Raw genomic sequence first — 125,798 nt, 5'->3', positions numbered from 1 at the left:
AGCTTCTTTCTTCTTTACTATGGAATGCTGCTCAGCCCCTAAAAGTAACAGTAACTCTATTAACAAGTATTAATTGAACACCAACTATGTGATAGGTGTGGCATGGATTAAACACATTGGTGATTAACTCTGAGTCACCAGTAATGCATCCATGTCACATTAAGAAAAGAAATAAAAAGCACTTCCTCTTGGGGAAGTGAGCCCAGACTTGAATTCTCTACTTCATGTTCCCTGTACCTTCTGTGCTGTCTGAATCTGTGCCTGCCTGGAGGCTGTCTTATGACTCTGTCCCTGTATCTGTATCTGTTATCTGTGTCTGCATATGTTCCTGTACCTGTGTTTGTATCTGTGAGTCTATCTGTTGTCTAACTGTGTGTCCATCCCTGTGGGTCTATCTATTGTCTGACTGTGTGTCTGTGTGCTCAAACTATGTGTCTGTCTTTTTGAACACCACAGAAAGCAGTGCCTGGGGAAAGAATGATATATTTTATAGACATCTTTTTTTTTTTTTTTTTGGTTTTTCGAGACAGGGTTTCTCTGTAGCTTTGGAGGCTGTCCTGGAACTCACTTTGTAGACCAGGCTGGCCTCGAACTCACAGAGATCCGCCTGCCTCTGCCTCCCGAGTGCTGGGATTAAAGGCGTGCGCCACCAATGCCTGGCATTTTATAGACATCTTTAACAGAGTTTTACAAGAGTTTAAATGTGGCTCCAAGTGACCCAGACAACAAACAGTACTACAAATACCATTGTTTATTGGTCAAATATCCAAATGCTTTTTCAACATTTATGGAGGATATTAATTTTCGAATATTGCTTTTAACTTCTGTGTTTGCTGCTTTCAGAAAATGATACACATGCATTTTTATGAACTAGGGGCATAGAAGAGTACACGATTTTAGATTACAAGTATATATTAGCTGGCCGATTTGTTATATTGTTTTCTTAAATATAGTTTAAACAAGCAGACTGAGTACATGGTAAAATAGCAGTCTTGTGTATTAAGTGACCTCAAGGTATATTATTAGCTCTGACTGTGAGGTCCAGCAAAAGATCTAGTCTCTTAGAATGTAAGAAAAAAATGTATTGTAATCATTGTCATAAGGTGCTGTTATCTTTGTTATGATTATTAGGGGAAATAAAGAATTCTTCTGTCTTATGGAGCATGCATTCAAGTGGAGCGAGCAAGCAGGCGTGTGTGTGTGTGTGTGTGTGTGTGTGTGAGCGCGCGCGCGCGCGTGCGCGCACGCGCACGCTAAACAACATGGTGTAAGAACTGTGGCTGTTTGCTACAGGTTGGAGAAGGCCCAACCAATAAAATAAACTTTGAAACAGAGACTTGAATAACGTGCAGAAGCCAGCCTTAGAGGTATCTGGGTAAGAGAGTCATAGGAAATGTCTAAAATGCATTTAATGTATGTACCACGTACTTTCAACAAGTGTCTAGACAAGAGGGAAATGCTGAGAAGTAGGAGAGGTGGGTATAGAGGTTCAAGATATCTCCAGGTGGTTAATATGGCTTTAGTGAGTTAGTAAAAAAAATGTCAGAGGAGATAAGGACAGAGAGATAATAAGAACTTAGTGCTGTATTTTTAGTATGATGGGAAGTCACCAGTGAGACCACTGGCATAATGGGACCTATGCTGTGTTAACTAGATGCCTCGAGTAAATGCTTGTTGTTTCCACTATTGTGAACATTGTTGACCAACAAGGTGACAGTTTCTTCAAGGTCTACCTCAGCTTCCAAAGGCTATTATCTGTAGAGTGAATCCACGAAAGTCTGGTAAAGGTTCTCAAGCATTTATTTAGATATAAAATAGGGGTATACACACACTGATACAGAACACATTCAACGCCACCACTGACCCAGATGCCTTCATCCAGTTGTTCTGTCCGTAGGTCAAGAGCACCAACAGTAAGCCACCTGCTCCGCTCCAACCACACAGGAGAGCACATGTACAAGAGAGTGAGAAATCCTTCACTCAGCTTATAAATTGACATGTAGGCAGAAAAAGACTTTTGTTGTCCCAAAAGTCATTGGCTAACCATATTAAAATCCCACAACTATCTGAGGTCACACCCTTCTAGAGTATGATGGCATCCATGAATGATTGATGTGGTAACCTAGAGGCCTGGTCGTCTTCACCTAATTTGGTACAAGTCTAAAAGATTACTAACTTTAAAGGACAGCATGTGGTTGGCCTAGGCTGTCATAAAATCTATATAATTGCTAGACTTCTGTCTTCCCAGTCTTGCTCCCTTTCCCCTTCTATGCGTACTGATCCCAAGAATACTTTAAAATAAAAGGTTTATTTTTTTATTTTATGTGCATGGGTGTTTTGTCTGTCTGTACATAGCATGCATATAGTGCCTGCAGAATAGTGTATCAGATCCCTGGGAACTGGAGTTACAAGTCACCTGCCCTGTGGATGCTGGGAATTGAACCAGAGTTCTCCTGTAGAGCAGTCAGTGCTCTTAAACACTGAGCCATCTCCAGTCACCCCGAAAAGCACTTAAAAACATTGAATGCTAAACTACACCTCAATCTGCTTCAAATGAAACTGAATTGACAAGCAATATGTTACTTATTCTGTAGAGGGAAAAAGGAGGCCACTGCCATAGTCAGAAAGAAAGATGATGCTTGCTTTGGCTAAAATAGTAGCAGAAAGGGAAGTAACAAAGCATATTCTACATATACACATGCCTCAACTTAAGATGAAACCATATCCCCCACATCCATCTCATGCTGAAATATTGTTAGGTCAGAGATACATTTGAGACCATGAACCTATAACATATCTGAGCACAGTCACACACCCTTAATAGAGTGTTGCTTGTTTGTTCTCCTCCCAATGGTATGGCTGACTGCCAGCTGGCAGCTTTCGCTGCCTCTGCCTCGCATTGCAGTAGAGCCTAGTAACCCACATTGCTAGCATAGGCAAAGATAAAACTTCAAAGTACATTTTCCACAGGCAATTATCACTTTTGCATCATCATAAGGTAAAAACATCGTAAATCAAACCACAAGGAATTGCTAATAGGATCAATGTAAAGGATATTTGGATAATTACAAATCATTAGCATTAGCAACTGAGTATTAAATATGCCATTTATTAATAGAGGATTAATACAGAAATGAGAAACAGTTTGTGATATACTATGTGTGCTGGCTGGTTTTAAGTCAATTTGACAACAAATGAGAGTTATCTGAAAGGAGGGAACCCTAACTGAGAAAATGCCTCCATAAGATCCAGCTGCATGGCATTTTCTTAATTAGTGATTGACAGGGGAGGGTCCAGCCCATTGATGATGGCGTCATCCCTGAGCTGGTGGGCCTGGGTTCTATAAGAAAGCAGGCTGAGTGCTCTTTTTTGAATGGTGCATGGAGGAGTAGTGGATCTAAGGAAGGGGGGCTGAGAAGAGGGGAAAAGGGAGACTTTGTTTCGGATGTATTGTATGAGAACAGAATAAAGAAAAGGAAAATTCTTTAAAGCAGGCAAAGGGGGCAATCCAGTAAGCAGCACTCCTCCATGACCTCTGCATCAGTTCCTGCCTCCAGGTTCCTGCCCTGTTTGAGTTCCTGTCCTGACTTCCTTCAACTATGAACAGTGATGTGGCAGGGTAAGCCAAATAAACCCTTTTCTCCCCAACTAGCTTTTTTGTCGTGGTGTTTTGTCACAGCATTAGAAACCTCAACTAAGACATTATGCTTAATAAAACTGTTTGAGCATTGATGTCTAGTGGGCAACTATTCATAGGACTCTGAACATCTTAAGAGGGTATTTTCTGAAAATGTACATTTATAGATACCATTAAAGCTACTGAACTGAATGAAGGAATCTGGTGCAGAAGATTGGCAGAGAAGTCCCATATATGGTCCCATTCGGGCATCAGAGAAATGGAGAGGCCTCAGCAAAGGAGTGCTGTGAGGAGAGGTCAGAGAATGAGGGACAAGAGAGATTATAAACCAAAAAAATAGTGGCTTTGAAACAGTGTGGTCTGCGTTGTCATATGCCAAGAAATGCCATTAAGGTGAATACTGAGTCTATTAGATTTAGATTAGATTGTTAGATTTAGATTTATAGCTACCCTCAATAAAACAGGTATTATGACCAGCACAGTACCAACACATGCCGTGTAAGCTGCCAGATAACTCAGCGAGGTAGATACAATGTACTTACAGAAAAAGCTCATTCAACCTGGATAATAATGGAGTAGCCCTTGGTCACACGGCTAGGGTTGCTTTGTTAAGTTTTAGTAACAAGGTTGATTTAGCACAGCAGTGCATTACTTAAGAATGCATGTGGTAAAGGTCGTATAGAATTATTTCTTACATTTTGATAGCTGCAGTCATTCTTGGTAATACCGCATCGTCCACAGACCTGTTCACAGGCCAATCTGATCTAGGAGATATCTCAGTTGAGATGCCCTTTTCTGAAGATCTAGGTTTTGTCAAGCTAACAGATCAGGCTAGCAAGGAGAGATATTGATACACTCATCTTTCAACGTTATCTAGTTTAGTGTGCCATTTCTTGGGAGAGGAAACAAGGTTCAGAGAAATAAACCAATTTGCCAAATGCCACATCACTTATGATCCCAGGTCCCTTGACTCAATATATAATGCATATTCTAGTGTATTGAAAGTATTTTAAGGGTAAAACTGTTCTCAAAGCTAGCCTGGGGCAGAGGTGCTGGCAGAAGCACCATTCTTGGTCCTGTGGTGCTTGCAGAAGAGAAAGAAGCAAAATGCCATGAGAACCAGGCCACAGAGAAAAGTAGGCATGTCACCTATGGTGTGGCATTGCTTGTGTTTCACCATGATCAGTAAGAAGTCATCCTGGGAGAGGGACACTTCCCTTTGGGAGTATCATTTAACCTCTGGGTCACATATGGTCATGCTAACTTTAAGGAGAGCATGATCACATGAAGATTAAGATGAGATCAGGCCAGTAACACTGCCTTGTGGGGGAGGCTCACAAGGCTCCTCCCTTCCCTGAAATTATATGATGAGAGCATTGACTGTGGGTGGGACTCGCCAGCTGTGCAGCTTTTCCTGAGTCTTCCAGAAGGCTGGGAGTCCTCCAGTGGTGCAGCATCCTCTGAGTCACCCAGGCTTCTGTAACTAATCCCAGGAAATCCACTGATTCATCAAAAGGGACTCGAACAGACTCAGCACCATTTCTGTCTGAAGTGATCAGAGATCTATTTCTTTAGGTCTCCCCAGGAGAAGAAATGAAACATTTGATACCCCAAGCAGGGGCTTCCAGCACCAAAGATAAGAGGCAGGACATCACAGTGGAGATTCTGGTAAATCCATCTTCATCTATGTGGTGGGATGGTGTGACTCCTTGTACAGCCATCAGTGTGAGAAGTAAAACATTCAGCTGCATCTGAACTGTCTGCTCAGAAGCAATGGGCCCATGTAATGGAGGGATTAAAATGGGAAACAAGCATATAGGAGGTATCCTCTATGCTAGGTTGTGATTTGGAAGGAAAACTAGGCAACAATGAAAATAGGATAATCACTGGCTATGGGGGTGTAAAGGACAAGGGAGTTGTCTGACTTATTCAAAGCAATGGTGGTAAGATTTGTGTCTAGCCAGGTTTCTCAAAACAAAAAGCCAGATGCTGTGCTTGTAAGCCGAGCAGCAGTTTTGTTTGTTTGTTTGTTTTGTTTTGTTGAGACAGTATTTCCCTTTATTGTTTTGGAGGCTGTCCTGGAACTCACTCTGTAGCTCTGTAGACCAGGCTGCCCTTGAACTCACAGAGATGCGCCTGCCTCTGCCTCCCGAGTGCTGGGATTAAAGGCGTGCACCACCAATGCCTGGCTAAACTGGGCAGTTTTAACTGCCTACCTGCAGAAGAGTTTGATGAAGGGGTGAAATGTGAAGAGAGAACCATGCTCCCCACTGTACTGTGTTACAATGGGAGAGGACCTCCTGGGTAGGAACCACCCAAGGCACTTCCTAACGGGATAACAAGGGTTCTTATAGGCGAGGACAGCACAGGGTGGTGAGGGACCTACGCCGGTTTACAGATTTTGTTTTGTTTTGTTTTGTTTTGTTTATGTTTTTTCGAGACAGGGTTTCTCTGTATTGTTTTGGAGGCTGTCCCGGAACTTGCTCTGTAGACCAGGCTGCCCTCATTTGTTTTGTTTTAATTTATTTATTATGTATACAGTGTTCTGCCTGTGTATATGCCTGCATGCCAGAAGAGGTCACCAGATCTCATTACAGATGGTTGTGAGCCACTATGTGGTTGCTGGGAATTGACCTGAAGACCTCTGGAAGGGCAGCCAGTTTGGTTTTTTTGTTTTTGGGTTTTTGTTTGTTTGTTTGATTGGTTGGTTTGGTTTTTTATTCCCTGGTAATGTGAAAACACTTGGGATTTGCTTGGATATGGAAGTTGAGTGCACCTTGATTCATAGTGACCTCTGAAAGTGCCAGGGGCAATGACTGCAGAGGGTCTATAAGGAGGTAAAGCCGAGAAAGTGAGAAGATTAAGCTTGATCTGTGGGTAGACCATTCGCCCAAACGATCTGTTTCTCTCCTGCAAGAAGGTGTTCTGAGAATGGATACACTGCTAGGAAACATGCTGCATATCACACTTGGAGAAACTTTGTCGGCAGGTGCCAATTGTAAAGTCTGTCAAATACGGTTGGGTGAAACTGGAGCCAAAGAGTTGAGAGAGTGCTTATCCAGTCTGAGGTCATTTCAGTGCAAAGCATGGCCAATGAGGAGCCCAGATAGCTGGGAGGAAATATCATGGTTTAGGAAGGGCTAGGTGGAGTAGATCGCTGATGTTGTTCTGCGGTACTCACTATTGCTTTTTTAAAATGTTTTGTCCCACTTTCTTCTGATCAATTAAAAAGAGCACTGTGTGTGTGTGTGTGTGTGTGTGTGTGTGTGTGTGTGTGTGTGACGCACGAGTTTAAGTATGTGTTCATGCAATGGCTCATGTGTGAGAGTCAGGGGACAATCTGTACAATCTGTTCACTCCTTTCACCTTACATTAGTTCTCGTGGTTGAAACCCATCACGAGGCTTGTGCAGCAAGCTCCCACTGAGCCATCTTGTTGGCCCCGTTACTTTCGTTGACAGAGAAATTGATACAAGTTATGTGTATCTTTTTATACTTTTTTAAAAATACAAATCACAGGTCTCATCTCAAAAGGAATAAGGGAGTGTTTCCTTTTAGATGTGAGTGACTATAGCCTAGAAACAGACTGAAGTTGTCCTGAATGATATGTGCCATGACAAAGTGGCTTTGTAAAAATTTTAAAGTTATAGAACAAAAGAAAATCATAAGTCAAGTTATTTTCTAGAGACATTGTTGAGATCATCAGGGAGGTGGGCTCCAGCCAAGTAGGGGACTTTCTATTATCAGCTTTAGATGCTCCCTAATAAAAGTCTTAGCTAGTGGGTGTTGGAGCTGGTTTTAACTGATAGTTACAAGGATGTTAGACCACAAACCTGGAGAGATGGCCCAGTTGTTAAGAGCACTGGCTACTCTTGCAGAGTATCTAGATTCAACCCTCAGCACCCACATGGTATCACACGACCATGTATAACTCTGGTTCATGATATCTTACATCATCTACTGGTCCCTTTGGATACCAGGCACTCTGTTTTGTAGTTACCTTTAACATAGGTGTGTCTTTTGTTCTGTAAAGTTCAATTCATGGCTCCCCTGGTTGGATGAGTATCACCCAGTGTTGGCACAGTACCACCAACATTTAGGGTTGGACTTGCCATTTCACTTAATATAACTAATAAATCCCTCACAAATATGTCTAGAGTTTGTATCCATGGAGAACCTAAATTTATCAAGTTGATAAGATTAACTATCACAATCATTCATAAGTATACATTTCACCCTTGACTATATACCATAAAATATTTTATTTGGTACTTGGAATATTTAAAATAATTATTTTGATCAAGCTTATTGGGGAGATGACTTTGTAGCTATATCTTCATGTAGAAGTTTTAACTTTTTGCAAATATTGGTCTTTCATGTCTATTTTAGTCACTGTTATACACCATGACCAAGGCAATTCTTTTTGTTTGTTTTTACATCCCAGTTAAAGTTTCCCCATCCTCACCACCACCACCACACTGCATCTACTCTTCCTCCACTGTTTGTCTTCAGATACAGGCAGGCTTCCCATGGATATGAACCAGCCATGGTATATGAAGTTACAGTGAGACTGGGCACTGTTACAGTGAGGCTAGATGAGTCAATCCGGTAGGAGGAATGGGTCCCAACAGCTGGCAACTCACTGTTAGGAGTCTTCCACGAAGACCAAGTTACACAACTGTAACACATATGCAGAGGGCTTAGGTCAGTCCCTGGTGTTCATGGTCAGGGAGCCCCTATGAACTCAGGTTAGTTGGTTCTGTGGGCTTTTATGGTGCCCATGACACCACTGGGTCCTTCAATCCTTCCTCCCAAACTTCTGCAGGATTCCCCGAGATTCACCTAATGTTTGGTTGTGGGTCTCTGAACCAAGGCAACTTTTTTTTTTTTTTTTGGTTTTTCGAGACAGGGTTTCTCTGTATTGTCTTGGAAGCTGTCCTGGAACTTGCTTTGTAGACCAGGCTGGCCTCGAACTCATAGAGATCCACCTGCCTCTGCCTCCCGAGTGCTGGGATTAAAGGCGTGCACCACCAACGTCCGGCTCCAAGGCAACTTTTATGAAAGAAAACACTTAATTGGTAACTAAGTGCCTTGGCTGCTAAGTCCCAAGTGCAATTTTTTCTCATGAGGTGGATGGCAATAGGCTTTCTGAGATCCTGACCACTTTCTGTACAAAGGTGTCATTATATAATTGTTCCCATAGAGTGCCTTATGGATTTGAAAAAAAGCCATATAGAATAATAGTGAAAACAGAAAGAAGCAAGACACCCTGAATGGGTAGGAAATGAAACTGAGTGAAAGAAGCCAGTGGTCATGCCCAATTATGAAGCTGTGTTTTATGCTGCAATAGGCTAGATAAGATGTGTTCAGTGGTACAATCATTACATAACTTTTATGAATGAAAAAAACTCTTCCAAGGCCAGGCAGTAGTGGCCCACGCCTTTAATCCCAGCACTCAAGAGGCAGAGGAAGGTGGATCTCTGTGAATTCGAGGCTAGCCTGGTCTACAAGAGCTAGTTCCAGGACAGCCTCCAAAACCACAGAGAAACCCTGTCTCAAAAAATCAAAACAAACAAACAACAACAACAACAAAAATCCTCTTCCAATTAGATCTGAGGTCCTACCCATAGAAAGGAACCCATTTTTGGTACTGTAAACCTTGCAAAAATCTGTGACAGAGGAAATCGTAGGCCCCCAAATCCATCTACATATTACTGTTGCTATCAGTACCAGTCAAAGGAGGCTTCTGTTTTGCAATGGGCAGTGGTTAATATGGAGGCATATGACCGGTATGGTCACTGAGAATGGCCCCCATAGGTTCATATATATTAGAAGGCCTGGTCCCTGGTTAATGGAACTGTGTGGAAAGGATTAGGAGGTGTGGCCTTGTTGAAATAGTGTGGCCTCATTGGAGAAGGTGTGTCACTGGCATGAGGTTTATTGTCCCCGTCTGTCTCCCTGCTACCTACATCAGTAAGTAAAGCTCTCAGCTATTTGGACAGCACCATGCCTGTCTATGCGCTGCCATGATCCCTACCGTGATGACCATGGACTAACTCTCTGAAACTGTAAGCAAGCCCACTAATTAAATTCTTTTATAAGAGTTGCCTTGGTCATGGTGTCTCTTCACAGCAATGGAAGAGTAACTGAGACTCTCCCATTAGTCAAACAGCTGGGAGTGCCTGGTGCTGTGTTGCAGAAAAGAGTCATAAATATTATACACACACATACACAATAACTGCAAATATTACACACACACACACACACACACACACACACACACACACACACACACATGGAAAAGAAGTAGAAAGAATGTAAGAGTCAAAAGAAGGGGTCGAGTTTGGAGAAGCCATCTTGAAGGAGACCAGATGCGATTACCTACATCAAAGTCTCATGAGATCAAGCCTATTAGTATTCCCTCATGAGCTGAGTGTGGTGTCACACACTTTTAAGCCCAGCACTTGGGAGGCAGAGGCAGGAGGACCTTTGTCTATATTGTGAGTCCCAGACTAGCCAGGACTATATTAAGACCCTGTCTCAAAAACCAAAACAAAAAATTCTCTCATGGAGGGAAGGTGGAGGCTCCCAAAGCTGTCAGGGTTCCAAGAGCAACCTTTCCCTAAAGAAATTATCAGCAGTAAACAATATATGAGTCAGTGGGGTGGGGTGATCTCCAGCCATGAAGCTGCCATCAGTAAGGCATGGATGAGATGACACGTTCCGAGGATGCCTTTGAGTTACTCATACCCCTGTATGTAACTCGGATAAACTGATGGACGCCTTAAGCTTGACATGAATAGAATCCTTTCTGTGGCACACTTGCACTCTGTCTCCCCGGATTGACTATCTTCACAGCTTTTCAGGAGAAGTCACACAGCAGAGGGCCAAGGGGCCTGGGAAAGAAGAGCAGGAGGAAATGAAAAGTGACCACACCCTGAGACACGCTTCTCTGCTCTCTGGATAATTTCTTGTATTCTCCTCCCCATTTTGATCCTCCCTTCCTCCCATGGCAATAAGTATTGAGCCTGGACTCCTGAACATACCACACAGGCCAGCCCCATTTTTTATTGTGGTTTTTGCTTTGTTTTGAGAAGTGGTCTCATTAAGTTGTTCAGGCTGACTTTAAATCCTTTATATGTAGCCCAGGAAGGCCTTGAGCTGGTGCTCTTCTGCCTCAGACTCCTGGGTATCAGGGATTATAGGCCTATGCCCCCAGATCTGCCTTTCTTTCTCTGTCTTGGCAGATTTAGAGTGCCTATGCCAAGTAGTACACTGGGCATTTTCCCCAGCATTGGCTCTAATCTATCTGAAAACCTCACTTTCAACAAAGCAACTAAAATGCAAAGAGTTAGTAAGCCGCAGATCTTGTGTTCCCTGTAAGGTCTGCTGGATCTTAAGACTCATTTTCATCTTGCTGCACTGCCTGGCATAAGGTTTTGCATGACAGAATCTGCCATGGGAAGACGTAATCTTTATTAATTCAGAGTGACTATATGGATAAAATCTTTGCGTGACTGTTGCAGTCAGAGCCGTTCACTTTGCATCAGTTTCTGGCCCGAGTTAGTGATCCCATCTGCAATGTACCAGGGAAGCTCAGGCGCAGCCTGCGATGAGCTCAGGGGAAAGCGCCTTCTGAGGGTTTTGGCAACTGCTCCCTGATCTGCTCACAGACATTTAGACATTAGGTAAACTAAAGCCAGTTTGAGTGCGAATTGCCTTTGCGAATTCAGTGCCTCACCAATGAATTTGCTTACGGGGCATTTCAGTCCCACTGTGTGTTTTGTTGTCTTATTTGCGTGGCTTTATTTATGTTATAATAATATTAAAAAAGCAATAAAACAGATCCTTCTGTCTTCCCTACAAATATTAATTGTTTGAGCTTTTGGGGTAATATTTAAGTACTTGGTAGTGCCTGAAAAAGCAGATCTTTGCAAAATGTAGAGAAATTTGGCTTAGGACATAATTCAGGTTTCCAGTCTTCTGAGATACATTTTATACACATTAGAAGTAGGTTTAGCATAATTGTCAATTTCTCCTTCATCTGTTCTTTCCTCAAAAATAGACATTATAACTTACTTTTGAAATTAATGATATGTTAATTATGTGGACTATATTATAGCCATTTATGCTTCAAAAATCCCATAACCTGGAAATCAACCAGTACACTTCTGGAGTATCTGGAATGAGTATAGCTTCATCAAAGGCTGGCGAATGTGTCTAACCTGTTACTGTTGCAGTTGCCATCGCTTCAGCACGGTTAAGAGCATACTGTTGTTATTGCAGAGTTCGGTTCCCAGCACGCACATGGCCACCAGCTCACAACACTCTCTAACTCCAGTTCCAGAAGATCTGATGCTTTCTTTGTGTCCTTCATGGGCCCTGCACAGTTGTAGTGCACATACTTATGCATATACATACACATGGGCATAAAATAAACTTTGTTTTGAAAAAAACCAGAAAATTAAAAAGAAATCATGGGAGAAGAAAATCCCCATTATTACCAAAATCATAGATGTAAAACTTAAACATGTTTGCAGCGGCACATCCTGGGTATAAAAGGTACATGCTTAAATTAATATTTACATTGTGTATTAATCAGGGGTCTCTAGAGGAACAAACTTAAGGGATGCATATATATTACAAAGGAGATTTATTAGGCTGGCTTATAGGATACAGGCTGTCTAACAGTAGCTATTTGCATACTCGGGAGGCTGAGGAATTGGTGGATGCTCATTTCTCAGGGCAGGATGCCCTGCAGTTCATCAATCTTTGGTTCATGCTGAAGGATGAGAAAGCTGGGTTGTGACTGGGATGAAGAGACGGCAACTGCAACAGTAACAAGTTAGACACATTCACCAGCAAGGAGGGGAGGGGAGCCAGCAGAAGCCGATAGTGCTTTTCCCTCTGGACCACTGCCAGAAAATGCTGTGTGCTACCAGGTCTTCGTCCTTCCAGGAAATGCCCTTGCAGACCCACCAACAGATATGTATCTTAGATGACAGTCAATATTAACATCAGATATTGTGTAAGCCTCAAAACCATGCAGTTACTTGTGTTTATGAACATTGGAAATGGCATAATCAAATATTACTACAAGAACTGAAGAAAATGTATTGAGGACCAACTAGGAAACCAAAGTATTAATTTAGTCATAATGGACATGAAAAATATGATTTTGTTAAAAACCCTTTTAAAAACTGATGACTTACAAGGCACTGTTATTTTTTTAAAAGATTTGTTTATTATGCATGCAGTGTTTATGTCTACATGCCAGAAGATGGCATCAGATCTCATCATAGATGGTTGTGAACTACCATGTGGTTGTTGGGAATTGCACTCAGGAACTCTGGAAGAGTAGCTACTGCTGTTAACCTCTGAGCCATCTTTTGAGCCCCATAAGGCACTGTTTTAAAAAAAAATTACCAGGGGCTGGAGAAATGACCCAAGGCACTAATTGCTCTTGCAGAGGACCTGGGTTCGGGTCCCCGTACCCATGTGGTTAGCTCACAGCCATCCATACCTCTGGTTCCTGGGGATTGGACTTCCTCTTCTGACTTCCATGGGTCCATGGGCATCAGGCACATGTGTGGTGTACATCCATACATGTAGGCAAAACACTCATACACACAAAATAAGTAAATCTAAATTTTAAAAAGTCAAAAATATACATAGGAATTGAAGATGGATGCCATTACATGGATTTTTGGTGAGACATTAAGAAATGTCTTATTACTACAGACAGAGCACCAAGGGATCACAAAGATTGATTCTCTCCAAGTTTGGCTGAGTAAATCAGTAAAGTTATGTACAGCAACAGAGGTAACTCATTGAACAACTCTACCAAGATGTCCATCCCAGTCAACTGTTTGTCCCTTTAACAGTGATGATTGGAATCGTGGGGTAGAAGTGGGGGTCAAATGAAGATCTCCCGAGCTTCCTGAGTCTTGTAGTGCTCTCATCTTATATGGTGTATTTCATTGTTTGTTTATTCTTCTGTTTAGGGGGAGGGTTGTAGGCAAAGCTAGCCTTGAACTGGTTAAGTAGCAGAGGATGATCTTGAACTTGCCTGCCTACAGCTTCCAAGTGCTGGTGTATTGGATATGCATGCTGAGCCCTTATTTTATAAGTACATTGTTAACCTTAGAATTTTACACATCATCAAACATCTTTAAATGTATAGAATTTGCTGGCCCTTCTACTGCCAAAGGACATTGCTGAATTAAATTGTGTTATTTTATAGAAAACAGGGGAGAGGCACAACTTCAGTGTGCATGGGTTGTTGTGTATTTGTGTATATGTAGCTATTTATGTCTTAGCATAGATGATTCTGACTTGCCAGCTGTAGAGTCACACAACGAGTGCTCATCTCCATGGTAACCATTTCTAAGATAAACGTGTTTCTGAACAATGGGCCCAAAATAGTCTATTAACCATTTTTGTACATTTCTTCCATAAAAGCAAAGGACAATTTAGAAAAACCTGATTCATTCCTTAACCAATAAGCACATAGACAACAAACACATGCAAACCTGCAGAGAAAATATGTCTAAGTGTGTCTTTGGGTTTAGAGAGGGCTATTTTTATGTCACATTTCACACTAGCGTGTGAATAGATTCTCTTTCCACTGTGTGGGCTCTGGAGATCCAACTTAGGTTTGTGAGACTTGACAACAAGAGCCTCCACCCTGAGTCATCTCTCCAACCCTGCTTCATGCTTTGAGGGCTAAAGCCTCCAGAGCTAAGGAGAGTTTTAGAACTGACCTAACAACAAGGTAGACTAACTTCTTAAGTATAATTTTCAAATGTGTGTTTGTAAGGATGCATATTTGTACCTGAGGATGTAGGACAATTCCAGGTATCATCCTCAGCAGGGCAGCCTACTTCCTTTAAAACAGGGTCTTTTGTTAGCCTGATTATCACTAATTAGGCTGGACCCATCAACAAGAAAGTGTCAGGTGTCCTCCAATCTATGCATCCCCAGAGCCTGGATTATGAAGGTAGACCACCAAGCTCAGCATTTTATGTGGGTTCTGGAATCAAACTTGTGTCCTTATACTACCAAGGCCAAGTGTTTTACTGACTGAGCCATCTCCCAGGTCTGGTCTTGTTTTATTTTTTATTGGAAATGGTTGCATTTCCTTAAAGATTAGAGATTACAATATCTTCATTTTCTTAAAGAGAGGAGACTGAAAAGGGTTCAGGGTTCTCATATTGGGACAAACACTGTCATATCGTTTTATGGGCAGCACAATTTGGTCTTCAAGGGTTTTTTTTTTTTAAAAAAAAGGACCCCAAGTTTGGTGGGTAAGGAAGTGGAGTTGAATCTGGCAAAAGTGGGGGGGGGGGTGAATATGATGAAAACATTGTGTGAAACTCTCAAAGAACTAATAGAATAAATCCACTGACAGCCCCCCCTGCAGTAAATGTGCATATTCTATAAACACGCCTCCACATTCATTTGCTGGGGATTCAACCTCAAAGTTGCCCCAAAGAGCAGGAAATACTCTGACATCCTCAAATGAGTGTGACCAGAAGACTGTCCATAGATGGATAGACTCTGGAAGACAAAGATGACTCTACTCAACCCTTTCCAATGCCTGAAAGTAGAAACATGCCTCCAGGTTTTTGTGGCTCTTATTATTCAATAGCACATCACAGTTTCCAGTGCCATTAAATTCTCTATGCTCCAAGATTTGGATAGACAGGCATCTCTATGGCAAGTTTATTAAGATACAGTACCCTAGCTGGATGGTAGTGGTGAATGCCTTTAATCCCAACACAGGGGCCAAGTAGATCTCTGTTAGTGCCAGGATAGCCATAGACACACAGAGAAACCCTGTGTGGAAAAATCAAAAGAAAAAAAAGATACAGTACCCAAGTGTTCTTTTATTGGTGTGGAATTAGAAATATCAGGGTGTCTGAGTCTGCCCACACCTCGGACTTCAGTGTCTTCTGGTCCTTTCCTGGTGCTTAAAGTTAGTGGGGGCCCTGCTCTGAGCCCCAACTCCCTATATCCCTGGCTCCATCTCCCTGGGCATTTTCTGTGCCTAGAGAAGACCTGCGCCTCCCAGAAGGATCACCCCAAGTCTGCCCATACCTGTGTCTTCTGGTCCTTTCCTGGTGCTTAAATCCCCTCTGGTCTCTGCCCTGTGCTTGAGAGTGTCCCAGACATACCTCTGCCCATTGAAGTATTGGAACTGCTTGAACACACTGGAAAGAATCCTTAGACCCAAACCCACCAGGAGAGGAAGAGACCCCACAAGCTCCCACTGAAAGAAAGGATGGGAAAAAGGCAATATAAAAACACAGCAAACAACAGAAGAACCAGTATGACACCACCAGAGTCTAGAAACTCTACACCAGCAAGACCTGAACATACCAACACACATGAAATAGAAAAGAATGACCTTCAAAACAACCTCCTGAAAGTGATAGAGGACCTCAAAGATGATATGAGAAAATCCCTTAAAGAAATGGAAGAAAACACAAACCAAAAAATGCAAGAAATCAACAAATCTCTTAAAGAAAGTAAGGAATCCCAAGAAAAAAAACAATCAAACAGATGAAGGAAACAATTCAAACAGTTCAACACCTGAAAACCAAAATGGAGACAATAAGAAAAACACAAACTGAGGTAATGCTGGAATTCAAAAGGCTGAAGAAACAATCAGAAACTACAGATGTAAGCATAACTAACAGAATACAAGAGATGGAAGACAGAATCTTGTGCACTGAAGATAAACTAGAGGAAATAGATTCGACAAAAGAAAGTCTTAAATCCAACAAATACTTAGCACAAAATATCCAGGAAATACGGGACACCGTGAAAAGACCAAATCTAAGAATAATAGGTATAGAAGAAGGCAAAGAAGCCCAGCTCAATGGTGCAGAAAACATATTCAACAAAATCATAGAAGAAAATTTTCCCAACCTGAAGAAGGAGATGCCTATGAAACTATAAGAAGCTTATCGAACACCAAATAGACTGAACCAAAAAAAGTCCCCTCACCACATAATAATAAAAAACCAAACATACAGAATAAAGAACAAATATTAAAAGCAGCAAAGGAAAAAGGCCAACTAACATATAAAGGCAAACCTATCGGAATCACACCCAACTTCTCCATGGAAAATATGAAAGCCAAGAAGGTCCTGGATAGATGTTCTACAAACACTAAGAGACCACAGATTCCAGCCCAGGCTACTATTACCAGCAAAACTCTCAATCACTATAGATGGAGAAAACAAGACATTCCATGACAAAACCAGATTTATGCAATATGTATCCACAAATCCAGCCCTACAGAAAGTTCTAGAAGGAAAACTCTGACCCAAGTAAGTTACTACACTCAAAATAACAAGGGCAATAGATAAACTAACTTTACCAGAAATCAGAAATAGGAGAAAAACTCACACATAACACCACCACCAAAAATGGATCCAAAGCAAACAAGAATCAACAATCAATGGTCATTAATATCCCTAAATATCAATGGTCTTAACTCACCTATAAAAAGACACAGGCTAACAGAATGGATACGAAGACAGAATCCATCTTTCTGCGGCATATAAGAAACACACCTCAATTTCAAAGGCAGACACTACCTCAAGGTTAAGGGTTGAGAAAAGACTTTCCAATCAAATGGACGTAAGAAGCAAGCGGGTGTAGCTATTCTAATATACTAAATAGTCTTCAAACTAAAATCAATCAAAAGAGATGAAGGTCATTTCATATTCGTCATAGGAAAAAATCCATCAGGAAGAAGTCTCAATTCTGAACATATATGCCCCAAACATAAAGGCACCCACATTCATAAAAGAAACATTACTACAACTTAAATCACACATTAAACCCCACACACTTATAGTGGGAGACTGTAACACCCACTCACACCACTATACGGGTCCACCAGACAGAAACTTAACAAAGAAACAACAGAACTAACAGAAGTTATTACCCAATTGGGTTTAACAGACATCTATAGAACATTCCACTGCTAGTGGGAAAGCCTACTTGTGCAGCCACTTTGGAGATCAGTATAGAGAGTCCTCAGAAAAATGGAAATCAGTCTACCACAATTTCAGCAATTCCACTCTTAGGCATATACCCAAAAGATGTACCCTCATACAATAAGGACCCAGGATAGCTAACTATGTTCATAACAGCATTATTTGTAATAGTCAGAACCTGGAAAGAACCTAGATGCCCCTCAACTGAAGAGTGGATGGAGAAAATGTGGTACATTTACACAATGGAGTACTTACTACTCAGCAGAAAAAAATGGAATCTTGAAATTTATACGTAAATAGATGGCACTGGAAGAAACCATCCTGGGTGAGGTAACCCAGTCACCAAAAGACAAGCATGGTATGTACTCACTCATATATGGACTTTAGACATGGAGCAGAGCATTGCCAGCCCACAATCCCACCGCCAGAGAGTCTGGGGTGCAGGGAGGACCCTAAGAGAGATATGCATGGTAACTCAGAGAAGAGTTAAGGGATGCGATCTCCTAATTGGATTGGGGGGGAGGGGAGGGTAGAAGAAGATCGGAGAAAGAGAGGGAGAAAAGAGTTGGGGAGAGGAGGACATGTGAGATCAAGAAGGTTGAACCAGGGTAATAGAGGAGAAAAGGATGGGAGATACCATAAAATAGGGAGCCAGTATAAGTTGGAGGAGAGATTTAGCACTAATGAGATCTTCACAGATCTACAAGAATGACACCAGCTGGCATTAAGTCTTCCTTAAATGCCCTCCCATGATAATGAGAATGATGACTACCTTATATGCCATCCTAGAACTCTCATCCAGTGGCTGATGGAGGCAGAGGCAGACACCCACAGCTGTGAACCGAATTGAACTCCTGGAACCAAGTTTCAAAGAAGTTAAAACTATACAACAGAAAAATGAAAGCATCTTCAACAAATGGTGGTGGAGTAACTGGATGCTGGCATGTAAAAGACAACAGATAGATCCATATCTATCACCATGCACAAAACTTAAGTCCAAATGGATCAAAGACCTCAACATCAATCCAGCCACACTGAATCTCTTAGAGGAGAAGAGAAGTACCCTTGAACGAATTGATACAGGAGACAGCTTCCTGAACATAACACCAGCAGCACAGAATCAAGGAATCAAGGAATCAAGATCAGGCTGGCGAAACCCACAGAGGCAGCTGACCTAAACAAGGGGGAACACATGGACCCCAGACTGATGGCTGAGGGGCCAGCATGTGACTGATCCAGACACCCTCCCACCGAACCTGGGTAACAGAGAGGACGCCTTGGCAATCTGTGGGACCTTGGAGAGTGGAGCAGTATTTATTCCTGGCATACAGAAGGACGCTGGGGACCCATACCACGTGGAGGGATGCTCTCTCAGCCTGGACACATGGGGAAGAACCTGGGCCCTTCCCAGGATGATGTGATGAACTCTGGAAATCCCTCATGGAGGCCCTCGCTCTCCCTGGGGAGTGGAGAGGGGTTGGTAGGATTGGGGGGTGGTGGAGGAGGGGAGGGAGAGGGAACTGAAAGTGACATGCATAAAAAGTTAAATAAAAATATATGAGAAAAAAAGAAATATCAGGGTGTGAGTATGCTACATGCCACCTATACCAATCCCTTCCTTGGGACCCTACATTGTGTTTAATCTACATCTATATAAGTATAAATAGCATATTTGTGTATAATTTGAGAAGGGAATTTCTCTTAGGGACAATTTACAGTATAATTTTTTTTTTACGAGACAGGGTTTCTCTGTATTGTTTTGGAGGCTATCGGTCCAGCCCCGCCTCGAACTCATAGATACCTGCCTGCCTCTGCCTCCCAAGTGCTGGGATTAAAGGCGTGCGCCACCACCGCCCAGCTACAGTATAATTTGAAATGTAAGAATACCTGTTCATGTTTAGAAGCCATGAATAATTTGAATGTTCTTGATAGATATATCTAAATTAATCTCCAAAGAGGTTATAGCCATATGTGGAAGTACCTCTTTTACTCAAAATCAGTTTGGGCTGGTGACACGGCGCAGCTGGCAAAGGTACTCCAAGCCAGTCTGACAACTTGAGCTCTGTCTCTGTGACTCTGTCACAGTGTCCTCTGACTGCCATGTGTGTGCCTTGGAACGTGTGCACCTCACCTACACCCACTGAAAATAAATAAAAATGTTTATAAACTAAATTTTTTCCATTTTCTAAAATGTAGACTCTTGCTGCTCTTAATTTTGAAGATAACTTTTTCTTATGCTGTAAACAAATGAAGGAAACTAGGTGTGGATAGTTTTGTGTGTTATCAAGAGCAAAATTTTATTTCACAAATAATATAAAATTATAGAGGCTAACATTTCACTTTTTTATTATAGCTCTTTTCAATGACTCTTTAATTAAACTTAAAATTTACTAAATAAGAATGAAATGATTATATTGTTAAGCTTGTCAATAAAGTAAGTTAACTTTTCCAAAGCTACAGCTAGTATTATCAACAAGATATAAACAAAAACCTCTTTCATTTTTTGTAATGGGAGGAGGGGTCACTATTCTCACTAGATGAGCCAAAATTATTCTATAGGGTTTTTTTGTCAGTATAGATCCCTAGCAAATGTTTACTATTGAGGGAAGCAGTCAATAATACTTCACTATGAGTATGAATATCATCTGATTAGAAAATCGGAAGTTGTGTTTTCCTTACATGGACATGGCAACCAGAGTATTTTTACATAATCAAATTCCCTGCTCATGCCTGGGTGTCTGAATACTCTGAGCAGGCAATGGCTGAAGAGTGTGGCGGACAGGACAGGCAGCATAAGGCTTGGCTGGTTCATCCTGTGAGTTTGTAAAGGATGAACCGCCTAGGAGAAGGAAAGGCAATTATTCTGAAGGGGATATTGTTCTTTCCCACCAGTGACTCGGCACAACGAAAAGACCCCATGCATTCTTCATCTGATTCTCAGCGATACAAACAGAAACCAGGGCTCATGTGGCCACCATATCACATGCTGTTAGCTTAGGTTCCATTTGCTAGAGATACGCATACTTAACTGATCTCATAAGTTTGGCCCTCTGGAGTGGCTGGTGCCAGGAGTGTCACTTTTGAAAAAAGATTTACTTATTTAGTTTCTGTGTGTGTGTGTGTGCGTGCGTGCGTGCGTGCGCACATGTGGTGAGAAGAAGGCATCAGGTGTCCTCCTCTATCATGTTCCACCTATCTTTATGCAGGATCTCTCCCTGAACCCCAGGGCTAGTGTTTTTATCTGCCAGGCTGGTAGTCAGCAGGCCCCAGTAATGTTCCTGTCTCTACTTCCTCTAGGATCTGGGTTACAGACATGTGTGGGACTCCTGGCTTGTTACATAGGTGCTGTGGATACAAACTCTGTTACTCATAATTACACATCAAACACTTATTCACTGATCAATCTCTCCAGCCCCAGGAGTATCATTTTGGTATTTATTCTTAGTTCTTTGAAAACTTGATAATAATTACTATTAAGAAATTTGAAAAAGAAAAAAATATTGGACCAGCAAAATACTTCAGATGATAAAGGCAATTGCCAAACCAATGAGAAATCTCTCTGGAATCCTTTAAAAAATATTTTAAAGAGGAAATTTGAAAATAAAATTTACCTCATCTTGAAAATACTGTTTATAACTTCAATGCCTTAGGGAATTAAAAACAGTTGTCTTTAAAAATTTTCAGAGTTTACTTTAAGAGTTTTTGAGGGCCAGTTGTAACAGGGCCCCAGGCTTAGTGAGCCCAGTGACCTCAGCACAACTCTGTGGTACCAGTGGAGAAAAGGACACTAACAAAATCTCGGCCTCCTCAAGGCTATTTGGTTTCCTCTGCTGCTGGACTGCTGACCTGGCTGCCTGACAAACAGTCCTAAGATCAGTGAGACCTACTGATATTCTGATGAAATACCATGACCCAGTACTTCCTGAGTCTCCATGGTAAAGAAATAGAGAACTCAAACCCACAGATTGATGGAGGAAAAGGTCATTGTCCTAGAAACAACTAACTGGCAGGGCTCGGGCAACCAACCTTCACCAGGCTACTCATCTGAGGTTCACAAAACTTTCCAAGTTGCTCAGACCAAGGTATGTTATACCTAGCCTGCATAGCCTAGCACAGGACATCTCAGCCAGATGCCAGGTTTGTGCTCATGCAAATCCAAAACAGAGAGCCCTTACCCAGGAAGGGGTCTAAGTGAGAGACCAACACCCCAGCAAACTCTGGGAAAACTGTCTTCACCAACATCTGGCCTGCTGGCAGAGGATAAAAGTATTTGATAGTTTTTATTGATACCCCTTTTGGGTGGGTAGAAGCATCTCTAGCCGCAATAAAACTGCTCGAAGAGTAGCTAAAACATTCCTCCCTCCCCTGGCAATGTGGACTGACAATGGCTGCCTGGCTTTCATGGTTACAGCTAAAGCTTTAGACATAGATTGAAAACTTCATTGTACGTATAGACCTCAGAGCTCTGGCCAACTTAAAAAAATAACAAACAGGGCATTAAAAGAAACTTCTAACAGGATTCTCATTAGAGTCCAGCAAAAGAGGGACAGGCCTCCTTCCTTTGTTCTGCGCTGGCACACTGCAACCTATATGGGGAATGAATAACCTATGTTTGGAAGACTGCCCCCACTGCTTCCAGAGACCCGCAGTTGGTAGAACTCTCTAGCCATTCCTTTCTCAGATCAATACAGGTCCTCCAGCTCTCCATACAGGTTATTCATTGAACTACCTGAGGGACCCAACCTACCTCTGAGTCTACCACCAGTTTCCCCTTGTTTGAGTCTAGTGATACCATCTGGTTCAAGAGAATAGGCAAAGGGATGCTGAAACTAACCTGGAAAGGATCCAAGAAGGTGATTTTCTCCACTCCTACAGTGGTGAAGGCAGCTGGCATTACCCCATGGATCTACCACACCTAGGTCAAGAAAGTGAAAGCCACAGATACCGCTACCAAATGAACTGTTTCTGAACTATGGACCTATGGAAATTAAGGTTTCATTGGGCCCTGGGCCTTTCCACTCCCTGCCTCTCCACTTCCTCCTGAGTCTTGTGTTTTGCACTATGGGTATAAGTACAGGGTCATGGTTCAGTCCCCACTACCCTCAGGCCTGGACTGGAAACTGAGGAAGACCGGCACAGGGAAGGTATTAGCTAGTGTGGTTACAGACCAGCAACCCACATTCAGTCTTGACCTTTACTTGTTGATACCTACTGGTATGGGGAGGAAAGATAGGGGAATTTGTCTTCTGAGATAAGAAAACAGAGCTTACAATTCTACCCATGCCCCATGGCTGGGCACCCCCTAGTTGCCAGAAACAAGGGAGTTTCCATTGCAAGAATTGGGGTTGTAAAACTGAGGCTTCCTGAAAAATTCCTTTTAAAAGACTCTGGCCTTTGAGAAACAGGAAAAGCCCAAAGAATCAGACTGTCTGCTACAGGAAGGGACCTTGGGGATGGAGTTAACCATTCCTAGCTAGAAATCAGCCAGGACTTAGACCTGTACCTCACAGGAATAGGAACTATCCAGACTGTCAGCCTATTAACTGACAAAACTCACTGTTATTGGGGGCAGCCCAAGTTAACACTAGAGGACTTATAAGGGGCTAAAACTTGTCTAATATCCAAAACTTTTAACTTAGGCATGTCCCCTTATTCTGATGTTTGCTATTCTGACTTATGGGTTAATTCATCTCTCTCTCTTTCTCTCCCTGCCCTCTCTCTCCCTCCCTCCCCCCTCTTCTCCCCTCCTCTCCTCTCCCTCCTCTGTGTGTGTGTGTGTGTGTGTGTGTGTGTCTGTCTGTCTGTCTGTCTGTCTGTCTGTCTCTCCCTCTCAAGAGCTTTAGGAAACTCAGAACCTTCTCATTAAATGCAAGACTATTTCTTTTAGTGAAAAGGATACAAAGAAAAGTAAACCACTCACATGAATTGAGCTAATTTGTTCTGCAGGAACAGAAGAAAACAAATTCATTATTACTAGTAACTGAGTATCTTTTTGTACGGCTCTTATTCCACAAAGAATCCAGGTGGCTGACCTAACTCTGGTAACCACGGCTACCTAAAGCATACTTCTTTAACTTTACTTGAGAATAATCCATTGCGTCTTTCCTTTGATTTTCTCTATTTAAAGAAAACACTAGCAGTTTGAAACAGAGGATCAATTGTATTCATGGGTGGGATTTTTACTTGTCCCAAAAGTAGGGGAGGTATTTATGGGAGGGTCTCAGTTCTGAGGCATTGGGTTTCTGAGTGTTTGAAAGCCTAGCCAGTCTTTGCTGATGCTGCTTCTGGGTGAAGTTTGTGATCTTTGCGGGAGCTTATGTCTCTTCTTCCTCTTGTTAAGTCTTCTTAGGAAAAGGATATGAAGAGGGTGTACCAGCAACAGATTTCCCGACCTACTGCTTCACACAGAGAAGCTTTTGGAAGCTGAAAAACTGGCTGCATGTACTTCAGCAGCAGGTTTCAGAGTCTAAATCTGCAATGTTTCTGCAATCGTTCTAAGGCAGACTAAGTATGGCTCATGTCATGTGCAGAAACCATGGACTTGCTATAAAACACTGCATTTAATTTAGGACGAAACAGTCAACCCCGTGCTACTTACAGCAATAAGAGAAAGGGAAATGCAGACAAATGACAACCTGCAGACAGTTTAAATCCTCATGTTAAACAGTAGTTTCCATTTCTTCCTTAGCCAAGGTGTTCAACTGAAAAACAAAACAAACTTGGTTTCACATTTCTGTCTCTCCTTCTACCTTCTGTGAGAGGTGCCAGGCCTGGCAGCCAAAGAGCTTGATAAGAGGGAATTTGAGAGATTGATCTCCAGTGGGATATTTGGCCTTGATAAAATATTGATTATAGAGGATACCCTGTTGCAGAGGTTAGTGTATTGAACTGATCAGGAAAAGGGAAACTCTATAGTTCTACATGACAAGAAAACTTCACTTTCTGCTGTTTGTGTCCAGCTTAAACATGGACACTTCACAGTTACCTTCTCCAATTATGCCTCTTTTCCTTTCTTTTTCCTGTTTTCTTTCTCTCTCTCTTTTGAAATGGCTTCAGTATATAGTCTAGGTAGACTAGAGCGCCATATACTCTTGCCTCTGCCTGCTATGCTTCCTGTCAGTCGAGTGCTGGGATTACAGGCATAGCTCACCACATCTGGCTCATTTTGTCTCTTTTGGTAGATGCTATAATAGAGAGTTCTGTGTAGGGTCTCTGAAGCTTTCTATACACTTAGTGAAGCGGATGTAGCTCACATGTACAAAGACTTGGTTGGGTTGGATGCTTAGCACCAAACAGAAATAACAACAAAACCCGCAAGAACAACGGATTGTGCTGTGAGTATACTGTTAGGATATGACAGTTCCTTGGATTTATAGTAGGGTCCTTGACCAAAGGCTAATGAGGAACCTTAGTACCCAGAATAAATACTATACCAACATGTAATGGGAAGTTGCCACAGTCACACAGTCGGCCTACCCTGGCATGACTACAGAGATACTGGAGTTTTGAATCTCTATCTCCTTTGACTCCTGGGGGAAATGAGTGAAGATGAGTTGCTTGTTCCATTCCTTTCTTGTCAGTCAATTCATAGGACTCACATCAGCTCGCCCACCCTCTTTTAAAACAAAGCAGTCCAGAAGAACTTGTTATTTCCAACTTGGGTTGTGTCTGCCATGTTTCCTGTCTAACGTAAGTAGTTTCTGTGATTTACAGGCAAGCACATGTATGTTCATCTCACACAATGCACAACAGAATTGCTAGCATTTTAAAACAACTTATCAATCTTTCCTGCTCAGGTCAAGCAACTGCATTATTAATATCCAAGGCAAGAAAGTATTTATTAATACATAGTAAATGCTAAATTTCACTTTGCTATTTTAAATATAGTATCAAATATATGACATGTAAAATGGATAGTAAGAGATGGGATTTTTCGCTTCACAAGCTAAAAATAATTTGCTTATTCTTCCATTTCTCAAATACACAAACTAAGACCATGGAATTGGAAAATGTAAAAAGGAACCGTGGAAGATCTGAGTAAATTCTGATTCTAAAGAGCTATAAAGCAGCAATGAGTGGAAGCAATTAAAAATGATGAGAAATGGTACAGCTCTAGTATGGAAATAAGCTAGGTGGCCTAGCATATCTTCCAGTTTTTAGTTAAAAACATAGTTGAGAATTTCTTTTGCTCTCTAACTCCTTTCATGTAACCTCCCACTGCTTATCCAATTCAGTCCTCTTCTATGCCTATTGTTTATACACATGCATGCACACACATGCATGCATGCGTGTGCACAAACACACATACACAGTCTATGGAGTCCATTTACTGTTAGTCTTATATCCATTTGCCTAGTGTTGGTCACTTAGTGTTGGTAACCTATTATATGGCTCATCCCTGGGGAAAACTGACTCTCTTGATTTTCTCTCCTGCAGTAGCAATAGACTTCTTGGAGTTTTTTGTCTAGGTCCTTGTTTCCTCCATCCATGTTGGCAGATTAACTAGGGTAGTCTTGTGCAGGCAACCACACTCATGAATACAGCATCCATGTCATAGTTAGAAGACACCATCTTGCAGCAGGCATCCTGGTCCGCTGGCTCTTACAGTCTTTCTGCTTCTCCTTCCATGATATTCCCTGCCTAGTTGTAGGGTTGTATTGTAGATTTGTCAGTTGGGGCTGGACACCACAGAATCACTTGCTCTCTAAACTTTGATCAGTTGTGGATCACTATGACAGTCTCCATCTGCTGCAAAACACAGCTTCTTTGCTGAGTGACAAGAGCTACACTTACCTGTGGTTACAAGTAGTAATAATTAGAATGCAGTTATAAGTCATACAGGTTTAAGAAATCATACTGCAGCAGTAGGTTCTTCTCTAGGGTCTATGACCTCTCTAACCATGGTTAGTTAGCTGGGTTTCTAGTACCAGACATGATTTCTGTTCTATTAAGTGAACCTTAAGTCCAATTAGACAGTCATTGTTTACCCCAAGATATTAGCAGCACTATTGCACCCTTGAGGTAACTTGCCATACTGGCCACTGTTACGGTTCACAGGATTAACATCTGTGTAGGACTTACTGTTTTCCTCTCTTGACAGTTTGCAAAGCACCTTCCCATATTATGTGAAGCAGTACTCAGAGAAGAGGGACCCAGGTCAGTTCCAGCTTAATTCCTCCTTGTATTCAGAGTATGTGGTGTCTTCTGCTACAAAGTCTTACCTTCAAAGTCTGGGAGGCAGCCAAGGGCAGTGAAAACAGCTTATAACATTTTGGAAGACCTTTGAAACCCCCTTACCAGCTATTTGAAATGAGGTTTCCCATGCCTGGCACTGGGTTCTGTTAGATAGTCTATGGCTTTTGGGTAAGCATTATCACCCTGGGTGGCATAGCTTCATTTACTATATGTAAAATGTTTAATTATACTAACATATCACATATAATATACAATATGTTTAATATATGTTAACATATTTAAGAAATTTAATATGCATTGGTATAATATATATTATATATGTTTTTTAAGTAAGCTTATAAGATAATGTTCCCCTATGGCTTTTTCAAATATCCTTAATGTTACACATCTCTCTTTCCTCCCTCTGTACTACCTTCCCTTCATTTTCCACGGTTAAATGCAACTTATTGTGTATGACTGTGCTAACGTTGGATTTGCATTTAAATGTGAATACAAAGTTGAATTTACTTAATTTTTAAATTGTATTTTTATACATGTGTATATAATATGGCAATGTGTGTGTGTGTGCGCGCGCGCACTAGCATGTGCAGGCATTATGGTACAGGTATGGAGGTCAGAGAAACATTTTTGTGGGGTCATTTCTACTTTTACAGGAGTTCCTGAGATTAAACCTGGGTCATAAGGCTTGTCTAGCAAGAACCAAGGCATCTCTCCAGCACCTACAATGTTGAATTTAAGCAGTAGTGAACACCTGAATTATAAACATTTAGACTACAAAGATGTCTTAATAAGGAAAAATCATCTTATAATGAGTTTGTATACTTTAACATAATGTATATTTTATAATAAAGAAAAGTTAATGCCCTTAACATTTGCATACGATCACTTTAGAATTATAGTGATTATGGTGTGTGCCTCATGTAAAACAGTGAAAATACCATTTTCAGAAATCATTACTTTGAAATAGGCATTTTTCAAGCAAAGAAATTTAATATAACTAGGTAGGCTTTTAATTTTATGATTGAATGCTAAAACACAATGTGTTAGCTATTTAAAGAAGCTATGATGCCATAGCCGCCACCCTACTCCTTTTCTGTCCTCTTCCTTCACTGTATTCAATTGAAAAAAGAAAACCCACAAGTTTCTATTTTTCCACATGCAAATACATGTGCCAATGAACAGTATACAATTCACAGGGAGGAAAAATAACGATGATGATAACCATGAGAATGGTGACAGCCCACCTTACCATACATTTGCATCTACTAAAGTGGTCTCATACAACAACAATCTAGTGAGGTGGGTTCCATGCTCTCTAATCTAGTGAGGTGGGTTCAATGCTCTCTAACCTAGTGAGGTGGGTTCAATGCTCTCTAATCTAGTGAGGTGGGTTCAATGCTCTCTAATCTAGTGAGGTGGGTTCAATGCTCTCTAATCTAGTGAGGTGGGTTCAATGCTCTCTAATCTAGTGAGGTGGGTTCAATGCTCTCTAATCTAGTGAGGTGGGTTCAATGCTCTCTAATCTAGTGAGGTGGGTTCAATGCTCTCTAAGGTGAAAAGGCAACATTTGCAGAGTACCTCAGCCGCGTGCCCCAGCCACACTGCAGTGAGAAGCAGGGCCGGGATTCCACTTTGTGCATGTGACCTTTAGCTTAGGCCTTTTCCTTCTAACCACTTAAACATATAACACGAGACTCGAAGAAACACTGATTTTTCTTTCTTTCTGTGCCTGGGGTGGAACTTAGAAGCACTCATATACTAGGCATGTGTTTGTCACTGAATTATACCGCTTACCCTAAATATTTAACATTTTTTCACATATACCCCATGTTTCCAGAAGTTGACATATTTTTATTTCATTGAAAAGTTAGAAGATATGATAAAACACATGCATGGAGGTCAGAGGACAACTTTGTGAGTTCTCTCCTACATTTACATGGATGAATGCTGAAGATGGCAAGCACTTCATCCAATGAGCCGCCTACCAGCCCCTGACATGCAAACTCTACTGCTCTACATCAGTGTATACAGCATGGATTAAGAGTGTCCCTTTCTCCGTGTGAGTTTAGGCAAGCCTTCCTTCTCTGCTTAACAGGAGCAATAGGATTTAGCTACTCACAAGACTTTGTTATTAAGATGGAATCCAATAACCCATACCAGACAGCTGAAATGGCCTGTACATTCCAAGTGCTCGGTACTGATGAATTACCATCATTGTCTGGGATTCTTTAGCCCCACCCTCTCCAAAACAAAAAGTTAGTTTGGCCTCATGTCAGCTGCTGCTTCTCCATCTCTTTCCTTCTTGTCCATCCTGTTGTCTCTAAAGTGCCACGAACTTGCAGTTTGACAAGTTCAATGAGTGCATGTCCACTTAGTTCTCTCATTAGTCATCTACTCGATGGTGTGGGGACATGGCTCCATGATAAAGTACACACTGCATGTATAGAGCAACATGAGTTCAATGCCTAGCACTATAACAAAAACAAAGCAAGGTAGTGTCCAGTGGTCATTTAGGTTGCCCACAACTCACTGAAATACTTTCTCTCTTGACTTCCTAGACTACATTTGTTTATCATTTCCTGGCACTTCCTGGGACATTTGATACCTCCATTTACTCAGGGCCTACAGTTGGAGTCTGTCAGGTGTGGGGACAAGATGGACAAGATCCTATTTTGGTTATTCAATCTACTTTTCAAAAATTATCTAATTTAATTGTTTAAATACCAACTGTAATTTTTTTTACTTTTTTGGTGGGGGGGACAGGGTTTCTCTGTATAATGGCTCTGGCTATCTTGGAACCAGCTTTGTAGACCAGGATGGTCTCCAGTACACAAAAGATCTGTCTACCTCTGTCTCCCAAGTGCTGGGATTAAAGGCATGCACATCCACACCTGGCCCAACTGTACTCTTAGGGTTCCAATTTGCATCTTCTTGGATGCCCCACTTACTATAATATTAAGTTTCCCTCTCAAGTTTCGACAGAATGTTCACTTTAGAGATAGACCAAATGTAAAACTGTAAACAGATCACCTTTATTTCAGCTGGGAGTTGGGGTTATCATAGGTTTAGCTTGTATTCCATATCTAGTTCTGGTCTATCATTAATACTGCCAAAATTGCATGTGACAATCTAACATAATTAATTGTATATAAGGTTCTGAGGTCTGAGGCCAGGTCTTTATTTTATTTTTTTTATTTTATTTAAAGTCATGTCTTTACATATGCTAAAGAAACATGCTCCTGTTAATTCCATAGCCAGATATATAGTCTAAGATTTACAAATAAACCAAACCGAAAGGACCAATAACTATTTGTATACACTGATATTGATTCCATTACATTTTATTTGCATATACAAAATAAAAACCTCATGAGTCCTTTGTGTTATGAAAATAACACAGACACTTAAAAAACAATCATGGCCTTAAGTTGTTCATTGGTTCAGACGTTTTCCCACAGGAAGGCTGAAGTTCTTTGGATGACTTTTAAAAGGAATCTAAACTGGACCTTGTACAGTACAGAAGCTTAAGTACATATGAGGTGTATCACTGAAGATCTAGTAAGCTGTAAGCTGACGCTATCTGGATGGGAATGATTAAGCTTGGGGCTGTCATTAATTTTTCATTGCTTTCTTTTTTATCTTTTTGTATGGGTTCTATTTCTGGTATCTCCTTTGCTGACTGCTGGCGATGGTTTCCGTTTCCTGTAGGCTGTCTTGGTTACTCTTCTGTGATACTGTGTTGCACTCTCCGCTAAGCTTTAACTCCTTACAGATACTAGGATACCATTGTACTGTCTTCTCCCTTTCTCGATCATTTTCAGCGGTGTAAATCTCATACCCTATAGTCTCTGCCATTCTGAAGAACACAAACTGCAGTAATGATTTAGCATGCATCTTTCTATCTGCCATTTCTATGACCAGTGTTAAAACTATAATAAAATCCCCCACACTTTACCCCATAGCTCTTTGCCTAGAGTTAATTCCTATGTTTATATTATAGTCTTGATAAACAGAGTCTTTAACACAATTTTTAAAATGTTAATTCACTGAAAGACTTCATTAGTTTACTGTTCTTTTGCTTGACTGCCCCCAGTTTGCCCCACTTTTTCCCTCTCTGAATTCCATTCTGGCAGAATGTAGCAGTGGCCCAAAGGAAGAGATAAAGGGCATATGTCTACTACTCGTCTTAGGTGTGTTTAAAGAGAAATTTGTCCAACTATTTTGAATCAGCAGTATCTAGTTTGAGGTCTGATAGAAGGAAAATTGTTATATTTGTCTTTAAGAACAGGGAACCATTACCTTTCACCAAAGACATCCTAATCAAGGGACTTTTAATGTTAGCACTCATGAAAATGCTGCTAGAAAGTTTTCTCTGCTCTTTTATTATGTAGAGAAACAATAAAGGGCCGGTGTAGTAAGCTTTCTTGTCAGGACTGCCAGGCCAAAAATGACATGGAGATTAATTATTTATTAGGAAAACATGACCTTAGCTTAGGCTTTCTTTCTAACTAGCTCTTATAATTTAATTAACTTGTTTCTATTAATCTTAGTTCTATCATGTGACTTAGTTATCTTTCCTCTGTCCTGTATGTCTGATTTGTTTCACATCCCGCTGGTATCTCTTGTATGCCTAGACTCATTCCTCTGACTTCCTCTCTCCCTTGTGGAAATCCTGCCTATCCTCTCCTGCCTAGCTATTGGCCATTCAGCTCTTTATTACACCAATTACAGCAATATATTTTCACACAGTGTACAAATATTCCACAACATTTCCCCTTTTTGTCTAAATAAGAAGGAGAGTCTTTAACTCTAACTGATAGGGGATGTCCTTCTGTATATATGTTTCTCTTATAGGTTGATGAATAAAACACTGAATGGCCAGTAGCCAGGCAGGAAGTATAGGCAGGCCTACCAGACAAGGAGAATTCTGGGAAGAGGACAGAGAGAGGAGCAGGCATGGAGACACCGTGTAGCTGCCAAAGGAGTAACACGATGGAGCATTCTCCAGTAAGATAAGACCATGTAGAAATATATAGATTAATAGAAATGGGTCAGTCATTAAGAGAGAGCTAGCCAGGAAGAAGCCTAAGCCATTGGTCAAACAATTTATGTTTAATATAAGTCTCTGTGTGTTTATTTGGGGCTAAACGGCTATGGGACCAGGTGGGACAGAACCTCTGTCCACATATAACACAGTAAAACTATATACAGTAACAACAATCATCAACTAAGAATTACATTCACAATGTCTAGTACATTTGTATTTGGCAAATTTGGAGAAAGTACTCTATTTTCTATCCTATCTTAGTGAGTACAAAGTTTTACAACTAAACCATCTTCTATCATAACTTGTATCTTTTTAGACCTAAAAACATTTCCTTAGTCAAACAATTTAAGCTTTTACGTCTCTCAACCTTATGTACTTTAAATCTCTTATGTAAGGTTCTTTTCTGAATTTGGTAACAAGGAAAACTGTAACTTTAATTACCCAGCCTTCAACCCCATAAAAGGCCTGAGAAAAATATAGTATCATGTGAGTAAACAGCAAGTGCAGAGCAAGCTATAGAAATGGCAGAAATAATTGACTGCCTGTTCAGTCAGGTTCCTCTGCGATGTTGGGGCATCAGCTTTTGGTCTACAGGCCTAGAATATCTGACAGACTTTTCTGTGAAACAGGGATTTTGCAGGACTGTCCTACTTTGTCTTGTAAAAGTTCAGTAGTTGCCTTAATTTGTGTCCTGCTTGTCTCATTTGGACAGCATACTGCCAGCAGTGGAGGCAAGGGCAGTTTCTTTGCCCAGTGGCTAACTTTGCCACATAGAAAGCAAACTCCATGTGGAGGTTTTTAGATGTCCATCTTACTTGTTGCTCCTAGGAGCAGATTTGTCTCGCTATCATAAAAAGCCTCATGCTATGAAAACATCTTAAATGTATTTGAAGACCAACTAACTCTCTAAAATATGTTTGACCTTGAAAACATGCCTAACATGACTACAAGTTTGCTTGTTATAGATGACTCTGTCTTTATTTTATTATCCTTAATAGCTTTCAAAGGCTAGAATTTTACATTACATTTTTAAATGAGCTGCATCAGTACAACACCTTAAACAAGAGTAGAAACATATATACAGTATAACAAAAATAACCTTAAATTTATGTTATCCAAAAATCCATACCAATGTAAACTATTTGAGACTGGTAGTTGTTTTTTAAGTTGAAAGCAGATTCAATAATCTACCTTTATTTTATCCTATAATTTCTATATCCCCCTTTTTAGAAAGAGATCCTTGAATTCAACCTCCCTTGCTTAGTTTCCACCCTTAGCATGACCAGTATCAATTTGCAACCAACCCCTACTATACAATGACAAATATCCATAACCCACCAAATGACCAAAAACCACGCACCCTACTTCTTGGGAATATGGTCATGTTCTCTAGACTACTTCCTGTTATCTGGATGCAACAGCATCTTTAGGGGATCCTGAGAAAATTGAGACACTGGTCAAATTCTGGGAAAACCAGCTATAACATTTGTTGTCTAGTCTGTGTAGTGGGAAAGTACATGGCTTATCTGCAGTCCTGGCTAGAGTAGGGCATGATGCTGGACCATTATCAGCTGAAGCGCAATCCTAATTAGTCTTTATAATAAACACTCGGAGTCAATATAAGGTTGAGAAACATTAAAAGATAATTTGATAATGCAAATTAGAATAGAAAGTGAATTAGGTACAATCTTTTGGACTCACCAAGACAGGATAATGGAGTATTTTCTCTGAATTTGTCAAATGCAAAGGGACTAGACATTGTTGATGTATTTATTGCCTGTATATATTGTATATAGTATATAGTTGTACTTACTGTATATAGTTTTTCTTATATTAGTTATAACCTTTTTTTAATTTTAGACAAAAAAGGGGAGATATAGTGATGTATTGTTTGTATTCTGACAAATAAAGCTTGCCTGAATGTCAGAATGTAGACCTAAGCCACTAGTTAGCCATAGAGGACAGGCAGTGGTGGCCACATCTTTAATCCCAGAACTCTGGAGACAGGCAGATGGATCTTTGTGAGTTCAAGGCCAACCTGAGCTACATGAGAGTGAATCAGTCTAAAAGAGAAACAGAGCTCACACCTTTGATCCCAGAACTAGGAGAATATAAGGCAGCAGCTCAGTGTAGTCATTCAGTGCAGTTGACTTTTGGTGGAGAGCTAGTCTGCAGTCACTCTGAGGACCCACTCCCCTTGAGTCTTAGCCTTGGTAGAGGTAAGAACTCGTTAGTGGCTTGGCTGCTTTGCTTGTCTGACCTTTAGTTTGAACCCCAATATCTGTCTCTGGGTTTTTATTATTTGTGCTACCCTCGGCTAGTAGCTTTAAAGTTGTTTTGGATGTAAAACTTTTAGGGCACTGTAACAGGCATTCCGAGAGGCTGGATCACCTGGGCTACTTGTCTTCATTGGTATTTGGTCCTTTTTTTCCTGAAAACATACTTTTTTGGGGGTGGGATGGGCTGTTTATTTCTGTTGCTAGTCAGAGGCCTGTTACACCAACATGCTGTGATATTTTTATTATTTAAATTAGAAACAAACTTGCTTCCCATGTCAGTCTCAGCTCCCTCTCCCTCTTCTCCTCTCCTGCCCCCCCACCAGGCCCTCCCAGGACCCCACCCAATCCCCACTCCGTTCCCCAGGGAGGGTAAGGCCCTCTCCCAAGAGTCCAGACAGAGAGAGCATCCTTTAATGTGGGATTGGCACCCAAAGTCCATTTGTATGCCAGGGATAAATACTGATTTACTACCCAAGGCAACATAGATTGCCTAGGCCTCCTCACTGACACCCACATTCAGGGGGTCTGGATCAGTTCCCTGCTGGCCTCCTAGCCATCAGTCTGAGGTCCAAGAGCTCCCCCTTGTTCAGGTCAACTGTTTCTGTGGGTTAAACCAGCCCAGTCTTGACCCCTTTGCTCACCAGTCCTCCCTCTTTGTCACTGGATTCCAGGGGTGCAGTTGTTGTGGCAGAGGCAGGAGGATCATGAGTTCGAGGACAGCCTGGGCTATACATTTTCAAAATGACAAACATGGTATGTACACACTCATGTATGGATTTTAGACATGGATCAGGGGAATGCCAGCCTACAATCCCACTGCCAGAGAGTCTGGGAAACAGAACCTTCATCCAGTGACTGATGGAAGCAGAGGCAGAAAACACACATTTTTAAAGCTAACATATATCTGTATTAACACAAGTATGGAATGTTCAATGTGCACAAGTCAGCTAAAAATATTTTTTTTTTGTTCTATGCTTGAGCAAGTAAAAGACGTTTGTTAACTTTATAAGCCTGCTCAGGCTGTATAACTAAACCTCCATCCATGCCATATGAAAGGATGACATAAGTCATGAGGACTCTGTAACCAACAAGATTTGTCATGTCTTATCCAGTCTCAGAGCAGTTCTCATGTAGAGAGATCAGCATACACATCACCTGTACTGTAGTCTTTCCTGTCTTCCTTCCTCATATCTGTAGCCAAAATCCTCAGGAGGTCTCCCCTGGTCAAATCTGATCTCTATTAACTTTGAAGGAATCCATAGTTTTTTGTTTCCTGTGAAAACAAAGGCATAGCCTTTCCCATAATGCAACACATTTGCCAACTTCCATTCTGAAGCCAAGACATCTCAAAGGTATGTAGGGTGGTTTAATTCAACAGTCCCTTCCATAATCCAATGTCTGTCAGCATTTGCAGTTCACTCATCAGCATTTAAAAAATTCAAAGTCAAGAAAACACCATACAGGATCCAGATATCCTATATATTTCCCATCTTTAAGTGACTTGTTTTTTATTAGTTTATTCTTTCCTTAAAGACTTTATAATTTTTACACTATTTTTCTAAGACTGTCTATACCTATTTTTTACTGGTTTAAAGGTTTTCTCTGTCTGGACTGCTTTACTGTACACCTGCAGCCTTCTTGACCACAGGAGCCAAGCCTTAAGCCCACCATGTAGCTCCACACATGGCACTGGCAGGCTCAGGCCCACAGGCAACAGCCAGGATCCATGTCTTTGTTCTTCAAGGCCCGATTGAGAGATAAAGAGACTAGAAAGCTGTAGTTGGCTCTCTGTTTGCATCTTTTTTTCCCAAGCTTTCTCAGGTCCTATGTGGACATATGTACCCCACATTGGGCACCATATGTAATGAGTCTTTTTCTGTCCTGCCAGTCAGCTCCCAAATAATGAAATGCAGACTTTTATTAATCATGGAAGCTCAGCCTATAGCTTAGGCTTGGTCCTAACTAGTTCTTATAACTTAGCTGATTTATATTAATCTGCACTCTTTCACATGCTGTTACAGCTCTTCCATCTGCTACCTCCTCTTCCTCCTCCATTTTTCCTGGCATCTCCTGTGTGCTTCAATTCCTCCTCCTCTTCCTTTCTCTTCCCAGAAATCCTACCTAATCTGTGGGAACACCAGACCTTGAGCAGAGACCCACTTCCCCTTCTGCCTGGGAGTAGGCAGCTGTAAGACAATGTTTACTAAAAACATGTTTACTAAAAACAATACAATGCCCGGGGGCAATAAGTTCCTGGAAAAGGCCTGCCCATAGAAACCACCCTGACCTCGACCTTGTCCAAAGACTAACCGCCTCTTCTGCCACGCCCAGATCAGTTTTTGGTGTCAGAGAGCAGAACCAGCCAGGGGAGAGGAGAGAGCAGAAGCTTCTCTGGTGGGAGCCTTTCTTAGGAAGTTTTCTTGAACCTTTTTGGAGCCTGTTTAAAGTTTTTTTTACATCCTTGAACAAGCCTCTGTGTTGTCAATCCCCGACACCCTCCGCACGTTCTCGGACACAGGCCGCGCAGCAGACGCGACACTAATCCTCCTATCTAGTTATTGGCTGTTCAGCTTGTTATTATAGCAATCACAGCAACACATCTTCACACTGCAGCATGGATTTTAATTGGTCTTAATAATAAAAACTCTGAGTCTGCTATCTGGGAGTGAAAGCTGAAGATCAGAGAAGCAGAGCAGACAGCCACTGGAGTTCTTATCTCTACCAATGCTGATTCTAAAGGGGAAATTCTGTCTCTACAAATCCTCAACTGAATCCTCAGACTTCTTCTGTCTCTACAAATCCTCAGACTATATGTGTGTCTCTATGGATCCTCAGACTGACCTGAGCTCCTGTCTCCTCCTATCTTATATTCTTCTCTCTGCCCAGCCATATCACTCCTGTCTCCACCTCCCTAGTGCTGAGATTAAAGGTGTGTGATCCCAAGTGCTGGGATCACCTTTGTGTGAGCTCTGTTTCTCTTTTAGACTGGATCAATTTTGTGTAGCCTTGAACTCACATTGATCAGTCTGCCTCTGCCTCCCAAGTGCTGCAATTAAAGGTGTATACCACCACTGACTGACCTCTATGGCTAACTAGTGTGGCTAGCTCTGCACTCTGATCTTCAGGCAAGCTTTATTTGTTGGATCATAAAATATTACCACATCACACAGTATACAAATAGTCCACAACATGCTGAGTCAGCTGATTTTTAAAATACAAAATAAGAATCTTCACAAAAAATGAAAATCAAAACAAACAAGCAAAACCCCAGTAAGACAAAAAATCAAATCAAAGCAAAACAAAATGAAACAAAAAGTCCACAGAAGCAAAACATGGGAGGGCTTTTTGTTGGCCAACTACTCCTTGAACTAGAGTATAGTTGGCATACTCAGTGACACTCCATTGGAGAAACTGATTTTTGGTTTGAGGAAGGAAAAGAGGGAGAGAGGGAGAGGGAGAGAGGGGGGTCACATGAAGTTGAGTTGTAAGGAAGAGGGGAGGATCTAGGAAAAGTTGGGAGATGGAAAACAGGATCAAAATATACTGTATGAACAAATAAAACCAAAACCAAAAATCTCCCCAAACACCAAAAAGCCCCATAGATTGTGGGATTGCTGGATGCAATAAAATGCATAATCAAAAAAACCCTTCAGAATTAGTAAAGATCATTACATAAGCAATTCTCTGTAGCTTACGTCTCTGTTGTATCTGTTAGGGAAAACAGGTCAGACATTAGGTGTGAACTGAAGGGTGGCAAGTGAAGGAAACATTCATGGAGACTGGGCAGGGTTAAGGGATTGTAGAGGAAAATGTAGACACCCGTTGACCAGATGAAACAGAAGATATAATCTTACCCAACTGATTTTTAGTACTATTACAGTAAACTTCGTGCATGAAGTTTAGAGTTAGATAGACAAGGGATCCATTACCAGATCTGCTACTGTCTGTGGGGTGGCTCTTCTGAGTTAAAAAATAGTTATCTACATTTCAGTTTCCTTATTATATCAGAGTGCAAGTGCTTGCTTAGCATTCAACTAGGACCTGTGATTTATTCTCCAGCATTTTAAGAAAAAAACAAACAGAAGGGATGGAGGTATAGAAGGAAGGAGAGAGACAGAGACACAGACGCAGAGAAAGATAGAGAGAGAATAAGATTATGTAACATCTTAAATGTTTCTTCCTGAGATAGGTAGCATATTTGTTAAAACCTGACACATAGTGTATCTAATAAACATTCATTTCTACTCTTTATTTTATAATACATAGATTATAATGTTAAAGAAATTATTATTAAAGTCAAGTTTTGCTGCAGTAAACCCATCACTCAAGAGGCCTCAAATTTATGACCTCTTCTTCAATTACTGTACACAAACATACACACACACACACGAGAGAGAGAGAGAGAGAGAGAGAGAGAGAGAGAGAGAGAGAGAGAGAGAGAGAGAGAGCTTATTGAGCTGTTGCCTGTATGTACATGTGTTCAGGGTTGAACACATGGAATTGGATTCGAGATCAGGGAGCTTATACTTGGAAAGGACTGATTCTCCCTCTCCCAGCAGCCATTAAGTAATTGACTGTAGTTCCTCATTTAGGGGTAGGGCCTTATGAGATTTCTCCAACCCACAATGGCATGTCAATTGTTGTTATCACTGTGTAGTCTTGCTCAGCTGACCATATTCTTGAGATTTCATGGGTGCAGCTTCCCAGTCATATACAAAAGATACTATTTCACAGCTGATGTTCTGGTCCCACTGGTTCTTCCAATCTTTCTACCCTCTCCTCCTGAACTTTCTATGTAGAGGTTGTATTGCAGATGTGTCAATTGGGCTTCTGTACCCCACAGCCACTTATTCTCTGCATTTGGCCAGTTATGAATGACTATCATAGCTTCCATCTACTGCAGAAAGAAGCTTTTTTGATGGGAAGTGAAAGTCAAATTTATCTATGGGTATAAGTAGTAATATTTAGAATGCAGTTAGAAATTATATTGGTTTGGAAAAATTGCAGTAGTAGGTTCTTCTCTTGGGTCTATGATCTCTCCAACCAGTTATTTAGCTAGGTTTCTGGTACCAGGCATGACTTGTGTCATATTAACCTTAAGTCCAAATAGATAGTTGTTGGTCACCCCCAATATGTAAGTGACACTATTGTGCTCTTGGGGATATCTTGTCATAGTAGTCTTTGTTGTGGTTGGTAGGCTTTATATTTGTGTAGGATTGTTTTTCTCTCTTGACAGCTTGTATACCTTCCCATATTAGGAGGGCCAGTCCTCAGGTAGGAGACTTTCAGATCAGTTCCAGCTCAGCTCTTTGAAGTCCCATATCTGAAGTGTGTGGTGTCTTCAACTATAAAAATCTTACCTTTAAGTTCTGTGAGGCAAACATGGACAATGGCTAAAACCTTTGTTATTTGGGATATCTCTCCAATTCCCTTGATTGAATGAAAATAGCTTTTTGTGTGTGTGTGTGTGTGTGTGTGTGTGTGTGTGTGTGTGTGTGTAGGACAACTTGTGGAAATGATTTTTCTCTTCCTACCATCTTGGTCATCAGACTTGGTGATAAGCTCCCTTATCCATTGAACCATCAGTCCTGTAAACAATTTTGTGAGTGTGTGTGTGTGTGTGTGTGTCTGTGTGTGTGTGTGTGTGCGCGCGCGCGCGCGTGCGCGAGGGGGGTTGGCGGACCTAATGTCTTTTACTCAGATGGATTTGGCTTATTACAGTGTCAGGTTAGTTAGTCTAAAAATTAGTTGTAAATAATCAAATAAAATTAGTGTGCTGGCTAGTTTTATTTCAGTAGGGTCATTGGAGAAGAAGGTGCCTCAGTTGACAAAATACAATCATAAGATCAGGCTGTGGGCAAGCCTGGAGGGCATTTTCTTAATCAGTGATTGATGTAGGATGTAATAGCCCTTTGTGGGTGGGGTCACTCCTGGGCTGGTGGTCCTGGGTTCTACAGAAACGCAGGCTGAAGCCAGGAAGGGAAGTGGTAGAACACCTTTAATCCTAGCACTCAGGAAGTAGTAGCAGGTGGATCTATGTGAGTTTGAGGCCAACTTGGTCTATAGAGAGCATTCCAAACAGTTCGGGCTACACAACCAAACCCTGTCTTGAACCGCCTCCACACCCACCCCCCAGCCAAAAACAAACAAAAAACCAAAGTGGGGAAAAGAAATAAAGAAGAAAAAGAAAACAGGCTGAGCAAACCATTAGGAACAAGCCAGTAAGCAGCACTCTTCCATGGCCTCTGTGCCAACTACTGCCTCCAGGTTCCTGCCCCCTTTTAGTTTCAAGTCCTGATTTCCTTTGAAGATGGACTGTGACTTAGAAGTGTAAGTCAAATGCACCCCTTCCTCCTCAAGTTGCTTTGGTCATGGTGTGTCTTTCAGCATAGCAGTAGTAATTGTGGTGGTTTGAATAAGAATAAGCCCCATAGGCTCATCATGTATTTGAATGCTTAGTCACCAAACATTGGCTTTATTTGAAAGGATTAAAAGGATTTGACGGAGTGGCCTTACTGGAAGAAGTGTGTCACTGGCAGTAGGCTTTGAGGTTTCAATTACTTCTCCACCGCCAGCCTGCCATGCTGGACCATGCTCCCTGCTACCATGCTCCCTTCCATGTTGATAATGGACTGAACCTCTGAAATTGTAAGCAAAGCCATAATTAAATGCTTTCTTTCATAAACATTGCCTTTGTCATGGTGTCTCCTCATAGCAATAGGACAGTGACTACAACAGTAACCCTGACTAAGACAATGAGTATCTGCAGACTTCTTTTATTGGATACTCTAAGGTATAAACAGCTGTAAGTACTCAAGTTCATATGAAAGCCAGGCATGGTACACATACCTATAATCTCAGCTCATGGGAGGCAAGGCAGAGAGAGACTGTGGGTTTGAATGAAAATGATCTCCAGTTGTAGAATTATTTGGGAAGGATTAGGAGGTGTTGTCTTGTTAGGAGGTGTGTCACTGAGAATGGATGGGCTTTGCGGTTTCAGAAGCTCTTGGCATTCCTAGGTGGCTCTCTCTGTTTCACACTTGGCAGTTCTGAGTAACTACTCCAGCAGGAAGCCTGCCTGCCTACTGCCATGCCCCCACGATGGTCATGCATTCTAACCCTCTGAACATACGTCCCCAATTAAATTAGCTCTTTCATAAGTTGTCTTGGTGATAGTATTTTATCACAACATTAGAAAAGTAACTAAGATAACCACCAAAAGTTCAAGATCAGCCTAAGTTACATAGAGAGATGTTATTATAAAACAAAACAAAATAAAACAACTCCTTCTACCCTAAACCACAAAGAAACAAAAGATCATCTGGAAACATGATAGTTTTTCTTGAATAAGAATTCTGTTAAAAAAAATTCTGCTCAAATTTATGTGTCATTTTCTTGCTCTGTCTGGACGGTCAGTTCTGCCTGAGCTGAGCTCACACTGTTATGTAGGACATTTTTTGGTGGCACTGCCATTTGGAAGCTGCTTTGGACCTAACGCAACTGCCCATAACTACAGTGTCAGGAGATCTAACACTATTATGGGCCTCCAGGCTTGCACACCGTACACTAACATACGTGTAGGCTAAAACAATTATACACACAAAATAAAAATAAATGCATCTTTAAAAAAAACAGCTATCCATCTAGACAGAATTGATTCCTGGTTTCCCCAAAGACACACACTGCTTTTTACATCCAGTAGTTTCACATTTTCTTGTCTGGCTGCCCCCAAATTCTCACAGCAGCGTTCCCTTCCCAGTTTCCTCTTAATTGTCTCGGGTTTGCACCCCGGGCCTCTGGCAAATTTAAATGTTAGCTACCAGCTTTGCAAGTACCTAGTAAATTAAATTTCCCAATTAGTTAAGAACAGAGTAAATAGCTCAACAGATGGTCTCTCTGAGATGGAGGAGAGAGAGAAATGAGGGGGAGGGAGAGAATATATATGTCCAAGGTACGCAACTCTACGTATACTGCACACTGACCGATAAACTTTTGACTTTTTTGGTGAGACTGTAAAAGATCTTAGAAGATATTTGTTACACTTCATTAGAAAGTTGCTTTAATGAATCCTGTATCTTATTAACTTCAGAATGCCTTTTATTTAAGGTGGTGAGGCATTTTGTGGTTGATTTATACTAGTTAAAGCCCCAAATGCCCAAGTGACCCGCGTCCCCGGCGGTGGAAGTTTTCACTCTAGTCATTCCCGTGGAGACACATTTTGTTCATGTTTGAAACCCTGTGGGATCAGGAGTGGACGCGGAGTGGGATGATGACAAACAGTCCTTGGGAGGTGGAGGTTGGAAAAGTAGAATTGCTTCCAGAAAGGACTGGGATTTAAGGAGGAGGCTGGGAGCGAACCCTCCTTCACCGCACAAACATTTGTTTTTTGGTGTGTGTTTTTTGTTTTTGCCTACCACACGCCAGAACCTATTCGTGTCTTCTCCGGATGGGTGCTGCTCCTTGATAATTCTCTCTTCTGATAATCTCAGGAACTCGGAGCTGCCCTCACTTCCGACCTCCTTCCCCTGAAGCCGGCTGGAGGCGGGAGCGGGGACCGCGGCCGTCGAGGCGCTGCCGGTCGAGCGGAGCACACACGTCTGCCGCGTTCTCCCGGGAGCGTCTGGCGGGGCGTGGGAGGAAAACGCGCTCCGAGTCGCCGCCAGCCGGGTCTCGGGACGAAAGTGTCCCGGAACGCAGCGTCCCCGCCCCCACGCCGCTGCGGGTCCTGGGGGTGGGTGGGGAGCCGAGGCAACTTCGGGGGGAAGTCGAGGACGACGGCCTGGGGTCCCGGGAGCCGAGGCCGGGCGGGGCGCCCAGGGCTCGGGCCGCAGTTCTCCCGGAGGCCTCGCGGGGGCGCCGGCGCGGCCGATCAGGTGACCGAGCGCCGGTCCCGGCTTCGGGAAGCCGCCTCGTTCTCAGCCGCCGCCGCCGCCGCCGCCGCCACCACCACACCTAGCGGAGGAGCCGGGAAAGGCGGCCCGGGTGGGGGAGGACTGGGGTGGAGAGCGCCGCGGGTGGAGGCGGAAGGGCGGCGGGCGGAAGCGGGCGCCGCGGCTGCTGTGTCACGGCGCGGGTGGGCGCGCGGTATGGGCGCGCCGCGCTGAGGCGGAGGTCGCGGGCGGGCGGGAGGGCCTGAGGGAGGCGGCGAGCCGCGGAGTTGCGCGCCCGGCGGCGGCGGCGGCGGCGGCGGCCGCACCATGTCGCGCTCCGTGCTGCAGCCCAGTCAGCAGAAGCTGGCGGAGAAGCTCACCATCCTCAACGACCGGGGCGTCGGCATGCTCACGCGCCTCTACAACATCAAGAAGGTGCGCACGGGCCGGCGAGGCCGGGCGGGGTGCGGCGGGGGGAAAAGGCCGCCGCGGGCGCGAGCCCTGGCCTGCTGGCTCGGGGCCTCCGGGATGCGCCGCGGCCTCGAGTGAGCCTCGGGCCGGCCAGGCAGGAGCCATTTCCCGGCTCCCGGCGGCGGGAACCAGCCGAGCCGCGCATGGCCGCCGCGGCGCGTTGGTTTGCGGGAAGGGAGAGCGCGAGGCCTTCCCCGGGGCTGCGGCGATCGGGCCCGGGTTTCTTGGCGGGTGAGTGTGGGAATGTGGCGACCGACCCTCGCTCCGCTCTCCACTCGGTCACTTGATATTTCGGTCCCCGAATAAAGCCCCCCACCCCAGCATGTTGACGTTTAGGATAATTTCATTTTGAAGATGGACAGGAGGGGGAAGTGAGGGTGGAACCGGTTTTCGTCTGAAATACTTGTAGGCTGTGAGTCACTAGAACAGGAATAACAACCTTTCCTCTCTACTCCTCCTCATTTTAGTTTTCCCAACCCTGTCTGAGGAGCACCAAGGCACCATTCCTTAAAGTACAACGCCTGTACAAAATAAAAACGAAATCTGTTCCCATTGCAGTTCCCTTCGAAACATATTCGAGGATTTGAGTAACTAGCCAGTGGACCTATTGGAAATCTGTGTGCCTTCAGAGTAGGGAGTGGGAGGCCGTACTGAAGTTAAGAAATGCAGAGATAAAAATAGGGGGGAAATGTTATTGATTTACCTTAGAGGAAAACAACCCCCAATCCGTTTAATTCGGCTTTGATAAGCCTCAGTGAATTTAATAGAGAAGAAGTTTGCTTTTAGTACAGTTTATACGTCTACATTCTTGTGGGTTTGTATATATGTGTGTCAAATTTTTCATAATCGCGTTAAAAAGAATATAACGTTAAATATTGCCCTTTGACCATAGCAGTGGAATACATAGGTTATTTGTGAGTATTGCTGAAGATTCTTTTAAAAATTGAAGTCAAAGCATTCGAATATAAACTTGTTTTACTCCTCCAGTTTGATTTAGACACAAATTCCGAAGCACACTGCTTTAAGTTGGTAATACTAAATGCTGGGAAAGGATAGCTGTGTTCTGCTTACTCACTTGGTTTCAATGAATGGTTGTCTATAAGCCCAGCACACTTTGGAGCTAGGCTGTACCCATTCAGTTTGTGACATGATAAAGTCCTCTACATTCACCCTTGATTGCAACTTTTTGGGGTTCGGAAAAATTTGATTGTAGGTAGTATAAGTTGCATTGGTGATGAACGACTTTTGGATTTTACTGCTTAAGAAATTTAGAAATCTAAGTTTTATATGGACTTTGTTTTCTTAAAAAAAAAAAACACCAGCAAGTTAAATGTTACTGAAAGTCACTAGACCTGCGGTATTGTGGTTAAAGGAAATGGTTAATGATGGTTTCTAGAAGAGGAAGTGAGAGGAACATCGGAAGTGATTTGGGTGTTTGAGCAAAATACTTTCTTTAATGCAGTCAAGTCTCTAAACATTTCTATGGAACAAGCATAGAATAAATATAAACAGACTTCATTCTCACGGATAATCGTAAATGGAATTCTAAGCATTTAAACTTATAATTAACAGTCTGTGGTCTTTTTTTCCAAAGTGTTTTTCACTTCCTGTTTTGAGAAACCTCAGGCTCTTGTTGTGTTGACCACTACAATGGGAAATAAGTGAATGCAGTCATTATATCTAATTGTCAAGCATTTTGAGTTGTTGAAATTTGTATATTTCAGCACTTACATATAGTTAGTTTCTTGAAATATTTTGCCTACTTGGCTTATGAATTTCTTCTGAGAAGAGTAATTAATTTTGAAGACTAATACTTAGGGCATAACCTAGCACATAGCCTTTGTTTAGTGCTCACTGAAATAGACTGTGTTAAATGCATCTGCTGTTCATTTTGTGACAGGAAGAGAGAGTGGGGAAGCAAGCAGGTGCTTGGAGGTTAGTGGATAACTTGTGAGAGTCTGTTCTCTCCTTCTACCTCAAAGGTTTCTGGGATCAGACACAGTAATCAGGCTTAGCTGCAAGTGCCTTTACCCTCTGAACCATCTTGCTGGTCCTTTTGATAGAATTTGAATCTTTGCAATTGCCTGTCTGTATCAGCTTCCTGTTATACCCAGCTGGCTAAGGATTGAACCATTTGTTCAAATATCTTGCCAAAGAAGTCAGATCTGTTCATCATTGTTTATAAGGTTCATGTTGTCTGTATTCTTAAGGCAATATAAATCACATAATCTTTTTAGTTATTTTTGTTTTTTAGATTTTAAGTTTCATATGTATGAGTGTTTTGCCTCCATGTATTTCTGTACCATTTGTGTGTCTGATGCCCACAGAGGCCAGAAGAAGGTGTGGAATTAAAATAGTTGTCAGCTCCTACTCATATTTCAAAACCTGGCACAAATGTTCCTATCCGTCTTCCTATCTTTCCCAGTCTAAAATGTTTAAAGTCTCAAGTCTCCTACAATCCTACTTACACACTGCATTAGACTAACTAGCTACACATCTCCCTAATCAAGATATGAATGTCTTGATGCTGGACTTAATATACCTGTTTCTCTAATGCTAGAGAAGACATTCAGAATATAGATGGTGATTAAATGCAGTGGGGAAGGGACGTGTAGCATGAATTCTAATTGGTATTAATAATAAAAACCCGGAGTCAGATATTGGGGTTAAAGCTGAAGATCAGATAAGCAAAGCGGCCAGACACTAGAGTTCTCACCTCTACCAGTGCTCAGACTGAAAGTTGATCCTTGCATCTCCAGACTGCACTGCTCCTCAGACTGCACTGAGCTCCTGTCTCCTCCCACTATACATTCCTCTCTAGTGCTGGGATTAAAGACATGGGATCCCAAGTGCTGAGATCACCTTTGTGTGAGCTCTGTTTCTCTTTTAGACTGGATCAACGTCTTGTAGCTCAGGATGGCCTTGAACTAATGGAGAGCTGCCTCTGTCTCTTGAGTGCTGGGATTAAAGGTGTGCACCACCACTGCCTGGCCTCTATGGCTAACTAGTGTGGCTGGCTTTGCACTCTGATATTCAGGCAAGCTTTAGATCATAAACAAAATATCACCACATATTACCACAGGGAAGCCCTCTCAACATTGTGATTACCTAAAAGATTAGTTTTATAAGGAAATAGTTCCAAGATTCTTTTAAGAGATTATTTGAAACTGTCAGATACAGAAATCTATTTACATATTAACTGTTTAAGGTTTTATGAAGTTTGATATTATTAATAAAATACTACAGTACTATGCTCAAACAGGGAATAATTTTATCATTGTCTAATTAAGTATACATTTTATCAAAGCCTATAGTATTGTTAATTAATTGTAGTATATTATAATATATATATATATATAGTATATATAATTATTGTATAATTATTCTTAGTAACTGTCAGTTCTTACAATCTTAAGAACTTACTATATTCACTAGTAACATGATATTGGAAACAGTGAGCAAGAAATCTTAGGCATGTGATTACTATTAATTAAGCTATTAATTAAACAAACTTAGTTTGAGTACTATTAATGAAACAACTTAGGCTAATCACGATTCCTAATTGTATTTCTTGTATTGCAGTTTACATAGTTTTTCAGTGTACAAAATTATTATTTGTCTTTGTGATTTCATAACCAAGACAGTGCTAGAAACCAAATCCCAAAGGCCGTCTTGCTAGAAGTGTTCTGACACCAAGCTAAATTCCCAGCATCACTTTTTGTCTTTGAAAATTAAAATGAAAATCTAAAATGAAAATTAAAAATCTAAAATGAAGAAAAATTTTATTTCACTGTTTTTCTTCATTCTAATTTCCTGTTTAATATATACTTTCCCCAGTTTAAGCAAAATGTCCTATTTATTTCTGTTAGTTTTACTCATGTGGTTAGTTCTTTCGTCTTGCACATGTTATAATGCATCAGAGACTGAATCTTAACAGTAACTAACCATAAAGGGATCTGAGGAGACAGCTTAGCTGGGGAAGAGCTTGCTACACAAGCATAACAGTATGAGTAAGGTCCCCAGTAATGACCTAAAATTCCAGATTTGTAATCCCAGCTCTATCAAGATAGAGACAGGTTGATTCTTAGAGCTTGCTGGGAAATCAGCCAGCCTCATCTAATCAGCTAAATCAGCCAGCCTCAGGTCCCAGTGAGAGACCCCCACTTCTCCAAAAAGGTTAGGTAACTCCTAAGGAGTGACACCAAAGGTGACCTTTGGCCTCTACATGAATATACTTGTACACACACCTACAGTCAACCCAGGTAAAGAAAATCACAAAAGAAAATAAACTTAGTGTGCAAAATTGATACAAAATATATTTTACCAAAGAAATCTGAGTTAAAAATTTAAATTGCTAGTTTAATACATTACAAAACCAAACAGAAATCTCTATTAATACTCACTGATGCACTGACAGCATGATGAAAACGATCTTTTCATACAAATTTCACAAGTAATCCACAGTAGAAAGGGAAATCATTCCTCTACTGGTACATTTCTTTCTGTAAGGTTATTGGCATGTTACCATTAATTGCATATTCCTTTTAGATGTTTAAGAAATTGAGTTGGATCTACCTAAAGTCAGGTTTCTGAAGAACCTACTAGGAAAATTTTAGGAGCAGTGGGATGGCTCAGTGAGTAAAAGCACTTCTGTCAGGCGTGGTGGCAGGAGAGTGATTAAGAGGCATGAGGTGGAAAGACAGACCTAGCTCTAGAAAAATGTCCTCTGACGTCTATAAGTGCCCCATGGCAGACGTGAGCATGTCCCTTCCACATGTCCCTCTGCACGCCCCCATGCACACAGACAAATAAATTAATAAAAAATGAAATCTTCTGAGCACTGAAGAGCACTGGCTGCACTTCCAGAGGGTTAGAGTTTGATTTCCAGCACCCACATGGCCCTTCACAACTGTCCTTAACTTCAGTTTCAGGGGATCTGACATCCTTTTCTTGCCTCTGGAGATATCGGGCATGCCCACAGAGCACAAGCAGGAATTAACAGTGATTAAATTCCACAATTTTTGTTCAGTAGAATAAAGATACAGAATATGTTATAAAATACCTGTGCTAATATTTGAGAGAGAGAGAGAGAGAGAGAGAGAGAGAGAGAGAGAGAGAGAGAGAGAGAGCGCACGCTCCAGTGTCGAGGTCAGAGGTCAACTTGGGGAAAGCTGTTGACTTTCCCTCATGTGGGTGTTGGGGATTCACCTGTCATCAGACATGGTGACAGGTCTTTAACAACTGAGCCATGTAGCCAAACTTAACTTTTAAAATAGTCAAACAAACTCTACTTTCCTGTACTTATGACATTGTTTGGGAGCTAAGAGTCACATTCTAGATGAAACTTTAATACTAATTTGTTTTAATCTTGACCAAATTATTTGTCCTTATTGACGATAATTTATAAAGTGAGATTACTAGTTCTTACTTACAATTGACTTATCCCCCCCCCCCCACAGGAGTGTCAGGATTCAGTTTGTCAGCTAGGTTATAACGATATTTTGGAAGGTTGCACAGGGCTCTCTTGTAAACACAAAATGTCTTCATGGTATGTACCTGTCCTCAGGGCCTGTTAGATGCTGACCTGCTATCTTTTGCCTTTTTGAAGCCTTACTAGCTCTGCTGGTTAGCACTCTACCACCATGCTGTATCTCCAGTCCTCAGTATTACTGATATCCATTCTTGGGAACTTAAGTAGATATTCCAGTTCTACCACAAGGTACAATACTGTTACTAACCTCATAGTTTGAGAATCAAGTGGGTTTATTTATGTCAAGTATTAGTACAGTGCCTGTACTGTACAAATTTAACAAGGGATAAATGGGCTTGGAGAGATGGCTCACTGATTAAGGTTTCTTACTGCTCTTCCAGAGGACCTGAGTTTGGTTTCCTAGCTCCCATATCTGGCTCACAGATAATGTATAACTCCAACTTCAGAAGATCCAACATCCTCCTTTGGGCTCTACAGATAACCTGCAATTAACACACACTCTCTCCTCTCGCCTACCCCCTTTAAGCTTTAAAAAAAGGAATAACTGAATAAATGTTGGCTGCTGTTATGTGTTTCTGGGTCTTGGAACAGAACACACCCCTTCCCAGTAAGTCCAGCTCTGTTCCAGCTTTAGAAGCATTTCTTAAGTACCTTTTTTCTACTTGACATCTGGGTAGTGTCCATACAGAGTAATTGCAGAAGTATGTTCTGCAGTGGTTCTTTAAAGATCTATTTAATATTGGGCACGACTGTGTCAGTGTATGAAACTTACACAACCCTTTGTTTCATGACAAGTATATGTTTGCACCATGTGTGTGCCTGGTGCCTGAGGAAGTCAGAAGAGTTATTGATTCCAAACCCCTAGAATTGGAGTTATGGATGGTTGTAAACTACCATGTGTGTGCTCTTAACTCCTGAGCCATCTCTTCAACCCAGAATTACAAAAAAATTTAGTAAGTGATTTTGAAGGATGTTATGGTTTGATCCTCTTAGATCATGATTTTACCAAGATTTGTGCCTGGAGAACAGATATTATAATTTCTTTATCTTTAGATCTGCAATTACTAACTTTAATTAAGAACTAAAATTATTAATAAAAATACATGATATGAAAGCATTTCTAATAATTTTGACACACTTTTCTCTTGGCCTCTTAGCCTAAACTATTAGTGAAGTATTTCTTTTTTTCCCTACTCAAACTCAGGGAAACTATTAGTTTAAAGTAGATTGACTGACCAAAATATAGCAGGTACAGGAAGAAAAAAATTGGAATAGTAACCAGTGATCCTGGAATTCAAGACTGTTGTTATATATATATATATATTTTTAAAAGCTTATCAAATCAGTCAGTTCTGAGCAGCTGAATTATGGTAAAAATGTTGTAGCATGAATTCTCTTTGGTCTTCATAATAAAAACTCCCAGTCAGCTATCGGGGTTAAAGCTGAAAGATCAGAGAAGCAAAGCCACTAGAGAATTCTCACCTCTAACAATGCTCAGACCTAAGGGGCTATCCTGTCCTCAGACTGCCTCTTCAGACTGACTGCTCCCCAGACTGTCATGAGCTCCTACCTGTCTCCTCCTGCCTTATATTCCTCTCTCTGTCCAGCCATATCCATTCCTGTCTCACCTCTTTAGTGCTGGCATTAAAAGGGTGTCATTCCAAGTGCTGGGATCACTTTTGTGTGAGCTCTGTTTCAGGCTTATCTGGCTAGCCATCAGGACTATGGATCTGCCTGTCTCTAACCTACCCCAGTGCTACACAGGGCTTTTACTTAGTTACTAGGATCTAAACTCATGTCTTTGTGCTTGTACAGCAGGGACTTTGACCTTTTATTAACATTGTTTAGATTCAATCTTTGTTGTGAACCTTTCTGGATATATTAGTACAGATGGCTTTAGTAGCTAAGTGTAGTGATGTTTGTAATTGTATAAAAAAGATTTACTTCTAGGATGACTAATCAAAAGTAAAGGATTAATTATAATTTTGATAGCATGAGATGCTTTCAGATATATTGACAGTTTCTGTTCTAAAACAGTAGTGAAGAATATTGATCGTTATAAACAGATTTCTGGTCAGTTAGATTTTTCTACTGTGATAGTATTATGTGAAAACCATAACTGAGTTAATAGTTAGAGCTCCTTGCTAGTATGTATCTTACCTGGGTGACTTAATCAGATCATAGTTTAGTTTTTCATGTACTTTTCTTTTCCTAAGTATTCCTCATATAAATGTTTTTTTGTGAAGTAAATATGTTGAGTATGTTAATTTTAGAAAAAGTAGAATGGAACTTTTGTGTATTCCTTATATTTGTATTATGTTTATTTTTTAACGTTCATTGTATGTGAAATATACCTGTAAGTTTTTCACACCTGTGTAATGAATATAGAAGTTTTTAGGACACAGTATAATTATTGTCTCCAGTTTAGTAGAAAAAGACACCAAGAGATGAATGGTAAAATCATTAACTCATGGTTTTACAGCTATTATGTGACCTAGCCAGGACTTGAATATGGGCACCCTGTTTTAACACTCATGTTCTTGGGCTATTGGATATAGTGGTAGAATATGTTCTTAGCATATTTGTATTCCCAAGTTCAATTCTCAGCACCTGAAACATAAATCTATTATTCTTTCCATAAGTAAAACAAATATAGTATGTTGACCTAGGGTAAGTGAGAGAAACAATGTGGTTAAGAGAGGGACTTAAGTTGTTAAGGAAGTCACACTATGTGCTGCTTCTAGATACCATGATGCAGACCTCCCAACGATCAGTCTCCATAGTAGACCTCCACTTAGGTGACTGTCATATTCTTTATTTATTATAGCCATTCCTAATAACAGTGTACATTTTTGAGCACTTATGTGCTAGTCACTTTGTTAAATGCTTTACATAGATTACCTAAGCTTCTCAAACCCCCATAATGTGAGGTAAGTACTCTCCCTTTGGCCTCTTACAGAAGAAGGAACTGAGACTAGGGAATATTATAAATGTGAAGCCCCAGAGCTAGCAAGTGGTAGAGATTGGAGTCTAACTGCTTAGCAGAGTCTGGTGTCACATCTCAGGGATGCTCACACGTGTGCCCACTGAGCAGCATTCAAAGAATAACTTAATAACTTATAGAAGAAGTTATGTATAATTTTATTTGTCCACTGAACTGAAGTTCCTTTTTTATTCTGTTTTCGGTGTAAGAAGAGCTGTTTATATACAGATTTCTTTTGTGATTTTGGGAAATGGGTATTTTTATTGATAGCTGCCAATACTGTTAAATACCTGAATTTTAAATAATTAGAATATAAAAGATACACGTCATGAAAAGTCGACATATTGATTTACTTTAGGATCCTGTACTGTCTTAGGCATGCTTTATATAAGAAAATGCTAATATGTAGCTGCTTTTAAAGGACAGTTTCTTAGTTTGTGTGAGCCTTGGCTATGTGAGTCTAGATTATGTTACATATGATATCTTGAAAAAAGATGACAAACTAGAAGAACAGTGTATAAGAAACTATCTCAAAGATACTACAGTCTGAGGAAAAGCCAGTTTATGCTAATATTATGTAGAAATGGACTTGCATAGTAGCCTTGTCAGTTAAAGTTCTAACTTTAAAAAAATGGTGTGATCTAATTATAGTGAGAATTGGCACTGCATTCCTATTTCCATGAATAAAAATAGGAATGTTTTTATTGGCTTTCTTTATTTTATACTTTGGATTAGAAGCTAGGTGATATTTGAAAAATAGTTCCAATTTGAGCTGAAGTACAAAGTTCAACGTGTAACAATTCATTTTTATTCTTGGCTACCGTTTCTTTTTAAGGTATGTAAAATTTCACTAATGGTTTTGCTCCTATTTTTATAGCTGCATGTAGTCTTTATTTTTCCTTCTTCCTAGTGTTATTTTAAGTTGGTTTAGAAAGACCCCTAAGAAACTGACATGGTTGTACACCTACACGGTAGTATTTAAATCTATATGAATAGTATAAACTATATAAATCTATTGTATAATAGAACTTGCTACTTAAGTACCTTATAAATTGTAGCACCATACAGTTCTCATTTTGTATTGTTATTCATAGTCTGCAGTGCATAAGTTTTTTACTGAAAAGTATGTCATAGTTTGACAATCATTGTTTACACGTAATTTTCTCTCTTTTTATTACAATGCTTCCCCAGCAAGGACAAGTTTGGAAGGTTTGCAAAGCTTTTCACCTTCCCTCTGCCCGCTTGCCCGCTTTCAGATCAGTCTCATGTTTCATAACTTCTCTTTCTGTAATCCACAACATAGCCATAGTAAACTAGAAGGTCAGGTTACAATACTGTATCTCCTCACACACGGCAGACATCACTGTAGTAGCATATGGCTTAAAAGTGGAATAAAAATTAGGATGATATGATTTCCCTAAGAGAAAGCAAGTCACACAAGCAGTTGCCTGTCGCATACTCTACTGTTGATTCTTGCTGCTTGTGTAGTGCTTTCCGGGTCACTGCAGAGGAGCTCACATTGCTGATCTGGTCAGATGGGGACATTTCCATACCCTTGCTTTTGAGAGAGAGGACAGACACAGGTGCATTGCTTGAGGTGCTGCTGGTATGAGGGAACACAGTGTTGTAAAGCAGATGGCCAGAGAAGTAGGCAACATGCGTCAGGAGTGCAGACCAACTTCAGTGGTAGCAGCTTCCTGTTCTTCTGAACTAGGACTCTTGAATTAAAACGTTGACAGTGAATGAGGAAAACATTTTGGAAAAGACATTTTCAAACATAATCCTTTATTAACACTTAGAAACATTTCTAGGACTTTACTTAATATTTGATTTTGTAATACTTTATTAGCTTCAGGTGATACAAACCTACCTCAAACCAAAAAGGTTTTTCATTTTCTTTTCCTTTTTTTAGGTTTGAGCTTTTTCCTTCACTGCTGTTCTGCGCTAACTGCTTTGAAACTTTCCATGCGTTTTTTTCAGTAGAAGAACATCTCTGTACTGTCTCCATCGCATATTTCAGCTGTGACAATCCCTGCACTTTGCCTGTTCATTTTATCACCTGCTCACCAAAAACAATAAATCTTTCTAATTTCTGATTTCAGATTTGTTATTCTTCCTTGATTTTAGGAAGATACATTTCACTTTTTTCATTACTGTTGTTTTTTTAGGCATGTGGAGACCCCAAGGCTAAACCATCATACCTTATTGACAAAAACCTGGAATCTGCTGTGAAATTCATAGTCAGAAAATTTCCTGCTGTAGAAACGCGCAACAACAATGTAAGTTGTCCCAATTTTCTACTTGGCGTCACTTGTCTGAGAAGAGCAATGTTCAGTGGAGTGTTGTATCTCCCATTCATCTAATGCTGTGTGCAACATTTGATGCACAGATTTTAGACCTTGCTTAAATGCTTTTAAAGACAGTATTCATATCTCTGAAACCAGAAAACCTTCTAGCTACATTTCTTACACTATTTTCTTTGAAGTTACAACAAGAATAGTTAATGTATAGATAAATAGCACCCCAAATATGTGTGTGGTTGCTTGGGGCATCTTGTTATACTTGTATCATTAACTTAATTTTCTTTTGAAGTTGGCAATGGTGTTATAGAGCTTTTATGACTTTAGTAAGCAGCTGTTTTTACTTTTAAGATGTGTTTGCTTTTCTGGCACTTTCTTGGTTTACAAAAGCATTTTGAAGTTAGCAAGGCTGTGGTACCGGGGTCTTTCCTCCCTGTATTAGTTCCTTTGGAATTTTTCTCTTACAAAGTTTGGTCATGTTTAGTCTTTCTGGTATGTTTTAGGGGAGACAGTTTTTATAGTAATCTTATGGAATAACCAATTCTAAAATTTTGTTTTATTGTAACATATTTATAAAAGCTTTATTGACTTGAATATAAGTCATCATTTTGCTTTTATTTTCCCTTTGATATTCCCATACTGCAACCCTTGCTTTCTTTTTCGCTTTATATAAAAATTTATTCTAGCAATTTCCCCTTATGAGTGCCCCAATCTTAAATATTTAAAAGATATTTAAAAGATTGTCTCATTTTATCCTCTAATGGTATGTGATCATAGAAGATTTATATTTTCCTTGTTGCTAATATTTAAAACATCTCAATGTGGAAAGAAATATTAGTCAGAATTAGTAAAAATAAGTCAGGTGCTTTAGAAAAGTCTTGGTTTGGGTTTCTTATGCTTTTTAAATACTTTTTTGTTTGTTTGTTTGTTTTTTTGGTTTTTTTGTTTGTTTTTATGAGACAGGGTTTCTCTGTATTGTTTTGGAGGCTGTTGGTCCAGCCCGGCCTTGAACTCACAGAGATCCACCTGCCTCTGCCTCCCGAGTGCTGGGATTAAAGGCGTGCGCCACCACCGCCCGGCTTTAAATACTTTTTTAAAGTCTATTTTGTTTTGAAAGTTAGGGTTAGTAAAAATCTTGGTTCTATAAAAGATTGTATTAGTATTTTATAATTGAATGCATAAAGGAATACAAAGAGTTCCTGATAGAAAATTTTTATTCAGAGTATACATTTTAAAAAGAGAGTTGTTTAATGTGGATAATTAAAAGCAAAACAAAACAAAAATAAAAAAACAGCATGATGATATTTCATTGATAATTTCCATATAACCAAAATTAAAACAAAGTACATTGAAAGCATGTATTCATTTGTATTGCCGGGTGTGGTGGTGCACTCCTTTGGGCAGAGGCAGGCAGCTTTTGTTGACAGGTCAGATTGGTCAAATAGGAAGGTCCAGGGCCCCAGGACTACATAGTGAGACTGTCTGACAGTCTCAATGGAAAGGACAAGGTGTTAGCTATGAACATTAATTTGCTCTTCTTTCTGAAAGATTACATACTCATCCAAAATAACAAATGAAAATCTGTCACTTAATTCAGTATATACTTGTTCCTATTAAAGTGACAGAAAATCTCTTATATTAACATACTAGCATATATTAGTTTTCATATGGCACATATACCGAATGTAAGATCTTATGAGGAGCTGATTAGATAGATATATATTAACTATTTAATAATAATAAACATTATCTGAAAGAGCCAATAAGTACTGTTCTCAGTATGCTTGGCAAACTGCTTATAATAATAATGTTCTGCAGGTCTTTGTTCTTTAATAGTTTCTCTCCCCTTTTCAATATTAAAAGCATGAAATCAAAATTCTTGATTATTTAGAAGCATTTCACATGCCGTACAGTTTACCTCCTAAGTGTATGGATTAGGGTTTTTAGTATCTTCACAGAATAATTCTGAGTCACAGGGCCCACATGAAGTAAACTGTTGATTGATTTTTTTTAAATGTATTCAACAACTCAGTCAATGTTAGAGCAGTTAATCACCCAGAAGAAATTCTGATTACTGAGCATTCGGGATACCTGATTCCCTGCCAGCCTCCCAGTCCTAGACAAGCACTGATGTACTTTCAGTGTCTGTGCCTATTCTAGAACTCCTGTGTAAATATAATCATGACATGTAATGCTTTGTGACTAGCTTGCCATTCAGTACAATGCTTTCCAGGTCTATCCAAATGCTGGTGGTTTCACACTTCGTTTCTTTTTATTGTGAAAATTATTCCACTGTGAATATAAAATATTTTATGGATTCATTCATAAGTTGATAGATGTTTATATTTTTACTTTTCTTGACCATGAATAATAGTATTGTGAACATTTTTGTGTTATATGTATATACTTTGCTTTTAATGCATACATTTATGAGTAAACTTGCTGTGATGTGTGCTTTTCTGTGTTGAACCTATAAGATTGATGTCATGGTGTTAACTGTTAGGATTATATGTACAGTTTACTCTGCGGGGCCTGTTTGTCACATGCTTTTACAGTTATTCTATGGGTGATACTCTGGGCTGTCTGGTTTTTTTGTTTTGTTTTGTTTTTAAATACACATTGTATCATGTATTGACTCTTTAAGAGGTCTTATCTCAGCTTTGGTCTGAGCCTGCTAAAATATTGTGATAGACTCCTAGCTAGTTTAGATTAGAAAATAAGAAGTTGAGCTTTGTAATTATTTTTCACTTTCATAAAATTAGTTCATGAAAGCTGCATGTTTTATTTCAGCACTCAAGAGGCAGAGACGGATGGGTCTGTGAGTTTGAGGTCAGCCTGGTCAACCAAGTGATTTTCAGGCCATCGAGGGCTATGTAGTGAAACCCTATCTCAAAACAAGACTAGTTAATGAAAGTTTAAAGATTTGAATAACAACAGTGCCTGGAGTTGATGGGAAGTGGCAGATTTTCATCTGCTCTGTACTGTAGTCTTTGTACCACACACAGAATGTGCTTATGCTTATCCTACAATTGGCACTATTTCTGTTTGATTCATGCTTTAAATAATACTTGTACTCCACTTAAGAAAAGAAACTCAAGAATAAACATTGTTTTAATACTAATTAAACCTGTTTTTTGAAGTTTCTAAAGTAGATTCTTTAAAAGGGTTACTCTTACAACGTTGTAGTTAAAAATGTTTCTGGTTTTGGTCCCCTTTTAGTAACTGGCCTCATCGTCTCTAAGCATTTTAACTCTATTGGAAGCCTTAAGCACAACTTTCCGGTGTATATCAGAGAAAGCACTGCTGTTGGCAGCAGGGTGGTGTGAAAGGCAACCTTGTTCATTGTTTTCATATTCAGGACCCTTTGTGGTCTATTTAATTATGGATTTAGGGGGAGAAACTGTACCAAAGAATGAGGGGTGCTCTTCCCCCAGCTGTAATGTTGAATTAAAAGCCTCATATGCTTCAAAGTAAGCTGATAAAATGAGATTTCATTATAATTATGACATACCAGTTTTGTAATTACAGAGGCCACTTATTTTGTCTTCATATGTGCTGGGCTGTGCATTTTGGTATATTTCATTTATTTTTAGACTGTCCAAATTATTGAACTATTATTTTTCATTATCTTGAAGTTCAGCTGTGGAGATGTCCCTATTTCTCCTAGATATCTGAAGATCTATTATGATCCAGTATGAGGAATGCAGGAGAAACCCACTTAAAGCAATACTACTTTTCATAGGAAACTCTTTAAATCTCCATATCGTCCATGTTCAATGTAAAAATTCTTGCTATTTTTTCAAATAATTGTAACTTAATTTTTTCCTTCTGTTTCTTTCTTTGTATTTACATATAGAATCTACTTTGTCGTTTTTAAAATAAGAAAATACTACCCAGTAATCCCAGTTCGTAGGAGGTGGAGGCAGGAATATCAGGAGTTCAAGGTCATTCTCAGTTACAAGCAAGCCATCCTGGGCAACATGTTTCAAAATGTAAACAAAACAAAAGTGTAAAAAAAAAGTCATTACAGAATCTTCCTATTGTGTATTTGCATATAATATTGTGATTTTTATTTCCCAATGTAACTGAAAAATGATAATCATTGCTATAAATGTGTTGAATATATCTTAGGGTCTAAGAACAAGGGCGTTGTTGGAGAGTAGAGGGCAGCAAAGGTGATACGGGGATTCTGGACCAGAACACAGGCAATTGCCAAAACACTGTGAAGTCATTGTTTCTTCTTCTCTGAGGCAGGGTTTCCTTGTGTGGCCCTGGCTGTCCTGTTCTGTAGACCACACTGGCCTCGAACTCACAGACGTCCACTTGTCTCTGCCTCCCAAGTGCTGGGATTAGAGACGTGCTCCACCATCACCCCGCTGAAAATCATATTTTCAACCAAAGAAGAATATTTTAAGTTATGGATATTACTTCTTAGGGCAGCACAATATTATAAGAAGCTATGTAGCAATTACCTTTTTAAACAGTTTTTTGTTGTTTTGTTTGTTTGTTTTTTAATCCCTGGTGCCTGATACTAGAGAATATCAAGTATTTGATGAATTAGCCTATTTGGTACCAACTTTCGCTTGTTTTAAACACTGCCTTGGACTTATAGCAGGACCCAAAATCTTTTTAAGATTAAAAAAATCCCAGTGCTTTTTAAAAAGTAATGTTAATGCAACTGTCATTAGGACTTTGTAGGATTCCTCAAAGTAACCTTGTAAAAGAATAAGATTCCTAGCTTTAAAAATATAATGAGTCTAGTGGATACAGCAGTGTGATATTAGAATAGATAGATATAGGACTGCCTTTGTTATGCCCGCTGGGTGAAGAGTAGTATGGTGGTTAGAGACTGGACTTTGGAGTCAGAATTTGAGGTCACTTACTAGCTAAGAGATTTTAGGCAAAACCAGTTGGCATCTGAAGGCATCATTTTTCATATGTCTAAAATGAAGATAATTCCCAACTCAAGGAGTTAAATGTACCATAAAACATTTAGCACATTGACAAATGGCTTAAAAATGGTAGTTGTTATTTATATTACCGCCTTAACCCCCTAGTTTACTTCAAAACCAGTGAAGTAGATTTCTCCCCTCAAGAGAAATCCCACTTTTGCTTCTATGACTTTGATAAAACAACATGCTGTTTTCTATTATTTGAATGTCTGCTATCCTTTGAACAGTTCCAGGTTGAACGGCAAATTTTGTTTCTAATATTGAACATTATTCTTTTTTTCCTTCCTATTGTGTTCCCTGCCCTGAGACATTATCATGTAACTTGGTTGTTTAAACTATAATCATTATACTCTCCTTTCACTTTCATTATTTGGGTCTTGTCTTCAGCTCTACAGTTTCATGAACATACCTCATTCAGGTACATGTTATATCTGTTGAAACAAGTACTATCTATCATAATTCAAACATTGATTGCCATGTTTTCTAATCTCCTTTCTTGTTATTCCTTCCATTCTGCAAAAGGGGAGTAAACCAAACCAGCATTTCTCCTTGACATCTTGCATGTCTGTCTTTATGGACCAAACCATTCACTCATTTTTGGATCTCTGATGTCTAGGAGATATAATCTCTGATGTTTAAGAGATATAGGTCAACAAATAAAATTTTGGTTTAGAAGGAATCACTGAGATATACAATATTATATATATATATATATATATATATATATATATATATATACATACATTGTGGCAGTGTACTTCAGTATAAGTGTATGTATTTCCTGATGGGAACTTGATAGACTATATACAACAGCTCAATCTTAATGTTAGACTTGAGGGACCCAGTAATAATCTGAGTGGAGACACTGGCAACAAATTGCACATTCCAATCTAGAACTCAGGCAAGAGTTAGGGGTAAGCTAAAAATCAAAGAGAACTTTGATTGTTGGGGATTTTAAGAGACTTGAGAAAGTTCATTAACCATTGAGGAAAGAGGGAGAGTACTTGAAAGTAGAAACTGAAATAGTGTTCTGACTCAGTTACTGTTAATGATCTTAGAACTAGATTATGATCAAGTCAGCATATGTGTGCTTCCTCTTGCTGTAGGCTTCATTGGGCAGTCGTAAGAGGAAGAGAAGAACCAGAGATAATTGTAATGATGGACCATTTAAACTAAAATGGATAAGAAAGGAATTAGGATATGATGATAAGTGATAGTTTAAAAAAAAATGGAGAAATGGCCCAGCGATTAAGAGTACTGGCTGCTTTTCCTGAGATCCTGAGTTCAATTCTCAGCAACGACATGGTGACACAAAACCATATGTAATGAGATCTGGTGCCCTCTTCCGACTTGCAGTCATATATGCAAGCAGAACACTATACATAATAAATAAATAAATATTTTTTAAAAGGTAGGGTGAATAATTATGGGCTTCCCAAGTTCAGATATTTGGTAAAGGTGTACATTCTCTCTCTAATGTCATCTAATATCTCCAAGTTTTCCAAGAACAATAGATGTCCAAAAACAACTAAAAGAAGCCAAGATAACTTAAAAGATAAATTCAAATTTTGGTTTTTGACTTGCCAATCAAGGACTAACATTCTGTCTTGTCAGTGTGTGCCCCAGATAATCCATGGGTGTTTTGAGTTCTAGGCCCATCTTTAATTTCCTCCACCAGGCTCACTATCCTCATGACTCTTCAAAGCTATGGCCTTTCCTGTAGTACAACACAACATCTTACCCCTTTCCTGTCATTGTCAGTTGGTGAGTCCCTGTGGCTTGAAGCAAATTTGGGGACTATAATTTCCTCACCATCTTTGAATTTCCGCCTAGAAATAGTTGTGGAACTGGCTTCTCAACTGCATATTTAACTTCAGCAGCAAACAAAGAATGTCTTACATGTGTGTATGCACATTCCTCATTATACTTTATAGTTCATTTAGTGAGTCTTTGTTCATACTTTCGCTCAGCTTTTCCCACAAGGTCTGATAAATTTGTAGTATTTGTTCCCAATGAATGATGTTATTTAGTGATCAGATTTCATTCACTTGGCTGTCTGAATCACAGCTGAAAACCAGGAAAAGAAGCAGTTCTAATTGAAGATAATCCAAATTTTTTCAAACAAAATAAAAATGTCTTAAGATATGTTCATAGCAGCATTGATCATTCATAATTTCAAAGTAAAAACAGTTCAGGTGCCCATCAACTAACTGATTAATGAATAATCAGAATGGGATTAACACTCCCCCATTCCAAGCTGAATTTCTGGAAGCTCAAAGAAAAACACTACTGATGTATATTTATGCTACAACTAAACATTAAGGGCATTGTGCTAAGTGAAGGAGTCAAATAAACTAGGCTGTGTATACTGTTTGATTCTTTGCTATAGGGAGTGTCTAGAAAAGGAGAGGTTTATTAAGGCAGGAAGTAGATTATTATTTGCACAGGGCTGAGAGTCAAACCTAGATTACTTGCCAGTAAGCACAGGGAACATTTTTAGGATAATGAAGATGTTCTAAGCTAAATAGGGTTGGTGGCTTAGTAAGTGTAAATATACTAAAATATATAAAATACAATCTTGAGAAATAACTGATATTCTATAGTCAATGAAGTTTATTCAGAGGATTGCTTTCTGCTTCTATGACCCAGCTAGTTGAGTTTTCTTACACCTAATTGTACCAAGAATATATGTATGTTTAAACACATAGTACATTAAATGGTGCTTTTCCTTGGAAACATGATTATTGACAGGGAGAGATAAAAACCTTAAGAGTGGGTGGGAACTGAGGTGATGGCTCAATGGCCACGTTTGTATCTCAAGCAACCACATATGTAAATGCTGGGTATGGTAGTGTGTAGTTTTAGTGGCCACACCTCTTTGGGTGGGACTTCAGGTGCAGATGTGACAGGGCAGGCTCTCCTGGGTCATGGATCACATTGGAAGGGCAGAGACTGCATCTTCTAGAGCAGGAACGCCATGGCAGTTTTTTATTATCATCTGTGTAAGTTGTTCCCCAATAAAACACCCATTTATCATTTATCTTGGGTCTGGTGAACTCATTAATACCATGTCTTCAGTAGTGTGTGTCTGTAACCCCAGTGCTGGGAGTGGCCTTATGCACATGCTGTTCTTTTTAGTTACTTCTTTCTTTTATAATTACCTGTTGTGGAATGGCATGTTAAAATATTTTGCCCACCTTTAGGGATTTATTGAAGGAATCAGTCACTATATGAAGATACACTCACCTGGGAAATTAATGTATTCCAGGTTTTGAGTTCATTTTCTAGTCACAAAAGTGGTTTTCTAGCCTCCTTTGTGATTTTTACTTTGAGAACTTGAGGATGATTGATTTCTTGTTTATAGTATATTCTGCACATAGGCTGTAGATGCTGAAGTTCTGAGAAGACAAACCCTCTTGTTGTAGAATTTAGTTCAGATAGACTTGTTAGGTGACAAAGTGAATAAATATGCACGTCCTTCTTAAAATAAGTGGGAGAAAGAAATGGGAAGCAAGGTAGGATTTAGAGCAGTGGTTCTCACCCCTCCTAACACTATGGCTCTACAGTTCCTCATGTTGTGCTGACCCCAATGATAAAATTACTTTCGATGCTACTTCATAACTATAATTTTGCTACTGTTATAAATACATGCTTTTAAATTAATTAATGAGTATGCTTTTAAATTGTTGAATACCTGATTTTCAGATAGAACCTCTAATGTTCTGCTATATATCAGTAATTATTGCCCACATATATTTTAAATCATCTCCAACCTTGAACCTGGCATTAATGGTTTTTTAGGTGTATCTTGACTTTGAAAACTAAAATGTAATTCAATTTTTCCTTTGTAGTTGAAGCTCAATAATTATATTATTTGATATCTTTTATGCATGATTTTATGAAGTTTATTTTTACTAAAACGGAGCATAAGTGTGACTACTAGGTAGATATTGTGTGATCCTTATGAAATACTAGGAATAATGCTGGCCACCCAGCACATACTTAGCAAATATTTGTTTGTTCTGAATATTATGGATAGTATTAAGATTACTTATATAATAGTTTTGTTTTTGCTTGTTTGGAGTAGTGGTCTGGGGCCTCCTTTATTATTCTCCTGACACTTAGTGCATAGTTTCTAGGTGTTAGCCACTATTCAATGTTGTCATGTGCCAGTTTATACAATTGCCTTGGTTAAGTGTATAAATTAGTTTCCATGTGATAAAGATGTTAGATTTTGAGTTATTAAGTCACTTACCCTTTTTTGTTTGCACAATTGGAAATGGACTTTCTAAAAGCATTTCTTCCCAAATATGTCATCTGGCACTCTGCATTATGATCCTTTATTCAATACACTTGGATTGTATACTTAACTTATATTAGAGCTGTTTAAGTACTGGAAACTAAACCCTGAGTCTTGAGCACTGTCTCTCTTGCTGGGGCTCACAGGGACACGCTAGAAAACAATGGCTGCCATCAGGAGGGAAGAGTTTGTATTTAGAAAGGATGACCATCAAGGTTGGCTTCTAGAAAATGGGATTAACATTTAAGCTGAGTGGTTTACGATGGTGGGATTTAGATATAAATGGTGAGGTTTTAATATCCCTGTAGGGAAACAGAGTTAGAAATCATGAGCTGTGCATAGAAAATAGCAAAATTTGTTTACTGTAAAGTCTATGGAGGATATAGGGGAGATGAGTCTGGAAAAGTAAAGGGGCCAGACTGTAGAGAGCATTAAAAACTCACTCACTTAGAACATCCTATGTAGTCACTGTAGCTGATACAGAGCCTAGTAGTACATGATTTGAGAAAATTAAACAAGAAATTTAGACTAAGGGGATCTCTGTTTTGACAAGGAGAATGGCAGGTGAGAACAGAACGCATTTGAGACACTTGGCTATTATTAAGTATTTAACTTTGCAAGGTTTATTTTGGATTTTGTAGGTAGCACATGTAATTTTTAAAAATTTAGTAATGTAATTTTATAAAATTCATATAGAAATTACATGGAATGAAGGTTTGTGTAAGACTTAAGATTTATTTATAAGAGTATGATGTGTCATTAACTTCAAATTAGGATATTGAGGTGGAAAAGAAAACACTGTTAATAATTACCTTAGTGCAATTGAAATAAATTGGGATTAAGAAGTTCCATAGCAACCATATTATGCTCTTCATATCTTTTTATTTGTTTTTTGAGACAGGGTTTCTCTATATAGTCCTCATTGTCCTGGGTGTCATCATATAAATGAGGCTGGCCTGAAACTCACAGAAATCCACCTTTCTCTACCTCTGAGTGCTGGGATTAAAGTCATGTGCCACCAACACCTGGCTTTTCATATCTTGCTTTTTGAACTTGCTTTTCTGTATTGTACACTGGAACTCAAATTTATAGAACTGAAAAGCCAGAAAAAGAATTATATCAGTCGGATGTGTTTAGTAAAGTTACTGAACAAGATAAAGATGTAATTGAAGGACGAGATTATTTGTAAGTAGTCAGTCACCTACTACTGGAGTAGTAGTGATTAAAAAAGTAGAGAAACATGAAATTGTTTTGAAACAGATATTTTGAACAAAATAGTTAGCTATTCTCATAGAGGAATCTGCACATCAGAGTTATACATCGCTGCAGGTGCATAACTTCTTGAATATGTGGGGAGAAATGAGATTTCAGTCACTCATGTTTTCCAGACACAATTCCTTCCTTAAATGTTCTTACACAGAGGTATTTAAGGTGTTTGCCAGACTGCTTGCTGTTTTTAATCATCTTTTCCAGAAAAATCTCCTGATGTTAGGCTCACTTTGGTGAACTTTCTGATGTCATAATGGCTCAATATAGTTTTGTATAGGCATCTCTCTCAATGCTCCCATGAAGTATACATAACCTTATAAGAAACCTCAGAATTGTGTGGACTTTTGTCACCATGTTAAATATTTTTTAATACTTTCTTGTAGTTTTCTCACGTCCTAAGTGCTTCTCAGCTGTTTCCTATGTATGTAGATCACCAGAGCTATGTTGTTTTAAAGGCAGATTCTTATCAGGCCTGAGGTGGGCCAGAAACTCCTTCTGCCATTCTAATTGAGGCAGGCCCTAACTGATACTTACTAGACAGCACACAGAACATTCAGGCTCTGGATGGCCCCCTGGAATCCTGGGCACTCTGTTACATAAAGCACCAGAAAGGACTAGTTTTCCAGAAATGATGGTAATTGTTGATTTAATAGGGAAAGGTAATACTTGTAAGTTCAGTAATTCAGCTTGATTAGAATACTTTTTTCACATTTCCTTCTCTCATGTCTAAACTGTAGTCTTGCTTTTTTTTTTCATTCTTTTTTTGTTCTTGTGATTTTTGCTTTTGTTTAAAATATTGTGTTCTGTGGGTCTGATTAGGGAACCGTTACTGTATTTTATGTTTGTATCTACATTTTATTTTGCATGCGTAACGTGGCTTTCCCTGGATGTTCTTTTTGGTAAGTTCCAAATTTATCTAGCATATTGTTTTTTGTAGTATAAGCTGTAATGTTTTTCATCTTTTCTTCCACTTCTAGTGAACATAATCATGATTTGTTTTTAATTTTTTTAAAGCGTTCATTCAATGTGTTTTCTCCTAACATTTTTCAGTTTTCTGTTGTAGTGAAGTTTGGTACTAATCTGCCTTGATCTGTTTTATGGCCTCCCACCATCAGCTGCTGATCGCATTAGCAGTTGCTCTCTCGAGTGATAAGGTTTGAAAAAACCTTAATCATTTAGAAGTCTAAAAGCTTGCGCTTCCATATAGCAACCATAAAAAAAGGTAGTGTACAGTGGAACTCGATACTTCTGTTCTCTCTGAAAATAAGCTCTCATTTTGTTTTTACAGCAACAGCTTGCACAACTACAGAAGGAAAAATCAGAGATTCTGAAAAATCTGGCATTATATTACTTTACATTTGTAGATGTTATGGAATTTAAGGTATGTATTTTAGTATGTAAACTTTAAGATTACAGAAATTGATTTAGTATTTGTTAATTGTATGAATTGTTTGTCACTTATGAATAAAAATAGAATTATTCTAGAACCAAAGTCTAAAGTATACTTTATGCATTTGTGTTTTCTGAATTTAAACTTATTTATTCGGGGCTGAAGATGTGGCTCAGTGATAGAAGGAATACCACCCAGAAACTCTGGCTTTAGTCCTCAGTACTTCCCTCCAAAAGTCCTACTGGTAAAAGTTTGATAAACTTTCCTTTTCAGGACCATGTGTGTGACTTGCTGAATACCATTGATGTTTGCCAAGTCTTCTTTGATATTGTGAGTATCATTCTTGGGAAATTTTCCTAATTCAGTTTCCAAAGAACTCGGGGAACCCATTGCTTTTCTTTGAAGAAACATAAGAGTATAAAGTTATAGCATTGCTTATTTGGCTTGCTGAATAACTTTTTTAAAAGTAAAACTTTTATCATATATTTTTTGTATGTTATTGAATATAAGCCTAATTCATAATACACCCAACTATAAAAACTGGACAATATTTTTCTGTAAAGTCATACTTGATAATTTTCCTTTATATGACATTTTGTAGATAGAGTGAGTTGAGAAATGTGCCCATTAACTTAACAGCAAAAATATGAAAAATGAAATACTCCTTTTTGCTTTGGTGAGATTGGTACCAATGTTTCTCTTTCTCTCACGCTTTTGTCCTTTTCATCTATTACCAGCTTTAATATAGTAGCCAAAGTTCTTTTTCTTTTTTCTGTAAAATTATGTCATAAACAAAACAATTGTTACCTCTAACTCCTTAATTTTACATGTTTAGAGAAAGAAATTAGAAATCCAGAAATGGGAATAAACAAAGAGTTACAGAAAAAGTATGTAGATTGTTGTGTGTTTCAGAGTTTGACAAGTAGGAGTTAAACTTGTTTTTGTTTTTCTAGACTGTGAACTTTGATTTAACAAAGAATTACTTAGATTTGACTGTAACCTATACAACATTAATGATATTGCTGTCCCGGATTGAAGAAAGGAAGGCAATCATTGGATTATACAACTATGCACATGAAATGACCCATGGAGCAAGGTAGGCAAACATTACACAGATGCTTCTAAAGTTCTTAATTTGATAACTTGTAACTCACTTGAATTTGATATTTCTATTTTAAGTGACCGAGAATACCCACGCCTTGGTCAGATGATTGTGGACTATGAAAACCCTTTAAAAAAGATGATGGAAGAATTTGTACCCCATAGCAAGGTAGGAGCTATCTTTTAGATGTGTAACAGTACATGTAAGGGATGGCTCAAGCTTGGGGAATTAAATCACTTAATTTGGTGGTAAAAATTATAATGGCTTATGAATAACTTTTTATTTACCTGTGAGTCTACACAGAAAAGAAGCATACTATTCTTTACCTTATTTCTTATTTTATCAGTCTCTTTCAGATGCGCTAATTTCTCTTCAGATGGTGTATCCTAGACGGAATCTTTCAGCAGAGCAGTGGAGAAATGCTCAGTTGTTGAGTCTCATCAGTGCACCCAGCACAATGCTCAACCCTGCCCAGTCTGACACTGTACGGTCCATTCTACCTCTTAAGTGTATATTCACTTATCCATTAAACGTGTTATTGCACCTTTTTCTAATTAATCTAGTCTGTCAGGTGTGTTGTAAAAAATCACCCAGGGTTTTAATGAAATTGCTTAGATCTCAAAAATTGATGTTCAGCTGAGCTGGCTCAGTGGATAGAGGCACTTGCCTCTAAGCCTGACAACCAGAGTTTGATTCCCAGGATCTAGGGCATGGTGGAATGAGAAAGCCAACATGGGTGTATATACCCACACAAATAAATGTAATTTTAAAAAATTGTTCTTATCATTGTTTAAAAATTTGAAGATGTAAACAAGTATAAAGAAAAATACAAACACATCAGGTCTTACCACTTAGAGAAAATCATTATTATAGTCTGCTTTATTTCTTTTCAACTATGTCTCGGTGTATGAACATAGATAGTACTGTTACAGAGAAGACACACAGACCCTTGGTTCACTTGGGTAGAGATGGAGAGGATCCAGGCACAAGAATCTCTTTTCATTTGACTAAAATAAATCATTTGGACAATTGCAAACTCTTAAAGTGAGTTTGAGAAACTGGAAATTTGTCATTTGCCAGAAGACAGTTTGGCAACAGTAGAGTTCAAATATGGTTGACAGTGTGCAAATGTGAAAGGCTGCAGCTCACATTGTCCTTTGCTGGCTGCAAGCTTAAATAATTATTAGTTTTTATCCAGTATTCAAATTTCTTGTGGTATATGAACCAATAATTGACCAATAAGAATTAGGGAGGAGAGAGGAGAAAAGAGATTAAGTAGGAAATTGTTTAAAGAATTTATGTTAAGCACAGGTGTGTCTATTCTTTTTTTAAGATGCCTTGTGAATATCTCTCCTTGGATGCAATGGAGAAATGGATTATCTGTAAGTAAAGTGGGTTAGTTACGGGATTAGGTTTAAGCTTTAATGAGGAAATACCTGGTAACTTGCCTCATTCATTCCTCAAACTGATCACATCAAAAAGTAGTAATCATATAAATGAAGAATCTAAAGTTAGGTCACATAGCTCTCTAGTGACAGAGATCAGGGAAGAGCTAATGCCAAAACTCGGGAGCTACATTTCTCCAGTCACTTTCAACAATGAACTTTTGCTTTTAGTAATATTTTCTTATGTCACATCTGTTTAGCTAAGTTTTGGTTTTAATTTGTATGTGATAAATGACTTATTGCTTGGCAGTTTGATAGATTGATGAGGGATAAAATTACTATTGTCTGGTCCTAGGCAGCTCACAAACTGGAAAAATAGACATGATAGAAACTGAGAGTCGGTGTAGTATATGTAGTAGGCTCATTCTTCCAGCTGCTCACTTACTACCAGAGGGAATAGTTTTGAGTAGTTTGTGCTTTTTTCTTGATGTGTTACCTGTCAACTGTTTATCATACTATACTGTTTCTCCAACTAAGGTCAAGGACCATTTTTCTTTAATACCTGTGGTTTGATAGTTCAGTAAAACAATGAATGAAATTTTTTTAAACAAAAACAAGTATTAGACATAGAAGCTCATAGTTTTATTAGCTTTAGCACAATCTAGCAATTAGATATTAAGTTTTAGTTAAAAATGACTGCAGATTTTCAAATAGTCAGCATATATACAAAATCTCATTAAAGACTAGTACTTACAGTAACACTAACTTAAACATGAAAGAGGAATTTACTAGCACGTACTACCTGCACTTACATATTTTAATTTTATGCTTTTCAGATTTGTTATGTTAAAATTTTTCCAAGAAAGTTTATGTTTCTATGCCTTGTCTGTTAACTTGATTTTAAAGAAAGACAACACATTTGAAGTATTAATTTTGCTTGATTAATGTTTTTTTTTGCTTTATATGTTTAGCTATGATTGAAGAATCAGGTTGAATAGTAGGGCTAGCTGTATGGATAGCCAGACAACTGTCTTTGTTAGGATTTAGCTGTAATAAAACACCATGACTAAAAACAACCTGAGGCAGTTTATTTCAGATGATATGTCCTGATCACAGAGGGAAATCTTGGCAGGAACTCAAGGCAGGAGCTGAAACAGAGGTCATGGAGGAGTGCTGCTTATTGACTTGATCCTCTGGTTTGCTCAGCCTGCTTTATAGCTTCCGTGACCGCGTGACTGACCCAGGGCAGCTCCACTCTCAATGGGCTGCACCTCCCAATCGCAAATGAAGAAAATAACCTACGGGCTTGCTTACAGCTCTGCCTTATGGAGACACTTTTCCACTTGGGGAATCACGTGTCTTAGATGCCACTTGCTTGTTTAAAATGACACAAAACTAGCCAGCACTTTAGAATTCAGTTAAAAAAAAAAATTGGAGTGACTATCAAGGAAGAGGAAAATTTCAACAAAAGTTGAAACTTTGTATTTGTACGTATGTAGCAAGAACTAAGTAAATGATGAATGAGTAGGCAATGAAGCTAGAGAGGGCATTTATAAGCACATACATATATATCATTATACATTTGTGTAGGATTTCCCGATTGGGTAACCAAAAGTACAAGATACTTATAATTCATATACAGAGAGCAGCTTAATCCATTGTCGGACTTTAAGGATTAATACTTGGACTTCCTTTTTTTTTTTTTTTTTTTTTTTTTCTTTTCATTTTGTTGAAACAAGAGTCTCTTGGCCTAACCCTGGCTAGTTTGGGACTCATTATGCAGACCAGGCTAGACTTGAACTAACTGCTTGCCTGCCTCTGAGTGTAGTTAAAGATGTCACCTCCCACATCCTGCCTGCCTCTGTTACTTTAGTATTACTGGGCTCTCACTCCTTCAGCTATAAAAGAATGATACTGTCTTCTTTACTACACAGAATAATCACGTGAGGTAATGTGTGCAAAGGTTAGTAAGGGAGAAACTGGTGAGGCAAGCACTGCCGTTACTCTAGCATTCCTTCTGGTGACTACAATAGTTTGTATTTTCAGTTACTTTAACAGCTATAATGATTACCATATTATGTGTTAGTTTCTGATTTTTTGCTGCATTTTTAATGTTTCTTTTAAAAATTTTTTCCCTTTTGTTAGTGCATCTTCAAAGAATTTACTCTGGACAATATAGAAAATTACAATTAAAAATGTTGTTTATATACATATGTGTCATTATACATTTGTGTACTTGCACATATGCATATGTATGTTTATATTAGGTTATGAATCACTTAGGAGCCTCCATTCAGTGATGGAGGTTGTTTTCTCCTCTTTGGAGAGTTACCCCGTAATCAAACAAACGACCTTGTCTGTGCAGTACTTTTAACTTGTACTTGTTTTTCTTTGAAGTTGGCTTTATTCTGTGCCATGGGATGCTAAATACAGAGGCTACAGCACTGAACCTTTGGAAGCTAGCTCTTCAGAGTAGCTCTTGCCTCTCTCTCTTTCGGGACGAAGTTTTCCACATTCACAAAGCTGCAGAAGATTTATTTGTAAACATTCGGGGGTATGCTGTTTTTATTTTGTTTATTTTTGGCAGGGCTGGGGAGGTGGGGGGAGAAGGTGGTGACTGCTGTGTCTTTAGTAACAGATTTTGGAGTTAGAGAGTTGTTTACCCCCTGCAGGAAGGTATGGACTAAACTGTTTTGATCCCAGCAAGCCGCTTTTAACAACAGCCTGATAATGGTAAAAATAATACTCTTACACGTACTTTCACTAATTAAACATCTTCAGAGTTTCTTACCCTTTTAAAATTTGTGTTCTAGTGAAATGTGTCCTCTTTTTAATTCATACATGATTTTATACATAATTACTACTGAAAGCTAAATATAGGGTATATTTCCAAGCATGGTGGCTCACTCCTTTAATTCTAGCACTTCAGTAACAGAGACCAGCAAATCTCTGACTTTGAGGCCTGTTTGGTCTATAGAGTGAGTTCCAGGATTGAGAACCTTGTCTCGCTCTGTTTACCAAATAAAGAACTGAATGTATTTATAAGAGTATTTGAAGCAATCCAAAAAAGTCACTAAATTATGAGTGACAATTACAGAAGCTTAACCATGGCACAGGGATCACACTTCTTGACAGCATAGTGTGCCCAGATGACTTAGATTAATCATCCTCTGCATGCAGCAGATACTTCTCTAAAATGATTGTGAAGGCTCCTTTTGTTGCTGTCCTTAACAGCTTCATTTCTCTGGAGGACCTGTAGCCAGTATATAAAGAGCCATGTTGAATTCACATGTGAGAACAGTCATATAATCTTTTGAAATAAAAAACAGATGGAGTATCCCAGAATTCCTTGTACTTAGCTGCAATATTGGATGTGGTAACCAGGAAAAAGGTGAAATTTGTATATGTTTTATGTCCAATTCAGTATTTCATAAAGTTAAGAAAAAAATGAAGCTTTTATTGGTTTTTTAAAAAATAACAGTATGTCTAGCACTAATAATTTGAGCCAGTCTTGTGTCTTAGTGGGTGTTTGAATTACCCTGGGATGCAAACTAAACACAGGTTTTCCAGCATCACTCTTATTTTGGAGAAAATAGTTTGTTGTGTACACCTTGAGCAATTTATTGAGCAGTCTTCACCTAGATGAAGTGTAGGATGTCTGCTTCACAGATGCCCTTTTGTCTCTCTAGCCACCACGCCATTCTTACTTCCTAAGCAGCAGTGTTCTGACTGCTGTCATTATATTAGTCATAAGAAAAACACTACCAAGTTGCTTCTCTGCTTTCACTTTATTGAGATAGTAAATGATAAAATTTAATTTCTATTATGCCTTAATATGTTAGCTACCGCTTTATAGAATCATTTCAATGCATCAACATTGTAAACCAGTTAATGTGTATATATTCGGTGAACTTATACATGGTGTAAGTCTAGTGATACCATAAAACTATCTTTATCCTGCTACATATTTTTTTAAGATTTATTTATTTGTATTTTATGTGAAGGATTTTACCTTCATGTGTGTCTGTGTACTATGTACATGCTGGTTGGTGTAGAAGGAAGAAGGTATTGGATTCTCTGGAACTACAGTTACGGATGCTTGTAAAGTTGTGAGCTGCCCTGTGGTGTTGGGAACCAAACCCCGTTCTCTTCAAGAGTAGCAAATACTCTGAACTGCCAAAACATCTCTTCAGCCTTGATCCTGGGTCTCATGTCCCTTACCCCAAACCCATTTCCTTCTTTTTCTTCCTTTATTTTTCTTTTTTGAGTTATCAGTCCCATTAAAAAGAATTGTCATAGTCAAATCATAAGTATGAAAGTGTGTTAATTACAAAGGTCAATTTTAGACATTTTCTCAAAGAGAAAAATCAATCTTAAGAGTGCTTGCATATAGAATTTAGGATTCATTTTAGTGTAAATAGTTAGGTTAAGTTGTCAGGAATTTTTTTCTCCTTTTATGAATTTTGAATTTTTATCAGTAGTATTCATGAAGTTATTTATTCATACACTTCAGTGGTATATCTGAACTAATTAATATTGGCGTACTGCTTCTTTTGCTTTTTATTAAAAGCCTTTTTTTTCCCTTGAGACTGGGTCTCATGTAGTTCTGGGAGTCACTGTTTAGACCACACTGAACTTGAACTCACAGAGATCCACCTGTCACTGATTCTGAATTAAAGACATGTCCCCCCCCAAAAAAAAATCCATGTGTGTGTGTGTGTGTGTGTGTGAGTGTGTGTGTAAAATGTAAAAATAATCCATAGTTCTGTCTTTTAAAAAAAAAGTAATCAAAATGTCTTTCTGCTTTAGCTTTCTGTCCACACAAAACACCCACATTCAAAGTAGCTGCTGTGGATTCCTCATTTGTATCCTTTTAGAAATTTATCTGTGCTTATGAGTGATCTTGCTAGTGTCAGCAGCAATCTTTTTTTTTTTTTTCCGAGTACTTGAGATACTTGGAAATCACTTAATTACATCAAAAGGAAATTTTAATATATCTTAGTGCTTAAGGAAATAATAAAATTTAATAAAAATCTGCATTACAAAGTTTCATTTATTTTTTTATTTACTGTAACTAATATCTTTCTAAGAAAATTTTATTTGAGTACTCGGAAAATACATTTTAGGCAGACTTCACCCATCACTTCTTAGTCAGTTATTGCTGTTGAAAATAAGTATTTCAAATTGACTTTTTGTATTTCACTTCTTTTTTACTTTCTTTCAAATTAAGATTGATACAGTTCATATTTTCTTTGTACACAGCTATAATAAACGTATTAATGACATAAGAGAATGCAAGGAGGCGGCTGTATCACATGCGTAAGTAGTCCCATCTGTGATGAATTTCTTATTAAAATAGTACTTCGTTAAATGAAGACAGGTTAGTGACATTCAGATGTAGAAGATGAAAACTGTGAATTGAAGGAAAAGTAAGTATAACTAGCATAGATCTTAGATTTTTCAAAATACCGATAAAATAATGAAGTTCCATACAAAAGGTTTTATTTTAATTATTACCTGTTTAAAAAAGTTTTTTTTAAACGTGTATTTAGTGAGAATAGGCATAGGTGCATGAGTGTGCTTGTGCCACAGCACATGTATTGTGACTATAAGACACCTTGGGGGAGTTGGTTCTCTCAGTCTACTATATGGGTTCTGGGGATCAGACTCGGATGGTCTAGTTGGGTAGCAGGTGCTCTGCAGGTCCTAACTGTTAGTTCCTACTGCCGCTCTGTTCCCCATGGCAGTGCTTGTAAGCTGTGCTGAGTTTTGTACACCTGCATGAAAACTCTGCATGCTTACGCCAGTGCAAACAATGTGAGAACATAACATACTTTGGCAGTATGTTAAATCTTCTAAAATTAAGAATTATACGGAAATGACTGTATTTAAGACCTGTAAACAACTTTCCAATTTCCTCGTGAAATTATTAGATAGTTGTTAAATACATGATTACAAATTCTACCATGAGCTTAGAGAAGATGAAATGGTGATACTGTCTGATCCATCAGTGTTTCTACAAGACATGGGAAAGAGAAGCACAGTTCCATAGATGACGACAGCAGATCATCCTTATTCTTTGTTGTTCCCTGTGCCTACATTTTCCACCCGAGTAAAGCACAGGTGACATGTGATGATATCTTTCTCTACAGTGGCTCAATGCACAGAGAAAGGCGCAAGTTTTTAAGGTCTGCACTGAAAGAGCTGGCAACTGTCCTCTCTGATCAGCCTGGCCTACTTGGTCCCAAGGTAAGTGATGATAAATATGCCCTGTCAACAGTAAAAAGCATGGCTTCCTTAGGAAATCAAAGAGGCTCGAGCCAAGAATGCATTTGCTGACTTGAGGCTCAACATCACACTTGTCTCTTTTCCTCATTTCTTATATGCACATTCATCTGTGTGCTCGGCCTTGTACTGACCGCCCCTTTTAAATTTAGTATTATTTCTTGCCAAGGACTTTTCACTTAGAGCAAGACTATGAACAATCTTGGTCTTTAAACATTGAATAATCACCGTTGTTTTTTTTTTTAATAGGCACTTTTTGTTTTTATGGCATTATCTTTTGCCCGTGATGAAATTATCTGGCTACTTCGTCATGCAGATAACATGCCAAAGAAGAGTGCAGATGACTTTATAGATAAGTAAGTTAGTCACATTAGAGGAACATCTATTTCCAGTTTATTTCAGTTCAGTTTAATATGAGTCTGAGGACTTATATGTAATAGAATAAATGTTGGTAATGTGTTAAATTATGTAATTAGAATGCAAAAACTCTAGGACCTTTAATATTTCTCTCTATTATAGTAGTGATAAGAAAGTTGTTTTGTCATTCTTAGTGGCAGGGCGTTGGTGGCGCACGCCTTTAATCCCAGCACTTGGGAGGCAGAGGCAGGCGGGTCTCTGTGAGTTCAAGGCCAGCCTGGTCTACAGAAGGACTTCCAGGACAACCAGGGCTGTTACACAGAGAAACCCTGTCTCGAACCACCCCCCCCCCAAATTAATGCCTATCTTAGGGGAAAAGTTATAGAAATAATATCAGAAACATTTAGTATATTCTGAGTCAACAGTGAACTTATTCTCTGAAACCTTTTTCCTGGCTTGTCACAAAGGCACATTGCTGAGCTGATCTTTTACATGGAAGAGCTTAGAGCACATGTCAGGAAGTACGGGCCCGTAATGCAGAGGTATTATGTGCAGTACCTCTCTGGTTTTGACGCTGTCGTCCTCAATGAGCTCGTGCAGGTAAGAAGTCTCCTAATTCCCTTTGCTCTTTGCTTCCCACTTGTTGAATAATTGACATGTAAACTACAACATGTACCAAGTGGTGTAAATGGTCACATTCTGCCCAAGAGATTATTGTTGACAGTGAAGAAACGGGTATTTAGATAAGTTGGCTGTTTCATGTGTGTTAGTACAAACTTGAGAATGAACACAATGAAGAGACCAGTTACCTGTTCCCAGGATAGATGTATACGCAAACCATATTCAACAGGGCCTTGCAAAAGAGCATAGTCATGGGACTTGGGAAGAGCGTGCTGGCCCAGTGTGACTGAAGCATTGCTAGAGGCCAGTGAGAAGGCAGACATAGGGTAGGTGAGCGCCGAGGAGAGCCTCAACTGGGCAGTGAGTAGATGACGGTGGTAGTACAGGGAGATGGGTGGCCAGTAAATGAGAACTCTGTCTGATTCTTATGCAAGTGTCCTATTTTTATCTTGGATTTTCCTCTTTGCTTTTTGCTATTAAAAAAATTCTGTAATTTCTTTAGTCCTTTTACTTTAAAAATAAACTTTCTTTAGTTTTGTTACAGGTGAACTACAATTTAAAATAGTTTTATTTTGCTTCACCTTATAAACTCACAGGTACCTAAGACTACTGTAAATTAATGACCAGTATGTATATAAAAAAGGAGCAATAAAATCCTCTTTTAAGATCTGGTTTTCCTGAATTTGTTTTATTTCTTTATCCACTAGATGGCGCTCAGGCTGCTTGGTTTTTTTTTTTTTTAAAGAATGGCCACTAAAATGAACCTGAATACCTGTTAAATTTCCAGAGCATTATTGCCTTGTAATTTTATTTACAGTTACTTACCAGATGAGTATTAACCTATCATTGCTTATTCTTTATTCATAATAGCAAATAGTTTTATAACAAACCTGAACTTCCTAGTTTCATGTAATTTTTAAAGCTATGTAGCTCTTTAGATACTTACTAAGAAATTTTACAGGTTTTTGATATATTACTAAAATGTTTAAACCGCTTAATATATATGGCATGTTTTATCTAAAATAGAGTGTACAAATACTGAGAAAGTTCTTAGCATTTCTCCTGGGATTGTAGTAAGATTAGTAGTATAGTAACAAGAATAATAATATTAGAGTTGCTGTGCCCACTGATAGTGTATCTTATTAAGTTGTTATAGCTCTGAAGGTAGAGAAAATGATCATTGTTGAAGAAAAGGAGCTAATTTTGGTTTCTTATAAGGAGCAGAACCAGTGTTCAAACTTAAGTCTTATTTCCATCTTCTTCCAGGATACAATCAGGGTGCTTTTAACTTTTAGCTAAGGTGTAAATGTAAAACTAAGATTACAAACCTGTTAATGAAGTTTATTGTTAAAGATGTTAGATATTGCATTGATGTATAAAGAACATAATTTAACATTTTGACCATTTTTAAATTTATAGTTCAGTCACATGTACATTTACATTGTTAGGTAAGTCTTAGTGTTTTTAAACTATATTTTAGATACATTGTTAATGAGCTGAGCATCTACCGCTGTTTAATTTTTTAACTTTTTAAAAAGAATTTTTAAATTTATATTTTATGTGTAAGGGTGTTTTGCCTACCTGTACGTATTGTACTGTGTGTATACGAGGTATCCATGGAGTCTAGAAGAGGGCATTTTTTCCTCTGAACTTGAGAGACAAACAGTTGAGAGTCACCATGTAGGCGCTAGAAATCAGATCCACTGAACTGTCTCCAGCCACACATGTGCTTTTGTTGTTGGTTTTTGTTTTTAATGTCCACTTTAGATTTTAGATTCAGATTTTTTTAAAACTTAGTTCTTGTTTTTGCTTTGGAAGTACTGTGGATTAAACTAATGGCCTGTTACCTACAGGCAAAGAGTGCTATTACTGAACAACATCCCAAGGCCCCCGGATGCTCCTTCTCTTAACTAGTGCTACTGTTTTACTGTGACCCTACCAGGTTGAACATGTGTAACTAGACCTGAAAGCTTGGGATGGGATTTTTGTTGTAGTTTTTTTATATTTCATTTTGTTGGTCCTTATTTTTTGAGTTCTATTTTTACATGTTAAAAGTAATGTTTTTAGTTGTTTGGGGTTTTTTTTTCCATTTTGATGTAGTACATACATATTTGTGTAACTCCCACCACATTTGACTTAGAACATTCCCAGAATTTTTAAAAGTTTTACTGTATGTCTTCATGGTGGGTTCCTTGTAGAACTTTCTAACAATTGATGTCCTGTCGCTGCAGTTTTATCTTCTGAAACATTGTTCATGCATGTGGGATCCTACTACTTTATAGTATTCTGGTTTTATTTCTTTCCATTAACATACTGTTTTTTTAGATTTATTGTACAGATCAACATTTAATTCCTTTTTCTTCTTGAAAAATAATTCTGTAGTGTGAATGTACCAGTTTATCTGTCCACTTGTTGATGGAGCTGTGAGTTGTCTAACTAGATGGCTTTCATATTACTGTATGTTTGTTTTCTTCTTCAGAATCTCTCTGTTTGCCCTGAAGATGAATCGATCATCATGTCATCTTTTGTTAACACTATGACTTCCCTAAGTGTAAAACAAGGTAAGTAAGGGTGTATTGTCTTTCAGATAGAGATTGAAGTTTTAAAGGGAGAGGATTTTAACGATTCAATTTTATAAAATCTTTTATGTTTGGATACAACATTTGATATTTGATTGTCATAATTTAGCTCTGTCAGAACAAAGATTTCCAAACTGGGTTTCAGATGGTGTCCATAAAAAATTGGAGTGTTGTTTTGTGAAGTTTATTACTTAGGAGAAAAAGAGGCATCTGTAACAAAAGGTGAAACGGGAGTACTGAGTATTGTAATATGTCTGTGTGGCTCCGGCACACCTGGGGCAAGTGCACTGGTGTCACTTACAGCATGTTTATCTGAAGCCGGGCGTGGTGGAAACCTTCAGTCCCAGCACCTGTGAGGCAGAGGCAGGTCAGCGTGCTCTGCATATTGGGTTCCAATGGGGTCCTGATCAGCTAGTCTGTACCAGTGACTTTATATGTGTTGTCTCGTTTAATCTTCAACATTAAAGAAGTTACTTCTTTTATTTGTCAGATTAGTAATTTGTAAGAATAGTAATTAGAGGTTAGGTATGCCAGTCTCAAAAATCAGTGCTATACGTACACCAGCTAGCTGTTGTTTGAACATTCTGTTCCAGTAGATTGATGTGTTTTACTTTGTATTCCTTGTAAAAAAGATGTCAAAAATCCTGAAAAGATCGGATCAATAACTATATTTTAGTTCCATCAAGCTTTATGCTTAGTATATAGTAAGGAGACTACTACAGTGTAGTGATGCTTGATTTGTGTGGCATTAACTTAGGGAGCTTTAGCGTGCTAGCACTATCCTGCTCTGTCAGATTGGCATTGTAAGCACATGAAGACTCGGAGCTCTCCTTAGAAGCCTGCTTCTCTTGCCACACTTGTCACCTTTAAGGATTTGAGAAGTGTTGTGGTCTTAACACCTAAATTAAACTTTGTTGGCTTCATTATTTTACTTAGAAAATTCACTAACATAAAACATCCTGTCTTTCAGTGTATTGTTCACTTAGGTTATTCATTGCCTAAGAACTAGTCTGGAGAGCTTTTTCATGTTGGAAAATTTGAACTCTGGTGTTTAAACTATATTTTATGCTCCAGCCCATGGTAATGCTGTTCTAGTTAGCATTCTTTGTAAACTTGCTCTAAAACACTTATTAGTGGAGCCATGTAGTTGTATTTTTGTGACTTGATGCTTATGTTTTGTTTTGTGAGGGGATTTTGTGCATTACTTTAGGCATCCTCCAACTCTTTACATAACCTTCTGCCTCAGACTCCCAGGTAGCTGGAATTTCAGGCACTAACCACTGCGCCTGGCTCTTTGACTCGTTGAACATAATGTCATTAGTGTTCAGCCATATAGAGAATTCCCTTCCTATATAAGTCTAATATAAGACTAATAATCTTTTGTGGTTTTTATGACGTTTTATTAATTCATTCATTTTTTAGCAAACACGTAAGTTGCTTAAAGTTTGGGGTATTTTGAATTACCTGGGTATGACTATACTACTTTGAGACTCTCCTTGTCTTTTGGTTATATACCCAGAATCGAGTTGTCTTAGCTGGTTTGTTTGTTTTGGTTTTGTTGTTGTTCTTGAGACAGGATCTTACTAGGTACTCTGGCTGTCCTAGAACTCAATATGTAGACCAGACTGTGCTATAACTCACAGATATCTACTGGCCTCTGTCTCCCAGGTGCTAGGAGTAAAGTCCTGTACCACTAGCCCATATGTCTTTGCTCTTAAAGTATAACATATAATTAGTGATTTGTAAAATGATTCTGTTTTGTTCCCCCTTCATTTTCCTTTATTACAGTCGAAGATGGGGAAGTATTTGATTTCAGAGGGATGAGATTAGACTGGTTTAGATTACAGGTAAGAATAAGTTGATTTTTATTTTTTCTGCTTTGTTTGAATACATTATAGTTTTATAACTATGAATTAACTTATTGAAAAGATGTCTTTTATGTGATCAACCACAAACATGAAATATTTTGTACATTGTTAAACTTTTATAAATATATTTCTAACAAGCCTATGCATAAATTTATATCCCTAGCTCTCTTATCCTGATTTATATATTTAAATTTTAATGTAAAAGCGCAATTGACAAAACACATTTATAGTGTAGCTATAAAGTTGTTTTTTTTTTAAGTTGATAAAAACTTGAGCTTGTATGCTATACAGTCTTTGGCATAAGTAACACTTCCATTATAATACCAGAGCAGCTGCAAACAATACATAAGCAGAGTTCCCCAACCTTTTATTTCTGAACTACAGAACTACATGGTTTAGATTTCTGTATGTTTACTTCATATATATTTCTTGAGTATCTTTTAAAAGAATCAATCCTATTGTCTTTGTGTACTGTAAATTAGCAGTAGTTGACTGTCCTTATTGTTAGTAATTACACAAACAAGAGGGAATTACCTGTTTAAGAGTTATATAATCTAACTATGAAGACAAGGCATACAAAATATAAAAAAATAAAGCAGCTGGAAATCTAAAAGACTGGGGCTGGAGAGCTGGCTTAGCAGAGAGCACAGGCTCTTCCAGAGGACCTAGGTTTGATTCTCAACACCCACATGATGGCTCACAACTGTCTGTAACTCTGATAACAGGGGTTTCGATGCCCTCCTGTGGCCTCTGGGTACTAGGCATACTTGTAGATGGGATACCCATACACATTAAGTAAATGAATAAATTAATGTGTTTTTTTAAGACTTGAATAAGAGATAGCACAGATATAACTGTTTGCTAATTACAGCAATTGAGAGGGAGAAGGCTCAACTGGTAGTAAAACCTTTTACACAGTTAGAAAGATGGGAGGGATTTAAATATGAAGGTAGCTTGTTCAGGATAAGGACAAAACTGAGTTCTAGTATGACGTTTTCCTGTGAGAAGGAAACATTGATGATAGTACTTCTGTCACTCACCGTTGATTCCAGGTGGAAGAACGAAAGTGATGAGACACCAGCATGGCCAGGGAGCGGGGAAGGGTTCTACAGACACCAGCAGTTGTTGCAGTAGGGCAAAGCCAGCAAAATTAGCCTTTGGAGAATTGCGGTTGTATGCTTTGCCCTTGCTGGAGTCCTATCCAGTTTTGATTCTGAGATTATTATTTTTTTATCGATCATTTTCATGTTTCACTTTTTCCTACTCTTGTGAGTTCTTTGTCTATGCATTATTATTCGTTTTTCTGTTACCAAAGAATCTTATTCCCTTATCACTTTAGTCCCTGAGGCCCTTAGGCATGTTCAGTTCCTTTCCAATTCTCATCTTCCCATCTTCTCATTTATTTGAATTGTTCCTTTCTTCAAAATGGTATAGGAACACACTTCTCCTTCCATTGTTGTCAGTAATTTTAGACGTGTGTGTTTTCAGCCATTTCACTTGGCACTATTTTCTCCTGAATCTGTTTTTATAATGTTATTTGAATTCTGAGATTTTTAAGCAGACATCAGTTATTGGAAATCTTTATTAAAGTCATGACTACAATTGACTCCTCTTTAAAATAGATTTAAAGCAAATAAATACAATTAGGATTATGTATATTTATACACACATACTTTTTTGTTACATCAGAAAATTGATGTTTGTTTCTTACTCCCTCCCCCTTCCTAACAAACAATAACTTTTAAAACATAAAGAATTGCATTTTCTGGCTTGTGTGGAGGTGTTTTTCCTCCCATCTGCCAGTTCTCGAGTAATCACTCAAAGGCTTACCATTACTTGTAATTGTTTGGCCAATGGCTCAGGCATATTACTGCCTGGCTCTCAAGTTAAATTTATATTTTATATAACTCAAATTCAGTTTATATTTTACCAGGATGCTCGTGGCTTACCTCATATGTTGCTTCTCCAGTGGCTACAGGGTGTCACCCAGATTCTGCCTTCTTTTTCCCTGTATCTTTGCTTGGCTGTATTCTGCCTGGCTATTAGCCAAATCAGCTTCTTCATTAACCAATGGTAATAAAACATATTCACAGCATACGGGACATCCCACACCAGACTTGTTGCTACTAGTGAATCGTAATGTCCTTTGTCTGAAGGCCTTTTGCTATTGTAAGATTAGAGATTTGATTTTTATCTTGTTTATAAAACATAACTTAGTTTCTTATCATTCCTTGGTTGACAGGACAAAGAGCTCCAAGAGACCCAAGTACTTGATTTTTCCAGCATGCGTGTCAGCATATGTGCATCATTTTCTCTTTATCTCCGAGTCTTACAAGAATAGGTTAGAGTCCTGCAGATTAATACCTTGTGTGCAGTGGGTTGTGTTGCAGTTTAGGGATCCTGAACTAAAGGAACTGTCTGTTCGCTCAACAGTGTATAGGCTTAACTTATTTCCATGAAAACATTGCCTATCTTTCAGGTTTGATTGCTATGCATATAGCTCCAATGTAACCTTGGGAATGAGTAGTCTGAGTCTTGAGTCTTTTTCATATTTAACAAAATGTAGGAGTATATGAGACCCATGAAGAAATGTCCCCTAACAGCTAGAATTGTCATCAGCATCTGGAATTCTGTCACCATCCCATCTAGTCATTTCCCACCATGAATTGAGTGACTATCAGCCATCATAAGCTGTTTGGCATGTTGCCGGCATGTCCTTCTAATAGGCTTCTGCCTCGCTCTCTGTCTACATCCACTTTTCCTGCTCCTTCCATCTGTAGCCAACTTTGTTAAATAAGAACTGGCCATCACACAGAGCCCTCAGTGGTTCATCATCCAAGGTTTTGAATCCTAGCATGATATATAATCTGCTTGAATCTCATTCTTCACTACTTCTTTTCTTTTGTTTGCATTCACACTGTGGCCACTGTGACCTATATTTATCTGTAAGCACTCTCCTATTACATTCTGCTCTTCTTAAATGTCCATTATTCACAGACAGAACCCTAATGTTTGATTTGGTGTCCAAGTTAAGGAATGTCTTTCTTCACAACCTGCTTGAGAGTGTTGGTTAAGTCTTAACTTTCTTTGTCCAATTTATTTTAATAGTTAACTTACTTTCATATGTTTGTAGAAGCCATCAAATTGATTTAGTCTATTATAGTGTCTAGTTTTGTGTATGTGTGTAGATGGTGTAGGACAGGGCACACATAAAGGTCGGAAGAAAACCCTTGGGAATCAGTTCTTTCATCTACCATGTGAATCCAAGGGATTGAACTAGATCTTTTGGCTCAGCCACAAACAGGCCCATCTGCTGAGCGAATACACCAGCTTCCACTGAACAATTGTAGAAAACAATGTTACGGGTACAGTTTTCATGTTTTTCAATAATGGACCTCCCCACACACTTTCTTTTATTTTTTTCATTATTTTTTATTACATTTTTTAAGAAAAGGGCTTCTTCACATGTCAATCCCAGCTCCCTCTCCCTTTCCTCCTCCCACACCCCCTCACCATCCCCCCCCCAGCCTCCCACCCTATCCCCACTTCCTTCCACATAGGGGATATGCAGAGTCCGTTATTTCACTCAGGGCAGGGTCCAGGCACTCCCCTAAGAGTCCAGGCTGAGAGAGCATCCCTCTTTGTGTTATGGATACACGAAATCCATTTGTATGCCAGGGATAAACACTGATCTACTGCCCAGGGCCCCATAGGCTGCTCAGGCCTCCTCACTGACTCTCACACTTGGGGTCTGGATCAGTCCCATGCTGACCTCCCAGCTGTCGGTCTGGCATCTTTATAATGACAAGATTCAAGTCATTTATCTTTTGCTAAACTATTGTTTGTGTTGAATTGCTACAGGCATACACTAGTGTCTCCAAAGCTTCACTTAGCCTTGCAGATCACCGAGAACTTGGAAAGATGATGAATACAATAATATTTCATACGAAAATGGTAGATTCCTTGGTGGAAATGTTGGTAGAAACATCAGATCTCTCCATATTTTGGTATGTTATACTTTTCTTTAAATCTGAACTGGAAATGTTTACTACCTGAAACTGCTTGATTGTTTTTTGTTAGTACAATTCTTATGATAGTTCAGTATTTGACTGTAAACCATTAGGGAACAATAGACTTTTACAAAAACTTTGTAACAAACAGGGACTGGTGACTCACACTAATCCCAGAACTCAGGAAGCAGAGGTAGACAGATCTCTAAATTTGAGGCCAGCCTGGTCTACAGAGTGCGCTACAGGACATCCAGGACTATACAGAGAAGCGCTGTCTCCTTTATCAAATTGAGATTTTTATGTCTGGTTTTACTTACTTTTCATGGTGTGAAATGTCTTTCTTGCATTTTGTTTGAAGATTGAATCTCACATTAAGGGCTCTTTTACATACTTAGTCTGAGTATAAAAAGGTTGTGGATAAATCAAGGAGAGCAAATATTGGAAATTAATACCTGGTAAGTTGATGCCTATATATATTGTTAAACAATTTAGTCACAGGAATGTGCTTGCTGCTCCCAGCATGTTAATTAAGCACAGCCTCTCCTATTACACTTAGCACTGTCATTCACTTTTCTCTGGTTTTACTCTCCAGAAAACTTATTTCTTAAAGGAAGGTTATATTATTGTCCTCTTTTTGTCTAAAATACTAAGTTTTAAAGAAATTTTGGAATGAATGAGTGAGCTAGGTGGTGTTCAGACTCAACAGTTCAAACTCCAGTACTCTCACTCTGTAGTTGTATGGTACCGACTCAGTTCCCTGCTTCTTGGACTTTTAGAGGGGTGAATTGGAGCACGATAATCTGTGTCCTTACTTCTAAAGGGCTGAGATATAAAAGAATGGATAGCAATAATGGTATCGGTGTGTCGCATATAGATGATTATCAAAGGCTTTTTCATTTTAGCAGTTTATTAGGTTAGCTTTTATTACTAGTGCTGGAGAAGAAATCACCAGGAACGAAGGCCTGCTTCTCAAAGGAACACATCAGTCCATTCACTTTTCCATTTAGAGCCCTGTATGTTAAATTTATGAGAATTTTAAGATTATTTGGGCCCCTCTATTACTGTCTGACCTAAAGTCTATCCTAGAAAGGATGAAACATTTTTTTCTTTGGATTATTTCTTAAGCTCTAAAACGTTCCTATTGTAAAAGACTATAGTTAGAAGCCTCTTCCCTTTTTAGAGATAAAAGTGGTTTGCATAATATTTAAATTGTATATTTGTTAGTCATGTTTGGTTAATTTTATTCATATTTTAAAATTGATAGCATATGATTAGTTAGAAATATTTTTCTCAGTGATAAAATAATATTGGTCCTTATTTCCTCAAATATGATAAAATTTGAAGAGTTGAATGCCATGTAATCATATTCTGTAGAAATTATAAATAACTTTGTTTCTGATTAAAATGTTTGATGTTACTCAGTTATTATTCTGAATGAATTATTGATATATAAAAGGTACTTTAGGGGGAATATTTTTAAGGGAGTAAGTGTGATCAATTGGTAACCTTTATTCACTTGAGTTTAAATTAACCAGCCATGAGGGACTGCCATTTTTGTTTGCACCTAGCTATGAGTGTTGCTGTTTGATGCTGTCATTGTCTCTCTTAACAGTTTTTACAGCCGTGCTTTTGAGAAGATGTTTCAGCAGTGCTTGGAGTTACCCTCTCAGTCAAGATACTCCATAGCATTTCCTCTCCTCTGCACTCACTTCATGAGCTGTACACATGAGCTGTGTCCTGAAGAGGTAACTTCAGTGAAGCACTGTGGTTTCTACAGTAAAGCTAGATCAGATGGGTAGCCAGCCAAATGTTTAAAAAGACCCAGTTACTTAATCTTTGTTCTTACATAAGCCTGTCTATGTAGATCAGAAAAACATTTGAACAAACACATGATAAAACAGTGATCAGTAAGATGTGTGACATGTTAAGAGACCTAGCAGAGCCTGGTGGCCCAAGCCTGTAATTTCTACTACTTCTGAGGCCGAGGCAAGAGGATTGCGTGCTTAAGATCAGGCGAGGCAACTTAATGAGAGCCTGTCTCAAAAAAAAAGAAGGCAAATGAAGGTTGCAGATATAGTTTATTGGTAGAGGCTTACCCAGTTAAACTTCGTAGCTCTTGGTTCAAGCCAGTCTGTCCCCCAATCGTTCATGTGTGTCCCCCCTCTCCCTTGCCAAAAAAAAAATCGTCCAAGCGGTCCCCCACCAATACAACATACACATACAAATTGGCCAGTATTTAATTATGCTTGGCTACAATCTCTTTTGTTTGGATTACTATTAAAGTTTATAGGTTGTTTAAAATAAAATTTAAGGTTGATAGATTCAGGAATGAATATTTCAACAACATAGAGACTTTCTATATGTTACAAAATAGGGAAGACAGAGAAAGAAATTTTTTCTTAATTTCTCTTTGTAAAATATCTCATGTATAGTGGAGAATTTATGCCTTCATATACTGAATATTCTAGCTTTTTGAGTTGTTTTTTTGTTATTTTGAGACAGAGTTTCTTTGTGTATACTGGATGCTCTAGAACTGTTTTAAATATTTTCAGTCAGCAATTCATTTTGTTTTGTTTAATTTTTAGTTTTCCAAGACAGCCCTGGCTGTCCTGGAACTCGAACTTACTCTGTAGCCCACACTAGCCTTGACCTCATAAAGACCCACCTGCCACTGCTGGGTTGAGATTAAAGGCATGTGCCACCACCACCCAACTCTTGTTATTTTTAACAAAATCTCACCAAACAGCTACAATTCACCAAAGCTAAACAAATACAGACCCCTATAGAGATAACTAGCTTGTCTGGATATAGCTATATATGCATACAGATGTGTTAATAATATCCTGAAATAGAGTACACCAATCCCGCCTTGCTGTGTTCAAAGAATGCATGTTCAGTTTTGTTATTCTTGTGTTCCGCATCCCCAGGAAGCAGGAACAGAGGAGATAATTTCAGGAATTTTAAATGTCTCATTTATTTTCCCAACTTGATTTCTAATACTTTTATGTATCTGTTTGCGCTCTTGTTCATTTATTATAGAACTATGTCAGAATTTATGTATTAGATGTAAATATTAAAGAGGTAAGATTAGAAACTTAAATGTGCTCATGTACATTGTATGCATTATTTACAGATACTGAATATCTAGATTTAGAACTCGGTGAATTTGAAGAATGAAACATATGCTTTATTATCTTTCTTTCTGAGATAGTCTCAGTCTTGTGGGCCGTCTGCCTCAGTTTCCCCAGTGCGGGGATTACAAATGTGTGCTGCCATGCCTGGATAAATAATACAGTTTTGTGCTTTATAAATAATGAACTTTGAAGATTTTTCTTAATCATAATTTTCTTACATTGTTAATATGTTACAAAATACATATTATTTTATGTGAACTGCGCAAACATAAAATCATAGATTAATTTCTGTAGTAAAGAAAGCAACATACATATACTTCCCACCCCTTACAGTAGGACTTTAATAACTGAATTTTCACGTTTATTTGAAGCGTTTTATTAGGATCACTTTCTTGTGACCTCTGTTATTTCCATCCTCTGCCTCCCAGCGCCATCATATTGGAGATCGCAGTCTTTCCCTGTGTAATATGTTCCTGGATGAAATGGCCAAACAAGCTCGAAACCTCATCACTGATATTTGCACAGAACAGTGTACTCTTAGTGATCAGGTAATAAAAAATAAGTTTTTCCAGCAGATAGGAAGTTTGTGAATGTAAGAAAATAAGTCATTAGTTGTTGATGTACTTTCCTTTTTAAGAATCTCTTGACTCTCAGAAAAGCCATTGTGATCACCTCTTGTTGTGAACTATATTAACAACTTCTTACATAAGTCTGTCCATGTCTGTTCTTTTTTCAAGAGACATGCATTGTTTTCTTGATTTGTTTTTTGTGATTTTAGTACTTGATTCCATTATTCTTTGGTGACTCTTGTATTTAGTAGTTGTACATTTTCATAGATTTTTTTTCTCATCTGCTGTACTCAGTGGTGTAACTGTAAAGAAAACAACAAAACACTTGACTTTCCCTTTATTTCCTAGGTAACTAGTAAATTCTTTTATACTATAGTGGGTTCCTAGAATTTACCATGTTTGATAATTTTTTAGCTCACTGTTCCTATACTGAAATTCATCTTTGGCCAGTGGCAACCTTTAGAGTACCTGAGCGCCTTCTTGCTTTCTTGCAAGATAAGCCCTTGGATAGTACATGCATCCCCCACTTGCCTAGTATGTACAAGGGCCTAGGTTCAATCCCTAGTGCAAAAATAAACAAGTTAGTTAATTTAAAAGTACCAATTTCATCTTGTATGTATTTTTACTTAGACAATTTCTTAGTTTCTTTCAGTGGGATATATCAAGCCCCAGTCTGGACATGAGGATGCCTCCAGGTCTACTGAGACCTCATGAGACACATTCATTCCTCATCACCCACGGGGTCCATACTACCACTGTTTCAGATTCAGGGCTGCGGCACTGCTGTCTTCCTTTGTTTTATATCCGTATCTTTTTTCCACATTGGGAATCTAGATTTCCAGAATACAGAAGATGAAAGAATTATAATTTACCATAAATTATATTATTTATTTGAACACACACAGAACAGCTCCATAGTAGTAATATTAATATTTTTACCACAGGTATATAATTACTGACAAAGTTTATAGTTTTTTAACATATGTTCCTGGCATGAACCCTGCTGGTGATGATATAATGACATCAAGCTTATGAGTAGTATTACATGCTCTGCCCTGTTGACGTTGACTTCATTCACTCTTACTTATATGAAAGCATGTGTGATGCTCCAGTTGTGCTCCATGTTTATCTCTTTGGTGGTTTTATTTGTGCGCTTACTTATTGCTAGAATTGACTTTCAATTTTCAACAATCTTTTGTTGATTCTTTTGGGAGTGTTGTTTGTTTTGGGCAGTTATAATTACAACATTTCTCCATTCTCTTTCCTCCTTTGAAGCCCTTTCTATATACCTCTCCCTGCTCAATTTTAAATCCATGGCCTCTTCTTTCATTAATTGTTACTGCATGCAAACATATACATACACACTCATACATTCCTAACTATAACCTGCTCAGTTCATATGTTACTTGTATGTGTGTTTCCAGAGCTGACCACTTGGCACTGGAAAACCAGTTGGTGTGCTCTTCCCTGGGGAAGACAATTCCTCCCTCCTCTAGCTTTCCTCAGTTTCCTATAGTTCTTTGTGTAGAGTTGAAGACTTGTGGGCTTTTCCCTGCGTACTTGTTTGCTGGAGTCATGTTCAACTCTCATTTGGACAGTCATGTTTGTAAAACTTGAGAGCATAGCTTCTGATGTTACTGGAGATACTTTCTCATCACAAACTCCCTTATCCTCTGGCTCTTGCAATCTTTCTGCCCCCTCTTTTGCAGTGTACTCTCAGCCTTAAGTGCAGGAGTGGTTTTTTGTTTGCCTGGATTTGTTTTTATGTACTGGGACTGCTCCACAGGTTTCCATTTTGATTGGTTGTGTTTTTCTGTAGTGGTTTTCATGTGTTGAAAAGAAATTTTCTTGATGGGAGATGAAGACTACACCTATCTATGGGACAGATGTCTATAGATTATTATAAGGGATTATGCTGTTTTAGTAAATTAGTACTGGAGAGTCTCCTCCAATATCCATGACTTTACTAACACTGAATAGTTGTCTAGGTTTCCAGTACCAAACATGGTCTCCCTCTTGTTGAATAGGTCTTAAGTCCAATTATGGAGTTGTTGGTTGTCACCACAGTATATGCACCACCACTGCACCTGTAGGGTTATCTTACCATGCTGGTTGGTGTCGTGGTTCACAGGTAACATAGCTGAGTAGGACTGTTGCTTGCCTCTCTCTTTTGAAAGCTTGAATAATGCCTCAGGGAGGTGACATTCATGTTAGTTCCAGCTCAGGGGTATCTGGGTTGTTTTTAGAGTGTATGGTATACTGCTGAAGACACCATACACTTACTTGCCTTCCATCTCAGGACAACAAAAGGGCAACAGCAATAGATTGTATGTTATGGGAGTCTCTTGGACAGTCCTGGTTGTTGGTTTTTTTGAATTAAATTATGTCTCATCGTTATCCTCTTTAAGATACTATAAATGTGTTTTGAGTCTGGTATTCATCTCTGAATTTTTTTTGTATTTTGATTTTATATCCTAGGTTTAGTTTTTCCTTGTATTTTGATATAAAACTATCTTTTAGAAATTGTATCAAAAAATAAAAATAAAAAAATTGTATCAAATCGTTTTTCTTTCATCAGCTCTTCGTGGAATCAAAACTTCATATTATTTCTTACTTACTTTTTTATGCAATTAATTATCTTGGATTTGTGAAAGGAGTTAGGAGCCAGATGGGTTTTCTTACTTCCATACACTTCAGTGTTCCCGCTTGACATTAACAGACATGACTGCTTACTGTTCAGTGTTCCTCACATACACCCTCTCTTTCTTTTACTTCTTTAGTTGTTAACCTTATAGAGCTTGATTCTGCTCAACCAGGGGCACTGTCCTTGTTGAGCTTGGACTGACAATGTTGAGAGTTAGTGGGACTTGAAATCCTTCAGGCCATTTTAAGGGTCCCTTTCTTAGGGTCTCAGATTCCCTTTTACCTTTGTCTGTTTCCAAATGGACACTAATCTTCAGATTCCTGCCATGTTTTGGGGGGTTGTATTTTAGATGTTGTTAGAAATTTGACTTTATGGTCAGTGTTGTTCAGAGATTTGGGTTTGTACTCCAGCAGTTTGTTTCTTTGTCAGTTAGACTTAATAAATATTCTGGTTTTTAATTGAAGAGTTCCCTAAACATTTTCATTTTCCTGTTTTTTAAAGGAAGGTACTCTCTGACAACACACATTTCTCTTCACACATTCCCATGGCTTTAGTTAGTTACTGCATATATCTAATGACTAAATGGCTTTCAGGCCATCCACTGTCCAGCAGAGATAATGTGAGCTACATATGTAATGTAAAAGTTTCTGGCAACCATGTTAAAAATATAAAAAAAGAAATAGGGAAGCTTGTTTTAAAGATACGTTTTACTTAGTGTGATATATCTAAATTTTTCGTCATTTTAGCGTCTAATCATAAAATATCTTATACTTTTGTACTAAATCTTTAAAATCTGATGTATTTAATTTGTAGGACAGTTAATTGGATAAGCACATTTTGAGTCTACAAGTGGTATAAGACAACTCTTCTAGTTGGGTGGTGGTGGTGGTGCTACATGCCCTTAATTCCAGCACTCATGAGGCAGAATCAGGTGAATCTCTGAGTTCGAGGTCAGCACAGTCTACAAAGCTACACAGAGAGATCCTGTCTTGAAACACACACACACACACACACACACACACACACACACACACACACACACACACACACACACACTCTCTCTCTCTCTCTACAACTCTGCTGTACAGTACAGTCCTCATCCACCTCCTCTGTTAAACTAAATTATTTACTAGTTGTACTTTGAGTTTTGTTTTGTTGTTTTTGTTTTGTTTTTGTTTGTTTGTTTTGTGGTTTTTTTTGTTTTGTTTTGTTTTTTTGAGACAGGGTTTCTCTGTATTGCTTTGGAGGCTGTCTTGGAACTCGCTCGGTAGAGCAGACTGGTCTCAAACTCAGAGACCAGCCTGCCTCTGCCTCCCGATGCTGGGATTAAAGGCGTGCCCCACCAACGCCTGGTGTACCTTGAGTTTTGTAATGGTGGTATTAACATATTAGGTAGAAACCTTTTTCCCTCTCTACTTTTTTTTTTTGCCTTTTCTAATTTTATACCCTTTCCCCACAACTTGTCTGGTTGTGTTTGTTTAATTTTTCTTGCTTTAACTGTTTCTTCAGTCAGTGTTAGAATTAGCCTTAGGAAATATCCTTTCATACTCTGGCTCCATTTGTAAAAATTGCCCCTGTGTTCAAGCTTGCTTGCAATCTAAAAACCTCACCTCTGGCTTCACTCTCAGGACCCTCTTGATAGCTAGAACTACTATAATTTACACTTTATACCCCACTACGTAGCGTGCCCACTAGAACCTGAACAGATTTTGTTTCCTTTTTTGTAGGCCATTCACATAATTATAGTGACTGTTAATATCTCACGAGTGTGTTTTATTTATCTTTTGAATAATAACTTGAATAACCCTTGGCACTTTAATAGGTTCTGCTTTCTTCCATGCTCTGTAGGCCATGTGAGTTGCATGCTCCCCACATTTTTGTCTTTCTGCTTGCCTGTCCAGACTCAGCTAAGGTGTCCTACATTCATTTATACATTTTGAGGAGTTGCTGCAGTAATATAATGTCATTCTTACCCAATTTCAGCTACTGCCTAAGCATTGTGCCAAAACCATCAGTCAAGCAGTGAATAAGAAGTCAAAAAAACAGACTGGCAAGAAAGGGGAACCGGAAAGGGAAAAACCGGGTGTTGAGAGCATGAGGAAAAACAGGCTGGTAGTGACCAAGTAAGCTTCTACCTTGATTGTATCTGTCCTTGTAAAGATTCTTTTCCTGTGGTATTTGATTAACTGTTGATACTTTATTCTAAAATGTAGATTTTTTTCTTTCTTTTTTTTTTTTTTAAGACAGGTTTTCGGGCTGCAGAGATGGCTCAGCCGTTAAAGGCTAGGCTCACAACCAAAAATATAAAGACAGGTTTTCTCTGTGTGACAGCTCTGGCTGTCTTGGAACTCATTTTGTAGACCAGGCTGGCCTCAAACTTAGAGATCCACCTGCCTCTGCCTCCTGAGTGCTGCATCTAAAATGTAGATGTTTTGAAGATACATTACTTTTGCCATTGTTGTGACAAAATGCACAAAAGAAGCAATTTAAGAAGGAAAGGCTTTATTTTGGCTTATGGCTTGAGGGTACAGTCTATCCTGGTGGAGGAGGTGCAGAGCAGGAGTTTGTGGCCCTGGTTTTTGTGCCTGCAGCTAGGAAGCAGGGAGAGTAATGCTGGTGCTCAGCCTGCTTTGGCTTCATTCCCTGGAGCCCCAGCCCATGGAATGACACTGCCCACAGTTAGGCGAGGTCCTCCCACCCCTGTTAACCCAATCTAGAAACTCCTCACAGACACCCCCATGGGTTTATTTCCTAGGTGATTTTTAATCTGTCAAGGCGACAGTCAGTATTAACCCTCACATATGTATGTAACAGATGGTATTTGTCTTGATATGAATGCTAAAGGTCAAGAGTCTATCTCAAACTTTCTGAGGAACAGTGTAAACTTAATTCTTAAGTCAGGTATCAGACTTTTAGCATTTAGTGATATATTAGAATGTATCTGGTATCATTATTTGAAAACAAAAATATGTTAGCCAGCACTATGGGACATTTGTTAAGTTTTTGATTGTTGGGAAGGAAAGCATTAGTGATCAATAATTGGATGAATGTTTTTTGTTAAAATACCCTACTTGTTCTAAGATGAACAAGCCATCGCCACTTTATAAGCAGTGCTCCATCTCCCGGAACAGATCAGCACCGTTAGGAGGAGGTTCCTCTGTCCAGTGCAGAATAAGCACCTCTTCTTGTGGTTGCTCAGTGTGTTCATTATAAGCCGAGTGTAGAGAAACAGGAGTTTTCTGAGAATTGCCTGCTTGAGTTTAACCTAAACATTTTGAGCTGTCACTGTAAGACTAAATAGAAAAATCACATTCTGCAGTATTCTTTATAAGTCTTGCTATTTTTATTAAGCTGATTTGGAATTGCTTATGAAACATTTTAATTGTTTATTACTGTTTTTTAGCCTTGATAAGTTGCACACTGCACTTTCGGAGTTATGCTTCTCCATAAATTATGTTCCAAACATGGTGGTCTGGGAGCACACCTTCACGCCGCGCGAGTATTTGACTTCTCACCTGGAAATACGCTTCACTAAGTAAGAGAGCATGCAGACTGCTGTCGAGCTGTGTTCATTATCTAGTACCCATCTGATACTAGCTTTTATTAGACAAAGTGAGTCGTACTGATGCAGTACGAATAACCGTGGACTGAGAATCATGTTGAACAACTGCTAATGTCAGTTTCTCCCAAGTTTTAATTGTCAAATGCAAACAGTAGGTGATTTGTTGATCTATCTTCAGGCTTACAGATAGGCTGCAGTCAGTAAAGAAAGAACAGAGAAGGAATAAGAAAAGATGCAAGCACTGACTGTCAACAAGTTTCTAGTACTCCTTTGTGCACACCAAGCTATCAGTTCTGAGTGGTTTTACAGGCGTTTGATAATACTGCACAGAATAATAAAAAGAATTCTTTAAGTTCTTTGAATAGTACTTCAGACGACTTAATTGTTAAGGAAGTGTTTATTACTTAATAATTTATAATCTTGAAATTCTTAGCATCTGAAAATTTTGCCAAAGGATTTTCAAAGTTTTATTGTCATTAATGAGTACTATTTCTATTGCTTTATGTTTAGCATTGTGGTAAGGAAATAGTATAAAACTTAAAACTTCAATTAATAAGGCAAGAATACTGCAACAGAGAATAAATAGGACTATATAAAAACAGTATTAAATTGAGTATTGAACCGTTACTCAGCTAGAGAAGTGGCTACTGTTGAACAATGTCTTTTGTTCCCTTTACCAAATCAGATATACTGAGAGTAAAACTCTATCTAGTATTTAGACCCAAGGGACATTATGCCTTCTGGTACTTAACGTTCTTAGCTGGGTGGTGGGAGACTCCTGGGTAGATTCTGAGACTCAGTTCTCAGACCCAGTATTTTCTTTCTATAAATAGTTTGGTTTATAATATGTGGGCATGCAAATGTTCTCCTTTTCCTGAACCTCTGTGTAGTGGTCAGGATCGAGATTAGGGGGAGCAGCTTGAAGTGTTTGTTTTGTTTGGTTTGTTTAGTTTTAATCTTAGCACTCAGCTGCTATATACAAAAATAGCAGTTTTCATCTTGAGTTGGCTTATTTGGGTGTAGTTCTTAGCTTGTTTTGTCTGTTGCCTCAAAAATGGATTTCTACAAAAACAAGTCTAAAATGTTGACACATCAGGGAACTTCTTTAAAAAAGAGAGTAAGGGTTGACAGCATCGCTCAGTAGATGAAAGTGCTTGCTGCTAGGCAAGCAGACACTAGGTAGAAGGAGAGAACTGACTTTACAGCTCTGTGCTCTAACCTCTACGTGTGTAACATGGCACGTATGAGTGCGCGTGCACGCGCGTAAATAAATGTAATTTAAAAAAATTTTAAGAGAGTAAAAAGGACTAATGCAGGAAAAGATTACTTACTTAGAGAAGTGTCTTAAGGTTTCTATTGCTATGCGGTGATACCATGACCATAGCAACTCTTATAAAGGAAAACATTTAATTGGGGTGGCTTACATTTTCAGAGGTTCAGTGCATGATCATGGTGAGTGACATGGTGGCATCCAGGCAGACATGGTGCTAGAGAAGGAAATAAAAGTTGGACATATTTATCCGAAGGCAACTGGTAGTAGCCTGTCTCACTGGGTGTGGCTTGAGACCTCAAAGCCCACCTTCACAGTGACACACTTCCTCCAACAAGGCTACACCGAGTAGTGCCACTCCCTATGAGCTTATGGGGGTCAGTTACATTCAAGCTACCAAAAGTTTTCAAATTTGTGTTTCTTTTCCAGTTTTAATGTGCTGTTTCATTGTCATCTTGTTTTAACTGTTATGTAGTTAGTTGAAAATCAATATTAAGTCAGGCAGGCATTTAAATGCTCGTTCATGTGGTCAACTTCAGATGCAGGATGTATTCCTTCATAAATGCTTAATTAAATTATTTCTATAGCTGTATATTTACATTTCTCTTTAGGTGTTTGGAAACTTTGTTCACTCTAGACAGACTACCTCCAAAAAGTAACTCTTTTTTTAGTTTACTTATGTTTTGAACCTTAGCTTATTTTGTTTATGAAATGTTAGTGATGATAGCTACATAGTCATGTTATTAAATATTGAGATTTTAGTTCGTTCACATAAAATGCAAAATATTTTAGGCAGGAGTGTCACTAAGCTATAGATTAAATAGCTCATCATGCTTGCTATATTAATGCAGTTTTTAAAAGTCCTTTTTATGTTTAATCATTGTCATTAATTTGTATTCTCAGGATGTTTTTAAATTATTTGTATTCCTAGTTCATCATTTTTAGGTTATTAAAATAATCAGTAATTTCATGGCTTAATTTTAAGACTCTTTAAAAATTAATTTTATTGCTCAGTTTACAGTAAATGTTAGCAGATTGAGTAGATTGTATACATAAGTGGGAAAACCTTACCTCTTTTATTATCCCCAGATCAATTGTTGGAATGACTATGTATAATCAAGCTACACAGGAAATTGCAAAGCCATCAGAGCTTCTAACAAGTGTAAGAGCATATATGACTGTACTCCAGTCCATAGAGAACTATGTGCAGATCGATATCACCAGAGTGTTTAATAATGTTCTTCTTCAACAAACACAACACTTAGACAGTCATGGAGAACCAACCATTACAAGTCTATATACAAATTGGTAAGGAACATATTTAGAAATTTTGAATGATGCAAAGTTTTGTTTTGTAATGAACTCCTTAAGAAAATCATTTTGTGCTTAGTGCTTATATATGAATGTATCTGTAGTACATATGTGACTGGTGCCCTCAGATTAGAAGAGAACACTGGATTCCTTGAAACTGGAGTCACAGCCAGTTGTGAACCAGCTTGTAAGTTCTGTGAACCAAACCCAGGTTTTTGAAGAGCTAGCTGTCAGTGCTCTTAACCTCTGAGCCATCTGTCTCTCCAGCATCATGTTCTCATTTATTTTATCAGTTGACTTGAAACTTACATGTAGAGTTGTATACCGTAAAATTTTTGTGTAGACCTTTTCTTCTGGTTATAAATTTACTTTTCTCTTTAGGTACTTGGAAACTTTACTGAGACAAGTCAGCAATGGCCATATAGCTTATTTTCCTGCCATGAAAGCATTTGTGAATTTACCCACAGAAAATGAATTAACATTCAATGCAGAAGAATATTCTGACATATCAGGTAAATATTGCATTACTAATGAAGAAAGCCTGATTGTTTTACATGATAACTTGATTTGACTTGGTTGTTTTGACTATTAATATTTGGTTTGTAAGATGAGGTAGTGTATTGTGTCATTGTTTCTTAATATATTTGCTCTGTCAAGAAACTGAAATCAATTCATTTCCTTTCAGAAATGAGGTCATTATCAGAACTCCTAGGCCCATATGGGATGAAGTTCCTAAGTGAGAGTCTTATGTGGCATATTTCATCACAAGTTGCTGAACTTAAGGTACATAGCCTTTATCAACCCAGCTCGCTGTCCTTGTTTGAAGTGTTAGGGTTTGAACCTATGACCTCACATGTGTTAGGAATTGCTCTACCAACTGAGCTGCATCTCCAGCTCTTTTCTCACTTTTTATTTTGAAATGGGGTCTTAGTAAATTTCCCAGGCTGGTCTCAAACCTCCTGAACCAGCCTCCCAAATAGCTAGTATTCTAAATGTAGGCTGCCAAACCTGACTTTAAACAGTAATTCTTTTAAAACATTGCAAGAGTGTGAAGAAACATAGAATTTTAAATTAATCAACATGTAAGTAGAATTAAAGCACTTGCAGAGCCTCTCAGTGGTATCTTAGCTTAGTTAGAGGTGAGAAAGCAAGAGGTCTAAAAAGATGAATTAACTTGCAAAAGGGTCTGAGTTCAGGTTTCTAGTGTTTTTTTCAGTCAAGCCTTAGTAATGTTGCATAGTCATACTTTTATTTGATTATGTTCAGAATTCCATATTGTGACATGAACATTAATTAGATTATTGGTCATGTTAGAGATTGAATGCAGGGTGTCTCACGTGGTAGGCAAATGCTCTACCACTAGCTACATAACTGGTGTTTTACTTAGTATTACTAAAATGCAATGATGAAACATCGTGAACGAAAGCAAGTTGGTTTATACTTCCATATCTTAGTCCATCACTGAAGGAAATCAATATAGGAACTCAAGCAGGGCAGGAACCTGGAGGATGCTGCTTTCTGGCTTGTTTCCCATGGCTTGCCCAGCCTGCTTTCTTATAGACCCCAGGACCACCAGCTCAAGGGTGGCACCACCCACAATGGCTGGGCCCTCCCTCATCATTCACTAATTAACAAAATTCCATACAGCCAGATGTTATGGAGACATTTTCTGAATTGAGGTTCCCTCCTTTCAGGTGACCCTAGCTTGTGTCAAGTTGGCATAAAACTAGCCAGCACACCCAGCTTAGTGTGTTATCTTTTATCTTACATCCTTTAAGCTGGGTGAAAAATCTTTAGGCTGGCTAGTGTTTAAATAAAGATATTAAAGCCAGCAACATGTTAAATTACCATTTTATCATTTTAGGACTATGTCAGCGCTAAGATGAACTATATTGAATAAGTATGCATATATATTTATAAAATGACTGTAGATCTTGAGGGAATTTGAATTTGGGTCGCTGAAACTTTTGAACTTACCAGACTAGAAAGGCATGTTTTATAGCACTATTGTGCGTCTAAGCATAGGATGGTCCTTATTCTTGGCACTTACCTCTGCTGAGCTTTCCTGACTTCTTCTTGAATTGGAAAGCATTAATCTTAATATAAACAATTTTGAGATTTTTTATTAAGAAAATTGTATAGCATACAACATCTGGACTTCATGAATTTTGTTTTTATTTTCCTATTGTAACTCACAAGCAAATTCTTATGTCAGTGACACAAAGGTCTGTGCCTGACTTGGGCTCTTTCTTTCATTTTTTAGAAACTTGTGGTGGAGAATGTTGATGTGCTGACACAAATGAGGACCAGCTTTGACAAGCCAGACCAGATGGCGGCACTCTTTAAAAGATTATCCTGTGAGTAGCTTGTGGTACTTTCTATAAACATCTGAAAGATCTAGTCAAATTTGCAAAATAAATGCAAGCCACAAATTATGCAAAGTGATCATTAGCATATGAAGAGAACTAGAAATAAATTACAGTCAATGGAACTTTTCAGTATATATCTACTTCAGTTCTTTGTTTTTGGTCTTGGTTTTGTTTTGGGGGTGGGAGCAGAATCTTAACCCAGGCTGACCTTAAACTCAAAGGTCTGCTTGCCTCTGCTTTCTGGTTTTACTTCAGAAATGTTTGACTGTGTTTTTAGTGTGTGTTGATTATTAGCAAATATTGCTATTAGTGAGTTCTTGAACCTATTACATTTAATATAGTAAGTCTACATTAATTAGACTACAAGATAATTAACTTCAGAGTCTGTAACTTCCTAAAAGTCAGCTTCCCTAAAATGTCCAGACACTGAGTGAAGGCTGTGGTGTATATTGACAGGTGTTATGCCTCTAACTGTGACCGCAGGTAGCTCAGGTTACCTCAGCAGCCCCTGTCTCTCTGTTGTCTACTTCATCCTCCTAAACTCGCAGCCATTCCTGCCACCATAGAATACAATCCTGTCTGGCTTCTTTCACTTAGCATGTTTTTTGGATTCATCTATCTGTGCTGTTCACTGAGTTCATAATTTGTTTCCTTTTTTTGCTAATTACTGTTCTATTGCATGAAAACGCCGAGTCTATCATTTACAGCTTAAAATTTTCTTTAAATATCTTCTTGAAATTGATAAGGTAACTATACCTTACTTACAATGGTAAAGGTTTTCACAGCATTAAAAACTTAAACAATCAAACCAGGCATTGGTAGCGCACGCCTTTAATCCCAGCACTCTGGAGGCAGAGGCAGGAGGATCTCTAGGAGTTCGAAGCCAGCCTGGTTTGTGTTTTATTAGAAAAAGAAAAGATGTACTTGAGAGAGGCTTCTTGGAGCTGATTCCAAAACACTCTTGTCCTTGTCCCTCTCTTAAGCTTCCTTCACTTCATATTCAGAAAGCCAGGAGCTTGCCTCAGAGTCAGCAAGTCATTGTGTTAAAGAGACAAGGTATTATGGCTTATTACAAGTAGCTATGACTTGGGAGTCAGTTCGGAACTTGGTTTTTACTTTAGGGTTTCTGTGTCACTCAAGCAGATTTCATACATCCTGGGTTCTAACTTTCTGTCCTCTGGCAGTCTCTCTTGGAGCTAGACTACCACCTGATTCTAGACCATTCTCTTCTAGCTTTCTGCCATGATTCTTCCTTTCAAACATTTAATTCATTCCCTTTTGTCCTCCTACATGCTTCTGCAGAACAATATTTAAGAGGGTGATCTCACTGCAAATTATTCCACAGTAGTCTTGGAGTTTGGAGCTCTGTGTCCCAGTGTTCCATTCCATTGGTGGTCTTGTGTTAGTCACTGAAACCCAAGCTTCTCACTCTCTTATTTGCCCTTTTACAAACTGTGGTTAGTGAAGCTGAGAGAGAGAGAGAGAGAGAGAGAGAGAGAGAGAGAGAGAGAGAGAGAGAGAGAGAGAGAGAGAGAGAGAGAGAGAGAGAGAGAGAGAGAGAGAGAGAGAGAGAGAGAGAGAGAGAGAGAGAGAGAGAGAGAGAGAGAGAGAGAGAGAGAGAGAGAGAGAGGAGAGAGAGAGAGAGAGAGAGAGAGAGAGAGAGAGAGAGAGAGAGAGAGAGAGAGAGAGAGAGAGAGAGAGAGAGAGAGAGAGAGAGAGAGAGAGAGAGAGAGAGAGAGAGAGAGAGAGAGAGAGAGAGAGAGAGAGAGAGAGAGAGAGAGGAGAGAGAGAGAGAGAGAGAGAGAGAGAGAGAGAGAGAGAGAGAGAGAGAGAGAGAGAGAGAGAGAGACTGACTTGGCAGCATGTCCCTTCTGCAGTTCTTGTTCAGCCTTTCTTCGTAGTCCTCCTTTATGTCAACTAGGATGAAATTTTTTTCAGACAATTCTTTGTTCTTTGTTTTTTTTTTCAATCATTTCTTTCCTCTGGTAGAAACACTTCCTTAGTTTTTTGTGCATCAATTTTATTGAGTGTCTGCTAATCAGTTAGTCATCAGGCACTAACATACTGTAGACAAATAAAAAGATGAATAGATTTCTTTTACTTTATGTGGAACTTACCATGTATTTGTATCATTTTTAACATTTATCACATTTAGCTCATATTATTCTTACTTATATTGCTTAATAAAGCATTTATAGTGAGAGTTTAAATTCTTAGTAAGTTCAAACAAAATACCTCAGTTCCTGCATTTCAATTTGCATCTGAGGTTTTCTGTACACCTCTTTCTAGAAAATTGGTTATTTGAATTTTTTCTAACATAAATGCAGTCATATTTTAGAGGCTTGTGTGTATATGTGATATTTAAGTGAATGCGTATTCCGATACGCATGCTCAGGGCCCCAAGGCTTATGTTGGGTGTCCTGCTCAGTTGTTTCTCCATGTTACGTTTTTGAGACAAGATTTTCCCAGAACCTGGAGCTCACCAGTCATAGAAGACGGCTGGCCTGTGGCCACGCCATAGCATGAGAATTACATGAGTACGCAACCATGCCCAGCTTTTACATGGGTGCTCAAAATCCAAACCCACACTTTACCCACTGAGTCTTCTCCATGGCCTCTTCTTCTCTTATCTGTTTAGATTGCTTGCACTGAAGCCCAGATTTTTTTTCTATATTTATGTTATTACATAGTCCATTGCCTTGTATAGGGTATTTAATAAGATATTCCTTTGAATCCCACTCTTATTTTGTTAGGACAGTTTGAATATTAAGTATGTAATAACCATTTTCAGAGTTATTTTCTCTGAGCAATATGCGTGTAATCAAGGCCATCACCATGACTTCTAGTAACTTAGCTCTGTGCCTCCTGCTCAGAATCTCCATCCAGCACTGACCAGCATGACCCCGCTTAGCTTCTGAGTTCAGAGGTGTTCAGTGGTCTATCCGTAGACCTGCTTATGAGCTCAGTAAGCAATTGTTCCATTTTTGCCCACAACTGAAGAATTTTCTCCAGGGGGTTAGAGAGATTAACTCAGCAGTTAAAAGGTACTTGCTGTTCTTGCAGAGGACTGGAGTTTGGTCCAGGTTCTCAATCCCCTCATTAATGGACAAACTGCCTTTAACTACAGCTCCCAGTTGCAGGGTATCTGACACCTTCTGGCCTCCTTGGACACCTACACACTTAGGTCACACAGAGAGACTCACAGAATCATACAGAGAGACTCACAGAAATGAAAAGGATGTTAGGCAGTGGTGGTACATACCTTTAATCCCAGCACTTAAGATGCAGGTGGTTCTTTGTGTTCAAGGCCAGCGGGTCTGCAGAGTGAGTTACAGCACAGCCAGGAGTACACATGGAAACTCTGTCTCAACCACCCCCCCAGCAGGTCTGCAGAGTGAGTTACAGCACAGCCAGGAATACATATAGTAACCCTGTCTCAACCCTCTCCCCCCCCCCCCCCCCCGGCACATAAAAGGTTCACACATGCAGGTAAAACACCCATACACATAAAATAAAGTAAAAATTTAGGAAATCATAAAATAATTTATTCAGAGTTCCTGTACCATCTGAGGGTTTAACTCCTAACCATCCTAATGGCCTTTCTCCCCAGTTCTCTCCTTCTGCCTGCCTCTGCCAAGTGTATGAGGGAGATTACATATTAAAGATCTTGATGAATGTCAATCTTCTAATACATTTAAAAGAACAGAGTTTTAATATGTGTGTGTGAATTGATAAATAATTTACAATTTAAATATTGACTATCAATGCATCTGCCTGTTTAAACACTTGTTGAGTCAAATTACAATTAGTCATGGAATTTATTCCTGAAATTTTGCTTTTTGAGAATTTTATCCTAAGTTAAGAAGAAAGTCAGTTTATGTTTTATTTTATCTTCTCCCCTTCCTTGTAATGTAGCTGTTGACAGTGTCTTGAAAAGGATGACCATAATCGGCGTTATTTTATCCTTCCGGTCACTGGCACAAGAAGCACTGAGAGATGTAAGAAATCATTTCCATATCATCTTTTTCCAAAAGTTAAAATTCACAGCAGTAGTAAGAGTAAAATTCCAGTTTGCATAGTGATGGTAAATAAAGTACATTTTTTGTTTGGTATTGAAATTTGGTTAATACACCATTTCAGCTTTGCCCTGCATCGAAGTGTTACTTTTGAACTATGCTAATCTTAACCCTAAATACATATCAGTTTTATGCATTTTGGCTTTTTAGAAAGGTTCAGTGAAGTAGATAATATGTTTTTGGTGAAAACATGACCTTATCAATTGGGAGTATTTCATAAATATATAGGCTGCATGAGTACTGACCCTGTGTTTTTGTTCATTTCCTGCCTAGGTTTTGTCCTACCACATTCCTTTCCTCGTGAGTTCCATTGAAGATTTCAAGGACCACATTCCAAGGGAAACTGACATGAAGGTAGAGCTTTTGTAGTTTTAAAGTGAGGTGTTCAAGATACATGTGAAATAAAGTGGTAACAAACCTGAAAATAGCATGCATGCCTGTGCTGTTGCTTCTCTGATCTCTCAGCACCAAAAACTTGCATTTTGAAAGTCAGTCTTCTTTAATCAACCAAAAGTACATAAAATTTGTTAAAAATTAATCTTTTTCTTGCATGGTCATAAAGCAGCAAGATGAGTTGTTTTAAATTCTGTTGTAATCAATTTTAAAAATAAGTATTTAAAAGTCTTGAAATAATAAAATAATAAAAAGATTGCTATTTGCTATAGTCTAATCAAAACCAGTTTTCTTTCGCATCATTTTTTGATGACTATAAGACAGGAAGTCAATAGCTTTTTACAGATCCATAGTTATTTTAAAATTTTTGATCCATGTGATCCAACGGGTTTAATCTTGCCGGGCGGTGGTGGCGCCCGCCTTTAATCCCTGCACTCGGGAGGCAGAGGCAGGCGGATCTCTGTGAGTTCGAGGCCAGGCTGGACCGATAGCCTCCAAAACAATACAGAGAAACCCTGTCTCATAAAAACCAAAAAAAAAAAAAGAGGATGGCACACATTGTTGATGGATCTCTATGACTTCCTAGAGAAAGGTTTATTTATAAAGGATCCTGTGTCCATTTTTAAACCATGTTGTCATCTGTGTGTAGAGTTTTCACCTTTGCCTGGCTCTAGTGGTTGAACTCGAGTTGCTAGGCTTATGCAAGTGCCTTTTCATCATTGGCCCACATCATTTTACTTGTCATAATTTGTACATTTCTCCCACTGAATTATCTTTCCAGTTTCTTAATAGTATCCAACAATCACAGAACTCTAATTTCAGTGTACTTGAGCTTGTCTATTTTTTCTTTTGTTTGTAGTTTTACTATCAAATTAGATAAACATCATCTTGACAAAGGCCATCAAGATTTATGCCTGTATTTTCTTACAAACTTTGTAAAATTTTAGCTTTTATGTTTATGTTCTTGAGACATTTTGAATTTGTGTTTGTATGTGGTGAGCAGTTGTGTGTCTCTGGAACTTAGTGCATAGTTGTTTCCATTTGTCTATGGTTTATTAACAGTAATATCAAAGATAACTAATTATGTGCACAGTTTTTAACTAAAGTATCAGTCAGCCTGAATAATTGAAGTTCATGTATGATGTAGAAAATAACTTGCCAGACATTGCTTTATCATATTTTTAAGTTAGTGTTTTCTTAAAATTTTCTGTAATTAATTTGCTATGTTTATAGATTTGATTAAGCATTGAATTCCTAAAAATTTTCCTTAAATTACGGTGGACTTAAGCATAAGTTCAGTAATATTAATTCACTTTTGTTTGTTTTTTCCTCTCTTGGCTTTTACTATAGCCCAGGCTGAGCTGGAACTCATTCTGTAGCCAAGGCTGGCCTTGAACTCTGAAATGTTGATAGTATGGGTGTGAGCCACTACAGCTGGCTTCATTGATTCATTTCTTTTGACTTAATATTTTACATCCATGTTTCCAAGAGTAATAGTAACTTTCGAGTGATTCCATGGAACTTGCCATAGAGGGACTGACTCAAGTCTTGTTTGTCTGCACCATGGGAAGTTAGAAGTCCTAGCAGTGTTGATCATTGTCCAGTGTAGGTTAGCGATCCCTGTTTCAGCCAAGTTGCTGAAATCCTCTAATATGTAGGCAAACTGATTTAAACCATAAATATTTTCTTACTAAAGTAAACTTTCTCAGAAGTTTGTTAAAATACTGATTCTTTGTAACTCTTGTATTTTGTCAGGTTGCAATGAATGTGTACGAGTTATCATCAGCTGCTGGATTACCATGTGAGATTGATCCTGCCTTAGTCGTAGCTCTTTCCTCACAAAAATCAGGTAAAATGCATTAACAGATATGTAGTATTCCTATTAAAAGTATAGAGCAGCCGAGGTGTGCGTGTGGTATTTACTTTTGCAAATGTCTTCTTAGTATTAACATCAAGGTAGAAAAACAAAATGCCTTACTTTTCAGAGGCTTTCTTTGGCATGTCCATTACATATATACTGTCTGAGCCGTATTACCAGATGAGGCTGTTAAAGCTATTTAGTGTAGATAGATGCATCAGTAAAGAGGAACAACACCATTTCAGCTTCAATGAGCTCAGGGAGGAGGAAGAACCACATAGAAACTGAGGTGGAAGGACCAGTGGAGTTAGAGAAAAACAAACAAAAACTGGGAAGAAAGCTCCCAAGAAAGTGGAAAGGGCGTCATCAGCTGTGCAGCCTCAATGAGCTATAATGATGAATGAGATCAGTGTCAGTGGAGTTCCAGTGCAGCAGCGCTCAGATGAATGCAGAATGGGGACTGCAGATACTAAGTTAGAAACAGCTCTGTCAGGAACAGGGACATCAGGTTAGAGGTAGGAGGAAAACAAGGCTTTGTTGTTGTCTTGGGAATCACAAGTAGGCCCTGCACATTCCACACTTGAGCTATACCCCAGCTTATGAGAAGGTCTTCTGAGACAGAGAAGTTAAGAACATTTGTAAGCTAGTGGAAAGCTGTCCTTATGATAGCCAGGAAGTTGGAAACTAGTGTCCCATTTTAATCAGAATAGATAGTCATCATAAAAAGTTTAGAAATATTAATGACCATTTAGAAATTTTAAGGACAGTCTTTTGAAACCAAAAATGTTCCATATAATTCTAGATTTGTCTAAGGTGTAAGTAAATTTTGCTTTGTTTTTATTGAAATGCCCTTCTCTACTCTTTATCTTAGTTTGTACATTTATGTGTATGAGTGCCTCGCCTACACTTACATATCCACCATGTGCATGCCAGGTGCCCAAGGAGTGAAAAAGAGGGCATCAGCCCTTGGAGGGGAGTTAGAGATGGTTGTGAACCACCTTGTGGGGTTTGGGAACTGAACCCAGGTCCTCTGCAAGAGTAGCAAGTGCTCTTAGCCACTGAGCCATCTCCAGGCCCCTTTTCAGTTCTTTTGAACCAAAATAAAGTCTTGAGTTCTTTAGTTTTCTTACTAGTTACACTTTGTTTTCATGATTCAAATAATTTATTGTTGCTTATAGGTGCTTTTTATGATCAACAAAAAATTTAAAATATTATGTGGTTTGTTTTTTTTGTTTGTTTTTTCCTGTGATCAATCCATAGTTACATATAATTACAAACTGTAGGGTAACTAGAAGTTCTCAGGTATCAGGTAAGAAGTCAAGAGCTAGAGAGTTTATTGTCTTAACTATAGAGTATACTAGATATTCTCATTCGTAACTTCTCCTGTTTTCTAGAATGGATAAATAGGTAATGCAATCCCCTTTTCAATATTGATAGTCTTTAAGCAATTATTTTAAGTGATATTCATAGCTATCTTAGGAAAAGAAAGGGATTCCTTTCTTTCAGTAAATTTTCAGATGAGATAGAAAAATTTATAAATAGCAACATACATGATGTTCTCATAATTTTTCATCAGTTTTCAGTTAGGGAATTTAGATTAAAATTTTTATTGCCTTTATTTTTTTCTAGGTTAGATTATTAACTTTTAAATAATCTTGAAGAAAAGCTTGATTTTTATTCCTCATTGTTTCTTTAGAGAACATTAGTCCAGAAGAAGAATATAAGATTGCTTGTCTCCTGATGGTCTTTGTAGCAGTCTCCTTGCCTACACTGGCCAGCAATGTGATGTCACAGTACAGCCCTGCTATAGAAGGTACCTGGCTCAAACTTGTTGGGACCCTGAAAGATCATTGGTTTTAATATTGTATATAATTTTGCTTTAGGTAATCTATGTTCTTTTCTGACAAAATATAGATTAACTTCTGCCAAATAGTAGCTTTGCAATGGACATCTGTTTCCTTTATGAAGTTGTAGTTTTCTGAAATATGAACTGTGTATAGGTCAGCTCACAGTACAGCAGAGGATGGTGTGCATGCCCAGATCATGGGGTGATTTTAGGGATTGAGAGACATCATGCTGTAAAGCAACTTAGCCTTCATCATGTACATTTCCAAAGTGTGTATCTAAGTGTTACATCTTTCAAGAGTGCTTACCTGCAATGAAATACTGCCCTGATCATTACTTGCATCCTTGCTGTGATATTTAAAAACACTCAGTGCTTATAAAAGGAAAAGAGTAAATCACTTTGCATCATAACTTCTAGTTATACTGCTATTGTTGTAGCCTGAGGAGTCATTAAGACTTGTCTTCTGTGTGTTACAAAATTTTGGGGTCACACAAACTACAAAATCCTGTTTGTACTTTCTCAGGGCACTGCAACAATATACATTGTTTGGCCAAAGCCATCAACCAAATCGCTGCAGCTTTGTTTACAATTCACAAAGGAAGTATTGAGGACCGACTTAAAGAATTCCTGGCGGTATGTCTATTCAAATATCAGAACTCGCTGCATTCACAAAGAAAAACAAAATTTATTTAACAGTAAATTCCCGTTGCTTTTACATTTTGTTTAGTGTTTGTTTTTCAGTGATATTCTTGTCTCAATTTATTAAATAAATAAATATTGCTCATTTTTTAATGTTTTATATTTGGAAAGAGAACAGGTTAGATCAAGTTTATCATTGTTTTCCCTCCAGCTTAGATGTCTTTTTGCTTAAACTAATGTTTGGACTAGAGGTTTTCTTCACATTGGAAAGATTTTTTTTCCTTTAAAGAAAAATGGAAGCAAAGAAAGATAATGTATCCTTTAAAACATACAATTTACGCCGGGCGTTGGTGGCGCATGCCTTTAATCCCAGCACTCGGGAGGCAGAGGCAGGCGGATCTCTGTGAGTTCGAGGCCAGGCTGGACCGACAGCCTCCAAAACAGAGAAACCCTGTCTCGTAAAAACCAAAAAAAAAAAAAAAAAAAGATACAATTTACTCATTTCCATTTACTTAGATAAAGATCACAAATGCCAACAAACCCCACAATAGAAGTGCTACTTGAGAGCTGTGATGTAATACCTGTACCTTGACTAATGGTGAGGCAGAGATAGGATTACAAGTTCCAGGCTGGACAGCCTGGGCTAAAGGGTAAGAACGTCTCTCAAAAGAAACAAGGGGCCAGAGAGATGACGCATCAGTTAAGATTATTTGCTTCTCAGACCTAAATACAAAGCCCACAACAACTGTAACTCCAGTTCCAGGGGATCAGACACTCTTGCCCGTGTGGGCCCTACTGGCACACAAATGGCATATTCAGGCTCTCACATGTAAAAAAAAATAAATAAATACTTAAAACAGTAGCAAAAGGTATTTTCCTTACTTCCCGTTATTTAAAGAAATGCTATTAATGAGTGCAAGTTCAATTAAAAAATATGATTTGTGGAGCTGTAGAGATAGCTCAGCAGTTGAGGATGCTTAATGCTCTACCAGAGGACCCAGGTGCAGTTCCCAGCCCCCCCATCAGACTTTTCACAGTTGCCTCTTAACTCCAGTTCTCAGGGTCAGATGCCCACCTATACACAAACTCATGCAGGCATAGACATACACACATAAACAAAAGTAAATGAAAGCATAAAAAAGTGACTTGCTGCCAAAAGAGAGTAATGTTAAATTTGTCTGTCCGACATGGTTTTATGCAATTTTGTTCCTCCGGCAGCATATCTTCTTCATAATTTGCTTAAAGATAAGAGGTCAGGCAAAAAACTCTATAGAGTATTTGAGTTTTTTCTTTGTTGAAAAATCTTGTCAGCTTTTAAATTTTATATATATTACTGCAGCGGTAATTTAAGGACAAAACTTAAGTTTGAAAATAGTATTACAATTCAGTTTTTTTTTTTTTTATTTGCTGCATTTTGTCCCGGGTTTAATGTCCTCCTTGCAGTTACTATAATTCAAACCCAATACGAAGTTGTCTTCTTATTTAAAAGCTGAAAAATACATATTAAATTTAGCTTATAAGATAATTCATTCAAAGTCTCCCACCCCAAGTGGGTACCTAAAACCAGAGGTAGGACTGAACCACATATATACATGTACACTAGCTACACACAGTAAACTATTAAAGCATAATAAATTGTTGGTAGAAATGATAGAAAAGGTTTACCTTTTACCATCCCTTATACTATAACAAAAGTTAGGGGACTGTGGTCTTTCAGTATTCTTTGTTGTAGTGAGTTCACCTTGTGATACTGAGGTGACAAGGGTGTGGGTGAGATACGTGAAGGTGAATGTTATAGACACTGGCATAACTAACATGAGGGTGGGTGTTGATTTTTGACAGTGCTTCAAAGGCAGGACCCTCTGCTATGGATGATAGTGATCATTAAGCTAGGAGAATGTCATCATAACATGCTACCAAAAGAGAGTGGTGCTAAGTCTACCATCAGATGTGGCTTAGTGTAGTTCTTGGACATTAGTAGCAGATAATGTTGATAGCTGGGGATTCTCAATAGTCTTTAACAGAAACCTTTTGGAAGAATATTGTAATCAGCAGTTACTATCTGTTCTCAGGAAGCCTTTAAAATAACTCATTCATCACTGTTGAGTTCCTCATATTGTTTCTAGTTTTTAAGCCATTGCAGGTTTAATGAATGATACTGTGTCCATAATAACAAATAGTTTTCAGCACTGTATTGTGTCCAGGTAAGGGTTTGTTTGAATTGCTAGTTGATTACAATAAAATACCAGGGAGGTAGATTTAACCATAATAAGCTAACTAATACTCTAGTCAGATTGAAGCACACCGCATTAAATTCCCTCCCTCCCTCTTTCCTTCCCTCCCTCCCTTCTTCTCCCTCCCTCCCTCATCATTACTAGGTTTTTTTTTTTTTTTTTAGAAGGGTCTCTATGTAGTCCTGGCTGTCCTGGAACTCAGTATATAGACCAGGCTAGCCTCAAACTCATAGAGATCCACCTGCCTGACCCAGCATTACATTTTCATTGACTCTTTGCAGAAGTTCAGGATGGTCAGATGTTGTCTTACCCTTCTTCCAACATGTTTTCTAGTTCTGGAATGTGTGTGAACAATTATGACTGTTGCCCACACTCTGGTTTTGTTTTTATTTCTGAGGTCCTTGTATCCATCACTCTGTACTGTGGCATATACTGTAGTTATATCCTTCAATTTGACATGTAACAGCAACACCAGAACAGATTTCCTTCTGTAGATAGATTGGATTTTTCTGGAGATTTCAGAGTCATGGCAGAAACTTCCTTTCTGTGAGGATCTCTACATTTTCACATGAAGGAAAGACTTACTGCTCCTCCTTGACTGTACAAGTGCGAGCAGTGCTGCTGGTGTGTGGGCACCATTATATAGCAAGGGTTGCTTGTACATACCAACTGCATTGCCATGTCATTCATCAAGTAACTGGTGACCAAGTGAAAGCAGGCAGATGGATATGCTGGGCAGAGGGACGACTCTGTTCCCAGGGAAGATGGAGCAAAATCATACAAGATTCCATCTACTTAGAATGGCATAGAATTCAAATTTGGGAACTGATTATTAGAAATTAGAAAATTCTAGAATTTTCTATTTTGTTTTCCAACCATGGTTGGCCAACAAAAGCAAAACCATTTGTAAAAGGAAGGACTGCTGTATAGTTATTATAGATATTGGGAAGGGAGAAAATAATTGGGATCATCTTAAGAAACAAACTTGAGGAAAATGTCAGTTTTAACGAGTATTTGAATATATATATATATATACACATACCATAGTTATTAGTTGATGTAAGGTCTCTAGCTCATATATTATACATTGACTAATTGAAGCTTGTTGGGGGGTCAGACTATGCTGAGAATGAACAAGTACGTGAGCAGCATTTTATTGCCAACCTCACTGATTACATGTATATACTTTTAAGCTTGCATCCTCAAGTCTACTGAAAATCGGCCAAGAAACAGATAAAACTACAACAAGAAATAGAGAATCTGTTTATTTGCTACTGGATATGGTATGTCTTATTTCAATTTAATTAACTTTTACTGATGACAAAAAAATGATTCAGTCCTTAACACGTGTCTTATTGGCAAGTGAAAGTTTTGTTGGTGTTTCATTTTGTTTTTGTTTCTTTTGCAATTTTTGGATTTTCTCATTTCTTATGTTCACTCCACCCAAACCGTACACTTTTTTAAAATTCCTGCAAAAACTGAGCTCACTCCCAGGTACCAATAGGTCCGTCATAGGAACTAGGAACTAGTAAGACCAAAGGTAAGTACTAGCTGTGTGATGTCCTGTAAGGATGTATGCAGGCCTTGTATTTTCCTGTTATGTCAAGTTCGGTTCTCTGAGCTTCCCCATGGCTGTGGTTGTGAATCTGCCGAGATGCTCTTCTCAGACTGGTTCCCTTAGCCTTGGAGAATCAGCAGAACTCATAGCTTCAGTGTTTTCTCAGATGATCTTTCCAATCACACAGGCATATTTTCTTTTTCCTTTTGAACATTAGAATTTACTGCTCTCCATTTAATTATACTTGGTTTTATTGTTTTTCCTTTCCTTTCTAGCTTCATTTTGAGTCTCTTGAAATTTGCCATTACATTTTAAATATTTTTTACTCATTTTTATCTTTAGAGAATTGCTGAGAATTTATGTTCCATCTATTCCTATTGATTAATTGATAAACTTGAAAGTCCCATTTTAAAGTATTTTGATAGAATTCACTATTACACCTTTGTATTTTAGATTTTGAAATAAAATAGTTTGTGTCTGTTTCTAATAAGAAAAATATAGAGTTGTTTACTACTCCCATTGAGTGAGTAACTTGAATTTTGGCATGTTTTTTTACTTTTCCAGATTGTACAGGAATCACCATTCCTAACAATGGATCTCTTGGAATCTTGTTTTCCTTATGTATTGCTGCGAAACGCATACCATGCTGTCTACAAACAAAGTGTTACATCTTCTGCATAGAATACTTACTCAAGACAAGCACGCGTTTTTGTTGCCTTGTTTTATCTGTAAACTGTGGAACTATTTTACCTTAAAGCCTGAAAACAGTTTTGTGGATCAAATTTTCTTCATGCCATTGTATTTTCTGATCATTGGCTTCCTAATATGGTTGTACTATGGTATACTTGGTTGATTTAGTTGCACATTCTCAAAACTCAGTGAAATTCTATGATTTTAGAGTATCATTTGTTTGAAATACCATAACACTATGTTTTTGATAACTGATAATGAAAAAAACTTGCTTGTTTATTTCTGAAAATGAATTGTATTTAGTGATTATTTTAGATAGTGATATGATAGCACTCATCTGTGTGTAAATTATTTCATATAGGGAGAGTTCTGACCTGTACCTATGGTTCTTACTGAGATCAAGACTGGATGTCCATTTCTGTGATGCTTACAAATACATTTCCACTTTATTTTGACCATTTGCCAAACTAAATACTCTAACACTGTTTAACCTTAGAAATGTTAGACAGCTTGAGCATTGGAAGCAGACTCTGAACTTCTCAGACAGCACATTTGCTGTTGCCTGTAGAAAGCCTACTGACAGTCTCATCCCACACCGCCCGGTTGGCATAGCACCACCATGTACCCTGCTGTATAATAGACAACCAAGACACTTGTCAACTATTGATACAGGTGTTAGTCCCAAACCACTTTTTATATGTTTTAAATTTTGAAATTCAAGTGTATCTGCCATAACATAAATAAACTCTAGACTGTATCAAATTTTGAATTATTTCTTTAAGATCTTTGGAAATTTATTCAACAAATTGAAATTTTTAGTTTAAACTTTGTTTAAAGTAAACATAGGTTTAAGAATTTCTTAGAGCATTTGGTAGCAGATCCATTATTACATAATTTGTTTAAATTAGAAAATATTCCATTGGAAAAAAATCTGAAATTAGGAAAAAAGACTACATGACACTGTTTTAAAGAACTAACAGAAAGCATGTGTGTGCGTGTGTGCATGGTCAGTGGCTTGCTAAGTTTATCTGTTACCAAGTGGAGTTGTTGAAGAATAAGGAAAAATGGAGTGACCATGGAGCTAGTGCTGTGTTGGTAAGGACTGTTGTTAAGGGTCAGTACTGGGTGGAGGGTCACAGAGTGCCTCTGCATTGGGGTCACGTGGACAGTAGGGCATCACATTCAGTTGTGCCTTCTGAGTGATGTAAGACAGCCTCTTCAGCTCTGTAAAGCACAGAGAGCTGCTGTTCATACTGCTTATATACACTGCTAACATTCCTTCCAAACTCATTAAGCCACTCATGTAAGATACTTTGTAATTGCTTTCAACTCATGCTAAGGGTGCCACCAGATTGTTAAGATTTCTTTTTATCCCTTAGTGACTAACCAGTAAACACAATTCCCCTTCAATGTGGCTTGAATATTTCTTTATTGATGCTGATAATAATTTTATTGAGGCACTCTCGTAAACTTTATATGTTACTCAATATTTTCAGAGAAAACAACATCGGTCCTTTTCAAAATACCCTGTATTTAGAAAAAAACAGTACAACGTTGATGTTTTCTTATGCATTTACTGTGTTATACAATAACATGAAAAATACCCATAAACGTTGGGGTATGTCTGAGTATTCATGTTTCCCCAAGCTTCACATGTTGGGATGTAATCTCCAGTGTAATGGTGGGGTAGGCCTATGGGAGGTGATTATGGCTTAAGGGAGGAGTTCCTTATGCCTGCCACCGTATGAGGACACAGGAAGAAAGCATAGTCTGGACCAGCAGGTAGGCCTCGTAGACAACAGATCTACCAGTACATCAATCTGGAGATTCCTTAATATCAGCCACCCAGGCTGAGGCATCCAGTTAAAGAACCCCACACAGACTGACATCCTGCTTCTGGAGGTGTAACTGGAGCAGTGTAACTGGCTTTCAAGATGCAAGTGCTGCTTCTGAATGTGCAGTTAAGTCGTTGTTTAATGGTGTACACACCAGTTATAGGAAAACTCTATAACAAGTATCACATAAATGCTTGCATTCTACATACATATAAGGGGTATTCGAGTTACAGCTAAGATGAGTATTCATTTAAAAGGACATTGAATTATTAATAAATGAGAATGCCAACCTAGAGAGGGAGAGGCAACAGGATTAAGAGTTCTAGCACAGATTGGACTATGTAGTGTGACCTGCTCTATTGTGTTCGTAGCAGTTTTATTCGTGATAGCCAGAACATGGAAACAACCTAGATGCCCCTTGTCTGAAGAATGGTTAAAGAAAACATACATTTACACAATGGAGTACTACTGTTAAAAACAATGGCATCAAGACAGGCATTGGTGGTGCACGCCTTTAATCCCAGCACTCGGGAGGCAGAGGCAGGCAGATCTCTGTGAGTTCGAGGCTAGTCTGGTCTACAGAGCGAGTTCCAGGACAGCCTCCAAAACAATACAGAGAAACCCTGTCTCAAAAAACAAAACCAAAAAAAAAAAAAAATGGCAGCATGAAATGTGAAGACAAATGGATAGAACTAGAAATCATCCTGAGCGAGGTAACCCAGATCCAGAAAGACAAATATATTGTGTACTCACTTATAAGTGAGTATAACCATGCTGCAATCCACAAACCCAGAGAGTCCCACTAACAAGGTGGGCCCAAGGGAGATACACACATCTCCCTGGGAAGGAGAAATAGAAGAGATCTTGGGGGCAACTGGGGATGGAAACATGAGGGATGAGGTTGGGGGTGGGTGGAAGGGGAGAGTACTGAAAAGGAAGGGGGGCATTTAGGGTCAGGTAGAAACCTGGTGCAAGGGAAGCTCCCAGGAATCTCCAAGGATGACCCCAGCTAAGAATCCTAGCAATAGTGGCTGTGTAGCCTGAACTGGCCATCTCCTTCCAGTGGAAGGATTGGGACATCAACCCAACCACATAACCTTTAAGCTACAGTCTCTTCTGCCTATGGAATGTGCTGGGGTAAGTGGCATTGTGGGAGTGGCCAGCCAATGACAGGTTTAGTCTGAGACCCATATCATGAGAGTGAGTCCATTCCTGATACTGCCTGAAGCACCAGGACCCACAGGCTGGATGGCCCAGAGACCTAGGATAAAAACCAAGCATGATTGGAGAAAAAAAAGTCAATGTAACAATGCCTAACAATATTATGCTATAATCATAGATTGGTGACTAACTCAATTGTCATCAGAGAGCTTTCATCTAGTAACTAATGAAAACATGCAGAGACCTACAGCCAAACATTAGGCTGAACTTGGAATCCTGCTGAAGAAAGGGAGGAAGGATTGTACAAGCCAGGGTATCAAGTACATCACAAGAAACCCCACAAAAATAACTAACCTTAGAGTCGAAACTGATTACCAGGAAGCCTGCATGGGACTGACCTAGGCCCTCTGCATATATGTTACAGTTGTGTAGCTTGATCTACTTGTAAGACTCTTAACAGTGGGAGCATGAGCTGTCCCTAACCTTTGGCTGGCTCTTGGGAACATATTCCTCATACTGGGTTGCCTTGCCCAGGTTTAATACAAGACGAGGTGCTTAGTCCTATCACAACTTGATTTGGCATATTTTGCTGATACCCATGTGAGTCCTGCCCCTTTCTGAACAGGAACAGGAGTGGATTTGGGGGGGGGGAGAAAGGAGGGAGGGGGAGCTGCAGTCAGGATATAAAATAAAATTAACAAATGAAAAAGGAAGCTAGCTTGCTTACAGATTAATGATGGTAATAACCTATATGATGAATGTTGTTGGTACACACGTTGTGGGCGTCTTAAAGAAGGATGAAGCAGGCATTTAATTACTTGTTTGACCTTGCAAAGGCTAACACTAAGGAATAAAGAATATACTACTTCCCAGGATGGGACTGTCATTTCATTCCTAATTTTCACCTACTGTCACAGTGTACAAGGATCTTGTGTGCAGCCTGATACAGGGTCCAGCTTGGCTAATGCTACTGACTGTTCATGCTAACAATACTGGCTGGAACAATAATAAGAGTAATGTTTATTGAGAGCTCGCTACACATCACATTATGCTGTATTTTATTAAATGTAGCCTTAAGTATCATTCATTTAGTTCTCGGTCCTATATGATGGTAAACCCGTTTACTGGTGTGGTTACTGAAGCTCACAAAAGAAAAGACATTTGTATAAACACTTCAAGGAACACAAGTAAAGATGAAAACCTAGTCCAGAAGCTGCATTTTTGCATCTTAGATTACTCACATATGAATGTGGAGTTTTCTAGTCAGTAACATTTAAAGATTTTGTACATACTAAAGTGCAAGGCATAGAAAGCAACACTTAAGTTCTTACACTACATGGGTATTTTCATGTCCTGTTTCCCCAACTGCCATAAATGAGTGAGGAACTGTCTCTCAAAGGGTCTCCTACACAGTATCAATAGAATCATTGAAAAAATACTGTTTCTGAGTGCTGCCTTGCTAGCCCATACTTTTGACACTGTCGTGTTGTTTTCAAAGTACTAAAACAGTTTCCTTGATGAATTTCTGCACCCATTCCTTGGTCCTTACTAACCCTAATTGTGTTATTTTCATCCATCATTCCTGTTGGCCTCAACTTCTTGTATTGAGTCAAATTCCTTTCCTCCTGTGTTTCCATGTTACAGGAATCTGAATACGTTCAAGGACTGCTTGTCAGCAAATGGGCTTTGAAAAGTTCATGGATCCTGATGGCTCTGCCTTAGTTCTCTTCTGCATTGCTGTGACAGGTTCTCTGATAAAAGTAGTTTAAGGAAATGAAGGAGGGTTTCCCTTACATAATAATGTATGTACTTTACATGTAACATGTATCAGATATAGAGTTTATGCATTCAAATGTCATTGTGACACTCAAAACAATTATAATTGTTCCTTAGAAGCCCCTCCTCTTTTCTACATGCTGTTCTCTACCCATACAATGGAATGTTCTTTTATATTCTGGCTGGTAAACTCCTGGTCATGTTCTAGGTATTGAGTTCAAGTAGCAATAACCCTGTTCCTTAATGTACCATTCTGCTTCTTTCCAACCTTGCAAGTGCCTACTGAATCATAATATGGTGGTTGCATGCTATTGTTTCATTCTGGGAGTGTCTTGAGGTTAGGGGCTGTTTATGTCATCTTCCTGTGTAGTCAGATCTCCAACCCTGGATAGCTCAGAACCTACGATGTGATGTGGACACGGTGACTAGGCAGACGCTGCAGATCTCCGTGGGTAGAGTTACCCCTTGTTTTGCTTCATGTGGGAACCAGGGGATTTTATTTCTCTTGGTTCTGGTGGTGGGGTTGCTGAGTATTGTGAGTTACAGGGAATGAGAGGATTCCCAGTTCCTGGAATACTGATGTCTCCATAGTAACAGAAAAGTGGTTTCTGCGATTTCATATAGCAAGATAATTCACTTCCTTGGGAGTTTTGAGAAAGAGGCAGAATAGTATCGGCAGGATAGCAAATATATTTTCCTTGTTGCAGAAAACAATTAATTTGGGAGCATAAAGAAGATATTGAAGAGCAAAGAAGAACCCAAGAGGAATCACAAAGCAACCCTTGATGTTTCTGCACATGAATAAATGATATCTCCATTCTGGTGACTCATCTCTAACTGGAGTCAGTACTTCATAAAAAGTGCTGCGGCTTTGTGGCACTTAACTGTAATCTTACCCCTGTGCTGAAATTCCTCCTGCACTCAGGCTGGCCTGGTGATCTGATGTCGCCAAGCGCAAGGGATTAACAAGCCTTGACATTTTATCCTATCAGTGTACACCAGCTTTTCTCAAGATTGCCCTGGCCGGTTCTTTGGCAGCTGATCACACAGGAAGAACCGTAGGGGCTCATAGGCTTTCAAGACAGTAGAACAACCTTGGAGAATGAGTGTCCTGGGTGCTGCAGGTCACAGCTCCCAGAAGAGACTAGAGGCAGCAGTTGATGACCTCTGGAGCCTGGAGTGAGCTCTGCTCTTTCTGTCACGGGTCCACATGCTGCTGAGAAGTGAGCTGTGTCACATCCCATTTCTGGAGAATACAGCTCTGATCTAGAGTCTCTTCAGCTGTGAGCCGTGAGCCATCTTCAAAACAAGTAGTTGAGACCCATATAGAGTCTCACAACCAAGGGGGGGAAATGTAGGGTTTTTGTTTGTTTGTTTGTTTATGTGTGTATTTGAAACTATTTCTTTTTATTTATTTTTTTACATATTAACCCCAGTTCCTCATCCCTCCCCTTCTCCCACCCGTCTCTCACCATCACACCCCCTGTCTACTCCTCACAACCCCCTTTCCCCGTATCAAGGCTGAGCAAGGTATCCCACCATAGGGAATGGGTCCAAAAAGTTAGTTCACGCACCTGTTCCCACTGCCAGGGGCCCCTACAACAGGTCAAGCCACACAACTGTTACCCACATTCAGAGGGGCCTAGTTTGATGCCATGCAAGTTCCATAGTCCGTGAGCTCCTATTAGCTCCAGTCAGCTGTCTCTGGTTTTCCCCATCATGATCTTGACCCCCCCCACTTGTTCATATGATTCCTCCTCTCTGAGGTAACCCAGACCCAGAAAGAAAAACATGGTATGTGCTCACTCATACATGGATAGTAGACATAAAGCGAAGGATAACCAGGCTACAATCCACAGCCCCAGAGAAGCTATGTAAAAAGGGTACCCTAAGATGTATATACATAGAGGGCCCCAGGAAAGGAAAATAGGATCTCCTGGGTAAACTGAGAGGGGTGGTAGGAGGCCCAGAGGGGGAGAGCAATGAAAGAGATATCTTGATGAAGGGGGCCATTATACGATTAGGAAGAGATCTGGGGTAGAGAAATTCCCAGGAATTCACAAGGATGACTCCTAAGACTCCTAGCAGTAGTGAAGACAGTGTCTGAACAGGCCTTCTCCTGTAATCAGATTAATGACCACCCTAATTGTCATCATAGAGCCTACATCCAGTAACAGATGGAAGCAGATGCAGTGACACGCAGCCAAGCACCAGGCTGAGCGCCTGGAGTTCAGTTGAAAATGTAGTGTTTTGAGAAAGACTTCCAAAGCCCAAACCACACTGTCAACACTTGTTCTTGAGGTTATGCCTTGCTTCACGTGATTACGTTATCATACCTTGAGAAGTAAAGGTTCCCAAGCACACACAGAAGACCAGCCTCCACAACAAGGTCCCTCCCTCCCGGTGTTACAGGAAGGAGACCTTGAGAGTTCCTTTAGCCCTGGGACAAGGAGCCAGGTAGAGGTTAGGTCATAAAGTGTTCTGACAACCAGTGAGGCAAGGTTCCTGCTTCAAATCATCACATATGGCTTTATCATCCTTTACAAATTAAAATTTTAAATTTATTTTAAATTTGTGTGTCCTTGGGTTAACCCAGGACCCCTGGCTACATCTCTTAGGGCAAGGTAACCAGCAAGGGTCTGGAGGGAACAGCCAGCTGGAGTCCAAACACAGACAGACCCGGATGGACGGAAGAAGATGGGAAACAGACAGGTTCTGTCCAGATGGAGATAAGATGTAGCAAAGGCAGGCTGCGAGAGAGGCCGGGGGCAGTATTGCAGCAATGTGGGAATGCAGCCCCAGGGTCCTGTTCTGAGTGGCTGGCTGGTCAGGTGTCAGCTGGTGGTGTCCAGGTGTGTGTGTGTGTGTGTGTGTGTGTGTGTGTGTGTGTGTGTGTGTGTGTGTGTGTGTGTACACCATGGCATACATGTGCAGTCAGAGGGCTACTTGTGGGAGTTGGTTTTCTCTATCATCTTGGTCCCAGGGATTAGATTTAGGTCACTGTCTTACTTAGGGTTTATATTACTGCAATGAAACACCATGAAGCAAGTAGGGAAGGGAAGGGTTTATTTGGTTTACATTTCAACATCCTAGTCCATCGCCGAAGGAAGTCAGGCCAGGAACTCAAGTAAGGCAGGAAACTAGAGGTAGGAGAAGTGGGCTGGGGTGCACTTCAGAGAGTGGAGTTTTTTTCTAGTATGAACATGGCCAAGAGACTCCATGTCCAGCACCACATACACAAGGCATAGTGCCAACACCTGTAATCCCAGAATTTGGAAGACTGAAGTTATCCTCTGCTTCATAACAAATTTGAAGCTGGCCTGGAATACATGTGTCTTAGGGTTTTTGTTGTTGTGAAGAGACACCATGACCATGGCAACTCTTTTTTTTTTTTTTTTTTTTTTTTGGTTTTACGAGACAGGGTTTCTCTGTATTGTTTTGGAGGCTGTCGGTCCAGCCTGGCCTGGAACTCACAGAGATCCGCTTGCCTCTGCCTCCCGAGTGCTGGGATTAAAGGCGTGCGGCACCACCGCCCGGCTCATGGCAACTCTTATAAGGAAAATATTTAATTGAGTGGTTTTCCTTACAGTCTCAGAGATTCAGTCCATTATCATCAGAGCAGGGAGCATAGCAGTGCACAGGCAGATGTGGTGCTAGAGTATCAGCCGAGAGTCGTACTTCTTATAGGCAACAGGAAGTCAGCTGAGACACTGGGCAGTATCCTGAGCATAGGAAACCTCAAAGCCTGCCCACACAGTGATATACTTCCTCCAACAAGTTAATGCCCACTCCAACAAAACCACACCTAGTAGTACTTCTCCCTAATAATAAATAGATAAATAGAAAATTACTTACTTAAAGCATGGAATGCTTTCCAGTGAACAACTGTTTTCTGAATAATTATATAATAGAGTCTGTTTATTTGATATCTAAATAATTGTGATTAATTTTTTAATATACAGTAATTGCTACTGTGCCTTTTCTCTTTGCAGTCCTGGAAACTGAACCCACGACCTGTACATGAAAAGCAAGGACTTTACAACTTTGTCAAATTTCCATTTACGTGCAGCATTAAAAGAAGTTTCCTGCTTTAAATGTGTGCATTTTGGTCGCAGTTAGATCGATCTGTCCAGAATTCAAAACTCCGACAACTTTATCTCCTGATTTCCTTCCTGTCACATATAAACTGTAAAACCTAGAAATAGTAATCCATATCTTAGCATCAGTTTATTAAACGTAGTTTTTTATGAAAAATAATATGTGTTAAATATAGGGGTCAGATGGCAAAATACAAAGCCATCCTAACTAAGGAAAGCACAATTGACTAGATTTGTCTGTGGTTTTGTGTTGTACCCCTAGTGTCATCCAGAGGAGATTATACTTGGAAGGACACCCTAAGCTGAAAGTCTCAGGGAGTAAGGGCTGGACAGAATTGAAGGATTAATTGTGCTCTAAGGCTATGAGAGCAGTGACCACCAGGAAATTAATCAGGAAAGAAAAATAGAGTAAATACATTGTATTAGTTTCCTGTCACTGTGATAAAACACCAATGAGTTTATTGCAGCTTATGATTCCAGAGTATTAGAACCCATGGTGGTGGGAGCAGCATGGCAGCAGGAGACAGCTGGCAGTCATGGTGGTTAGAGCGGCAAACAGCCCACATCTTGAAGAGCAAGCTCAAAGCAGAGAGAGGAAACTGAAAATGGCATAGTCTTTAGACTCTAAAAGTTTGTCTCCAGTGACATAGTTCCTCCAACAAGGTCACACGTCCCAAACTTTCCCAAACAGTGAGGACCAAATATTCAAATACATGAATGTCCTATGGGGGACATTCTTGATCAAACTACCACATGTCTAAGAAGAAGCCTGAGAGGCAGAGGAAGAGAAAACAGTCAAATCATTTTTTCACCTGAATTAATTTGACTAGATTTGTCTTGCAACCAAAGGGTTCTGTGCAGAAAATGATGGCAATAACTATTTGTTGAATGAATGAATCCATGCACATAATTTCACAGTGTCTGCAAGAACCAAACACGCTGGCTGATGTCACAGAACTTACAAATTAGTGAAGGGGCAGATTAGACATTACACTCAGCCCATAACACCAGTCTTAACAGTTCTGCATGAGGCAGACAATAAAACAAAGAATGATTGCTCAGCATGACTGTGTCAAAACCTTACAGGGACTCTCATGAAAGCCCCAGTGTTATTAATCACAGCCGATGCATTGGTGGATAACTTTGAAAATTAACATACTGTCTCTCCCTGGCAAACAGAATGAGTTGTACTTATCTAAAATTCAACTTCACTGCCTCTCCTTCCCTCTTTGGAATGCAGTTACTATATCCAGTGCACATATTTTAAGTTTTGTTAAGGGATGTCCAATAGAGTAAGTGGAATGCTACAAATGTTGAAGCACATGTTTATCCCGATGACTAAATAGTAATAGGTCATCTTGTTAACTGTGATCTAGCATTCCAGTAGAATCCTTATTATGGCTAAGAGCAAAGTCCTTGCAATTGTGTATTCCTTGGCACAGGAAAGGGGCATATTTCCCTATCACAGAGCATAGCTGAGGTTGTTGAACATGCTTTTCCTATTTTATATTTTCTCGCTTTTGCTGAGAAGAGTGCCTTTCTTGAACATGTAACTTTGTACCTCAAAATTATAAGGTGCTAAAAGATGCCCTGGCCTTTCAAGGACACCACGAAGCTCATGGTGGAACCTCTTTGATCCCTGCTCGCCTTTTAACTGAAAGGTTTTTAAGAAATCTTCTGGCACAGATAGAAACAGAACTGTAGAGGCTGTTTATAGTAGGTGGATTTTATCATTGGATAAGAAAGTATTTGTTGAAGCCAATTTATTAATGCCTGATGGGCAGCATGTTGCCCTACAGGCATTTTTTTTTTTGTCATATCAAAAATCTCTTCCTTTTTTTTTAAACTAACATCCAAAGATATTTAAAACAAGTCTTTATTTTCTTTTCCAACTCATCATATGCTGACAAGTAGGACTGAAGCCTTCTGAACTTCTATGTTTTGTTTTGTTTTTTTCTATGATGTAATTGATATCATATCTACTCAGTTGGCCACAAGTTCTTAAGGGCTAAGTCTGTTTGCTGAATTGTTTGCATTTCCTGCTCAACTAAAAGAATTCAAAGTCATGAAGTGTCTATTGTGAAAATACATGAATAATGCAAAAGCTGTTCTCCAGAGACCTATCTGGGTATCAATGAAGTAACTGGTTTCATAGAAAAATAGAGCCCTATCAAATTCATTAAGGTACTTTCTCCTGACCTTTTTTCTGTATTGCTTTTTTTATGAATAAATTCCCCCATCAATAAAAACAGGTGTGATGGGGGAAGTCCTTCTGTGTTTATGTTTTCTCATTGGTTGATTAAATAAAGCACTGTTAGACAATAGGGAAGCAAGATGGGTGGGACTAGGAGTCGAGGAGAATTCTGGGAAACAGAGGCACAGTCAGTCATGATGTAGGACACCAGAGGAGTAAGAGGTCCAGACCCTTTCTCTGGTAAGAGAAGACCAGTGGAAATACTCGGATTAGTAGTTATAGGTTAAAAATTAAGTCAGAGCTAGCCGATAAGAAATCAAGCAAATGGGCCTGGAGAGATGGCTCAGAGGTGAAGAGCACTGACTGCTCTTCCAGAGGTCCTGAGTTCAATTCCCAGCAACCATATGGTGGCTCACAACCATCTGTAATGAGATCTGGTACTCTCTTCTGGCGTGCAGACATACATGGAGGCAGGATGTTGTATTCATAATAAATAAATATTTAAAAAAAAGAAATCAAGCAAATGATTAAATCAAGCTTCATAATTAATAAGTTGTTTCAGGTGTTATTTTTGGGGCTGTGACAGCTTGGGACCCAGGTGGCTGGCAGGAAGATTACATGTTACATATGGAACCAGGAGTAGAGTCATGAATTTCCACGTAGAATGACAAAAGCTTAAAAGGGATTTTTAGAAACAAAAGAACAGAGAGAACCATGGCTTCTTGGTAGAATCATTTTTCTCAGATGGGGGCTCTGTTTTGCTAGAGACAAGCAGACTCACCTGGCTCTCTTATTGGAGTCTTTCTGACTCAATATAAGCGACAAAAACAAACCTGCAAGGCTCTTTTAAGAGGACCTGCTGACAATTGAATGGTGTGCACAAGCAACTGGCCATGGCAGTGACCACATCTCCAAGCTGGCATTGACTAAGGTGGTGAGCACAGTTCCCAATGCTGGTGACACCATATTGGGAAGCCAGTAGCTGTTTCTGCTTTAACTTTAACAATGTTATTTAGCAGATAAAAGACACATGGCCAAGAAAACATAAAAATGTACAGTAAAGTCAGATTCAGATAAAGTAAAGCCTCTAAAAGGTTTACAGTTGTTTAAAATACACGTAGGCTTGAGAGAGAAAAAGAAACAGGATAGTGGTAAAAGAAATACAGAAGCTGGACTGTGTTGACACATGCCTTTAATCCCAGCACTCCAGAAGCAGAGTCCGGAGGATTTCCACAGAGAAACCCTGTCTCAGAGAAAATAAATAAATAAACAAAAGTAAAAGAAATAGAGTAATAAAAAAGCCACATAAAGATGGAAAATACACAGAGAGTCTGGATACTGTGTGCTATTGTGTTGTCATTCAGTTGTGTAATTGCTAAGAAAGGAACAACAACTGCTAAAATACACTTGGTTATAAATGCCGCTGAAATAATCCAACTTATATCTTTTGAAAATGCCTTGACTTCAAAATTTAAGTATAAGGATATGATACTTTGAAAAAGAGATTTTATTTGTGTTTCCACAGAAAATGAAAGGCTGTGGATTCCTTCCAGACTTCTATGGTTTGATGAAGCAAGACCTCCTGAAGCAGTGTCCCAGGCAGTCCAGCACCTGAAACAACTGGGACAATACACCATACAGTCTACAAAAACAAGGACTTAGCCAGGTTTCTGTGTTTTGTCGTGATCCCCATGGTATGGACAGCACCCCCAACCAGCAGGAAGTGGTTTGGCATGAACAACGCCCACATTCCCAAATATTGTTTAAATGTCTGTTTTCATTTTACAGGGTTGGTTATAAATGATAATGATCATAGTCAATCTCTTTCTAAAGGGAAAAAAGGGAATATGATATAGAAATGAATACTTTGTATTGGTATGGATTTACATTTATTGATACAAATTTAAGACCAATTTTGTGATATATGAATATTTCTCCTCTTGTTTAGATATTGTGTTTATACTGATCTTTTAAAAATGTAAGGTATAATTAAGTATAGATGATAGATAGTTACCTATAATAGTCAAAACTTATAGTTAAGTTAGCTAGGTTTTCTAGATACACAGAGATGTATTTGAGATGGATATATATTCCTCAAACCTTCCAAAGACCTACAGAATATATGGCATTTAAATGATTTATGTTTTTTCATGATAATGAAACACTACTACTCCTGGCAC

The 125,798-nt window shown here is 38.9% G+C and overlaps 1 protein-coding gene across 4 annotated transcripts; it reads left to right on the top strand.

Annotated features, from left to right (window-relative positions):
- The first annotated feature begins 43,312 nt into the window (after positions 1 to 43,312).
- Nckap1 (NCK associated protein 1) lies at positions 43,313 to 113,312 on the top strand. Of its 4 annotated transcripts, none has more exons than XM_040745696.1 (32): positions 43,313 to 43,474; positions 53,176 to 53,193; positions 54,153 to 54,263; positions 66,100 to 66,186; positions 66,469 to 66,525; positions 67,149 to 67,291; positions 67,375 to 67,465; positions 67,644 to 67,781; positions 68,631 to 68,679; positions 71,080 to 71,236; positions 73,945 to 74,001; positions 74,835 to 74,931; positions 75,217 to 75,323; positions 75,792 to 75,924; positions 78,425 to 78,506; positions 80,313 to 80,371; positions 84,254 to 84,399; positions 86,015 to 86,147; positions 87,965 to 88,084; positions 92,733 to 92,872; positions 94,153 to 94,284; positions 96,671 to 96,889; positions 97,274 to 97,404; positions 97,578 to 97,675; positions 99,156 to 99,249; positions 103,177 to 103,259; positions 103,611 to 103,691; positions 105,486 to 105,579; positions 107,285 to 107,401; positions 107,958 to 108,067; positions 111,501 to 111,590; positions 112,430 to 113,312. In XM_040745696.1, exons 1-32 carry the CDS (start codon positions 43,367 to 43,369, stop codon positions 112,544 to 112,546), a joined length of 3,399 nt encoding a protein of 1,132 aa, XP_040601630.1. In that variant the 5' UTR covers positions 43,313 to 43,366; the 3' UTR covers positions 112,547 to 113,312. The 4 variants fall into 4 exon arrangements, with proteins under 4 accessions (XP_040601630.1, XP_005065168.1, XP_040601631.1 ...); XM_005065111.4 differs by having other exon boundaries at positions 66,094 to 66,186; XM_040745697.1 differs by lacking the exon at positions 53,176 to 53,193.
- Positions 113,313 to 125,798: the final 12,486 nt, after the last annotated feature.

The sequence above is a fragment of the Mesocricetus auratus genome, unplaced genomic scaffold, assembly GCF_017639785.1.
Source record: "Mesocricetus auratus isolate SY011 unplaced genomic scaffold, BCM_Maur_2.0 Super-Scaffold_100004, whole genome shotgun sequence".
Taxonomy (NCBI): domain Eukaryota; kingdom Metazoa; phylum Chordata; class Mammalia; order Rodentia; family Cricetidae; genus Mesocricetus; species Mesocricetus auratus.
Note: the sequence above shows the minus strand (reverse complement) of the source record. Positions and strands in the feature narration are given on the sequence as shown.

Excerpts from the sequence above, each read along its gene's own strand:
- Nckap1 (XM_005065111.4), top strand. The coding sequence starts at position 43,367 with ATGTCGCGCTCCGTGCTGCAGCCCAGTCAGCAGAAGCTGGCGGAGAAG. Across the intron at positions 75,925-78,424 it reads TCCTCAATGAGCTCGTGCAG|AATCTCTCTGTTTGCCCTGA; the intron begins GTAAGAAGTCTC and ends TTTCTTCTTCAG. Across the intron at positions 96,890-97,273 it reads ACAAGTCTATATACAAATTG|GTACTTGGAAACTTTACTGA; the intron begins GTAAGGAACATA and ends TTTTCTCTTTAG.